This window comes from Sinohyriopsis cumingii, chromosome 19 (genome assembly GCF_028554795.1).
Source record: "Sinohyriopsis cumingii isolate HCF-2022 chromosome 19, ASM2855479v2, whole genome shotgun sequence".
Lineage (NCBI taxonomy): Eukaryota > Metazoa > Mollusca > Bivalvia > Unionida > Unionidae > Sinohyriopsis > Sinohyriopsis cumingii.
The window spans coordinates 42,002,686-42,120,715 of NC_142979.1; the positions used below are offsets into that span (position 1 = coordinate 42,002,686).

A 118,030-nucleotide genomic window follows, 5' to 3' on the forward strand; every position below is an offset into this window, starting at 1 on the left:
TTTTAAGCCCAGACTGTGAGATCTCTCCCAAAGCATCACTATTAAAACTAAGTAATGCGCAATTTTGGAAATGCCTAATTGTGAAATGGAGGATTCCGTGATCATGTTTACATATTAAAGAATCTCGTAGCCCCTGTATGTCCTTGATGAAAACCAATCATTTTACTCCGAAAATAAAAGTTGTTTACTTCACTAAAAACTATTTACAAGTCGAGGGTCACGTATCCAGCACAGCCTCGATCTCAACCTTATTATTCCCTCAATAAAAATAAATTTAAAAAATTGTTGACGTGACTGTTATTAAACTTGAATTAAGGTCAGGAACCAGGTCAGCCTTATGTTTTTACAGAAATGAACAGTCAAAGTCAAACTATTTTCTGGAAAAAGTATGAGTTCCTAGTAAACAGAACTACATTATTTTGACATATATTGAAATTTGAAAAATATAAAGATTTTAAAACTTACAAACAATTTTAAATCAGATATAAATTAAGTCAAATATACATAACACAACAATTACGTGGGTGCTTTGTTTGCATTAACAGTTTATTCTATTTGTAAAAAGAGATTTCTTTGCCGATCATGATGTTCCATGGTCAATAATCTTCAGAAATTTTGAAAATTATTAGTAATGCAATAGATATTCATTTATGATTGCAATATTTGGACCTTTACATTTTGCCATTTCTACTTATCTGACATTTTGTAAGTTACGAAGTGATAGCCGCGACTGGAAATCTAAATAGTTCAGGCATTAATGTTAGTACTGCACGACAGAAAAGCTCAGAGAATAGATCTACATCTTAAATCATTTTGACATGGAAATTATTCGATTTATGTACATATTAGCTTAGCAATGTTACAACAAAACTTGCTCTGCTGTGAGACAGATGCTAGGTTTACCTTGTCGGTGTCAAAAACTGACTATCACATAATTCATATTAAAACATAAAAATATTTTTGATTTATTTAGATTGGCATTGATTATATTTTGAGTTTGGGATATATATTACATGATCATAAGCAATATTTACAGTTCCTGTGCAATTTTGTCAATGGAAAATATTGTATGTTGCAGACAGATCACTAATATGCAAAAGATACCAATAAAGTTACCACACTTTCTGAAATAAGAATACAGATATGCTTCTCTTAGTGCAAATTTATAAACTGCAGTCAAATAAGTTACAGCATAAATGTATCAACTTGAGTAACTTTTCTCTTTGCTTATAACTTGAAATATTTGACTGATCAAATGTATGACTAATCAAATATTCATAAATCTTCAAGTTGTCTATGACCTATTAGAAGTTCTAATTAAGTTAGTACAATAAAAGAGTATACAACAAACAATACTCATACAAGAGTATATCACAAATACTACTCATACAAAAGTATATCACAAAAACCGCTCATACAAGAGTGTATCACAAACATTACTCATACAAGAGTATATCACAAATACTACTCATACAAAAGTATATCACAAAAACCGCTCATACAAGAGTGTATCACAAACATTACTCATACAAGAGTGTATCACAAATCCTACTCATACAAGAGTATATCACAAATACTACTCATACAAGAGTATATCATAAATACTACTGCTGCTCAAGGAATTTTGAAAGACGTGCATCTAGGGTCTAACGCTCAGTTCACTGCCTTAGATATTGATTGTGGTTAAAGAATGTAGCTTGTCTGTATGGAACTACTGCTAAAGAAAAAAGAAAGAAGCTGATGGCTATCAATGCATCATTCCTGCCAAACAGAGTATTTTATCATCTTAGTACTTCCAAATTCTCAAAATCAGATTCCATGAATCAGTTGCAAAATTTTGCAGGTGCGACAATTTGTATATATAAACACAGATATCATTCAAAAAGTATAAACAAATATGATCATATAATAACAATAATAATAATAATAATAATAATAATAATAATAATAATAAATATTACTAAAACAAATATTGTTCATTCCAAGACCAAGTATAAGGTCTCTAAATTCTTCTAATGATCTTTTCTTGTTGGGGTATGTCATATATTAAATAGAAATTTTTAAAGCCGAACAGATGTTGGATGTTTTAATAATTAGTATTCCTTTTTTTAATTGCATACAAACTTGGTAATTCTATACAGAACATATTTTCTGACATTGCATTCGAATAAATATGTCTAGTGCGTTCAAAAGCTAATTCCACCAATTCGACCCCATTTTCTATTCCGTGAATGCACTCTAAAATACAAGAAAGCTCGATGATATGGAAATGGACCATTATAAAAGTTTGAAACTTCATGTCAAATAACCGTAAAACACAACCGATAAAGCTTTTCGTTAAATAAAGCATCGCGCGCGTGTACACACATACACTGACTAATACAATGAAACAGGCGGTGGCAACGCAGATGGAAATAACTGATTTAATATTATATATGTATTGACAGCGCATTTATTTCCGTAATCGTGAATTTATTCGGCCATTCAAAGGTGCGTGTCTGGTCTCGTGTACATGGCGTCGTAAGAGGCCAGGCTATCAAGCTAAGCGAAAGGGACTAGGTCGTAATTGCTTCGGTGATAACTCATCTTCTTTGGCGTCAACATAAATTTCTTAAGGGTTATGGACTCTACGTACAATTTGTACAACATAATATATATACATTTTCCCCAATGTTTCTCAAAGACAATAACCTTGATTTAAATTCTTGTAGTTTTTATTTTTGAGTATTCATGTTTATATACATACTGTCCAAATTGTCACATTCACTTCGAAGTAGACCGGAAGTGGAAGCCTCCACAATGTTTTGAAGTAGACAAAACACGAAGTAACGGAGAAATTCGAGAAACTGGGGCCATTAAAATAAATCAGTCAGGTACTTATACATGTATTGTACACTGGGGAAAGGTTTGGAATGTCGTCTTTACGGTGATGTAAGTTTAAGAAGGACTAAATTATCAGACGGGTAAGAAAATCAGCAAAAAGTCCCCGAGGGGTCACATTTTGAACAACAAGCTGGTTACCTTGAGTTGGGAGTAGGGTAGGGGATAATCATGAGTCACCATTTTTTACTGATAATAAAAAACATCTGCGTTTTCTCCACAGAGGTTGCTAGTATCACGCGATCGTTAGACCTCTTAGACAATATCTGCAAAGCTTAATATACTTTTCGACTTTAAGCAGGTAAAAAGTCAAGAAAAGTTTCATTATGGTTTCAGCGTTTTAGTAAAGTAGATTTATCCATGGAGAGTCGCATGTGTTGAACGGTTAGAATGACAGACAAGCGACCTGAAGGGTACGGGTTAGAATCCTAGACTGGCAACCCGGATGAGTTGCCGTGGTGTGTCCTTGGACAAGACACTTTACTCAGATTGAATCGGCACGTTCTGCTGTTCCGTAAAACAACAAACGACCGAAAATGTCTCATTGAGGAAAGATGCCCACAAACAATAAAGGAGATCATATACGAAAATGTTTATTCGCAGTTGTATCACTAGGGTTGGTGTCACCCAGTGCGGTAACTCACGGTGTCACCCCCGGGTAACTAATGGTGTCACCCGCATGGACCTTCTTCCGTAACAGACCATACAGAATCCTTAGTAATGTCATTTTGGTGTCATCCCCTCTGATGGTGTCACCCGGTGCGGTCCGCACTCCCGCACCCCCCCCCCCCGTGACGCCACTGTTTATTTGTGCTGCATAAAATTTCGATGATTGGGATGTTTTTTTTATATTTTTCTTTAAAGAAAGTAATCCCTGATTACATAGGCAAGAGACACATAAACGTGTATAAATGTTTAAGAATAGTCCTCAATTGTTCGATTATGGGGGTGGGGGTGGGCATAAGGTCAAATATTTAACTTCTGTTAGAACTCTATCCTAAACTTAGTAACAGAAAAGAAGCGTACCAAACAATTTTAGTACAGTCAACAGATAACTGAAATCTCTAAGTTACAAAGCGAAAATTTAGAAGGAACTAGCAGTATAGTGAAATAAATCTGAAAGAATCCTAAAAGTTCCATCAAAAATTAAAGTGTTCCAAATTAATTCCAATATCGAATGTGCTGATGTACCACTACTCTTGAATATGTTGATTTACCAACATTTTTGGTGAATTCAAAATAATCCTAAAAGAGTACTTTAAACCAAAAGATCAATGAACACTTTGTAATTTCAATGAATAATTTAAACGAATGATTCCTCTCAAATTATATTAGAATACAACAGTAAATAATTCCACAGACTTAACTTAAAACGTGAATTAATACGCTTGCTTACCACAACCTTATATAAAATCCTAACACACAATAACGTGGCCAGGATGTGGGTCACAATTTCTCTTCCATGACATTCTATGTTAATAAATAAGGCTAGACTTTTGACTCAGATATCACTAAACGGGCTTATCTATAGCTTATAAGAAAAGACAAAATTCAGGTACACAAAACCTCTGTCCTGGCATCAGGATCATTCAGTTTTACTTTTAGAAAATCATTATCCCCCATCAGGTATCGTCACCATTTTTAAACGCAGTAAAATATTTGTAAATGTTCATTCGTATATTACATCGATCAGAATTGAATCTGACAGAGAGAATCCTGACATCAGGAATGTCTTTGCTTCTAAACGTTTATGCTCCTGTCAAACATTAGCCACTATTATTAAAATTGGCAGAGAAAGAAACCATGAACCAGTCTGTTCCAAGAAAATCCTTAATAGAAAATTATATACGTCATTCGGAATATAACGTTTGTCTCCATAACACAAGTTACACATTTTTACTCGATAGGCTACTTAAAAAACGAAGGTCAGCAAATCATGAACTTTTATCGTTTCTGTCAGGTGTCCAGGTAGCTCTGTAGAGATCTGATTTTAAACAGGCTGCATACAGTAGATTACAGATTACTGTCAAATATGGTTAGCATACATGCAACTATAGCAAAACACAAACAACTGGTCATAAAGTGATTTTCATTGTGTGCTTTTAAATTTAATTGAGAGTATGCTTTTACATCAACACCTGTAAAATTTATGCAAATGTTGCTTATCCAGCATGAAATATGGTGAGCACCACTGAAAACAGAGAAATCTGTAAGTGATTTGTCTTTAAAAAGTTCAGGACAGAATCTGAACAAATATATAAAAGCATCATAGCGTGAAAACTGTTCAGATTGGTCAAATATGACACAAAAAGTGGCAACTCTTACTGAAGACAAAAAAAAAAAAAAACAAACAATAAAACAAACAAAAAAAAACACAACAGTAAGCCATTTTTATTAATCCCGCAAGATAACCGCAAATGAATCTAATCAACTTTTGATCTTTTTTGAATTGTCAGACTTGTACACATGATTGCAATCGGCTACCGAATATAGCAAATCTTACAAAACTTGAAGCTTGGTAGACTTTCACACTTTTAAATTTGTACATATAATGAATATTTTTCAGCATAAATTACAGATGTTAACGTAAAATAAAAAAAATGTAAATGAGCTTGTAATGAATGTGCTATTTTTTTTAGGTGTTTCCCAGGCAATATTTTGGAATGCATCGATATTATCTGAATTAAGTTTTGCTTTCAAAAACCTCTCAACGTAATTGAAATTAATTTAACAACTCACCGCACAGGACGCTTAGAAAACTTCATTTGGGAAGGAAGTATCAATTGAAACCAGTTTCCTCATATTTTATGACAAAGTGAAACTGGCGTTGTCCTGACTAATTGAGTCATTTTATTTTCTGCTTCTCTCTGGTACTTGAATATACAGTTCAATAGTTGTGTGCATGTGGTGATGAATTTAGTCGCAACTCTGAAGAATAATCGTTTGATCGAAGGGCGAGCATTTTACGAAATTGTCATTTAATTTGTATATTTTTACGTTAAAAGCTCTGTAAATCTCTTCCGTTGCCATCTGAAAAATGGTGTTGTTGACATAGTAGCATCGGATAAGCAATTATGCCTGAATTAGGGATACAGAAGACTCGCCTGCACTTCCAGTCTGTCTCTGCTAACGTGAATCACGGTTTTGGGATGGCACTGTCGGGTATCATTTATTGAACGAAGACAAGGATTAATTGATCGAAGTTTGTAATGATGAAAATGTAAAATATAAAGAACAAGATAAAAATGTGCGATTAGTCAATCTGTATTCTTGCTGAGTTTTAATTCTTTTAATTTAAAACGTTTTCTAGTGTTACTTAAGGAAACGTTTCTGCTTCGTTTCAAATTCTGGTTGTATACCAGACTGCCCGTGTACCCACCAGCCCCTTCATCCTTTCGTCAACCTGTTTGTACACGTATATACAGTCATTCGTCTACCAGTCTGTGCACGTATATAAGTATGTTTGCATATCTAAGTAGGAACGTAGTACTTACGTAATTTGGTAGGTAGGGTGGGATGGAGAGAGGTAGTTAGGTAGAGTAGTAGCTGGATTTTGAATGAGTGTGTATATGTCTATATGTAAAAAGGTAGATGGAGAGACCGATGTATGAAAGCACTCACTGTATGCATATAGATACAATATATTCACGTTCGTATGTATGTGTCCACTAAGATGTGCACGCAGGTCCGTGCGGGGACAGAATCCAAATGACGAATGAATGGAGAAATGGGAAGAGAAAAATGGCAGTGATGAGGGCTGGTAAGTAACCCGTAAATATGAATCATTGGCGTGCATGCCTTTATATTTTACATTGATACATTGGCTCGAATCATCTTTATGTCTATCAGTGAGAGGATTTCAGTTTGAAATGTTATCTTCTATAAAAACACTGAAAGTCCGACATCTCCATATTAATTTGATATTGCATGAATAATTCAAACTTCCGGTGAAACATCACAACTGATGAGATGAATACTTAAGTTCTTATAAATCGGGCACATGCTGTATTAAATTAATTCCAATCCATCTTGACTAGATAATGAGAAACGTCTTGCGATTAAAAGATTCAGCACTGCAAGGATAATTAGATAGGTCAAGTACCTTTTAAAGGTTAGTAAACTTTGGATGAATGAGCAATTTGGGATTCTGGTTGAAAGAATATCTTTTTTTCTTCTATTTACGATTGTTTATATTGAGAGCTGAAGTCACATTCAATGCAGTTGTTTGTCTGTTTAAAATCTGAAGATCAGGTTAAAAAAATACATAAAATACAAATGAAGATTCTTTGGACGAAGGATATTCACACAAACGGTTATTAAAAATTTATTTTATCAGTCACGCAAACGCTTATTACATATTTATTTATGAAATTGGAGAGCGTGTAACGGATAAAATTTAGGGATAGCAAAAGCAAGCTCGCTTGTGCTTACTCTGATAAAATTTATCTATTACGAGAGAGAGAAAAAAGCGTGTACCAGAATGGGGAGTGTTGCCAAAAAAACGAGCACCGGATTATCGACAATGAAATGACGGTCTTTTAAATATTGCATTGTGGTGCGCATTTGTAATATGTCCAGAACCCCAAGCAGTGTTCTATGTATGCCCTTCTTCCCTTTCTGAGCAATATGGGAACTTCGATACCAGCCTAGTAGCACAAAATGCCATTGTGTATGTAATCAATGATATCATTTTCCTATCACTGGTATTGTATTTAAACAAAATATCAGGGTCAGGGTATACGCTAAATCGAAAAAGTTCGTTTGTGCATCACATCTAAAACCGAACTACTTCATTAGGAGAAATCAGCCTTTAATTTCTCATTGTTTCCGACACAAGTAGTTCGCCATATTTTCGTTGAGTATGTTTCGTTTGTGATCTGTAACATGATGTCCTTACAGTACTTACTCTGCTAATGCTGTCAGGTCTATAAAACTTGATCCTATCGTGTGTGTGTGTGTGTGTACAAGTATGAGATAACACGTCTATTGCAATTGACCTTACGGGAGATACTAGATCGCTCCGCCTACCGAATCACGTGACATTACAACATGTTAACCTCTGCTAAGCACTCAATATTTGGCAACGATGTTTGTTTCTCTTCAGCGATGTTTTTTAAAAATGATTTTTATTATTCTTAAAAATGTAAAATTCCCAAGTTGCATAAATTATAGTGCAATAGCAAGTATTTATGTTTGCATTTCAAGTTCGTATAATAACCTAGTTGTTTTATTTCAGTAAGTCATCACAATCAATTTTAAAGTGGATTCAGGACATATTCACGTGAAAGAAATTTACCCTAATATATGTTAATATATTTAGTAAACAGTCTTATCTATATTCATTTTAAATGATTTTTGTTTATGCTGAATGTGAGGTAAATTAATTAAAAAATGTAAAACAAAAGCGTAAATAGTTACTGTTTAGAACTATGATGTTTTATGTTGTAATTTTACGGTCCTGTTCTGTTTGATCAGTGATGAATGTTGACGTATTCATGTAAATGTATGTTTGTTACATCTAATGATAACTATATGAGGCCAGTGTTTTTACATTTCTTTATTATTAATTACAATCTTCATCCCTACCCATAATTCAGCTTAATGTTTGAAAGTATTCATGCAAGTGGCTGAAAGTGGCCGCACATATATGACGTCAGGCTTGTATGACGATGTATGACCAGGGGTGGGTGGGTTGAAAAATGCAAAGTCGCAAAAGAAACAGCGCCATGGGAGGAAGAGAACATTAAGAAATAAATTCATGAGCTCAAATGTCTGCAACTTTATTCCTTGCCTTTAATGATTTTTTTTCTAACTTAATTTTTCTCATTAGTAAAGGTTCCCAGAGGTAAATCTCTGATTGATGAAGATATTTTTATTAAGTATTAAATAATTCAGAACGACGTGTGGTATGTTGTGTCTTTTTCTAATACAAAGTGATTTAAAACCAATTTAATTTTGATAATTGGTGTGTGTGTGTGGGGGGGGGGGCAAAGTGTTGTGTCGTCATATAAGAATTTCGTTCTGAGTGTTTTTGACGAAATGTGACGAGGCAAGGGGGTCAAAATTCGCCAAAGTTGCGTGACGTTATATATGGATGACCCCATCGTCTCGATGAAGCATTATTTTTGGGACAAACCAATATTAAAGTGAAAATTTCTCAACTTGAAAATGATGCAATCTGGGTCAGGTGCTTTCTATAGAGGAATACATACACAACAACAGTGCCCGAAGTTACGGAGATCTCCATCTACATTCAAGACACATTCATTTTTACATATTTTTTTCAATTTCTATCTTCTTTTGTTTCTTCAAATCATGGATGTGAAATGCAGTTCTACCTACTTTTGTACAACGAAACATTTGGTATTTGACTCAAATTGTGTCCATGTTCAGCTGATTGTAAGGGTGACCACAAGTCTTTTCCATCCAAATTTCATCTTGGTTTCGTGAAGGGAATAAATCTAACTCCTCCATTTAGACGATCTATATCGACTGTTAGTATTAAAAAGTCCCCATTAACTCATTTTTACCATCATCGATTGAAAGATCGACGAACCTGTGCAAAACATGCAAATATTTACGACAACCAATTCATTGTAGTGACAATCAGCTTTTCGGATGAAAATGGCGAACGTAAACGATGAACTGGAGGTGTGTCTAACTTACGCTCGCGGATTGGTGGCGATTAGTCAAGTGCGTTTAAGTAACTTAGCATTTTCAGTCGCAAATTATTGGCAACGTTCTTAATTTCATCTCGACAGTAATGTCTACGATCATTCAAAACAAAGTCTGCAATGTATTGCGCAGGACGGATGATGTGATCAGTTTGTTGACCGGTGCGATCCAACGTCTTAGGTAGATGGTCTATTCACACTTAGTAATAAAACAAATTAACTAACTAACAGGAAACAGCAAAGAAACATACAATTAATAGCATTCATATATATATATATATATATATATATATATATATATATATATATATATATATATATATATATATATATATATATATATATATATATATATATATATATATATATATATATATATATATATATATATATCATGTATAAATGCTGTCACAGAATTAGGCAAAGAAATGACTTGGTTTTGCCTTAGAACTATTCGAATATTCCTCGTTGTATATGCGTACAACGTTATCTAGGGTGAATATGTGTTTTTCCAGGTAAGCGACTGTATTAACATGTACCTAGCCAGAGATTACTTGTGACGAGGTAACATTACTAACATGATATGCACGGGTATTCTACCCTGACTTGTGCTCACTCTCCTATGGATTTAAGTAGGATAAATTTCTAAAACCGACACTGGTCGTTTTGGATCACGTCAAGGAGTGTACGCTCTCCATTGTTCTCCAGCCATAGGGGTAAGTGTTAAATATACATTTCATTTGATATGCGAAGCTTATTCGGTTTGTAATGTCTTATCGCGTAATAATGCATTTATTACAACGCAGATTTAAAGTATTGAATTACAAGTCATTATTAGAGGTTAAAGTATTATCATATATCTAGAGATTATACAGAAACTATTATTATGACCAATTTGGTTTTATTGTAGCTGATTGTGACTGTCGCTGTGACTGTGTCTGTCGCTGTGATTGTGTCTGTCGCTGTGAAGTGTGATTGTCAATGTGACTGTGAATATGACTAGAGCTGTCTGAAGCTGTTTAGAGCTGTTTGGAGTTTCCAGAATATTTAATGCTGCGTGCTGTCGATACGTACGTATGTATGTACGTATGTCTGTGGCACAGACGTAGACGTAGCAAATTAAAAAGGATGCTGTATGCTGTCTGTACGTGTATACGTATGACTGTACACGTGATGGATTCATAAAGGGTGCGAGCGGCCGATAAGAGTGTGGGCCAACCCAAGGAATCGTGCGACTGTACAAGGGGTCTAGAAGCATACGCCTGGATCAGTTGTTGTTCCATTGCATTTTTATATCTGTAAGATTATTTTGAATCTTTGTTGTGTTCATAAGATTATTTTGAATCTTCGTTGTGTTCATAAGATTAATTTGAATCTTCGTTGTGTTCATAAGATTATTTTGAATCTTAGTTGTGTTCATAAGATTATTTTGAATCTTAATAGAATTCATATTCGAGATTATGTGAATCTCTCTTATAGTGTAAAATACTGTTTGAAGCGTATCTGCAGTCCATGAGGTTTCTTGGATCTGTACTTCATATTGATTTAATATTTTTGGTTTATTTTCGATGTGTGAATGTTGTGTAGAGTGATTTGAGTAAATCGTATGTTGAGAGCGTGAGAGACTCACTGTATTTTTACATCATATATTTTTCTTTATTAATTCAGTCATAAATTTCCATCTTTCTCACATTGTGTTTGTCTTATTCATTTGGTCCAAAAACCCACTCGGTTTCTATTCTGCGACAAATGCCTATTTCTAAATACAAAAAGTATTGAAGGAATATGAAGAATATAAACTAGTCTCATTGACGAGATGCGCTTGTACGACTTCAACGAAAGAGATAGCCAGTAAATTCAGTTTTTCTAGTACTAACCGGATAGAGACAAGATGGCACGGCCCTGTGGTAATTTAGTTTCGGTATAAGTTATCGTATTAGTCACAACTTTGAAATCGTTACAACAGCTTGTGATTTAACGAGGATTTGGAGAATACTGACAATTCATAAATGGCAAGATTTTACGAGGTTTATATTTGGCTAGCGTTTTGAATGTGCTGATCAGAGAGCTCAGTGGAAGACCATTCGGTAAAAGCGGTTAATTAGGCGGCTGTGCAAGCAATCTCACCAATGCTGAATAGAACATCGCAGCAAAGTCTGCGATAAAAAAGCAGAGATCACGCGTTAATCCGGCGAATAAATGCAGCTATTCAAATAAGCTTAATTGTGTGTGGGTACGCCTTGGAGATTATACAGCAACCAATTTTTCTTTCAACATAACATGTCGTACAGATGGTGTTGAGTTATCTCAATAATGTCGTCGCCTTCTGAGATCCTCGAATCTCTTGCAATGTCTGTGTAAAAGATTAATCCTGCAGATGCCGTGTGTAATGTCGTTTTTTTACTTGCCTGTTTCAGAAGTTTAGCTTATGAGCATCTATCTGCAGCTAAAAATCAGCCTCGAAATTTCAAAGTAAAAGTTTTGAAAACAACAACCAGTAACATATAAGTATAGAAATAGTTCTTTATAATGTACCAAAGACGATGAGAGTGCAGTTATGCACTAAACATACATTCAAACCAAATTAACCTTGCATGTCTTCTTTAACAATTATAATTAAATCAATTATAATTAAATAAGAATTCGAAGGTGTGAACAGGAAATTATGTTGAATGGTGTCTTGCCTGCTTCGAGTGTATAGTACTTAATTCAGCAACTTGGCATACTCAATTTAGCTAGAAACGTATGTCATTGTAACCACTGTTTACTTGGTCTGGTTCTTAATATAAGCGATAAGTGTGAACACAAACATGATATTGCAAGATCACCACTAAGACATTGATCTACAAGAGTTGTCTATCATACTCAGCTAAAGCAATCATGGAATCATGGTCAATGTATGCATCTAACTTCAAGAGTTAGATAGATATGAGTTTATCGATGACAATGATTGGAAGGAATACTTTTTCTTGCTTGTTAAAGTAACTAAGTTTATTGAACTGAGATGGTTAAAAGTAAACTAATGCACATAAATTTACAAGCAAATACATTTCTGAAAAAAATTGGAAAAGTTACTACAGGCATGTGCTTTTATGTAATGACTTCTTAGAGACTGTATCTTATCTCTTTTGGAAATGTTCCGAAACCGAGTCATTACATACTGGTTTTATTGGATGGATAAGGAGTAAGCGTACTCATCTGCACAATTTTCAAGTTTCTAAACAGAATTTATGATAAGCTAAAAGAAATGAGACAGTGACCAATCTCAACTGAAATGATACGCATCTATAAATGTAGATTTAAGGATGAAACACCAGGCATTGCCCATTTAAAAAAGAAATAAAGTTCTATTACATAACATATTTATGGATATACCTATTATAGATGGAAAGAATTTGATAGCGAATGACAACTATACAAACATCTCATTGAATTATTCGCACTATATTTTTAAATCACAACTACAATTTTAATGACGCTCAGATATTTCCATATAGGAAATTAATAATGTGTGCGGTGATGGATGTGTGACCTCATTTATTTTGTTGTTGGGTATGTTAAAAAGGAAAAATGTAGTAGATGCATAATATACACACCTCCAAAGCAGAGTAATTGCAAAGTTGTAAATGAAATAAATTGTTAGTTATATTTGTCTCCTAATTTTTGTATTTATTTTATTGAGAGATTGATAATAAGAGAAAATGTTCTTTGAAAATGATAACAGAAGGTAAATATTGTCAAATGAGTAAAGAAAATATTTACTTTATAAAATTAGCAAGTGAATGTTGAAACTAGTAGTAACATGCATATGTGTGTGTGTTGTGTGCGTGTGTGTTTGTGTGTATATGCGTGCATGTATGTATGTGTGCATGTATGTATGCGTGCATGCATGTATGTATGCGTGCATGCATGCATGTATGCATGCATGTGTGTCTACATATGTATTGTATGTGTATATAATTGTATGTGTGTATATATGTGTACATGTAGAAATAGTTACAATAAATACTTTCTCTTCTTTTGCTCGCTTTCCCTCTCCCCGCTCTCTTTCCTAGCTAATAATAAATTCTGTATTGGTCACAATTAATTTTACTATTTATTATCTACATTTGTTTCTCAGTACTGGACTTTCTTTTTTTAAAGTACCTTCAAAGATGAAACCCCACGGTGAATGTTTTTGGAGAGGCTGGACTATAAACAAAGCACCGTGGATTGAGTCACACATTTCACTACCGGATCATGATAAATGCACTATTACTCACTGTACTCTGTCGCCGAAATACACACAGGTAACCACACGATAATGCCCAAATTCTAGAGAATAAACAGTTACCTTTAAATCAACATAAAGAATGCATAAATCCAACTCTTGTATCACCACCAAAAGGAGAGAGGAAAAATGCTTTAAAAATAGACCGGGACTACATTCTTGGGTACTGAACCGGAAGTAATAATTGTGACCCGATTCCCAAACCACTGATTCCTGTATTAAAATGGACTTTTCCATAGACCATGACCAATATTGCGGATTACATGCATCAAGTGAATTTTATTGTTCTATATGCTGATAATTTTATTTCCTTTTGAAGACTCTGACGTGAATATTCACTGAGCTACAGACACGTACGTTATACACGATGCTGAGGTGAATGAACTATAAAACCGTATGTCTTTGAGTCAGTGAGTGTCCAAGGCTTTTGTAATAATCGTCCACGGCTCAAGTAAAGAGCGATCCGAAGTCGGTATAATTTCTGAGATGTGGGCCCTTGAATAATCAAATCCAGGAGAGGTTCGTCAGCTTCATAATATAATCATATATAGTTCTTATAACAATAATAATAATAATAATAATAATAATAATAATAATAAATAAATAAATAAATAAATAAATAAATAAAGATCACTATATAGCGTATGAAATATAACCAAGCTGTTAAGAAGAAGTACTAAAATAGCAAATGACGAAAATTTTGATCCTGGGACCTGCACACTCTTGCAGGTAAAACTGTTGTAAAAACATGGCAGCAGTTTTAAACCTGGAACCTCTGCGTGTGAATTGCGTAAATGAAGGAGAAGAAGGTATATAATTAAGGAAGTTTGACTAGATGGAGTCTGCTAGTCACGTTTGGCTATTTGCATCATTACACTTGCAGGTACAGATAATCACGCGACCATGATCAGACTGACTGGTCATTGAATGCAATAAAGAGGTTCAAAGCCAACTGCGTGACGTTGATTCACATTAAGCCGATTGGTCATAGAATGCATCACTGATGTTCATGAGAACTGATTATGTGGTCTGTATTCAATTTTTATTTTCGCCCACCATTTCCTTTCTTTATCCTCCAGCACACGATTGCTTTTACACTGCATATCTATTTGCTGAGACGCACAAAACTACTTTTTGTTAGGATGGGCTAAAGCTGCTCTAAGGTTTATTGCCTGAAAGCCACTTCCGATCTCACTTCTGATCTCTCGCCTCACGTAGATATTTGCTTGCCTTGCTCTGGAGCACGCGATGATGCAGAAAGATTCTTTAACAGACTTCTTTTCCTATAATATCCGGTAGTATTGTTTTAATACACAATGAACAAAAAGGTTTGCTCTCAATAATGAACTTATTATTTATAATTCTGGTGCCATCTGAGTACTTATTGTTTCTCATCATTGCACGTGTATATCTTATATGTTGTTGTTAATGGGGTTTTTTTTCTACATAAAAAGGAGACAAAGCAAACAAAATTTATGGGATCTTCACCAGTTGATACTTCACTGCGTAGCATAAAGGGAATATTCAGATAGGATGTACGCTGTCAGGAGCAGTCAACACTACACACCTACAGTGTAAGTAGTTTAACATATCGTTTGTGCTGTTAACACAATTGTGAACAAATTGAATTACAGAGAATAAGAATTTCTGACGATGAATTGAACTTCTCTGAGGCAGACGGGCGGGTTATAATGTTCCTTTGCTGTAAGAAGTTATTAAACTGTTTACTTCTTTTTATTAACAATAAGCATGTACAATTACACTTTATGAAGGATTTAGTCAATATTTCATGAAATTTAAGAATAATTTATTTGTCAAAGAGCAAAGTGTTCGTTAAAGAGCAAAGTAAATCCGCATTTTATGATTTGCGTGTTAAAATGACACAAATTGACTCAAGGGCATCTGACACACCGCAAGACTCAAGACACGCCATCTAGGTGAAAACTTATGTGACCATTGATCATTCCGAGTATATTTTAATTATGCTTGACGTACCTATACTAATTGTTAAGGAAATAAATACTGCTAAAATGAGACCAAACGTCGTCTCAGCTTAGCATAATTGCTATTACACACAGGATGTAAATACTGCTGGATGTAATATGTGATTTCTTCATCTACATCTAATTACGTCATCTTGGAGTTCCTTCTTAACTAAAAGCGCACAGTAATGGTAAAATATTATTATTTTTTTTAAATCAAAGTAAAATGTACTCCTGAGGTTTAACATTTAACATTCAGTAAAATATACATGCATGGGCACGTTGCTTTGATACACTGTAGATTTGTCAGGTATACGGTTGAACGCTTATATTTATAGATGTTGGAGCAGACGCGTGTTATTTTTAGGTACATCTTAGCGCTTATTTAAAGATTTACTGGAGCGAGCCAAGTGCATATAAGTTCAACAGTTTCAGTTTGGGGCTCCAACAGTCAGATTAACATTACATATGTCAATATTTTGAGAATTTATACATAATTTTATTTCTTATTATGTTAAAAAAATAGTATGCATTATTTTATATTTACAGTATTATGTCACAGCTAATAATCTTAAGTCTTTTTCACAGTTTCTAATAGTCTGATGCACTCAGATATTTATATATGTAACAGTAGTTTTGATATTGCCTGCCTATACTGTAAGGTGTAAGCCTGTAAGGCATTGGTTAAATATTACTGTATGAAGGCTTATTTAACGTACATTATCTCGGATTTTGTATCACCTCATAACGTAAGTATGTTTTTGATCTAATTTATATTATAATATTCATATAATGCAAACCCCTTTTTATCTGAACATAGTTCAAAAGAAATGTTGAACGTGCGTAAGAGTTACTAGACAAATCTTGTTCAGAACAAGAGCTCAGTCGTAAGTGTCGACGCTCTTAAACGTACAACTCGACGCTCTTAGCGTAAAGGTCGACACTATTAAACGAAAGCTTCGATGTTCTAAAACGTAAACTTCGACGCTGTTTAACGTACACTTCTAACCTCTTAAACGTACACTTCGACGCTCTTAAACGTACACATCGACGCTCTTAAGCGTAAACGTCGAAACTATTAAACGTAAACTTCGACGTTCTAAAACGTAAACTTCGACGCTGTTAAACGTACACTTCTAAGCTCTTAACCGTATACTTAAATAGCTCTCAAACACAACGGGAAACAGCGCCATTTTACATTTTCTGAACTTTTAAAAGTAGATCGCAGGTGTGTGCGAAATGCCTGCCTTATCAGTGTCCAAAGAAAGCAGACATTTATTCACCATTCATGTAGCATACGGAAGCATCTTTAGTACACACATTTTTTTCAAAGGGGGAGTGTAAATTGAAAATGATATGCTTTTTACACAGTTCTTCGAATCAGATATATAGGTAATTGTTTAAACAAAGTGTTATCTGAAAATAGGATTAATTTCAGCAATGGGGAGGAAATGTTAAAATAATCATTTTTGGTTTGTCAGATCAATCTGTATTTATGGGCTTATAGTCCACAGCTGCATTTGCTTTCATTGCCTTATTTTATGCCATTAACATCGGCATCTCTCTTGCGTGTTCGATACCGTCATTTCATGATAATATTGACTAACATAACATTCAATACTATTTATAAGATATCAAATTCGTTCTCTGCTTAAATCTTTACAAGAAAAGGAAATTATTATGTCAAAGAAATTCCGAGAATTTTGAAGTAGATTCATTGCAGAAAATATGGCAATTTTCAATAGCAGATCATTGTTTGCAGAGCAGCTAGATTCTTTGCAATTTTGGAACTCTTTCTTTGTAAGAACCACTACAGATTTGAACTCGTTTTTGTAAGAACCGCTACAATTGGAACAATCTTGATTTGAGCATTGTGCGTGAAAGATCTCATTTTAAAAAATACCAACAAATCAATATGATGGAAAGAAAGTGTGATGTATGTTTAATTTGTATTATTTGTTGACTTTTCTTAATGATTATATGTTATATACATCTGTATTTTGTAACTGACCTTGTCCAAATCAAGTTAATAATATACCTGCCCAGGGACATTTATCTTGTAAACAATATATTACATAGTTAATATTTCTCTATGATTGTGTAATAAATATTCAGATGATTATTAATGTAAACATGTTATTTGAATTTGAGTTAAAGATAGTCTTGCTTCTGGCCTCAGAATTGTCTAGAATGGAAAACTTCATGAAGTGACTGAGTATTTTTCAGAAAATGGGAATTGCGACCTATTTCAAACAGAGGAGTATATAATTTTGTTTATCTAAGAGTCAGTCTTATTGTTGTGTTCATTTCTGGGTGGAATTATTTTATTATTCACTGTAAATACAAAGTGTTCATCAATAGTATTCCTGGACAGAAACTTTAATTTGGAACTATAGTGAATTCAGACAAGATTATATTTGGATTATATTATTTTGATAATCAAAAGAATGTTAACATATCGCCACATTCGAGGCCATTGGCGCATTAGCATATTCGATACTACAGGCACATCAACACATTCAATATTGGATCTTACTTGGAATACCACTGGAAGTCAATGGGAACTTCAAACATTTGAACTTGTGATAGAACATGTAGGAATATCTCGGATTAATTAACAATAACGTTAAAAAAAATTTTTTAAACTTTCACTTTGTATAATAGGAAAACAAATACGATTGGCTGAATTTCTCACAACTTGCTGGTTTTCGCTTTTTTCTGTTACTGTGTTTAACATCACAGAATTAGACGAAATATAACACCTTGTATGCATGTATGTATGTATGTATGTATGTATGTATGTCTGTGTGTGCGTGCGTGCGTGCGTATGCATGTATGTATGTATGTATGTATATATATATATATATATATATATATATATATATATATATATATATATATATATATATATATATATATATATATATATATATATATATATATAAGTACAATAATTTTGTTTCCATTGTTGGGAGGGTAGATTTCATTAAGATATTTGTTTTGCAAATGACACCAAACGGTCTGATTCAAGCTATAAACGTAGACATCTGCTTGATAGATACACATATGTGTATGTACTATATTTAATCAATGGTACTGTGAATTTCATGACGCTATTCATACGTTAATTTTTGTTAATGAAATAATTAGTTACAGAGCCTCCGTTTCCTCAACTCGTCTATTACAATGTTGTAAATAGGTTTTATTGTATGGGACATGATATTAACAGGTGAGACATGAGCTGCTACCGTCAGTTTTATCAAATGGTACTGTATTTTATTCAGTATGTTTTATCTTAAATGTTTAATTGCAGACACATAACAAATTTAACTGAATTAATTGATTATCCCAATGACATGAGATAAATTCAAGCGAGTGTCGTACACATAACAAAGAGCAGGTAATGAGGACAGATCCAAGTAGTTGACAGCAAGCTTACCTATATCTGTCACATGTATCAACATCTGCGCAATATTTGCAAGAAGGTCATGGAAAGAATAGATGAACAATTCTAAACTGAAGTGGGTTCTTGTTTTGGAATCAGTTCTTTGTGGATGTTGGATATTTGGATATACAATTCTTTCAGTGTTCTAATATAACTTGGTGTGTGACAACATTGGAATTAGTGTCGGAGACACTAAAGGCAAGACAGCCAAAGATAAGTGGTAGAACGTTGTCAAATTCAGGTATATTTAACATTTTAATGTTTTTTTCTTTCTTCTCTTCTGTTAAAACAAGCTCGGGAAACTAGTAATAATAATATAAGTTGGGTAACTGTCCTTTTGCATTCTTATCTGAGGAAGGCAGTACTAGTTCAATAATTTGTGTCACTGTTTGTAGTTGACAGCTAATCTTGTAGGTATATTGTCCGAGTGTAGTTCTATATTTTTGATCTATCGTCTATTGAGATGTTGGTCCAGTTTAACGCAGACACGGAATTAAGTAGCAACTTTTATTGGAACTAATTCACTTGTCGCCAGTAAATCTAATAGAGGCTTAAATATTTTAATTATCTGAGCACTTAATCATGCAACGTCTGGTACTGGATGTAAAAGTACACATTTTTGTTAATCACGCACTTACACTCACTGTTTCAATAACCATTTATAACAATTAATATAACGTAAACAATACATTCAAGGTTGTCCAAGGGCGAAGAGTCTCCAGTATATATCTTTATGTCATATATATATATATATATATATATATATATATATATATATATATATATATATATATATATATATAATGCTTCAACTGGTTATTTATCCTTGTCTCATTTAGAGTGCATTCACCTGTCGCTTGTGACAAAAGGTCACATCGTGAGTTTCTATAGTTTCTCTTGCGAAAACATCGTTTAATTTTTTTCTTTTCTTGTACATTTAAGCTCATAGTCATCCATTCTTGTTGTCTTTTCTGACTCTAAAATATTAAATATTTTAACTGGAATCCCTGAGTTTACAATTTATAAATATAATTTTGTTAGTTTATGTTTTGCATGTCTTGCATACATTTGGCTATAAATATTTCTTTTGTTTTATTATATCAACTTGATCTGACTTTCACGTTTACTAACCGATTTTATTTTTTATCTTCACTATCTTAATTATCGTCTTCCTGTTGGCTAGTGTGTTCTTGGTAATATTGGTTGTGCTTGTTTGTGTTGCCGCATCTGCTGTCGTTATTGTTTGAAATGAATCCACCATGGGGTATTATAGAAAAGTATTTCCCGAAATCGGACATGGCGACGTAATTTCGATTAAAATAGTCTGGCGTTCGTTGAGAATCATATTTAATTAAGCGAGTGTCCTAAAACTTTATATAGAATATCTGAGACATTTTAGAATTCTGTTTGCCGACTATTTACTAAAATTGTCCATATGCAGATTAAATGGAACCTAAAATAACCTGAGTATGTTCCATTATAATTTTGTGTGGAAACGAAAAATATTTCTTAATTCTTGGAACTAAGATCATGTACTCTTTCTTCAATTTGTGTCTGTATGTGTGTGTGTGTGGAGGGGGGCAAGGCCAAGCAGCACACATAGAATATTTAATATCGAAGCAACTGGAGCAAAGTGTCTTGATCAAAGACATACCATAGTTGCTGACCAGGGCTGATCCAATAATGGGATTTGAACCTATATACTATTGGTCGCGATTCCATTACACTAACCACATTTTTGCTTGGTATGCACTTATCGATAGTTAAATGCTCCCAAACACCCCAATAAGATTATCAGGCATATTTTAGGATATTTCACCATAAAAACAAAATATAAAAAAGAAGAAAAACCCTGTAATAGAACAAGGTTAGTTAAATTAATAAACAGTAGCCTAATAAATTAATTAGGAATAAAATGGTCACCAAGAGAGCATTTACCCAAATATTTTGGGTTACTTTTGCTACCAATATATTAGATGACCTGTTGGCGTTTAATTTCTGTAAACGCTTATTTTTGTGCATGGACCTATTATCAGTATATAATAATTCTCTCTCTTGCTCTCTCTCTCTGTCTCACACACACACACACACACACACACACACACACACACACACACTGGACGTATTTGGGAAAGACAGTGTTTGACATCTGTACAATGCTTTCACAGTTTTTGAACACAAACGTTCAAAATACCAGAGAATATGTTCTTAAAGTTTAGACGAAAATCTCCAGACTCATCGTCCAAAGAGGCCACTGCTTGTTTTGCAAACCTCAAAAGTTCTGTTTAAGCATTATGGGATTGCGGACTATATAAATTAATATTCGTATACCTCCTAAGCTGAAGAGTTTAAAACTTTTCTGCATGATGACATCTTTTATATATACCAGGCATAATGAAAATAATAACCACTCTTGAGATGTAAAAATTTCAGCAACTGATGCAGGTCAAGTTCTTTTTCCCATCTTTTGACGACTATTGTTTTTGTTGTGCTTAGTTTTACTTCCCACTTGTAAACACCAGATTTGTGCAGAAAGACGTTGTGTGAATTGTCTTTCAGATTTAGGTCGAGGTCACAATTAATATTGGTGGCTGTCTAATTATGACTAACTTTGTTTTGGAACCTGTTTGACGGATGTCAAAGTTAGCGATATTGCGTAAAAACAATCAGGTTTTTAGTCCACTTTCCTATTGACATTTTATATATTTGGGTCTCGCCTAATAAGCTTTTACTACTGTCATTTCTACAATTTTATTTGATATTGATCTTTAATGGGATTGAACTGATTTCACTGTCTGGTTAACAATGGGTTGGTGTTGTAATTAAATTGGATAAATAACCCGATGAAATATTTGTCATGCAACTATTTTATTTTTATTTATCAGTCCTCTTACGAGCCAGATGATAACATGTTGCCATGACTACCATGAATACATGTTGAGTATTGCATTGTAATGCATCACATCGAGTGTATTGTCTCCTACTTCGTATATTAAGGCACGGGCACCTTGCCCAATACTATTTAAGACCACCCAATCAAGTTGGCTCTTTGACTTCCGTTACCCATGTGTAGGATTTTAATTCAAATTCTTTTTTTCAGCAACGATCGAATACAACTGTGCTATAATTCAGAAAATAAATATTACTACAGTGATAGTCAAATTTTTTGCTGCATGTTTCCCAGTAGCAATTACTGCAATAAATTACCGATGTCACAGCAGATGTTAGCAGGCCGAGAATGCGATATTTATCTCCGATGATCGTTTACGACCTACGACAGGACTGTCTGTAGTACCGTACCTTTGACTGACAAATGGTAGGTCAGTAAATTAGTAACTAGTAAGGACATATAGTTGCTGGCTCTCCAAAACTCGTTTAATTTGCTCAGTCCATGCCTTTCTCAATCACACATGATTTTATGGATTTTTCATATATTACTTATATTTATTTTTGTATATACATTGCTTTTTGAGAATTTTGACATCTTTTCTTTTTTCTCTATTTTGCCACGTAATTAACATTTTCTAACATGTTTCCTTCTTTGGAAGCAGTTAAGTGCTACACACTAGACCATTCTTCCCTCGGTCAGTGCAATACAATATCAAGATAAAAGACTTTGACACAAATGACGTCACACGTTTGACGCGCCAGAAGTTAACGAAAGCTCTTGAGTATTCCTTGGGTAAAGTACTTAGTAAAACATTGTTCTGCCTGTTCATTTGTTCAATGAATAACACCATATCACGAAATAAAAATTATCAGACCAGTGAGCTCATATACCAATATAGGTTTTATATGCCCACATTTTTACCTTTAAAATATTCAATGCAATGTCCATCCCGACACATTAAAGAAAATTACAGTGGATTTTTGTTTTTCATTGATCTTGCTTTTTTCTACAATGGCGCAACTGTAATATAACATGACGTTCCTCTAGATTTATGCAGACGGTTTAAAAAAATTAAAAAGTGTTGGTTTAATTATGTCTGATGTAAATTTCTTGTATCTATAATAGAAATGAAACCATAAATTCAATATACACGTGCTTTTCCCTGTCAACATATCACCAAATACGACAGATCCTACCTTTACTTGCTTATTAGATACTTAACAATTTGGGCCCTTAATAAAATGACCATTTTAGTGGTACCTGTTACATGTCCATTTGATATTAATTTCTTTGTGTGTATGTGTGTGAAAGAGAGAGAGAGAGAGAGAGAGTATTCATGAAAGACGATGTATTTCGCATGATGATGGTGAAGAGAAACTTTGTACGAAGCTACTAATGCCAATGAACATACAACATGGATGTTGGTCCATAGAGATAGCTGATATGATGCCACTGAACATACTGCATGGGTGTTGATGGAGAGAGAGAGAGAGAGAGAGAGAGAGAGAGAGAGAATCTGCTTTTGTCACAATGATAAAAAAAATACAATTTGCTTTATTGTTAATGTGCATTTGAAATGCCTAAATTAGCATGTCGCACAATTTATTGTAATTGGACTTATTTCTTTTTTTAGTACCTACTACTTTTATATTTTTAATTTCAGCAAAATTAGCAGTGTAACATACTGTATATATCTGTAGAGAGAGAGAGAGAGAGAGAGAGAGAGAGAGAGAGAGAGAGAGAGAAGAGATATCATAATGAAAGTAAATCACCCAACTCTCCTTCTAAGTCTAATACAAAGATATTAATGTAAACAAATGATTTTAAACTTAAAAGTGTACATTTTGGAAAATAAAATAACAAACATTTCTTCTTTTGTTCTCACCAGGATTTTGTCAAGCAAAACATCGTTCAAGCACACTAAACATATAAAACAAAACTTTTGGTCTTAATACATGTTCAGATCTGTTCTCAAACGTATACTCAACACAAGTTCGTAGCCATGAAACAAATAAAACAAGAGTTTACAGTTTGTTTGAGTTGTCTCTAGACCTATTTTATACACAGTCAGAGGTTGATTAAAAGTCACATCAAGGTTGTCTTTGAATTTTGTATACGCAGAGACTGACCAAATGTCACACTGAAGATGTCTTTGGATTTTGTATACACAAGGACTGACCAAATGTCAAACTGAAGATGCCTTTGAATTGTGTGTACACAGAGACTGACCAAATGTCACACTGAAGATTCCTTTGAATTTTGTATACACAGAGACTGACCAAATGTCACACTGAAGATGCTTTTGGATTTTGTATAAACAGAGACTGACCAAATGTCACACTGAAGATGCTTTTGGATTTTGTATATACAGAGACTGACCAAATGTCACACTGAAGATGTCTTTGGATTTTGTATACACAGGGACTGACCAAATGTCACACTGAAGATGTCTTTGAATTTTGTATATTTACGGACTGACCAAATTTCAAACTGAATATGCCTTTGAATTTTGTGTACACAGAGACTGACCAAATGTCACTCTGAAGATGCCTTTGGATTTTGTATAAACAGAGACTGACCAAATGTCACACTGAAAATGCTTTTGGATTTTGTATAAACAGAGACTGACCAAATGTCACACTGAAGATGCTTTTGGATTTTGTATATACAGAGACTGACCAAATGTCACACTGAAGATGCCTTTGGATTTTGTATAAACAGAGACTGATTAAATGTCACACTGAAGATGCCTTTGCATTTTGTATATACAGAGACTGACCAAATGTCACACTGAAGATGCCTTTGGATTTTGTATATACCGAGACTGACCAAATGTCACACTGAAGATGCCTTTGGATTTTGTATATACAGAAACTGACCAAATGTCACACTGAAGACGCCTTTGGATTTTGTATATACAGAGATTGACCAAATGTCACACTGAAGATGCCTTTGCATTTTGTATATACAGAGACTGAGCAAATGTCACACTGAAGATGCCTTTGGATTTTGTATATACAGAGACTGACCAAATGTCACACTGAAGATGCCTTTGGATTTTGTATATACAGAAACTGACCAAATGTCACACTGAAGACGCCTTTGGATTTTGTATATACAGAGATTGACCAAATGTCACACTGAAGATGCCTTTGCATTTTGTATATACAGAGACTGACCAAATGTCACACTGAAGATGCCTTTGGATTTTGTATATACAGAGACTGACCAAATGTCACACTGAAGATGCCTTTGGATTTTGTATACACAGAGACTGACCAAATGTCACACTGAAGATGCCTTTGTATTTTGTATATACAGAAACTGACCAAATGTCACACTGAAGATGCCTTTGGATTTTGTATACACAGAGACTGACCAAATGTCACACTGAAGATGCCTTTGTATTTTGTATACACAGAGACTGACCAAATGTCACACTGAAGATGCCTTTGCATTTTGTATATACAGAGACTGACCAAATGTCACACTGAAGATGCCTTTGCATTTTGTATATACAGAGACTGACCAAATGTCACACTGAAGATGCCTTTGGATTTTGTATATACAGAGACTGACCAAATGTCACACTGAAGATGCCTTTGGATTTTGTATATACAGAGACTGACCAAATGTCACACAGAGACTGACCAAATGTCACACTGAAGATGCCTTTGCATTTTGTATATACAGAGACTGACCAAATGTCACACTGAAGATGCCTTTGGATTTTGTATATACAGAAACTGACCAAATGTCACACTGAAGATGCCTTTGGATTTTGTATATACAGAGACTGACCAAATGTCACACAGAGACTGACCAAATGTCACACTGAAGATGCCTTTGGATTTTGTATATACAGAGACTGACCAAATGTCACACTGAAGATGCCTTTGGATTTTGTATATACAGAGACTGACCAAATGTCACACTGAAGATGCCTTTGTATTTTGTATATACAGAGACTGACCAAATGTCACACTGAAGATGCCTTTGCATTTTGTATATACAGAGACTGACCAAATGTCACACTGAAGATGCCTTTGCATTTTGTATATACAGAGACTGACCAAATGTCACACTGAAGATGCCTTTGGATTTTGTATATACAGAGACTGACCAAATGTCACACTGAAGATGCCTTTGTATTTTGTATATACAGAGACTGACCAAATGTCACACTGAAGATGCCTTTGTATTTTGTATACACAGAAACTGACCAAATGTCACACTGAAGATGCCTTTGTATTTTGTATATACCGAGACTGACCAAATGTCACACTGAAGATGCCTTTGGATTTTGTATATACAGAGACTGACCAAATGTCACACTGAAGATGCCTTTGCATTTTGTATACACATGGACTGACCAAATGTCACACTGAAGATGCCTTTGGATTTTGTATATACAGAGACTGACCAAATGTCAAACTGAAGATGCCTTTGGATTTTGTATATACAGAAACTGACCAAATGTCACACTGAAGATGCCTTTGGATTTTGTATATACAGAGACTGACCAAATGTCACACTGAAGATGCCTTTGGATTTTGTATATACAGAAACTGACCAAATGTCACACTGAAGATGCCTTTGGATTTTGTATATACAGAGACTGACCAAATGTCACACTGAAGATGCCTTTGGATTTTGTATACACAGAGAATTTCTTGAGGAACCGAAATTCTGCTAGTTAACAATTTTGTAAAGTAATTCTTAAACCATTTAACAACGATGCAAAAGCTTCGTACTATTCGATGCATACCAATACTTTATAGAAATTATGTGACAGTTTATCTTTTTTTACCACAGACGATTTTACTCCAGAAATCCACCATTCGTGGTCTTATGAAAATTTCAGATAAAAACATTACCAATTCACCAAAAACATTTAAAGCTCTTCTCATACAAGCTTTACGTTTTTGGTTAGATTAACAGATCTGAGTATAAAATAAATCAATAAATGCTATGTTTTCATAACCTGTGACCTCTAAGTAGTATGATATAATTAGTACAAACAAGTAATCTAACAATGTCTATATGATACCTCCTGGGAACCCTGATTTGAATAATTTCCAAAAACTTAAACTGTTGCTTTGCAGCACATTCAGTATATTTGTAACATGATGTGAAAACATGGTATGCTATTTGAAAGTGATTCCATGAGGAACTAATTATATCTCAACTTCAGCAGTTGATTCAAATGTAAAAACTGGTACATTAGTAGTACTTTACTTGCTACAATATCTATTCTCATTTTAGATGGATTAACATTTAAATTACAAATCTTGCTAATTCCTATACATGGTTTTCAAAGCAAGCTGCTTTCGTTTATGGGATTCGGGGGGAAAATAACGGTTTCATCTGCACACAAACCAGCAAATATAACTGAGAAAATACTTAACAGTAGCAGTGTCCATTGCCTCATGATATGTGCATACCATTTTTTTCTCCATTTAATCACATCCTGTAAAAATAAAAAGTGAAACTGACGTTAAAGAAAGGCGTATATTCACTGACAAAATATATTTTGTTTTTGTAGATAGACGCATATATAGCTCCTGTTTTTCAATGAAGATAAATTTTGAAGACGTGTTTAGTTTATCCAACATGTGAAATACATTTTTTCAAAATTACTATCCCTCTCTCTTCACATTTCTGCTTCTGCACTAAAACATATTTCATCGTTTTATTGTGTAATTAATTATCAATAATAAAGAATGTTCAAGAATAAATGAATTCAATCTCATTAAAATCAAGATCTATTTATAGATAAATAGACAGGCACCAATCCAATGCCATATTCTGCTGACCTTTTGATTCATCAATCAAACTGCAACTTTTATAGTTCTGAAAGTTCAAGATGTCGTTTGGATCTTGGAAAACAAAACCTGTCCCAAACACAAACTGCAACTCTGTATATGCTACATTACTAAAACTAAGTGGCCAGAGATTTTCAAAGGCCTGCAAAATGTGATTTTTTTATTGGTAATTGTCTCTGTTTTAAACAGATTGATTTGAGATAATTGTGTTGAATCTTAAAATGTTCGAGAGATTGAGATATATAAGGAAGACACTATCTTTCATTCGACCTTTATGTGCAAATCGTAACGTAGATAGCTGTTTGTCTATATTAAAAATACACTCTGATTTTGCGACCATAACATATAACCACCTGAGAAAATATTTTCCATGCATAATTATTTTTTGTTACAATACCGATCTTTGTTTTATCATTGTAGGCATTGCTGTGCAAAGGAAAGAGATAAATATTAGTAATCATATTGGAAATTCCGGATGAGAAACCTCTGCATTTTATTCAGCTAACGACACAGAAAAAATTGATTCTCGGCAAAGAATACAATCTTTGAAATCACTTATCTAAAGAAGGGAATCGGTTTTGTCATTTGCCAGAATAATCCATCCAAATGGGAATCGAGATCATGGGGACTGCAAAGGTCGATTAGGCATCAAGCGCTAACAGTAACTACTCGGAACAGAAAAAAAAATCGTATACGTTCTTATCGGTAATTTTTCAGGCAGGATTGCTTAATTCACCGCTGGACTTTCGCGGCACTGGTTCAGTAACGGTTGCAATTAAATAAATGCTTTTGAGTAGTAGGACGAATCGGATGATATAAAATTGAAGCAATGGATGATATACGTGATTGATGATTGCTACGGGCGAACTTGAATAATACAATAAAATCGTTTGTTGTCATCTCCCTACGAGGAAATCTTAATTCATAAAAGCAAAAAATGTGAATGCACGATGGAAGAGATTCATGGGTCTTCCTTCAGTGATCAATAGATGCGGAGTTTTATTAAAACCGAATGCTGGAATTCATTTTAGTAATAAGAAAGAGCAGTACACTCATTTGCTGCGAGCAACAGTAGGATGGGATTCATATCTCTTTGGGATATTGATAATTTTTAAAGGCAGCTTGTGATCATGAGCATGATTTCTTATACCTTTGATTGAACTCTGTCAACAGTGCAAATTTCTTTGCTCCGATTCTGAGGCGATATATTGGAGAATGTTGATGGATGGCTAGACACGGTGTCACTTTGCTGTCAAACTATCTGGAACAGTGCAGTGAATGCTTACAAAGCAAACTGAAGTATGATTAAAGAGACGATATTTCAAAGCCAGACAGGTAATATCAAGAGGTTTCCTTTAAATATTAAAGAGAGATCTTTAACTAGCCACCCAGAATAATGTATTCCTGACAACTTTAATATTTCGATTAATTAGTGTATGAATATATTCTCGGTGTTTCGAACAATTTGTTGCTTCTGAGTTAGCTGATGGATCTAAAGACCCGTATGTTCTCTGTTGATATATGGAATTTAATCCCATGATTTTCCAAATTCGAATCCAGTAGGGGTCGAACTTTTGTATGGGCGGATAAATTGTGGAAAATGATCAACACTGTATATTTAATAGCAGAATAAGAAACAAACATACGAGCAATACCCTTCGCTTTCTGCAGTGCTCAGTATATATTTTTCTTTCCAATGTATGTTTCAAGTGCTAGAGAAATAACCTATATAGAATCATACGTAAAGATAATAAATGATAATATGTGCCTAATGAACTTGGTTGCACACATTTCTTCCTCCTGCACAATATTCAAATATATCCTCTTAAAGTAACCATTATCCCGATACGTTCTTGCGGGACCAGTGTTGTTATAGAAAGTAGTGCTAGGACCAGTCTTGTTATAGAAAGTAGTGTTAACACAAGACTTGCTACAGAAGATTTTGCTATTGATCAAACTACTTTAGATATTTATTTTTTGGAGTATTTGAACGAGGGTTATTCATGCATATGGTTGAAGAATAAATGTATGTTCGTAATTGAGAGTGCCCAATTTGTATGGCTGAGAACCTGAGTTTTTGTATCACATATATTTTTGTAAATGATGATTTTATTGACTGCTTTTATCAAAGGACCAAACCAAAAACAAAATGGCGAAAACTGTCGAAGCAGACGACATCATTAATAGCTGGGCATCAGATCAAGACTCAAACGATCAGCACTCGCAGTTATCCCTGGAAATGAAACTAGGGACTCCAGCTTGTGCCAAAGAGCGATGGGGACGCCTGAAAACTACTCTAACCGCCGCTGCTACAGTTCAGAAGAAAAAGATGCGGCTGGACAGAGGTGATTCTTTTCTGAGAAAATTTTCTACCAGACACCAGGGCGCTGATAAAGTAGCACCGGAACTTGTCGATTTAAAGGATGGAAACAAATTTTATCGAACAAGAGTTAGACCATGCTGGCCACCCGTCCTATATCCGGGTGGAAGTGTTATGTTCTATTGGCTAGGCTTGGTTACTTTAGCATTACTGTATAACCTATGGACGTGTATCGCGCGTGAAGCATTTAGAGAGATTCAGAACGGGTACGTTGTTTGGTACGGATTGGATGGATTATGCGATCTAATTTATCTCTTAGACATTTTCGCACAGTTTCGTACTGGATATTTAAATCAGGGATTGCTCGTGTATGAGAGCTCAAAACTAGCAAAGAACTACATGCATTCAAAATGCTTTGTGCTGGACATAGTTTCACTGATACCTCTTGATTTTCTTCAGTTTTATCTCGGCCCTCACGCCCTTCTACGTTTTCCAAGATTCCTAAAAGTCTACAGAGGCTTGCGGTTCATACAGCTCTACGAGTCCCGGACGCAATACCCGAACTTGTTAAGGGTTTTGAACTTAACCCACATTTTATTTCTAGGCTCTCATTGGTTCGCAGCCTTCTATTACCTAATATCGGAAGTGGAGAATTTTTCCGGCAGTTGGTCGTACCCATTACCGGAAGGAGATTTCGCCTCTGTGACCCGGAAATACTTGGTGTCACTTCATTGGTCCACACTCACCTTGACAACTATTGGAGACTTGCCTCCACCGGAGACGAACTGGCAGTAAGTAGCTTCCATAATATTTTGGATTACATGTAACTAAAGGCAGACTATTTTTGCAATTTCTTACAAAAAAAACATTTCACTTGATTAATTAAAAACAAAAGTTTCGTGCAAAACAATGATCTCACTATTCTGCGTAGAGTACATATTTTTTTATTATTTCGTTCTTGCTGCAACCTAAAAATCTGAATCAAAATCAAGCAATTATCCTTCTATAGGAGGAAATGACGGATTTAAGAAGTATCCTTCTATCTAATGAATTGGCGGATTAAAGTAATAAAGAAAACAATTGTTTTTAAAGCCACTCGTGCTGGTACTTACATAAACATGAACTAATGTTATAAAGACTGTGGTTTTCATAATTTTCTGACCTAAAATAAAAACGGTGTCTACATATGTCCAGTACGAAAAGATTATTACACGTTTGTTTGTCAGCGGGAATCATAAAGTACAGGATGAAATACATACTAATGCCGTTGACAGGACTACATTTCCACGGGGCGTATCCCTTACCTTTTGGACATGCGACAGGAATGTAACGTGTTGAGAAAAAAAATTCATAAATTAAAGTCACGTGTCTAAAGGTGTACTGTCTATTAATTAAACCGTTTTTCTTCCAAGACGATTGTCTGAAAGAAATAGGATTAGTCATTTTTTGACAACAAATGTTGCTAACATCTAAACGCAAGTAATTGATATTTTCGTAGTTATATCAAGGCTCCAAGGTTTATGCTTATAATAGTAAATAAAATGTATGTACGATCGGATCCAGCTGGTAATAATTAATCTGGTCCATACATGGCAAATTGCGTGCGCACTCTATGGTACAGTTTATATTGATGGAAGAAAACAAATAATGTCATTGTTTAAGAGCGTACAGCATGTTATAACTTTGAATATTTAAAGTAGAATTGAAAATCGATTACCTTTAATCACCGATACTAAAATCGATTACCTTTAATCACCGATACTAATGTGAAATCAACATATTTTTTTCTTTGGAAGGTAACATAAAGAAATATATATGCTCAATTGTATGCATTCATAAAATTTGGAAAACATCAATGCCATTTGTGGCTTATATAACTTTAACAGTAATATATGTCAAGACTTTGTTTTGCAGGGATTGAGGATGGGTTTGTTAAGCAGTATGATTTAGAATTATCCATCCATATTTGCTTAACTCGTTCACTTTTATTCAATCACTGCAGATGTCAGTCATCTATCAGCAATGATATATAACCTGAAATTCCGTCTTTCATAAGTTGTCGCATATTGGATCAAGCAAAATTCCTGATAAACATTTATTATTAACTCTGTAATATAAAAATAGCTGACAAGTTACGCTCTTGTCGTGACAGTTCAATGCACATATGGTATATTTGTAACTGAAATTTTCAAAGTAGGATGGTTTATAACATACTTTGTGTTGCTATTTTAGACTGAAAATGATCTACAACATAATTTGTGTTGCCATTTTAGACTGAACATTAACTACAACATAAATTGTGTTGCCATTTTAGACTGAACATGATCTACAACATAAATTGTGCTGCTATTTTAGGCTGAAAATAATCCACAACTTATTTTTAACTCTAGTACAAACAGTCTTCAGTATCGCGCAAAAAGGTTTCGATGCGTTTAACAAAATGTAATTTTGAAACTATTTGTTGTTTTTAAATTAAAAAAAACCACTTTCCTAAATTCATTTATTCACGTTACCGAAGATTTTAATTATCCTATAACAAATCCACTATGATAGTGCTATTAATACTGACATGCCGAATCCTGTAAAATATATTGTCACTACAATGCGTGTTGTTACATCTGACGTTATTAGCAATAGAAGATGAAGATAAATTATTTTCTTGAAACAATTTTTTTATTGCTAGATGTTATTTCATAATTTTAATTGCTAGAAGTTTTGTTACTTCTTTGATATTTATGCAAACGAATAGTGTAATCATTTTTTAAATAGCCATGATGCTGGTCTTCCAATAATCACTCAGAGCAGTATGAGACCCAACGTCGTCATTTCAGTTCCAGTTATAAACATCATTTCAATGGAGTGTTAACTCAATGAAATAATTCATCGTTCTGACAAACATGGTCAATTTAGTGCGGTTTTATCGTTCCCTACTCATTTCCGAATAGATTTTGCAATTGAATTCCAATCAATCCAAAGTTGGGATTTGCTTTAACTGAAAAAGAAATATTTTGCAATGATTTTTGGAAGTATTCGTTAACGTCTACGTTTATAAATATTTAGATTATCCAACTTTTTTTAAACATTCTTTTATGACAGTATAAAAACAAAATAGAAATGAAAAATAAAAAAAAGGAGTAAAAAGAAACAGATGGGAGAAAATAATGAAGCAAAGAAAGAATGCAGTAAAGAGGCGCTGATATTTTCTTTTCTTTTGAGTCCCATATACAAAGTTTCATCCTTCGAAACATCTTATCCTCTTGCTTAAATCCTTGTTATTTATTTCATATATGTTTTCAAAGGATCGGGAAATATCCACATTCACTATAAGCATCCTGCCATTTTCCGGTCATTTGATCAAGTATGCAACAAATAAATAGAAAGTAAATAAATCCATGTTATTAAAGCATGACTATCATTCTATTCCAAAATACTGCTGGCAGGGTACGATTGACACTTGTCACTGTTCACGTTACATTCAAATCGTATTCTTTAGCTAATTTATCAACATAGTTAACTCCCAAGTTCTTTTACATTGATAGACAGTTTGGTCAATACATAAGTTATTAGTGCTTCTCAGCAAGGCCAAAGACCTTGATAATGAGCTAAAGATGTAATCGACAGAGTCTAATTCAACTATCTGTGTTGATCCTAAACAGTTCGAAATGGTGCATGAAGGTCAAGCATAGATCTCCAGTAACCTGAATGACTACTATTTATGCTATTTTTGAATTAAAAAATTTACTAATACAGGCTTTGTTGTTTGCAATGGAACATCTGAATCTTTGATGAGTTGATGTTACATGATGTCATCATTGATATTTATAATCATCAGTGTATATATATATATATATATATATATATATATATATATATATATATATATATATATATATATATATATATATATATATATATATATATATATATATATATATATATATATATATATAAGACTGAACATTTTGGGTCCAAAAATCTGTTAATTTTAATTTAGTGAAGAGAAGACGCTAGATTCTGTTCTTTCATAATTTAAGCTGACATTATTTTGTCCCGCAAGTTTTCATTGATTATAAAGCCGTTTGAGATTAAGGAAGGAAATTTGGTATATTGGTACATCATCATTTGTATTACGATAAATCAGCCCTCAGATCTGTAATGATACTGACTGATTGTTTGGGGGCCTCAACAGTCAAAAAGTATAAGTACAGGCTTGGGGGGGGGGGCTGATTTAACGGACTGTATCATTAGAAGATGTATCACTTACCAAACTGGCGATCGTATTTTCACTGTCAAGTTCGCGGCTTACGATCCCGTGTTTTCGGTCATACTTTTCATTTCCATTTGGAAGTTCAAAGCTGTTAGGTATACACACAATACTGCACACGTGTTTTTTTCTTCTGCGTCGGTAAAAATAACGAAATTGATATTTTCGTAGGGTTACAGTGAGACCGTCAGGGCGAGATATATTCAAAAGACATATCAATCAAATAATTTTCCCCCCACTCAGAGCAAAACACTAATGCTGTTTTACATATATTGCATACCCATCTTATTCGCTTTCAAGTTATTTTTAGCTTTACAATAGGATCGAAATTCAGAGAGAATTAGGATTTATAAACATTTTAGTCGCTGCGTCTACAAGAATATAAGAGCGGACGATAAAGATGACTAATAAATAGTGTCAGTCTGAGTTTATACTACGGGAATAAGTAATGACATTCACTGAATATCTTGTTAACTTTTTCTTTTTTACAAAATTCAGTAGAGAGCAAACAGTTTTGAGCGAGTTTTTGCACATTAACGTCAAAGATTTTAAATGTCTTTCACTGAAGTAAAGATGCAAGTAAGTTAAAAAGTGAACCAGTCAATAAAACAGTGTGAAAGTATCTAAATGGGACTCAAATGTCTCTCCAATTTAATCTCCTTTATTTTCATGTAATACTATCAAAATAATTATAATTTTATGAAATCGGCTTGGAACAGTTTTAAAATACATGTTGAACAAGCAATCAGTGCAACACTCCTAAGATAACGCAAACAATGTGGTCGACATTTTAAATAACCTACTCATAGACAACTACTATCAGTGATTTAAAGTTTCAATATTTACTATAAAAATAAACTGATCAAAGATTAAACTTTCATTTAATTTAATTCCTTCATGTAGGCGAATAACCATTGTACTTGTACATTATAAATGTTTCAGCATCGAAATTTAGAACTATGGAATTGACTCCCTTATTCTGAGGATTCTATGTGACCGTTTGATCCCCTTTTGAGGATTCTATATGACGGTTTGATCACCGTTGAGGATTCTTTGTGACGGTTTGATCCCCGTTGAGAGTTCAGTTCCACATACAAAAGCTAGATATTTTTACTTGACCTGGCACGATATGTTTTAATCATTTTGAATAGTAAAATATATTGTGGAGCTGTTGACAAAATTACAACATAATATTCCGTATGATCATCATTTTGATAATAGTATCGTAATTTTCACTTAATGATGTTAACTTTGTTTATATATTCAAGGTAAATTCAGACAAATTTTAAAAGATTATGTGATACAGTGATTAACACATTTGAAGTGTAAGATGTTTTCTTTTTATTTGTATTATTTTCGCAGTTAAAGGAATATTTTTGGAGTTTATGATTTTTTGGCATTTCCCTCATGTTAGTAAGAGTTTCGAAAACACAATATTTTCTTCCTCATTCCGGTACAAGTCCGTCATTTTAGATTTTTAATTTACAAAAAATGCCAGTGACAACTAAAATAAAATGACTTCATCTTGTGCGCTAAGCTTCGTCTCCCATTTTTTATTGTCAACAGCATCAACGTGCTTCCAAAAACCATAACGCGTGTGACGCTTCTGTTACATGTAGTATTTCATAATGCACCGATGCTATTGCTACTTAGAAATGAACTAATCCTCCTTCTACTGGCTTGAAACCCATTACTGATTTTGAAGTCCCCAGAGACACAGAATCGGCTTCAAAATTAAATTGTTATTTCGTACGGTTACCGCAGATCCGAGATGCGTGCGATGGAGCCAATTTATTTTGTCTGCTCTGGGTTGCGTTTAGTCTGCTCTGTTTCACAATATATAATATTTTGCAAGCGAAAACAAATATTCTTTCAAACTTCGTATTACTAACTCCAACATAAAATGATTATTTTAATTAAGTTTTCGTCCTTTATTCGATGGTGACATTTCTATTCAAAGATAGGCCTCTCGCTGCGTTTCCAGATTTTCCATGCAGTCTGCCAATTTTTTACATTTTTTATAACAGATGGTCAGACCTGATTTCACCATGGTCCGAACAAATGTATCAATTTTATTATAAACAAAAACATGTGTTCCCATTCACGCAAAACGATGTTGTGAGTTAACTATCCCTATTTAACCTTTTGGATTTAAAACAGAAATTAGCCGACTACTGCGTCACACATCCAGTGTTTGTGAAACCGCGCGTAACTATCAACTACTATGTTTTAACAAAATACAAAGATGTACCTTTCACGACTTTGCACCAGTCTGACATAAACTATCAAATAATCACCGCAATTCAGTTTGTGCGAATGACGTCACTGACAAATAAACGGAGAACCAGAAATTGTACTAGTTACCGGCCTAATATATTACTATGGTCCGGGTACCAAAGAGAATACATCACACGTTTGGTTTGGTTTACACTCATAGTTTTACCCACCAGTGTAGAGGATGATTTCTTTAATGCAGTACGTTATTCTCTATAATGTCGCGTAATGGTTTGTGCGACTAAAACTGTTTGTTAAATAAACATTTAGACATTATACTCTTTGAAAGTTTAGTATTTTTATTCCTTCCGAATCGACTCTATCCAGTTACGGTCTCATGTTTGCTAAACCCAGCTATAAAGTCATGTACAAGCTATAGTCTACTGTCTTAGAAATATTACTGCGGCCATATGTTTAATGTCTAAAGCTTTTCACAGGCTAGTGTGAACATCTTACGCAATGTTACCGTGACCAGCCAGAAAACCCGAAACTTGAGATGACGAACGCGACCGCCCGCATCGTTTGACAAAGGCTTGTAGTTACCACACCTATGTGTTGCAGTTTAGTCCTAGGACCAGAGGGAAGCCCGTGGAGTGAACGAGACGTATTCGCATCCGTCCCCACGTTTACAGACAGCGAGACGGACATTGTCCGCTAAGTTTGATTGCATCGGTCCACAGCGATATCCAATCAGCAATTGGGATAGAGGGGGTGATTATGATTCGACGCGAATTATACCTTCGAACTTGTAAATGAAAAGTCAGTTTCGCCTTGGAAAATTGCTACGCAATATAGGGTTATTCCGAGAGAGCCACTCGTAATTTGGCGGTAAAACTTAGAGAGGTAGATTCTAAGGAAAGATAAAGGTTCGAAAAGGAAGCTTTTATGGGATATAGAGCTTCGGGTTCGATTTAGTCCCGAGTCTTTAAGAGTTGTAGATGGAAGTGAGACTAGCTGAAACAGTCGAAGTCAACGGAAGTCTAGTCGGTGGAGAGAAGGTGGAGAATGAGGAAAAGAAGTCTGGAGGAGAAAGTGGAGGAAGAGGAGAAGGAATATAGAGAAGTCGATGAGGAGGAGGAGGAATTTGGAGAAAGTCGTGGAGGAAGAAGAGAAGGAATTGTGAGAAATAGTAGAGGAAAATACCACAGATGATTATAATACAAGGAAAGGTGGAACTCGATCTCACACTGCTAATCAAGTGATGAAATAGGCTATTAATGGGTCGAGCGCAAGTTGTATAATTGGGAATTTGGATCATTTGATTATTAAATTGTTATTAAATTGTTATTCATTGAACTTCAACCTTTTTGTACATTTAACCATCTAACCGTCAGCGTTGCTGACTGGGGGCTCGGAGCTATCTTTCACTAATTGAACTTCCATCCAAAATCGAGCCTGGGTGGGACTTCTATAAAATAATGTTAGCACCCCACCCCAACCTTAACAACCCTCACATACATATAATGTATAAACTGTTTCCCTCTAATTTAGATTTTGTACTGCTTTTCAGGGAATATATTCACATAATAATACGAATTTTGTGAAATAAAGCAGTAAGTATAAAAAGAAATTAAATCCTCAAAGGTTTCAAAAATTCTATGCCTGGATCTTTAATTCTGTATAAAAGCGTTAAAGAATTGATCATAACTAAGCATATTCTCAGATGGGATTCTTTAAAGACGAATTCAAGATTCGAGAAATACATTCTGACTAATGAAGTCTTTATCTTCGGTACCGATTTCATCTTTGAAGCCACAGAAATGTGAAATATATTTTTTAATCAGATTTGAAAGAGATCTTTTACAGTCTAAAGTGGAAGCGGGGCTTGAACGTAAGGTAAATGTACGAATGTATTCATGCATAATACATTATTTTGACAATTATCCTCATTTTTAATTTTCTTATGTCCATTTTATGGTTCAAAATTACCAAATAACTGTACTTAAAACCTAAATTGATAAACGGATCCCATCGAAGTGTCAAAGGTAACTAGAAAACGTAGAAATCTTAATTAAATAGAGCCCTTAATCAAATAAGATAGTAGAATGATGGGGTCAGAATGAAGTCTCTTGAGAAAATGGAATGAAAAACTCCAAATAAATGATACATTTGACAGCCTTTGAATCTTAAATTTTAATAAAAGAATCTTCTAGATAGAAGACGTTAGACCTACTTCCCGAACCGTCGCAGATTCGTTAAATGTTCCTAACTTGATAAATAGATAAACTAAGGAAAAGAGTAAGAGGCGGTAGATGGATTGATTAGAATGAATAATTTCAGAAGCTTTAATTAAATTGGCCAAGTAATTGATACATTTGGCATTCTTTGAATCTTAAAGTTTAATCAGAGAACTTCGAATTCTGAGAAAGAGGTTAGAGTTTCTTTCCGAACCGCCACGGATTCGCTGGATGCTCCTAACTTGATAAATGTTTACAAGGAAGGAAAGGAATAATTTATCATGGCAATCGAAACTCGCTTATAAACTGATAACGGCAGCTTGATTTGCGGTTTATTTTTTCTTTTTCTTTCTTTTTTCTTATTTCCAGTACTTTCAGGAATTCAGAAATGAATCTCAAGACACCGATCCAAGAAGTGGTACTCTTGTCTGTTTTGCTAAGATCCTAATATTCTAGGCTTTAATACAGACTGTTTGTGGGCACTAATCTTGCCCCTTTGTATCGGTATTTCATTGGCCCCTTTTCCTGCCCGACAAAGTGTGTGTGTGTGTGTGTGCTAGACCTCTTGACTAAAAGAGTGATTCAAAATCAATGATGTGAGTTACATTGTTGCAACTAGAATACATTATGAAGCTCTCAATGGAAAGCTCGAAGTACTCATTGGAAAGCTCGAAGTACTCAGTGGATGCCGGTAATATTAAATTTCTGCGCTTCTTGAAGAGTATTTGGACAGTGATATAAACATTGGTGGATGATCTCCTTCACAATTGTTTTACGTCCCACACATAGTCATCTGTATACAATTTTGCAAACGTCATCTTATGGCAGAAATTATATATAAAAAAAGAGACAGATCATCTAGAACGTAAGAAAGTCTCTTGATAGCCAAAAGATAACATTCAACGAAAAGTACAGAGAAAGTAAACGCTTGGAAACAAACACGGAAATCTGAACCTGCAACTTCATGCAGATACTATATTTATGACAACACCGTCCGTTGCAGCTTTTGCATTATTAACATTCAACTGTCAGAATGAAGAAATGGTTCGCAAGTAATAAAGCTTGATGGAAAGTGCTTGAAATAATAAAGGATGAACACGTAACTATTTTCTGTTGAATTTATAACGTTATTTCTACATAAGAACCACAATATAGACATATTCCCCTTCGCTTTCACACACACACATACATACATACATACATACATGCGTCCATACATCCATCCACACACACACACACACACACACACACACACACACACATATATATATATATATATATATATATATATATATATATATATATATATATATATATATATATATATATATATATATATATATATATATATATATATATATATATATATATATATATAGTTGTACCAAAAGCATAGATTAAATAATGAAAATCACCGACGTTTATTCATCTAATAAGGCGGTAGTGTGAAGGATTGGTTCGAGTAAAGAACTCTCCGATGTGGATCATAATTATTAAAATTTTAATCAGATAAGTTTCGAATTCCCAAACCGCTTCATATTCACTCAATGTTCATAATTCGAAAATATTTACATCTATCACTCGTAATGAGAACTTGCTACTAAACCTACAACGGTAAAACGTGTTGCATTATTTTTTGTTTTTCTTCTTGTTGTTGGTTGTCCAAATTCGAGAAATATTTGCAATGAAGGGAAAGAGTAATCCATAATTGGTAATGGAAATAATAAACCTGCAACGGTAGCATTTGTTTGTTTTTGTTTTTCTTTAGGACTCAATACATTGTATAGAGAACATTTTAGAAATGTATCCCGGACGTGAATATAAGCCGTATTATGGCTAGTTTGTTATGGCAAGATCTTATTATTTCTAGATTTTATTTGCACTGACTCGCGAGCATGGTATGACATACGTACTTTATGGATATGTGTGACGAATGACTCGAATGATTCTTGTTCAGTTTTTTTTCTCCAAAAAATATATTTATTACAGACCTATCTCATTCGGCATTTGGAAATATCTTATCAATGTCTGAGATGGGTTCATTCGTCTTCTATTCATAATATCAAGTTGAAGTTCAAGGGCGATGACGATGAGTTAGTTGTACACTGCACTTACAAGTAATTGACCATGTCACCTCAAACATGTAAGAACACATGTTTGTTACCATATTTGCTACATATGAGTTTCTCAAAAATATGTCCGATGTTTCCAATACTGAACAGACAAAAATAAAAGTAAAGATGGTATGGACCTATCGTGGATTCATGAAAGTTTCTTACGACCAGTAGGGCCCTTATTTTTGATTCCTTAAAGCGCTGATGGCGAGCTGACCGCGCACTAGACCGTGATTTGAAAAAAATAAAAACAATATTATAAAAACATTTTGGGTGAGAGATTGTATTGACCTATAACTGGCATGCTGTTGGACAAATGATATTGCAATTGTCGATTCGGAAGTGACGTCATGATGCGTTTTGGTATCTTACACAGTGGCATTTCAAGAGAGATGTTGTTCTCAACGTTCAAATTATCCGTCTGTGAAAGTTTCTTGTGTAAAAGGTGATGAAACTTTTTATACAGAAGTATGCGATAATAGATAATAAATCATAAGATAAGTTGTGGCTTGACGTTAATGTCATTATTCACTCTCGTTTCTTGCGTAATTTGCTTTCGACAACTTTATTTTGAATGTATTTGGTTCAAATTCCGCATTCTTTTCTCTTTGTTTCTTAAAGTTTTGGAAATCTTAAAATAGTTTACCCGTCCATTCTTTCTGGTAAATTTTAGAACCTTTTTTTATTCATTTCCATAGAAATTTGCAGACAATACGGTTATCTTTCACCTGAATAATTGTGTCCTTTAGCCTTGTTCGAGTTTTATTTTAATAATTATTCGCCAGACATTATCATATATATAAATTAATGCAACTCCGAGCTTGAAATTTAATGAACATTAATGAATATTTGACCGTAACAACATATCAGACTGGTTCTCTGCTTCCGTGTCAAAAATTTGTGCCAAGTAAGACGTTCAGTGCCGTAATCATTATCAAACTAGGTATGGGCTCATTCTTTAGGGATTCATATAGGCACGCCGCCCCGACGTTTAGCTTCCTCTTGCATGTAATCACGCAAAGGTCTCATTTTATTGCAACTTTGTTCACTAGTAATAAATGGAACCATCCGTCAAATACAAAAATCATACATATACATACACACACAGCCTCATGTTACCGTTACAAATCGCACAATGTGGACAAATGAAAGACACAGAGTCTATACGAGAGAAAACTGAAAGCATATTGCTTTTAATAGAGATGATCCATGAAGACTCTAGAGCCACGATTGCGTCGTGGAATGTTGAAGCAGGTATAGGAAATAGTGGGAAACGAAAAGGTGGACGTTCGAAATAATTTACAGGGATGGTCACGTGGATTAGAGAACGCCAGTTAGAGAGCGCCAGCATTATGCGCCGGTATTTGTTTTCCAGCGGCTTCGATTTCAGCTTGGAACTTAAACTCTTAATAATATGTATATCATTATTATCAAGCATTTTTCTATATAATCCAGAGATAGCACTTTCCGTTTTGTCTGGTGTATATTTATAATTGTCTATAATTAATTATATGTACCTTCATGTCATGAAATGCTATTCACACTGGGAACATATTGGTTTTATATGTCCTGAAATACGAAGAAGATTTTTTTTCCCTTTTTGATTGCAAACAGTTTTGTGGGATTTAATAAAGAGTATATGATCTGATCGATATTGGTTCTTTGTATGTATATTATCGTTTCCTTGTAAAAAGACGGCCAAAGTTATGTATTGAAATTGTTTGAATTGTGATTTTTTTTTCCCTTTTGTTCTGCAGGAATTTAAGTGCAAACGTTACACATTTTTTTACAAAATGTATTATCCTCAAATTTTAGAAATATGTCTGTATACGTTTTTTATTGTTACCAATTTTGAGAGGCACTTCCATATACCCCTTCGTTGTCCTTAAGTACAAAAAGCACTGATTTGTCAAGTTCAAATCGATTGTTTAGAAACAGTGTCTAGCGCTCATATGCTGTTGAAGTGGTTATCAGAGTACAAAATCTTATCTGTTTCATTTCAGGTATACATTCGTCATAGTCAGCTACCTCATCGGCGTATTTATATTTGCCACAATAGTGGGTGAGTATTCAGAAGAAAAAAAAATACGAGAGAGAGAGAGAGAGAGAGAGAGAGAGAAGGAGAGAGATGTGCAGGCTAGCTCAGTTTCGATTACATTCGATCCTATTTTCACCAGTATTCTACTAAGGGTGTATCTGGTGTAAGTGTGTCACGCATCCAGGTATTTGTCGCTGTCACCTATTTCCACGGAGATTATTGAACATTGCCTACTTGTCTGCAATATACTGATTCATACAAGGGTTGCTTATCTAATTCATTATGAATCGTTCTTCGGCATTTATAATTAGTCAGAACAATATATGTGGCACCTCTGTCTTATTGGATGCAGAAAGAAACTAATCCAGTCAAATTGTTCGTTACTTTGCTCCAGTCAAATTACTCGTTACTTTGCTCTAATCAGATTGCTCGTTACATTTATGTAGAAAGATAGTTGGGAATGACCTTAGCAGCTTCCATTGGCAAAAATACATATTGCAGATCATTTTTTCCCTCGGTTTAAACTTGTCATGCACATATTTCATTCGACTCAAGACTCAAAACCATGTGGACATCATGGAAGTCACCATATTGAAAACTTGACATATCAGATAACGAGCTCTCTGTTTGGTCAATTCATTTTGTTTGTTATGATCAGTAACTCTTCATCCGCACAAGGGCACTTGTTCAAAACAGATATGGCTGATGCAAGCTTAATGTTGAAAAGAGCAACAACCAGACAAAAATATCATACTGAGTGACAAAACGTTCCTCCGATCACTGATATGACCCAGCCCAACATGGTACCTGCATATACTGCTATATAAAAGACAACGTTAGTAACTTGGAAACACTATGTTTTACGTCTGACCCTCGATTTCTGGCTGATATTTTCGTCTATGAAGACGCATTCTACTCCAGATACATCTTTCTGTTAATCAAGCCGTCTTTTAGAGTTATGCGTTAGACCAGACTAAAATTACGGGCGCCAGAACGTAAGAACTGAACAAATGACTGCCTATACAGGTAACATTACGGATTTCTACGACTTGCCGGTATTCTCAGAAATATGCAACTGTACGAAATATTCCTTCATCAGTTTGAGAATAGAGATAGACGCAAAGGTCAATTTATGTTTATTATTCATTCGAATCACTTTTAGAAATCCTAATCCGTGGATGAGTTATCTGTGTGTCTGCAAAATTCCACAACCTCATCCAATGAAGAGCTACTTCAGCAGCGAAAGGTAGGGGTCTTTTGTTTGGCACAACAGGTAATACTTATAGTTGAAAACAAGTAAATAAAGAAACATTACTCTGCTTATTATTTAACTTATTTTGTTTAAATCGAAATATTATATATGGGAATCAGCACCAGTTTATGTTGTAACTTCTGAGCTAATCGGCTTTCGCCGCTAAGTACCAGCAAGTCGTATGAAATAGCAAGAATGTCAGGTTAGCGATTTCAGCTACATTTCCCAGTAGTACAAGTAGTAATACAGATACGGTTCAATAAATATTACAGATAGGGTTTAGTAATATTACAGACAAGGTGCTATTTTAAAGCGGGTTACCGCATTGATCTGAGAAAATGTTGTCACTCGGTATGATTTTGTTTTCCTCGGGCTATTGCTTTTTAAACGTTAAGCCTGTGTCAGACACCCATGTTTCAAAGTACTGTTTTGGCTAGCTACATAAACCAACGGTCCATGTAGAACGCAGTGGATAGGTGATCTTTGGCAGGCGAAGATGTCTTCAGTAGGTCACAGGAACTAATTATTTTATGAGTTATGGAACCAGGCTATATGTGATGATATATGACGTAGTGTATACAAAAGAATGACGGTAACTTTCTGGCTGAGAATAATTACCGAAAAATATGAATTTAATTTTTTTCTAAAAAAAAAGTATGCGTATGGATAAATAGTCCATGTTAGTTGGTTTGATCCATTTCTGTTTTATCGTTGTGGTCGCACAAATACTACTGTATGAAAACGGGGATATCTTACTGGGACTGATATTTTCATCATTTTTTTTCATTATCATTTTCATCTCTTTATGTGTTTATTCATGGATAGATCATTTATAGGATGTAAGTGTGATTTATAGAGCTTAGCACACAAGTATAATAATTTGACAAATATTTACATTACGGTCCATGAATATTGAATAAGTTGTTTCTGCCCAGTTAGACCATATGATTACTTGGTAACTTCTGTTAACTACCAGCTTTAGTTTCTATCCTTCTTCCTGAGTGAAATATATAAAAAGGACTCTCACTAGTGGATTTTAACGTTCATTTATTAGGATGCAATCATCTATTTATACAGATAAAAGAATAAATCTTAATCATTTCATTATTTATGTTTTTCTCATTATTGGCACATTGACATATGCGAAATGTCGGAAAGGTTGTTACTAGATAGCTGTTCCCATATCTTGCAGTATATCAGGAGAGTAATTCATTTGTAGTATTACACAACTCTAGAGGGATTTTAGAAGCGATATTTTCAATGATGTCCGCTACGATTTAGCATCATTATGGATATCTTCAAGAGAATGCGTACTTGTGTAAGCATCGTGCCGCGGCAGAATTATGATTGATGAGATAAACATGCACTTCTCCATACACTGACGTAATGAAATTATTTTTGCACGCCTAGATCTAACGACCTCAGTACAACCGGTTCGGGATAACTGTAACAAGGGTCAAAATACAAGAAGCGGTATCATGTTGTTTAGATAAGCGGTTCACTGGTTTGAACAGTGATGAACTGACAATGGTTCCTTGCCTAAAACAAAACATACAGTCAAATAAACGGTGATCAGATTTAAATACCGTTTTAATTGCTATTTAAATTGCTTAACCGATGTTTATGGACAACTTAGGTTTTATGTTAGTGTAGTTTTGTGACTAATATATATTTATAGATGTTATTTTAGAAGATGAAGTGTCTGCCTAAATTTTCGGTAAAAAATTATATGTAAGGTGGATAAAGTAATTTTTTAAAAGAATTTCTCCCCAAAATATATAAGCATATTACACACGCCAAAGGGCACTGGCATTCACATAGACCAGGTATTTCATAATGTTCATGTATCATTGGAAATTAAACAGAAATAGTTTAACTACTGTAAAGCACATGATATTACGACTAACCTGGTTTTAAAAAATTTAATTATTATTTTTTGACAAGATATGGTAAAATGGTGTAAACTATTTTCGTATTCTAATTGTATTTTTTGCGGATTGACATTTACAAAAATATGACTACCGTTAAAGTTTACGCTGACAATGAAATGTAGACGATCTACCCAAACGTTTAAGTATATTATGAAACGTCACATTTCTCTTATCTTAGGATCAGCAGCGGTCTGTAATATTTATAAGGTGGCATGCTGGATTATGTAGAACGAACATATTGACAATTTTCTACATAAGTGTTGGTTTGCGTCCAGTACATTTTGTTGTTACATATATCTTTAGACGAATGAAAATGCCAAATAGTGTCCTTTACATTTCATGTATTAGAAAGGCACGATTGTACCTAAATGAAAAGAAAACATTAATAAAATTTACGTGTCATTCTTCAGCTATTGTTCATTAGCAACATACTGAGTTCATGTTGGTCACATACATTGACCAATATAAAGGAATCTGAGTGGATTTCACAAGACTATAATAAGTGATTGTTAAACGCAAAACATTAAAATTACGGCTAACATTTAAGTTTTATATAGGGTCAGTGTAAAGAGAATCTTTGTGGAATTCCCAAGACTAAATATGGTGATAGTCGAAGGCAAAATAAAACACTTCCGAGTGTAAGTTTTTATTACGGTTTGATTGGTTAAATCTATGCTAGGAAAATGCTTCAAATGCAGGAGCTTCTGTTGTGGAAGGGCGTCTTCGACCTTATGGTACCCGTTCAGTCGTTAATTGGGCGCTGAAGATTCCATCCTGCAGACCTGTTGCCAAACGATATTTCTGAATCTGTGACTGGTACATTGGTTTCAGGCAAATAGCCTACTTAATTTGATGATTAAGGCAGCGGTTTGCCACTGGCATCTGCCATCCACGTTTTTGCAAATTTAGTTTCACCGATCATAACCTTTGACCTTATTTATACAATGGCTACGTGCAGAATACATTCAAATTAACCTATTTTCTCTGTAAGTTTTTACTTTTGTAGAAATATTGACGCCCATTGAACACTACATACATTCTCTAATAATTCAGATACTTTCCGCAGGTACGTTCTGGTTTTCACAATTACTTCGACACATCGTCCATGGAGTTTCAAAGAAGTACACTCAGATTCATTATTTCACCATTTTCCACCTAAACCACGTCAATCATTGATTGTGACATCAATTAAAATGCAAATTAGTTCAGTACATTGCGTGTTCATGCCAATATACACCATTCATCGATTGTGACATAAATTTAAAATATAGGATAGAAAATTAAATCACATGTTCATAACTTATTTAAAGTTGTGATGCTGTCTACAAAACAATATTGTATAACGTTAAAACTAAGCAGAAGGGGCTATTCAGTTGGTTATATCGGGAATACAGTAAGATGCGATTAATTAGGGTTTATAATAATTCTTGAGCTCAATAATCTTTCAAAATCATAAACTCCTTTAAAGAACTTTTGCGCAAATGTATTTATTATTTAGAGTTGGTGCACATGGTGTGGCTTAGAAACACTGTAATAAGTCTAGGGTATGTTCTGTTGGTACTTACGTGAGAAACACTGTAATAAGGATATGTTCTGTTGGTACTTACGTGTCTGTTTAAAGCTTTAATAGATTTGAGTAATTATTTTTTATGATAGGGAGTCGGGGTTGGGAAGATATTTCTCAAACTGTGTAACATAAGGAGTTCTTGGAATATTCTAATGTGTATATTTTAAGTAATATAAGATAGCAATAATTCTTTACAATGTATGTTTTTGGCACGTTTTGTGGTACATGGCGTGAAGTGTCAGTCCTGTGCATGAAATAATTATTGTGCTAAGGTCCATGAAAATTGAGGTAACATTTATCTCAGAACAGATTCACACAGGTGCGGTCTGATTGGTTCGCTGGTGAAACCCCTTGTGTATTACATATCCAGAGTTTCCGAAAAGCATATACAACAATTAAAACTTATGCAGGGAGAACACAAACACACAAAAAGCAAACAGTGAAGGCTATCTTGTCTTAATCAAAACGCCAGGTATACTAAGAATTTTATGAGCTAATGATACCGACTCAGTGCGAGGAGCATTCGGAGAGGTGAAATCAACATTCGCTTCATATTATCAAATGAGGACTATCCTCTTTGACCCGTTTTAGAATTATACTACTGAGATAGATTTATTATCAGAATGGAGAGTGGCAAGATACCTTTTCTCTGGATAACATATTCTTCCGTCTCTTGTCAAAGACTCGCCGATTCTTTAGAAAACACTAGCAGTGTATAGGACATCTAAAAGTCAAAGATGGATTTGGTAAACTGGCCATAAATGACTCCATGTAATGTTCCTATTTCTGAGGAGACCCCAAATTATTACATGGTACTAAATGAGGACACTGCATGCCATCATTAGTGTTCTTGTTCCAAATAGGTCAATATTAACTAAATGACCTGAAAAGCTGTCTGCTAGAACTAATTCAAAACATCGCAATATAATTGAATTTGAATTACGTTTTTGGCGATGGAAAGATGGTAATTGATGGCATTGACAAAGGTGGTTAGAATGCTCCTAATTTTAGTGATGAAGAAAATGGATAGCGTGTCGATATCTTGCACTGAAATATTTTCATTTTCAGTGCATAAGAAAATTAGATGCTTATTTTGCACCTCTCTAGTCTCGAGGTGGGTTTTTTTTTCATTTTCAGAGTTGGAAGTAATGTCTGTTTGCGACATCTCCTTGTTTGGATGCAATATCACTCAGTTTGGGGTTAGGTTTTGGTCTCTTGTAATATCAACCATGCTTTGGGTTAGTTTTTGGTCTCCTGTAATATTAACCATGCTTGGGGTTAGTTCATGGTGTCCTGTAATATTAACCATGCATGGGGTTAGTTTTTGGTCTCCTGTAACATCAACCACTCTTTTTAGGCATATGATAATAGTACCGTATATGGTACCCCTTTCCTTTATAACTGAACATGCATATTGTTTAATAATTAAAACAATCAAAATGGTTCTTTTTATGTTTTTATCTTTAAATTTGAACATTTCAGTCTCTCTTGATTATCGGAAGAATGTGTAATATTAGTTCATCTTACTGTAAATCGGATATTTTTATGAGACAGTTTAAGAAATAGCATCACAATATGATTCATTCTGTTTAAACTGATATATACATTGTATGTCTTGATGCATGTGGTATTTAAATAGAAAAACAAAATGCTTCTTAGATTTGTTCTTTTCGTAATAATGTTTGAGACTATCAAGAAATTAGCATGGTTTTACTTTTCCATGCGCAGAGATCTTTTTCATCCAAATCAAACAGCTCCTGTCAAATCTGGCAAAAGCAATTCTAACTGACTAAAACAAGAAAGAATAATTACGAACAAGTTCGAAAGATCAACTCCCTTCTGAAAGATAAATTTCACCGTAAATGAATTTACGTCTCTCAAAAGCAAATATTCATCGTGTTCTTTGACATAACCAACTCACAGATTCATCTGGTTAACGAACGTTTTAAATTGATTTTTTTAAAGGTCAGGTGGGCAATGTGATCACCAACAGAAACGCCAGCCGACAGGAATTTGAAAGACTTTTGGTGAGTTCGTCATTTAATATTTGTTTCGTTCAAACACAAATACATTATAGAATATTATTTCAAGCTTAACGCAACTGCATAAGACATTTCTGGAGCGTTTTAATTACCCAGTAGAGTACCAAAATACTAATTTTCTGTTTTGTCGACACTTTCTGTTGAAGTATATATTCGCAAATTTTGTTAAGAGAAGCAGTCCTTTCTTCAAAATGTCCAATATGGGCCTCTTTTCACCTTACTCCAATAATTTATTTCATACGTCTATTCGCATCCTTCATGAGGGACAAGCTGGTAATATTGGATCGAAAAAGATAAACTCTTTCTGAAAACACGGTAAAGCTAAAGTCGGGATGAACTACATCCATGTCGACATATATCTGAGGTTATAAAAATGCTTCGATGTAATTGACGTAGTTTTGTATATCATGAAAGAGTTCTTCTGAATACTTTACAAATGAAAAATTATGTCAGAACAGAAGACTAGCCATAGTTTACTTTTACCTATTCAAAAAATAAAAAGAAAGATCAACACGTAAAGGCCTTTTGTTAAATTGATTCTTCATGTATATTGGCTAAAATGTAACAAACAAACATATATACGACCTAATCAGCTCCACCTGGGCTGTGCCTCATCAATTCCATCATATGATTCAGTAAAACAAACCACAAAAAATATTAATTGATTAAATAACCAGTCTAATTTAAATAGAGTTTCCAAGTCAGTCTACACTAAGGATTGTAGAAAATAGACCGGTACCCTTTCTGAGCTTTAACGTTTACAAGAGACGAAAGACCCGTCAGTGAAAAAAGTTTACAAGATGTCATGTCCGAATGACACTTCTAAATAGATCATCAGATCACTTGCTTGAAATTTCCAAGACGAACCCTATAAGATGAAATAACCCCAAGCATATCAACATAATATATCAAAACGGTATGTAAAACGTGAATTTGTATTGTTGTATAATCTGTGAATAATAATGTGTGCTTTGTTATTCAGACATGACCGTGACTTTCAGTTAGGATTTGACTTGAATCAAATGGATAAATGACTTGGATCGTTTGTTTTATTCAACGAAAGGAAACAAGACCTTGATCAAATTGATCATAACACTCGATCTGTCGATTTGCACTTCCATCAATATGAAATGAATATTATATTCTTTTTACATGTTGGAACAAAACGCAAAAAGGGCTCTATATCCACCAGTTGTTTAATATCTGTACAGAGACATCGTTTACCTTGATAAAGTACCAAATGATGAAGAAACGGACCTGGCTTGGAAATCACAAAACTCTTTAGTCTGAGAGTGAGATTTCACTCTCATCGGGTCAAAACCAATGTTTTATAATAAAGTCGTGTATGATTAGTTGACACAAAAGCTCTAGCTAGGACGTTTTTTTATGATCGTTAGGCCTGATTAAGTAAACTGATTTTGTTTTTTTGTCGTCGACTTAATACTGTTCGTGAAAACGACTGCATGTTCCTACCTATATATGATATTTCTTGCGTTTTGTTTTCAATTTTGGTCAGACACCGAAATGTTACAAAATTTATAGATCACGAAAACAAACACGAAGCCTGTGATTATAAAACTGATGAGCTTAAGAATGAATCGAAATCTTTTTGTTAACCATTGCAAGTTAATGTATCACATAGTTTTATTGTTAACCATTGCAAGTTAATGTATAATCGTATCACATAGTTGTATTGTTAACCATTGCAAGTTAATGTATAATCGTATCACATAGTTTTATTGTTAACCATTGCAAGTTAATGTATAATCGTATCACATAGTTGTATTGTTAACCATTGCAAGTTAATGTATAATCGTATCACATAGTTTTATTGGCTTTTGGTGAAACTTAAGCTTGAGTTGCTAAAGTCCAGTTGTTAAGAGATCATCAGAGCACAATTCCTACTTGTAGCGATACGACTGAAAAATTGTTAAATATACGTTAAAAATAAAAAATCACATCACATTACTTGTAGAGCAATCGATCGTTAATAATACACATCTTATTCTGACTGAATTGCCTTCTTCAAAGCAAGTTTTGAGGTAATGCCTGCATCTAAGTGTGTATGGCATGATAATGCCATGATGTGCGGTCGCTTGGTCAAGTCTCTATCGTAAGTCTGTCTGGAAGTACGGTCGGTTTGTCAAGTCTATATCGTATGTCTGTCTGAAGTTTTGTCGGTTTGTCAAGTCTATATCTTATGTCCATCCGGAAGTTATATCGGTTTGTCAAGCCTGTATTCTTTTTCCGTCTGGAAGTTATGTCGCTTTGTCAAGTTTATATCGCATAATTTAAATATACCTACTCGTGCTCAGTCATGCTGTTAATTTTAATTTTTTCCCTGACTAATAGGGAATATTAACTTTCATGTGTTTTCGTTGTTTTCTCACACGTTTGTCGTTATAATGCCGCTGTACGAAATTGTGTGCATTCTGTGGCAAGAACAACAAATGGTTGTATTACAGATTTTGATTGTCATGATATTAGTTGACATCCGTCATCATTAAAACAATAATTATAGATTGTGACCGGAGCAAAGATGATAATTTAAGTGCACGATAAATTTGATTTACATAGTTCTCAACATAAGACATACGATGTGCTTTTGCTACATGAAAAATTAATGTTGTCGAATAAGTTACAAATACATAGATTTTGTTAAAATGTTTAATAATGGTCACACTTATAGGGCAGAATGCCGATTCCACCAAACAAAATGGAGGGAGAGAGAGATAATTACATGATTAGAGTGGAGGAGGTTGAGGCACAAACAAATCAAACAGGAATAAACTAGAACATCAAAACATCAACACCTAAATAAAAGATCATCGATCACATACAGAATGCTTACTGAAATAGATACGGAGATTTAGAATTGAAGCTTATGAAGCATTCTGCAGAATCTCCTGGTGTTGCATTTTTCTTTTGCTAGTGATGTTCCATTAATAGAATGTATCCTTTCATGGAAAGATCCTTCGTTGATACACGTCTTGGCTACTTGACAAAACACTTTCGGATATGACCATATAAACAACTGGCCATTGTTCTTACGTTTCGTGTCCCTTGACAAATGGAACAAATGAGTTTATAGATTATAGCTGGCGAGGAAGAAAACTGGTTATGTTTGGCAACACTTTCCCTAATAAAAGCAAATTGATGAAATGCAAGTTCAACTCATGCCAAAATTCATGCTGATGCTACATTTTTATTCTCATGTTCTTGATTTTGCGATGTATACAAATAGTAACATTTGTCTGATTAATCGTGGAGTTGACCATTACCGGACACTAAGAATGACATGAATATGTAAATAAGTCAAACATTTAGGAAGCGTCTATAATTGATGCTGGGCTTTTTAGCCACTTTTCATCAGTCAGAAAGATAGGTTGGTACTCTTCGACTAATTTTATTCTCCAACCAATAGAAATCCGCGTCACACCTAAACGGTTTGATTATATAAGTAATATTGATCCATAAAAAACTTTATCATACTGATTAAACCGTTTCTGGTAGGTGACCATTTGGTTTACTCGACCATTATCACAGTTCCGGACTGTTTTTCCTTCTTCAAAATATATCACTTCCAATTTGGCATTATGGTATTGCAGAGTACTTATAAAAACTGATTATCTCAATGTTTGGAGGGTTTAACAATGGACAAGTGTAAAAGTGCTCCTTTGAGTATGGACTGTTTTATACTAAACAATAACATTTTTAAATATATTTCAATTAAATATTTTACTTACTTCACATTACAGTCAATATATATCAAGATAATTTTAATTTGTCATCAAAACATGCAAAATTAAGGGGTCAAGTCTGTGGAACTATTTTGTTGGACATTTTAACATCTACAAGTCTCTGCCAGTGTACTCGTCGTAGGGATAATGTACAAACTTGTATCATGGAAAGACAGAGAGCAGATGCCCTTTTATTTAGCAATGATGAGTGCATTGTTTTCATTGGGGGCCCCGAGTGGCCGAATGGTCTAAAGCGCTCTTCGTCACGGATCACTGCCATCTCACCTCTGTCTGCGTGGGTTCGAGTCTCGGGCTCGGCCAATGTAGATATGTGAGAAAGCTTGCCAGTAGCTTCTCGTGGGTTGGTGGTTCTTTCCGGGGTTTTCCCGGGTTCTTCCTCTACCATTAATACTGGCCGCCATGTATAGCCTATCTTGTGCTGAAAAATGGCGTTAAACCCCATAACAACAACAACAACTGTTTTCGTTGTAAGTTTAAATTCATAAACTGCCGACTTATTCCAAATAAAGGTCAGAAAATGTGGTAAGAAAACTTTTTGAATATTTTTGTTTGTTTCTATTTTATTTTTTCTTCTTGTTAATGTTGTTGTTGTTTTTGTCAGTAGAATGTATCCATAAGTTTCAATATTTTGTTGATTTTGTACGTAAGAGAGGACATAAACTTCGAGTCAGTCACCTCTTCAAATGAGACAATATTGACCTCTGGGTTCATTTTACTATGGGTGACGTCACAAATACAGGCAACAGGTGAAATAAAGGTAACAAAAAAACAAAACGGCTCATGACTGCACTGCTGCTAAATGTTTTATTGGATATGCGGAAAAAACATTATGCACTGCAGGAGTGGTTTTGTCTGGAAATGTACTTCATTTTGAAAATGTATATGTACTCCAAAGTTGTATATCCCACCCCCACCCTGTGGATTATTTGTCTCCTTTCGAAGAGCACATTCATATCACTTTAATTTCTTTCAGTCTTGCTCCAATCAGCTAATTCATGCATTCAGTTCACCCAGTACACGTGGGATGCTTGTCTACAACATTATGTTTGTTTCACGGAAACATGGTTCTTGAATGTTATCCAGAAAAATTAGCACGTACACACACGCTCCGGTGGCCTAGTGGTTAGAGCGTCCGCCTCGGATGCGGGAGGTCGTGGGTTCGATCCCCGGCCGAATCATACCAAAGACGAACAGAAATGGTACAAACAGCTGCCTCGCTTGGGGCTCAGCATTAAGAGGTTAATGTTAGGACTGGTCAGCCTGGTGTCAGGATAATGTGACTTGATGGGACATCATGCTACATGTCTGAGGCATGATGCCCCTGTGCTTGACATTACTATAAACTGCCACACTGCAGACATCGTAGCGATATGACTGAAACATTGTTAAAGCTACGTTAAAAATCCAAATCACACACACACACACACACACACACACACACATGACATCCATTCATTACTTGGATCTTTTCTACTTTAAATTTGCCTTGTATTTTTAACACCTGGAAAAAATATAAAAAATTGAATAAAAACTCCATACAACACTCGTTCTGTCTTTCGTTTTTAAATATTGCGTTGCAAATCTACTCAGAAATCAAGAGACATTAGTATTGCACTAGTTCGATGGGTTGTTTTGTTTCTTTTTGTGAATTAATGGTTTTAATAGGGCACAGCGTAAGGCACTATAGAGGGAAACTGAACAAGACACATTCAAAAATATACAATAAATTCAATCGTTCTATATCAATCAATGTAAAAGGATTGTAATGTAGTTGTCCATCATTACTAAACGCTTTCTCAAGTTTTCATTTCAGAACATATATATTCATTTCATCTGAAATATATCTCGCATTCGCTTGTTATGACCCTGTGCCATGGGTCATTAGACAGTACAATATTGAATTTTAAACGTTTCTCTGTGCGCATCATGGATATAATCACTGATATCGTTCCAGTGTGAACATTTGCTTGAATACAAACGAGACCTTCAAGAATGTATATAATTTTTGCGCTGTGTGATATTTAGGGGACTTTGATCGATGCAACTCAACATGTGTTAAAAGCACCATAGTAAAATAAATCTGATTTTTTCGTTGTGGTTTCACATCGGTTCAGCGTAGCGAAACAGTTTTCATCAGTAACCAGGTTACCCATTTTTAATTTCTGATATACCAAATAGCGGGAAAGTTTAGCGGTGGATACATATCAGAAGTTTAGTGGTCTCAGAGATCGAGAAAATTAATCGCATCAAATTTCGGTATCGTATAACTTTGTTTGTATCCACAATCGCTAAAAAAAATTCAAAAATGAAAATCTCGATTTTGAACGAACTCTACAAAATTTACATCTTCGAGAAACATCCTCTGTATTGCATATAATTCTAAGCTGACTTGCTATGATAATGTAATTTGGAATTTTGAAATCTTCAGTTTTGTACCAGTCTCCTGTGGTTCTTGTTGTACCGATTTTTGATTTAACATGTTTTATTTTGTTTATCCGAAGTGTTTTTTATGCTAAGGTTGTACATGTTAAACAATCATCGATATTTTCCTTGTTAGCTTTGAACGTCTTGGCGCAGATTGCTACTCCAGAAAAATGTACGTTACATGCACACGATTGAACATATCAGTCTGTTACAGATATTTGAAACACAAACATACAGACAGACAATCAATTCCAATCAAGTGTCCTGTCAAAGGTAAGGATACAACCCTTCGTGAACAAGTACGTAAAGATGAATTCTTGTACGCTGATTGTGATAGAATACATGTAATTCATTAAAATGTCTTTGCGTAAGACTGCTGTGTAAAATAAAGTGATTTTAAAAAATTCATAAAGGAGAATAGGAAAGAATAGCGGTGAAATGAGGCTTTTCGATATAAATTATCGATCTGGGTAAAGGTCTCCTACCTATCCCCAGTGGCACACGCGATTGAACCATGTCAACGACTGTGAGCGCCTCCGCGGAAAGCTCTGCAACCATTTAGTCGATTTTACCAAATGCAGATCGATTGCCTGTTTTGGTTCTGACCTGCGGTTTTGTATTTGCGCTCGAAGTCGTCAGAAGTTTTCCATTTGCGGCAGCAAACTTTCGAACTCCGCCATGGTTTTATCTAGTGCATCTTGGAGATTGTGCTGAGACTGCTTTGTGCTACCGCTAGAATGTTCCATTAAATAATCGTAACGAGATTTATCTAATGATGCCATGATTATGATCCGTGATAAAATCCGCGAAATTTCTGCGGTCACTCATGGGTGGATTTGTAATGGCGCTTCAGCGAGAGAGCATTGCCGTCCAAAAATGTCTCATACATAGTAGATGTTCACAGCCCATGCATCCTACAATTGCGAATTTGCCCAGGTAAAAAAAAAAAAGAATTTCTTGTTGTGCTCCTTAACCAGCGCGGCTTCGATGGCCACTTGGAAAAAATAAATGACGTTTATACTGGACCATCTGCTGTGTACTGACTCTCTGCGGTTTCTCTATTTCAGCCTGGACAAACTTATAAACAAACTTACGGCAGGAAGTGGAATTTCCCACGACAACGATTGCTTTATCTGTGGATAGACATGCTGGTGCTCGAGAATGTCTTTGACGCGTGTCTTGATACCGCCATACCATGTACAAATTCGTCCCCGCACAATCCTTCTCGGCGATAGGAATGGTCTGTGATGCACTGCTGTCGAAAAGCCAGGTCGAGTTTGATTTGCTCACAGACATTGGCCAGCATTTACTTGTTGAACGTTGAATCCGTCGCGGGATTTCAATGGCAAGCCACATGCAAAAAAATCCAAGCATGGACTGATATGAACCCACCCGCCCAAACAGTACATCATGTGGATGTAAACTTACACAAACGCGTACATGAGTACGATAGAAAAAGCAACATCGGGTATTTCTTTGAATACTAGGATCAGCTTCACCATGCCCACACTAATTAATCGCTAGCCCCCGAAACGTTGTATGTCTCCCTCTCCCCACCCCACCCCCACCCCCACCCCCGTACTAATGTGCCATCCCGGCGTAAAATCACTAAATGCACCAAGCTGATTCCAACATGCGTTATCATCGCTCGTGTGACCGCGACGTTTTCTGCCGGACTACATCAGCGGGTTATGTACTCCTCGCACGTGTTGCTTCATTTTTCAGCGCAGCTATAACAGGGCGAAGATTGTATTTAGCTCTGCGATTCATCAACAATTTCTGTTGTGCTAGTACCATAATAATCGCTCCTGTTAATCGTTCTACAATGACCGCATATGATGTTTTGTCAGTATCACTGTATTTGTTCCGAGAAATTCTTTTCCTGTATCCACCTGCGAAAGCCGCAGTCGTGTTAATGGGCCAAGTGCATATATGTGTTTGACATACTTGTTGAATCCTTAAACGACAACGATTCCGCTTCCTTGTATTTCATAGCAACGTCTACGACGGTATATGTATGTGCAAGTACCCGATTGTACGGAAGAAACAATACAAAAATCAGCTTAGTAAACTCCGTTGAGGGTCAATTACATCAAATTATCAATGGGATTGTTTTCTTAGCGCGGGTAGGTAAATCTTCCGCAAACTTGTTTAAAAAGCCACGTTCGTGCGACCCCGTGGGTGACTTTTGCTGCACTCGCTAATTTTCCACCGGCTGATTCACTATTGGGGCTTTTTCTGACATATCTGACCGGACAAATCTTCGTCTATTTGACCTAAATGCTTCTTAATCAACTAAAGACGGCAAAAGAAATATAATAAAAAATAAAACTTCGGTAAGGTTCTTGTTATCCAAATCAGTGGTGGTGCAAATGCAAAAGTGCGTATGAAAATTTATATTCATCGCAGCGATTCAATTATTGTTCGTGGCTGTAGCTGCCGCGTTTGCGAAAACGGCAGCTTTAGGGGCAGTCGGAACAGCATCTGGCATGGCTTTGATTAAGGTGTTTGGCCTGGGAGTTTCCCGTGGTGGATGCAAACGCGTTTCATACGCATGGTCCACAGTAAAAGCAAAAGGTTTTCGACTATTACCTTGGCCTCAAGTGCATTCATAGGGCCAAAGTCTTCCGTTGTAGCCTCAACTTTGGTGACTACAAAAGCGTGGTTTCTCTTGCGTTCATTAACCACTCGCGATGATACGATGCACAATACGTGAATATAAAAGCTTCTCATGCGCAATTAACACTACTTTCACCAGTAAGCACAATGACTGCTTGGAACAGAGTTAGAGGAGTATTTACCAACGAAGCAGAAGAAAAGGCCAGTGATATCTCAAATGGCCAACTTGTTTTCGCTAATTTCGTGGATGATAACTTTGATAAACCTTAACCTCATATCTTAATGGTTTCCATATCTACAATAAATAACAAGCGATGTTGTTGTTGTTGTTGTTGTTGTATATTCAGCACAAGATAGGCTATAAATGGCGGCCAGTATAACTGGTGGAGGAAGAACACTGGAACAGCTCGGGAAGAACCACCGACCCACGAGAAGCTACAGGCAGGGACAAGCGATGTGGTGTGTCGCCAAAGATAGTGTTTCAGTATCTTTCACATTTACATTATCGTGGGAGGTATACGCTGGTAATGAAATTCAGTTTGAAGGATTGAAGAAAAAAATATTCATCAGGAAGATATTTTATATGATTGCATGGCAGTTGCACATATAGAGAAAAATACTTGGTTGTAAGCGCGTGTCCATAATGCAGCTGTGGAGCAATTATGGTTCACGATCACAATTTAATACGTTTAGTTACCGTTTTTGACGTTTATGTGTAAGATATGTCATTATATATACATGATGTACTTTGAACAACCGCGCGATGATTATGTTGCGGAATTTACTGCTTGGATCAGATGAGAAAGTGTTCCAACATCGATAGTGATTTTGTGCCACTTGTTTAGAAACATTTGCGTGAAAACAAAGTTAACAGACTCTCATATACACTAATATGTGCGAGGGTCGGATAGAATAGACCCCTGGGCCACTCTGATGTACCAATACGAACTCCAGGTCAGCTTGGAGTCATCGAATTAGCACACTAAAGTCGTTGACTACACCGTCGGACATGAAGATATTTTCTATGATTGCATGGCAGTTGCACATATAGAGAAAAATACTTGGTTGTAAGTGCGTGTCCATACAGCAGCTGTGGAGCAATTGTTGTTCACGATCACAATTGAAGAATTGCTGCGAGATGGATTCCCTAAGATAATCAATATGCTTGCAAAATAGAAGCGTATGTGTAAAGTTGGCCTGGGTGGTGCTGGGATTACAACGACAGCAACTGTATTAGGTATGCCAGTCGGAATTGTTGTTGGAGCTATACTGATTGCAACCGTTGTCGCTGGCAGCGCTTGCGAAAAATTGCATTACTGCTGCATTCGAGAATACGTATTTATTTGGAAATTCTCGATACAGTGAAAATCATTCTCATTACAATTACCAAATGATAGTCGGTGGCTATCGAAGATAACACGATTACCACGGCGGAGTTCGAGACCGTATTGGTGGGAAACTTCTAATGGATTCGTGCACAGATACGAGTAGATACCACGGAAGAGAACCAAAACAGGAATGTGTTTTACAAGCAGTGAAAATCAAGTAAATGGTTGGTGAGTGTAGATTCCAGCCAGATGAAGCGGGGGGGGGGGGGGGTCTCTCGCGCGAGGCGTTCATGGGCGATCGCTATAAGCACCTTTACCTGATCTGTGACGTCGCCACAAATCTAAAAATGACACAAAACACGATTCAAAGACATATTAAGTCATTGCATAATAATTACGTGTTAAATGGTTTATAATGTAGTTATTTACGACTATCTAAGGCTTTCCCAGTTATTCTTAAGAGAACGTAACTGATTACAAGAAATGATGATACAATCGTTTCGTCAGGAAAATACCTCACGTTCTTTATCTGTTCTGCACTAGCTGACGATGGCAAGGAGACTACGAAGAAAAAAACACCTTAACTTATATCCTTTCAAACACGCAGCAGTGATGTTCATGGACAAAAACAATTCACTAATGTGGCGAAACCCATCGCCTATTTTGTTGATGTCTAATATTAATACAAACCATTTCTTAATTTAAAATTATAATCAAACACACTGGCGGTTATTTTACCGTTTTACATATATACCTTCATTGCTTTTTGTAATATCAGCGGTGTGATAAATAAATGTATCTCATAAGACCATTTCTGGATCGCAGGAAATGCCAGTCTCATGTCTTCATAATTAATTCACAGACTTGACCCCTCCGTCATAAAACTCGACTCGACTCCAAATCTTATTCTACTTCATCTAGATGCAGGGAAAATTTATTTTGCCAAAAGTACAGAATTCTCTATTTTCAAACCACAATATTAGTTATTAAATCACAAAATATTTGACCTTCACACTCCTCGTTCGGTTTTATGTTTGAAATCAAATTGATAGAAATCAGAGAACCTTATCGTAACTATACATCGCTATTGTGAGGATTCTACTTTTTTTACCTTCCTCTTTTGTTTTATGTTCTCTTAAAAAATAATAACATCTTTACCTTTATCTTTCGACCAGTATTCGTGTACGTTTACTTGGTAGTGTTTTTATTCCAACAGATTTTAGCACTTGTTACACGTACATACGTTTAGATCGTAACTTTTATTCTGCAGTGTATGATCAATAATGTGCTTACATGCTGTTAAAACTTATATATATATATATATATATATATATATATATATATATATATATATATATATATATATACAACAAGTAAGATTTTCTAATCAATCAAATGGCTATCTATATTCATTGTAAGTACGTTTCTTTGGTCAATCAAAAGACTACATTTGTACATTTTATGATTTTTTATATACACGAACAGGCCTGATAAGTAGATAATGAGTACGATTTTCTGATGAATCATACAGGCAGATAGGTACATTGTAAGTAATATTTTTAGACTAATCAATGGCTAGATATATGTATTAGAAGTACAATTCTCCAGTCTGGAGTAAAATCTATTACTCAAAATGTTCAGTAGTTAAATTCCATAATGGCATTGTCCGACGTTTTTCTTCTTTTCCTTTACTGAAAAAACGAAGGTTATTTTCGTGAGTTTTCCAATCGTGTTAGATCCGTTTAAAAATAAATATGCATAGTGGAAGATGTGTTCTGTGTAGGGAGGACGACATTTTTACGGCGTATTTTAATATAAATGCAAAAATTCTCTTTAATATCATTTAAAATGCGATGGACGTTGTGCAATACATGGAAAGTCTGGTAAGGACACACAAATGTTGGAAGACAAACATGTTTAGAATGTTTTGTTTTGGTTCAATGTACATTTTCTTCATGACAATGACCGTTTGTAGAGAATACATTGAGTATTTGTTTGAAAAATGTTCACACACGTTCACTTAAAAGGAGAATGAAAATAAAGAAACAGAAAAAGGTTCCAAATGTTAAATTGGGTCAGGGTCAGAGGACATATTAGAGGTCATGGATAATAGCGACATCTGCCAAAGTTACATGTACTTTTGTTTTTGAACAATAAAACAGAAAAATAAATTTTTCTCTCTTTGTACATTGTGATTATATGATATACTGATATTTTATATCGCCTTCTGAATAAAGATGTACAGCACACAAAACGAAACACGAAAGTGATCTGTTATTTGCAGCTGAATCGAAGGGCAGACGTATATCAATGAAGTGATGAACGATGAGTCACAAGCGTAACTTAAAAAGGAACAGAATTCAGCAGCAATAAAAGTATCATACATGACACGTGCTGAACGTACACGGAGATTACAATCTTAAATGAAGAAGCAGCTTTAAAAAATCCTTGATCTTGAATTCCTATTTAACTAGACTAACCTCATTAATCAAATGCATCCATCAATAGCATGATGCTGGCCGATGGACGGTTTGGCTACTTAACAATTCACTATCAGCCAATACCATATGAACCATTGGTCATTTTTCTGACGTTCTGAGGCCGTTGACAAATTGAAAAATCATTCTATGGATTAGTGCCTACTAAGAGGAAGCAGAATTGGATACATTTCCAAGATTGTTTTCCCAGTCAAATCAAGTCCTCGCGTAGCCGGTTAATTTAAAACAGTTGCTCTTTGATGACATTTCGATGTCTCTGATTTATGGTTCCAAGTGCTGGTGGGTCACTTATTCGTAACAAAAAATTGGAATACAGAGTTAAACAGAATAAAGTACGATGTACTACTTTAACCTGTTCGAACACATCTAAACAGCACATTCGGATGTGTACTATGGTCCAGCAGTTCATGTTGGCTATGTGTATTAGGGTCGTGTAATTCATATCAAGGTCTGTGTTCTAGGGTCCTGCAGTTCATGTCACGGTCTGTGTACATGGTCCTGCATTTTATGTCAGGGTCTGAGTACTAGGGTCCTGCAGTTCATGTCAGGGTCTGTGTACTAGGGTCCTGCAGTTCATGTCAGGGTCTACGTATTAGGATCATGCAGTTCATGTTAGGGTCCCTGTACTAGGGTCATATAATTCATGTTGGGTCTGTGTACTAGGGTCATGTAATTCATGTCAAGGTCTGTGTACTAGGATCATGTAGTTCACGTTGGGTCTGTGTAATTGGGTCCTGTAGTTCATGTTGGGTCTGTGTACTAGGGTCATATAATTCATGTCAGGGTCTGTGTACTAGGGTCATGTAATTCATGTCATGGTCTGTGTACTAGGGTCATATAACTCCCGTCAGGGTCTGTGTACTAGGGTCATGTACTATTTATGTCAGGGTATATATACTAAGGTCATGTAATTTATATCAAGGCCTGTGTACTAGGATCCTGCAGTTCACGTTGGGTCTGTGGACTAGGGTCCTGTAGATTATGTTGGGTCTGTGTGCTTGAGTCATGTAATTCATGTCATGGTCTGTGTACTACGGTCATATAATTCATGTCATGGTCTGTGTGCTAGAGTCATGTAATTCATGTCAGGGTGTGTGTACTAAGGTCATGTAATTCATGTCATGGTCTGTGTGCTAGGGTCATATAATTCATGTCAGGGTCTGTGTACTAGGGTCATGTAATTCACGTCAGGGTTTGTTTAGTAGGGTCATGTAATTCATGTCAGGGTCTGTGTACTAAGATCCTGCAGTTCATGTTGTTTCATTCTACTGGGGTCAAGTAATTCATGTCAGGGTCACTGTACTAGGGTCCTGCAGTTCGTGTCGGGTCTGTATACTAGGATGCTACAGTTCATATCAGGATCTGGGTACTTGGATGCTACAGTTCATGTCGGGTCTGTATTCTAGGGTCTTGCAGTTCATATCGGGCCCGTGTACTCGAGTCATGTTATTAATGTCCCGTCTGTGTTCTAGAGGCATGTAAGTCACGTTAAGGTATGTGTTCTAGGGTCCTGCATTATAATTCATGTCATGGTCTGTGTGCTAGGGTCATGTAATTCATGTCATGGTCTGTGTGCTAGAGTCATGTAATTCATGTCATGGTTTGTGTGCTAGGGTCCTGCATTATAATTCATGTCATGGTCTGTGTGCTAGAGTCATGTAATTCATGTCATGGTCTGTGTGCTAGGGTCTGTACTGGGGTTCAACAGTCCATGTCAGGGTTTGTGTAATGGGTTCCTGCAGTTCATATCAGGGCCTGTAGTATTTTAGTCGTGTCAAGAGCAAATATAATTAGGCTCCTTTATGACTGTGCTTGTGATTTATTTATCCCTACTTTAGTGTTTTATTTTGGCAGTCACATGACCCTGATTTGCATTACAAAAGCCATACACGCACATTTATCAATGCTCTATCTGATCCCAGTTTACAAAGACAAAGCAACAGTTCCATTCGCATATTTAAGAAGTAAAACTTGTTTATTTCCCTTTGAGAAATGTGCCCTCCATTATCAATGACCGTAGTAACCATACCTTTGACCTTGACACTTATTAATCACTTGAATCTTTCTTCTTCATAAATAAGTGCGCACAATCTAACGGCAATCTGTTTAATAGCATCTATGGTTACAATCTTCTCAGAAACACTCTAGATCCCTTTTTACGATGTGTTTCAACATGCGTAATTACCATTCCTTTCTCGTCTTTGCTCATCGGAAATAATTTTGTTTCATAAGTTTCATACTTCTAATTTTCGTGTATGTGGGGTCGATGTTTATTAAAAATATGATATTACAATTTGCTGCAGATAAAATAAGCCGAATTACCTGTACAGGTTTTGTGTTTTACTCTTCTGTTCATTTCTTTACATATCACATATTTATAGCATTTATATTTCAATAATCTAATCATTATATACGATATTTAATTTGAAATCCAATTAGACATAGAATTACATCGTAGGAAGCGTGAAATAAATTGAATATTTAGTTTTCTGAAACCTGCCTTCCATTAAATAAATCTTTGCACGATTTAGACTGTTGACAACTTCTGTATAAATATGATGGGTTGCGCTCATAGCTCTGAAACTGTCGATGAAAATTAACCTAAAATAAAAACACTGACGGAAATACTGGTGGCGTTAGGCCTCAGTATTCAACGATTGGTCAAGGAGGCGTACTTTTAAGTCACGCTCCATCTTCACTATTTTCATCGATTAAAGTGACATATTGATACATATGGACTCGTTCGATTGTTTATGTTATTACCGTTAGATTTCATTATAAAAGTACGCCAGAAGTCCATACATAGTCTATCTCTTATGTTGATGAAAATTAAAGAAGGCAAAGACAATGAATGGCCGCCTCTAACATAGCCCTTTCTTTATGTTTAAATCTTTTATGCAAAATGTGGATCATGTTCAGGCGGCACTCCTAGATTGTGCAGTTCACTGAAGAAAAAAATGATGTTGTCTCTCGGATAATTTCATTTTCTTCTCTCAAAACCGGTGTATTTTCTGCCGAGTAGCATATTCACTTCATTTAACTCCAGTTCTCTTCACATCAGTTAAGTTGTTCATTCTCTTAATATAACATGACCATTGATTTACAAGGATGGAAACGAACCCAAGGAAATTTTCACTTCTAAACAAAAGGAGACCAAACAGCATTCGACCTCAAATGGGTGGCAGCATACGGTGGTGCCACTGGAATGTTTAGTGTTACCCGTGGAATGTTTAGTGTAACAGAAAACATTAAATTTCATAACCAGCACGGTTGGTTTCCTATTATAGCGAGAAACGAATGGTTTTACGCATATCAAGGAATATTTTGAAATATATATATATATATATATATATATATATATATATATATATATATATATATATATATATATATATATATACAATGACTTTAAAGACAAACTGCAGCAATGTAAGATATAAACACAGAAAACTTAAGAAATACTTAAAAAGAGAAAGTTCATAAACCAGTCCGAAGAGAAAAGATGGCATCGAAAAGCATAACAGAACATATAAGGCAGGAATAGTGTCCTTGTTCAGATCTTCTGGTACCTTAATAACTATTTTATTTTCTTGCATGTAGGTATAATTTGCTGTATGTGAAATGAGGGGCAACTTTGATCGATGTAGCTCATTAATCAGTTGAAGATATGCCAATCTCAACTCCTTGCATGATTTTACAGCCTTTTATTCATCCCTTCTTATTGAATACGCCCGTGTTTTGTGTGGAAGAAACCATATCAAATGTCAAAACTTTTCTTGCTTGAAATCCAAAATAGGACATTTGGTTTTGCATTTAGACGCTTCCTCTATGGCTCATTCTGACAATTTGGTTTGGCATCTTTAGAGTTCTTTTTATTAGCAGTTTCGTGATTGTATATCATCAAGTCTGCTGATATATTGGCGTTATTGTAAAATGAATACATGAAGTTCTGCTGCATATATTGTTCTTTACTTGGAACAATGGTTGAACGCTGGAAAAATACAAACAAATATCTTAATGTCCGGAGGATACTGGTGGAGCTCGCATCCACACACCATGGCGTAGATAGTTGGAATCCTTCCATTTTCATCTAAGTTTTAGATTAAACGGCATGTGTATTTGTGATTAAGTACAATTTATAAGTTCACATAAATACGATTTTTCAGCTTAGATTGAAATAGGCGGACATTTTGGACCAGGTTGGAAAAAAACTAAGAAAATTAATGAAGGTGAGCTAAGAAAGTATTACATTACATAAATGGATAATACGACAAACAAATGTATGAGCGCACGTAAAACACAAAGTCACGTCCGCACACTAAAACGTCATCAACTGGACTGCCTAGCTGGACAAGGATGCAACAAGCAAGGACAAGTCGATAGCGCTTTGTACACGTGACAATGTAAAAACATTTGCATGAGATTTTTACAATGCAACATAGTTATCGACGAACCATCTCGTATAATTCCTCATTCGAATATCTTACTTTATCCAATCCATGATAAACAGGCTACGAGATCATTAAATCTTGCATTCTGATTGAAACAACAAAATTCAAAGGAATGTCTGCATGTGTAAAAGGATAATATGTCTGTGCAAAAGGGCAATATGTGTATGTATAAAAAGCTAATATATGTCTATATTAAAGGGTAATATATGTCTGTGTTAAAACGTAATATATGTCGGTGTAAAAGGGTAATATATGTCGGTGTAAAAGGGTAATATATATCTGTGTAAAAGGGTAATATATGTCTGTAAAAGGTAATATATGTCGGTGCATAATGGCAATACCTATCTGTGTAAAATGGTAATGCTTGTCTGTGCAAAAGAGAATACCTCTCTGTGTAAAAGGGTAATATCTGTCGGTGGAAAAGGGTAATAGCTCTCTGTGTAAAATGGCAATATATGTCCGTGTAAAACTGTAATATCTGTATATGTAACAGGGTAATATATGTCTATGTAAAGGGTAATATCTGTCTATGCAAGGGGTTTCCCAGGGTTCTTCCTCCACCAGTAATACTGGCCACCATGTATAGCCTATCATGTGCTGAAAAATGGCGTTAAACCCTACAACAACAATAACTGTCTGAGCAAAACGGAATTATAGGTCTGTGCAAAAGTGTAATTTTAAACACACGTAATCAACGTATAAACACTTTAAACTGGATATAATTATTTTTTGCATGTTTTAATATCCTTGAAGCACGTGAATTGTACTCCAATGTCATTCGCATATTCAGCCATCAGTGTGTTCCAGATCAACCATGTACCACAGACCCGGTAATTAAATTTAGTTCAAATTAGATCTGTGACGTGCGAATACAATATCAGTGAAACTTTATTTAACGTCGGTAATCTGCAAAGATACCAAAAAATTGCTCTAGACGAGATATTTTACCGACATGTTACAAAACAATTAGGATGTATTAAAATGGTCATGTACACCGATAATCTATATTTAAAAATTAAGAAAACCAAAAAGAGACAGCACAGATCAGAAGCATAAAAATGTCAACAGAAACAACAACTCTAAAGAAATAAAAATGTATATACATATATGAAACATCCCAGAATGTGTAAATAAGAACATTTAAATAAGCTATATGCCAATTTTGTTATAAAATGCATGTACAAAGTCAATATTGGTATTTAGGATTTAGGGAAATTAAGATGCAAAAACTGACAATTAGAATAAATAAATAAATAAATAAATATGTCCGTAAAATATATAAATTAATAAAATAAACAGAAGGGAACAAGACTTAAAAAAGAAATTTGATAAACTCAGAGCTAACTGCCACTTGACACACGTTAAAACCACACAAAGCCATTTTAAATTGAGATCCTAACCATGTTCGACCAGTCTGCTGAATTAATTGAAATCAGGGATTGTTTCTAATTTCCGGGCTCTGACGGCCTCACATTTAAAAGAAATTTGACTATACATTGTCGTCTGGAAATGTTGGCGTCTGAAATATTGGTTGCATTTTCGTCAAGGATTTGAGTTATTAGCTCTTATTTTATTTAATTCGATTGTCATGTCTCTTGATGTACAAATACGTCAGGGATAAAGATTTGTTTTCCTAACAGTTAATCATATGATGTATTCAAATCACCAAGAACCAGATTTTAATGCCCGATACTGTCATATTTCCATTTTGGCAGAATTTTATTTGGTACATAAATGTCAAATAATTAGGTGATAATTAAACGTTTACGAATAAAGAATTTGTATGTCATTAATTTAGTATTAATGTGCGACAGATACTTAGTATTAATGGAGAAATACTTTGTATTAATGGACGACAAATACTTTTTATTAATGGACAAATACTTTGTATTAATGGACAAATACTTTATATTAATGGACGAAAGATACTTAGTATTAATGCACGACAAATACTTAGTATTAATGGACAAATAGTTATCATTAATGGACGACTAATACTTAGTATTAATGGACAAATACTTTGTATTAATGGAAGACAGATACTTAGTATTAAAGGACGAAAATACTTAATATTAATGGACAAATACTTTGTATTAATGGACGACTAATAATTAGTATTAATGGACGACTAATACTTAGCATTAATGGACAAATGATCAGCATTAATGCACGACAAATACTTAGTATTAATGGACGACAAATGCTTAGTATTAATGGAGAAATACTTTGTATTAATGGACGACTAATACTTAGTATTAATGGACGACAAATGCTTAGTATTAACGGATAAATAGTTAATATTAATGGACGACAAATAGTTAGTTTTGATGGACAAATACTTTGTATTAATGGACGACAAAAACTTAGTATTAATCATCTTCCCATGATTCCTTTAACCCTACCTACACCTTGGCAGATTGAAAAGCGATATTGGTGCTTTGTCCTAGCGACATCTATCAGATTTCATTAGTTGCCTCCCTTAGTCTGTAAAGCCAACTAACCAATAGCATGATGCATTGTACATTCGCCGAAAACGGGTAAAACAGATGACCCAAAAAAACGATACTTTGTAAGTTTAACATCGAAAGTATAACTATGTACCAGATGGAAACAATTACAGGTGTATTTGAGTGAAAAATGCTTGTGCAAACACAGACAGGCACTGGACAATTGCTCATTTATGAGTCCATTCAAGTTGTGTGCTCCCTTTTTCTCCGTCACATAGGAACAGTGTTCAAATTTCATCAACTTAATTTTGATTTAATGCGGTGGTTTGCAGCCGCATCCAGTGAAATTCACCGACCCGAAGCAAAGAAATGTCTACTCGTTACGCCAATGTGTAGATAGGGTCATCTGAACTTTGGCTAATGAAGATGAATATTAATGGACAAATACTTAGTATTAATGGATGACAAATACTTAGTATTAATGGACAAATACTTAGTATTAATGGATGACAAATACTTAGTATTAATGGATGACAAATACTTAGTATTAATGGACTAATACTTAGTATTAATGGACAAATACTTAGTATTAATGGATGACAAATACTTAGTATTAATGGATGACAAATACTTAGTATTAATGGATGACAAATACTTAGTATTAATGGACTAATACTTAGTATTAATGGACAAATACTTAGTATTAATGGATGACAAATACTTAGTATTAATGGATGACAAATACTTAGTATTAATGGATGACAAATACTTAGCATTAATGGATGACAAATACTTAGTATTAATGGATGACAAATACTTAGTATTAATGGATGACAAATACTTAGTATTAATGGATGACAAATACTTAGTATTAATGGATGACAAATACTTAGTATTAATGGATGACAAATACTTAGTATTAATGGACTAATACTTAGTATTAATGGACAAATACTTAGTATTAATGGATGACAAATACTTAGTATTAATGGATGACAAATACTTAGTATCAATGGATGACAAATACTTAGTATTAATGGATGACAAATACTTAGTATTAATGGACTAATACTTAGTATTAATGGACAAATACTTAGTATTAATGGATGACAAATACTTAGTATTAATGGATGACAAATACTTAGCATTAATGGATGACAAATACTTAGTATTAATGGATGACAAATACTTAGTATTAATGGATGACAAATACTTAGTATTAATGGACTAATACTTAGTATTAATGAACAAATACTTAGTATTAATGGATGACAAATACTTAGTATTAATGGATGACAAATACTTAGTATTAATGGATGACAAATACTTAGTATTAATGGATGACAAATACTTAGTATTAATGGACTAATACTTAGTATTAATGGACAAATACTTAGTATTAATGGATGACAAATACTTAGTATTAATGGATGACAAATACTTAGTATTAATGGACAAATACTTAGTAATAATGGACAAATTCTTAGCATTAATGGATGACAAATACTTAGTATTAATGGACAAATGCTTAGTATTAATGGATGACAAATACTTAGTATTAATGGATGACAAATACTTAGTATTAATGGACAAATACTTAGTAATAATGGACAAATGCTTAGCATTAATGGATGACAAATACTTAGTATTAATGGACAAATGCTTAGTATTAATGGTTGACTAATACTTAGCATTAATGGACAAATGCTTAGTATTAATGGATGACAAATACTAATATTAATGGACAACTGGTTAGTATTAATGGACAAATACTTAGTTATTAACGGACAAATGCTTAGTATTAATGGACAAATACTTAGTATTAATGGATGACAAATACTTAATAATAATGGATAAATGGTTAGTATTAATGGACAAATGCTAGTATTAATGGATGACAAATACTTAATAGTAAGGGACAAATACTTAGTACTGATTGACAAATGCTTAGTATTAATGGAGAAATACTTAGTATTACTGGATGGCAAATACGTACTAATAGTGGACGACAAATACTTTGTATTAATGGATAATAAATACTTTGTATTAATGGACAAATACTTAGCATTCATGGACAAATATTTAGTATTAATGGGAAAATGCTTTGCATTGATGGAGAACAAATACTTTATATTAATGGATGACAAATACTTAATATTCATGTACGACAAATACTTATCATTAATGGACAAATATTTTAGTATTAATGGACAAATACGTAGTATTAATGGACACATGCTTAGTATTAATGAACAAATGCTTAGGATTAATAGATGACAAATACTTGGTATTGATGGACAAATACTTAGTCTTAATGGACAAATAGTTATTATTAATGGACAAATGCTTAGTATTAATGGACAAATGCTTAGCATTAATGGATGACAAATACTTTATATTAATAAACGAAAAATACTGAGCATTAATGGACAAATGCTTTGTATTAATGGATGACAAATACTTTATATTAATGGACGAGAAATTCTGAACATTAATGGACAAACACCTAGTATTAATGGATGACAAATAATTAGTATTAATGGACAAACGCTTAACATCAATCGACAGAGACTTAGTATTAATGGACAAATGCTTAATAATAATGGACGACAAATGCGTAGAATTAATGGACGACAAATACTTATAGATAACTGCATTTGTATGGGAAAATATGAACAAGTGGGTTTTTTTTCCTTCTTCTGATTAATCCTGCGTGACATTGTGGAGTGAAATTTTCATCGGAGAAAACGAGTTCATGTTTTCCCAAACAAATTATGTAACCTTTTTATTGTATACTCATTTTCTTATTCTACCTAAGACATAATTATATTTTTAAAAGTACACAAACAGGAAACAAAGTAATTGATTTCTATGCTGTATTCAAAAATTAAAACAAAACTGTAGAGTCATCAATGCATACTAGCAATAGTAATGCGCACATAGCACCGCCCAGCGCACTCGACGGTAGTTTAAAAAAGGTTCGTCGTTTGGGTCTACTTAAAATTGAAATCTAGAGTCATATTGTGAATGAATGCGCATGGATTTTGTATTTATTTGGTTCCAACTCTGTTCTGCTTTTCTCATTATTGGGTCAATTCAGTGCAGTTAGTAGAATGGATTTCAGCTGGAAATGTACTCGAAATTTCAGCATGGTTTCTGTTTGTATCAGATTTTGCAGATCATGTCATTCGGATTTGAAAGACTAAGTAAGTACATTTTGAGGAAATTCAAATGCATCTCGCTGTTGGAGAGACCCCAGCTATGACCTGTGTTATACAATGTCTTATGTCGCTAGCCTAACATTGTATCAAAAGAGTTTTATTGGGAAAATTAAAAGCAGTTGTTGTGTGACTTCATTTCGCTAGCGGAAAATGATACTTTTTCGTCGTCTTGGCTTATTGGCTCTGAGTCTCTTCCTTTCTTACCAAAACCTTCAGTTGCATTTTTTCTCGAATGTAGTGTTTTGTATAATGGTACGTTTCTGATAGATATGCGATAGACCTTGGTCTCAATATGCTTTTCATTGCTACGTTTGTATAGACCCTAGAGATCAATGGTCATTGTCTAAACCATTCTAGTTGCGAAAAGATACGAATATTTCTCCTGAAGAACTGTTTAATACATCAGAACGGTATTTTCAATTACTGCGTCCCTTACGTTTGTTGTTGACATTGCGAATATGACGTTCATTCGTTGCTTGTTTGAAGGTTTCGTTTCTGACTCAGTGAACTCGTCCACATCGTTAACTTTATCATCTATTCTTTCAAATGGACGAAACATTTAGTTCAGTTCATTCACATACAAATCTAATTAACTAAAACCTAAAGCGTCTACTGCATGACTGTACATGGTTTATTTACAAAGTAGTTCCTAATACACCAAGCTATTTTTTTGGCATACGTTTCGTGCACATGCGTGCAACAACAAGGTGTTCAGTATCGTAAAATACTGCACGATTTTGACAAGATTAGCGGAGACAAAATGAGCATATAATAATAGTATTAATGGATAAATTTCGGCCTAGAAGTTACATTACTTGCATTTGTCTTGCTGCTTTCTGACAGACCTTAGATATGTACGCGTTAAAATTTAGTTGTGAGTGCAATCCGTAGCATATATAGTGTCGGAATTTTTAAAAAAAACAGTATTTATCTATATCATATGCTAAAGTACAAGCAACAGAAGGATAAGTCATAATACACTAAAGCACATTAACAAAATAATAAAGTCATAATACACTAAAGTACAGTAACAGAAGGATAAAGTCATAATACACTAAAATACAACAGAAGGATAACGTCATAGCACACTAAAGTACAAGCAACAGAATGATAAAGTCATAATTCACTAAAATACAAGCAACAGAAGGATAAAGTCATAATTCACTAAAATACAAGCAACAGAAGGATAAAGTCATAATTCACTAAAATACAAGCAACAGAAGGATAACGTCATCATCCAAGAAAATACAGTAGCAGAAGGATAAAGTCATGGTAAACTAATGTACAGCAACAGAAGGACAAAGTCGTCGTACACGAAAGTACAGCAACAGAAGGACAAAGTTGTCATACACTAAATTACAAGCAACAGAAGGATAAATGCATTATACCCTAAATTGCAAGCAACAGAAGGATAAATGCATTATATACCAAAATATAAGCAACAGAAGGATAAATGCATTATATACCAAAATATAAGCAACAGAAGGATAAATGCATTATATACCAAAATATAAGCAACAGAAGGATAAATGCATTATATGCCAAAATATAAGCAACAGAAGGATAAATGCCTTATATACCAAAATATAAGCAACAGAAGGATAAATGCATTATATACCAAAATATAAGCAACAGAAGGATAAATGCATTATATACCAAAATATAAGCAACAGAAGGATAAATGCATTATATACCAAAATATAAGCAACAGAAGGATAAATGCATTATATGCCAAAATATAAGCAACAGAAGGATAAATGCCTTATATACCAAAATATAAGCAACAGAAGGATAAATGCATTATATACCAAAATATAAGCAACAGAAGGATAAATGCATTATATACCAAAATATAAGCAACAGAAGGATAAATGCATTATATGCCAAAATATAAGCAACAGAAGGATAAATGCATTATATGCCAAAATATAAGCAACAGAAGGATAAATGCCTTATATACCAAAATATAAGCAACAGAAGGATAAATGCATTATATACCAAATTATAAGCAACAGAAGGATAAATGCATTATATACCAAAATATAAGCAACAGAAGGATAAATACATTATATACCAAAATATAAGCAACAGAAGGATAAATACATTATATACCAAAATATAAGCAACAGAAGGATAAATACATTATATAGTAAATTACAAGCAACAGAAGGACAAATGCATTATATGCCAAAATATAAGCAACAGAAGGATAAATGCATTATATACCAAAATATAAGCAACAGAAGGATAAATGCATTATATACCAAAATATAAGCAACAGAAGGATAAATGCATTATATACCAAAATATAAGCAACAGAAGGATAAAAGCCTTATATACCAAAATATATGCAACAGAATAACAAATACATTATATGCTAAACTACAAGCAACAGAAGGACAAATGCATTATATACCAAAATATAAGCAACAGAAGGATAAATGCATTATATACCAAAATATAAGCAACAGAAGGACAAATGCATTATATACCAAAATATAAGCAACAGAAGGATAAAAGCCTTATATACCAAAATATATGCAACAGAATAACAAATACATTATATGCTAAACTACAAGCAACAGAAGGACAAATGCATTATATACCAAAATATAAGCAACAGAAGGATAAATGCATTATATACCAAAATATAAGCAACAGAAGGATAAATGCATTATATACCAAAATATAAGCAACAGAAGGGTAAATACATTATATACTAAACTACAAGCAACAGAAGGACAAATGCATTATATACCAAAATATAAGCAACAGAAGGATAAATGCATTACATACCAAAATATAAGCAACAGAAGGATAAATGCATTATATACCAAAATATAAGCAACAGAAGGATAAATGCATTATATACCAAACTATAAACAACAGAAGGATAAATGCATTATATACCAAACTATAAGCAACAGAAGGATAAATGCATTATATACCAAAATATAAACAACAGAAGGATAAATGCCTTATATACCAAAATATATGCAACAGAAGGATAAATACATTATATACTAAATTACAAGCAACAGAAGGATAAATACATTATATAGTAAATTACAAGCAACAGAAGGACAAATGCATTATATACCAAAATATAAGCAACAGAAGGATAAATGCATTATATACCAAAATATAAGCAACAGAAGGATAAATGCATTATATACCAAAATATAAGCAACAGAAGGATAAATGCATTATATACCAAACTATAAACAACAGAAGGATAAATGCATTATATACCAAACTATAAGCAACAGAAGGACAAATGCATTATATACCAAAATATAAACAACAGAAGGATAAATGCCTTATATACCAAAATATATGCAACAGAAGGATAAATACATTATATACTAAATTACAAGCAACAGAAGGATAAATACATTATATAGTAAATTACAAGCAACAGAAGGACAAATGCATTATATACCAAAATATAAGCAACAGAAGGATAAATGCATTATATACCAAAATATAAGCAACAGAAGGATAAAAGCCTTATATACCAAAATATATGCAACAGAATAACAAATACATTATATGCTAAACTACAAGCAACAGAAGGACAAATGCATTATATACCAAAATATAAGCAACAGAAGGATAAATGCATTATATACCAAAATATAAGCAACAGAAGGATAAATGCATTATATACCAAAATATAAGCAACAGAAGGGTAAATACATTATATACTAAACTACAAGCAACAGAAGGACAAATGCATTATATACCAAAATATAAGCAACAGAAGGATAAATGCATTATATACCAAAATATAAGCAACAGAAGGATAAATGCATTATATACCAAAATATAAGCAACAGAAGGATAAATGCATTATATACCAAACTATAAACAACAGAAGGATAAATGCATTATATACCAAACTATAAGCAACAGAAGGATAAATGCATTATATACCAAAATATAAACAACAGAAGGATAAATGCCTTATATACCAAAATATATGCAACAGAAGGATAAATACATTATATAGTAAATTACAAGCAACATAAGGATAAATACATTATATAGTAAATTACAAGCAACAGAAGGATAAATGCATTATATACCAAAATATAAGCAACAGAAGGATAAATGCATAATATACCAAAATATAAGCAACAGAAGGATAAATGCATAATATACCAAAATATAAGCAACAGAAGGATAAATGCATTATATACCAAAATATAAGCAACAGAAGGATAAATGCATTATATACCAAAATATAAGCAACAGAAGGATAAATGCATTATATACCAAAATATAAACAACAGAAGGATAAATGCCTTATATACCAAAATATATGCAACAGAAGGATAAATACATTATATACTAAATTACAAGCAACAGAAGGATAAATACATTATATAGTAAATTACAAGCAACAGAAGGATAAATGCATTATATACCAAAATATAAGCAACAGAAGGATAAATGCATTATATACCAAAATATAAGCAACAGAAGGACAAATGCATAATATACCAAAAGTATAAGCAACAGGAGGATAAAGTCAATCGTTTATAGAAAGGAAGATATAAAAAAAACTTCTAGAATAATTTATGACAATAACTGCTAAAGTATTGAATGGATACAGGATAATTTTGCGGACTTAAAAGACATATTCTTAACTAGTATATTCAAATCACGAAAAAGCAACTTTACTGAATGATAATATTTGTATTCTTTCTCTTAGATGACGCTGACAACGCCCAGTAATCGCAATTAATACACTTCTGTTATTTCATAATCTGCCTCTAATCAAGGTATTAACTTTTTGGCAATTAATAACATATTCCATTTGCAAAGCATTAAAACACTATATTTAATGTTACATTTGTGTCTAAAGTCTCTGAGCAATGCAGGCTTGCAAAGGAATCACGATGTTTCCAAAAGAGAGACAAATCGAATCCTTTTAATTTACATATTCATGTCATTACTATACAAAGTCAGTAAGGTATTTAAAAGAATAATCTTTGCTTACATCAATAATTCCTTTAATGATCACTTTTTCCTCTATAGGTATCAGTCTGGATTTATTTCTCAACCTAATTTCAATTCATTTATATTTTCCATTTGATGAATGGTGCAGCAGAAAAAAAAGATTACCTTTCATGCATCATTTGCTGTGATATTTCTAAAGAATTTGATAGCATGTGATACAAAGGTTTGTTAGTTAAATAAAAAAACAACGAAATTAAGCAAAATTTACCGGCAGATTGAAAGATTACATGACAAATAAAATTCAAAGTAATAGTAAACAAATTTTCAAATTTGTAACAACCAGCTTCATGCGTTGCCCTGGAGTCAGTTCCTGTCCGCCATATTAACAGTATATTTTATAATTTAAAATCTCTCAAACGCTTGTTTTCAAATGGTTCCTCTGCTGAACCATGGTTCGTTCAAAGCGTTTTGAATGAGAATCTTTAGACACTCGCAAAAATAGGTCAGTCTTTGGCTAATATGTTTTAACCTGTCGAAATACAATATGTATCATGTTTACAGACCATTTCCCTGACCTCTCTGCAGAAAAAATTCAGACTGTTTCAACACAGTCATTTGAGAATTACCTTAACTTCCAGCTGATCTAAGCCAGATCATATTGATATTATTTTGTCGAATATGCCGTTAAACGTGTTGGGCCTATAATGCAAAACTATAAGTAATTGAATCCAATGAAAATCTGAGCAATATTTACTTAACTTACATTCGCCCACTACTAGACTGTGGATCTGATGTGTTGTCATCATATATCAGTACTGACTCTGAGAAAGAAAAACAAACGTAAGTCCAACCTGAAGAAGCAAGACTACTTTTCGGTTGACCAATAAATGCAAAGAGAAGCACTTTATTTTTAAAATGGTTGCCCGCTCATGTGGAGATAAAAATGAAGGATCAATTGTATCTTTCATTAACTTATTTATCAGCGATACTTTGATTACTTAACAGATTTAATTCCATGTACACAAGAGAGAACTACATAAAACAAGAAATTCTCTGGAAACGAATCTTTCTGAAAAGAGACTTTCAAATCAAGAAGAAAAGCAGAGAATCGCTAAAAATATATACGAAGTTCTCTCAGATATAAGTTACTTCATTTTATCAATCTGGCCATTTTAGCTTCATATGTAACCACTAATTCCATTTATTAATCTCCTCACTAATAGCTGTTTGTTTGTGTGTAAAACATCTCTCAGATACCAGTACCCCCATACCCCCATCCTGTACATAACACTGGAGATTTCAGATCCTAGACGCAGACTCGTGGGAGTTTGTGAAAGAACAGTGGAGAGAGTGGGTGGGTGATGGTGGTCAAATGTAAAATCTTTATCAGTAATAAATATTTGTGATGGATCACATGTCCAGTTATTACAAATTATATTTTTGCATGTTTCATTGTCATTCTCTGCATTGAATACGCACAGTCTGTTGAAAATTGTAATAATGATGTTTTGCTTGTTTGTGTTTACTCTCATGTCGTAGGTCATAATTCAGCATAAACTAGAATTCTAAGATACGTAAAACACGTATCCCAGTGTTTACTCATGTTAACCTCGGCTCTGAAATTGGACCCTCTTCGGTCTCATTGGATTAAAATTGCTCAAGGAGCAGACGACAGTTTAGTGCATGTATTTGTCATGTTTTACTCTACAATTATTACTATGGTTATCAGGTGAGGATCTCTATCATTCCATGACACGGGTTAAGTCTCCAATTTGTAAGGAACTAAGAATGGACCCCAAGACCAATGTCGGTTGCATGTATATATTTGTCTTTTGATTAATTCAACTTAAATGTGTACGACGGTATGTATGTGTACGGAAGAATAACTGGACGGCTGTATAACAAATATCATCAGTTTCAAAGATCAAAGCGGGCATTGAACATATCTTACGTGATGAATGTTGCAAAAAATCTTTAAAATTGAATTTCTACAACCAAATCCAACTCAGTAATGAAAAGTAAAAAAGCTCAGACTATCAAAAGTAGTTATTCGCGAAGAGTATGTACGATGGAAATGACACATATTCACGAAGAGTACGTACGATGGAAATGGCACATATTCACAAAGAGTATGTACGATGGAAATGGCACATATTCACGAAGTGTATGTACGATGGAAATGACACATATTCCAAGATACCAGAAGTCTAATTACGCGAATTGGTTGCTCTTAGATTTTGCACGCAATCATAAGAAGGATTCCATATGACTAGTCTGTCTGAAGACCAAATCATGGTCACAAAGATAATGTGGACTGCATTAGTTAACGATAAAACTAGAATTTTACTTTTCCGAAGGAACTGGAAAAGAAAAGTTTCTCTTCTCTTTTTATATCCAATTAGAAAAAAAACTTTCCATATCTTTTCTTATCTCTTCGATTACGTTTCTTCCGTTATGTTTACTTTTTTCATTTTGCATATCATCATCCTCTTTAATACATAGAATTTTAACTAACTCAAAATTAATATGGCACATACAGAAAAGAGAAAGAGACAGTTCTTAGTAGTTTGGCTCATTTCATCTATTGCGCTATGACAGCAAAGAATCTACCAGATTTCGTAATCACATGGCCGCCTTTATGTTCGAGTGAAAGAGGTCAATTGACAAATCTGGTCGCACAGTATGAACATGGTCTGTATAACAATCATATCCATCGGGGCCCAGTATGATGGGATCTGAGATCTTCACCTCTTTTGTTTTCGGCAAATGCATCCATTCTTTCATCGCTGCCATGATACAGATGAAAGCAACATTGTTTCAGTTCCAAAGAGACTGGGTGTGTGATCTCACCCTGAATATTGCTGCTAAGGATGTGGCACCTAGTGATATTCATTAATCTCTTCTGAGTGTTTAGGAGCTCGGACAAGTACAGCCTAACGATTTTGTGAAGGAAAGACTCATCGTGATGGTCATACACAAGTTTACCTCAGAGACCTTCTACACAGGTCAAAGGCTCTGACCTTTCTCATATCTGTATGAAATAGAGCAGGAGCCGAGGGAAAAGAATTCATTACGAAGTTAACAGGAATATACATCACCGCCTCAAAACTACCGATCAGACTGATAGGAAGACGGTTGTACATAATATATTACAATATGAACTGATGACTATGCCAGTTGCTCTTGCATACGCAATAAGGGCCGTATGATGACTGGCAACAAAACCATTATTTCTGATGAGATGGCTTGTCCACAGAGACTACCCCTAATACAACGTCCTGACTGTGATAAATGACCAAGCCCTAGTAGTGTTACTCGGGAAACCTGCAGAATCACGAAGTTTGGTGAAGTGACATATGCATTTGTTGAATTTGTTGTTCCTTTCCTTCAACGAGCCGGTCTTTGAAGTCATCCCTTCCCACGTTCTTACAGGAAGTGATTATGGACACCGATGAACGTATCAAGAAAGACTGCATAAAAAGTGTTCAACATAGATAATCAACCCCATACAAACCTTGATAAAGGGGAACTGACAAATAAGAGAACGAGGAATGCAGAGAAGTTGGTGTGCAACTTGTACGATATACTGTACGCAAACATCTGTGAGGAGACCCGCATTTAACTGCTTTACAAAAAATGACACACGCCAGAATACTGATTCCAGCAAATTGATAATCCTATGAATTAATGATCAACAAGACTCTACAAAAGACTGGTATGGAAACAGGCAACTAATCCGCTTAGTGTCCTACCATTACCTACAACCATGGACCAGAAGGTAAGCAGATGCTACCAAAGCTTGCGTCACTGTCTCCCATTCCCGATTCCTGTAAGGATGTTGTCTTATGAGGATGCACAAAGGATGCACCTCGCACATTTGCACCTGCAGGAAACTCTACACGCACGGGAGCTTCCATGGTGCAGACACACACACACACACACACACACACACACACACACACACACATCCGCTATCTTGATTCCCTAGTCACGAAAACCGGCACCTAATAATATTGTTCTTCCCGCGTAATTATGAAGGCACGTCTCATTTTGTGCGCAAGGACATCCTAATGCATCACATTCTGTTGCGCATGTCAAAAAGCACGAAACCAAAATCGTGATTCCCCCCCCCCTTTTTTTTTCCCAAATAAAATATTGAAATTCCAACCATTTTTGTTATTCTGTCATAAAGAAATAGATCCATTAATAAACAGACCCATAAACAAATGGACACACAAACTAGTAGAAACATGTAATAAGTTTAAATTCTCATGGAATGAAGTCAATCATTTGGTTATCGTTCAACTTAAAACGCCTACCGTTGTTATATAATTTCATATTTCTAAGAGTTTTTCAAGAATGCTCGGTTTCGACATTTTACACGAAGTCATGTTCCCTTAGTACACACGGTAGATGAGGAAACATCTTTGAGCACTTTTTTTTCTTCATACAATATCATCCTCCGCCCATCATCATCTCAACAAAAATTCAATATTTGACGTACTAATTAAAACTGGTTTGTCAGCTGTCAACACAAGCACTTGTTTGCGCGAAAAGTCTGGCATAATCCACATGCAGTGAAATTTAATTTCCATAACTGATATTGTATCCCGAAGATCATTGACCGGAAACATTCATTCAAGATGACAATCTTGTGGACATCATGCAAACAACTTCTTAAAAACAATCCATAATATTGTCTGTTTGTCAGAAATAATTGCATTTCTATTTGATCGTAATATGCATGAATGACGTTCAACTTCACTATTTCGTCTTTCGATATAAGGCAGGGAAGTCCCAGATTTATTGTCATTCGTGCTAAAGGGGTATTTAATTTCGATTATTATCCTTATCGACGATTAAATCAGATTATTACCTTCAATTTACGAGTTGTTGACGAAAGTTTGTTAGGGAAGGAAAATGACGGCACAAAGTGCGCGCGCGATGCATTGTGGGGATTTGCGTACACAATCGTGACCTCTTTGAAAACTATATATATATATATATATATATATATATATATATATATATATATATATATATATATATATATATATATCTGTATCGTCTGTGTTGTTATTGTTGTTTATATGCATTAAGTTGACATACATATACATGTTAACAGCAAATGAAAACTGAGTTTCAGCAATATGAATATTGCATCAGTTTCCATAACAATTTGCCACTGAAAAGATCTTGATGATTGTTTCCAACCAGATATTTTGAACGTAGTTTAATGTGTTCAGTGGGTTTATAGGCATTAAACACATTGCATAAGAGGTAAAGATCGCGGCTTCACCACTCCCCGTTCACAAGTTATTGGCGTTTGAAGTCTCGTATAGCGGCCATTTTGTTCTTTGGTGATTTGGGTCACAGAATATCAAAAGAGAGTGTGCGAAACTAAAATATTGGTTTCAGCATACATAATTCTTTGGAAAAAGCGGTATGTATGTATGTATGTATGTATATATGTATGTATGTATGTATGTACATATGTATGTAAATATGTATGTATGTATGTATGTATGTACTCAGTCACACAACAAAAATATTGCACTCAGTCACACAAGTATATTTTGCTGTTATGTATATCTATATTTTCTGTAACTTCTGGCATATGATTTTATTTAATTTTCGTAATTTTTATTCATGATCGTAAATTGTATAGAATATGTTTTGTTTTGTAATTTGGCTCGGTTGAAAACAGAAATTACGTCATATCCATAAATAGATGTTTAGGTACGTGTTGACAATTAGTTGTTGTTGTTTAAAGCCATTTTCAGCACAAGATAAGCTATACATGGTGGCCAGTATTAATGGTGGAGGAAGAACCCGGGAAAACCCCGAAAGAAAGACCGACCCACGAGAACTTACCGGCAAGCTTTCTCATATACCCACACTGGTCGAGCCCCAGGCTCGAACCCACGCAAACAGAGGTGAGATGGCAGTAATCCGCAACGGTGAGCGCTTTAGACCAATCGGCCACTCAGATTATCACAGACGAGGGTGAATAAACATGTTAACCATAAAGGCTTCAGTACGTTCTGCCTGTTTTAAGTAATGAAAGGAAATTTGGGTACTTGAATTGTGAAGATGCCTTTACAATCTTTCATAATACGATACACCTATATTATTGTTCTGAAATTTGGAACCACACGCAAGTATTCAGAATGAACTGAACGTGTTAAAATTCGTTCTGCAAACATTTTTGTTGTATCTCAAGTAATGTGAATAATAACTTTGCCTTGGAGAATGTGGGAGACTACTGTTGTGTGTTTCCTATTAGATGTGTTAAATATTGATGTAATGTTTTATTTGAATAGGTGCAGATATCCAGCAGAATGCAACAAAATGCCTAAATCATTAGATGATAACCTTACGCGTTGTTTCAGCATCAAGTACGAGAACATATATACATATATGGTTTTGTATTGATGTCACAATATATTGGAACTGTTATTGCATTTTGGTTTTGTATGGTTATGTCACAATATATTGGAACTGTTATTGTATTTCTAGCAGCATTTTCTCGTAGAATGAAAGAATGCACGGTCAAATTGGCATGAAAAACAACTCAATCGTAAAAATGTAGGTATAATCCGAATTATAAAATAATAATAAATGTTGAGAAGTGACATTCCATTAGACGTTATAGTCATCAACTTTTTATAGAGACTGGTGGACATAATGGTGTTATCAACTATGCTATTTTGTTATTGTCATTTGTAGAAAATGAATATCGTGCCATTTTCATTTATCAAGATCTCAAAGAAAAATATTTAGACAAATCTTTGCACACTAATCCATATCTATAAATATCGTATGGTCTTATGTCAAAACAAAGTTCTTTATTTATTCACATTACCATTTGCTGCCTCGATAAAAAAAATAACGCACTTTTATTAGAAACACAATATGTAGATATATACGCTTCACGTGATATATTTCGTTTTTGTATATACTATTGTATTATGGGCCGGTGGCCTACTTTGCCAATAATGACTTTTGAATCTTTAATTTTGAATTAATAAATCATGGATTTAAAAAAAAGTAGAGCGCTCATTTTATGCATTTTGCACAAACTTTGCATTTCCATTTGTACAGGCATTTTAAACTTTTGACATGTTTGTAATCAGCAAACAAATACCATGGAATCAAACTAACCGTTATTTACCAATAACTCCTATCACGTCCAATAGATATCACCAAAAACATCAAAACCTTGGCCATCTATTTCATATCATAATGTGTGCCTTCAGCATTTACTTTTTAATCTTTAATTTACAAACAACAACAAGAACAAATATACTCCATCTCTTCTGGATCACCATCATATTATTAAAGTTGGTTTTCTTACTGGATATGACTGCAAAAAGTAGGAACTAATTGTTTAAAAAAAGTAAATCAAATCAGTTCACTGGTCTGTCTCATCACTGTCTCTACATAAATTCCATTTCCTCACTACTTTATGTCGCCAAATAGGGCAAATGTCGTGTTTTCCATTTGTTTTCTATTAGGTGGGATAGTAATTCTACTGAACAAAATTCATATTGTTTTCTTGTATCAAATTCATTCCCCAAGTTCACCAATAGAAAGACAGTGTTTGTCATTTGCAGAAGAGATTTTCTCGGCAGTTTTCCTTAACTTTATTTCAACTTTAATTATGATAATAATATAATAAACATTGCCCGGTTGCTATAGAAAGTAATATATATATATATATATATATATATATATATATATATATATATATATATATATATATATATATATATATATATATATATATATATATATCCTTTTCAGGATGGTGCTAAGTTGTACATGCAGACTTACGACGTTCCACGAGAACTCCAGAAACGTGTGCAACGCTGGTACGATTATGTATGGCTCAGGTGAAGTAAAAAGATTCAGTTATCATAACTATACTTTCTATACTTTTCAGAAGCAGACATAATTTGTTTGCGTTTTCCCCACTCTAAAAATGCAGATTATGGGGGTGAAAGAGTCAGAAATAAGACCCCGAGTCACTTGAAGAACTTCATATCGCTTAACTTCAGTTGGGTTTTTATAAGATTCATAAATATGTTTACAATTACAGAACAAGTCATACATGTCACGCAGGCGTTCAGTACAGACTATTATAGTTATGGGTGTAATTTTTTAGAATGGTGATTATTTTTTTGTTTTTACCCTCATGCATCCAGATTATTTTGGAAGTTCACAAATGGCAAATTCAATGTTAAAGTATGTGTATATTTGTGGACGAGGTCAACCTAAAAGCGCGATCAGTTACAACTCAGATTGAACTTCGCGGGCTCTGATGTCACAATGAAAACCGCGCGTGCTGACAAAAAAAAAAAATGATTACCCTATTATTTGTTATGATTAGACCCGACCTCATCTTTTCTTGACCTAGTTTAGTATCTGGCCACCATTCGGAAATGAAGTCCATACCAATCCATAATTTTTGTCTGGAAGTTTTTTTTGTGAGAGTTAAGGCGCAGAGGATGTGATAGATTTTGGTTAAACTATATTAGTGTTAAATTTAGAACAACAATTAATATTTAATTTACAACGAGTACGTGCGCCTACATTGACATAAATTTAGCTAACTACCATTTTACTATCTCATTATTTATTCCGTCTTTTCTAGTAATTTTATGACTCCGTTTTTATCCAGCACTTGCGTTACATTTAGATGTCATGTTTCTTTCCTATTAGCTTTAAAAGTTATCTGTCCAGAGCAGTGAATTAATTTCGATGTAGTTCATTATGCTTTGTATAATTGCTGTTTAATTCTCGATTCTTATCATGGTAAGACTGACTCTCTCTCTCTCTCTCTCTCTCTCTCTCTCTCTCTCTCTCTCTCTTCATTACACCATTAAGCCAGACAATGTAACTATTGTGGCGATAGTTAAAAGGTTACTGAAATGAAAGCATTGACGTGATTTTAAGTTAAGTCGAATAAAGCATAATCACTCCTAACCAGTTTGGCTGTGCGACACCTTACTGCAAGGCATCTTCTAAATATGATGCCTTAAAGAAAAGTATGCTGCTTATTTCTTTACGTGGTACAATAAACCGTAATTTCTGTTCACAGAGGGCGGCTAAATTGTAATGATATCAACTCCCTTGGGCTGCTGCCAGACAAACTCAAAACGGAACTGGCACTCCACGTCAATCTGGAGACGCTGAAAAAAGTCACCATATTCCAGAAATGTCGACCAGAGTTCCTCCACGACTTGATGCTAAAGATGAAGGCTTACATCTTCACCCCCGGGGACCTGATTTGTAGGAGGGGAGAGGTGGCCAGAGAATTGTTCATTATCGCAGATGGGGTTGTAGAAATCATAGGGTAAGTTTTAAACATTTACAGCAAATAAGATAGCTGCAGTCGCATTACTTGCACAAATATTTTGAGCCAAGATTTTTATCCAAGTGTTCAATCTCGTGTTTTTGTCTTTTGTATAATCAAGAACTGACATATGTCGAACAATATTTTGTTTAAATGAATTAAAATATCATGTCTACTGTGAAATTTAGGGTCAAATGTTTATTGTGTTATTTCCCAGTGAACATTTGATAAGTATCTGAAATTGTCCAAACAGCATCCCTAGATCGAGGGTATGTAGGAAGAGAAGAATTATGTTTATAGATCACAGCAGGTTGCTTCCAGCGGGTGAAAACAATCGGAAACGTTACTGTACAACACACTCTTCTCATTAACCAAACGTACCGTTCATTTTCTTGTCATTAAGACCAAAGTGGAAAATACTATACTGCTATTATCACCTTGAAAATTCTCACAAATAATCAGCCATCCAATGTGGTCACAGCTTCTTAAGTAACACTGGCTTAAAATGACATAATTAGTCCTAAATCGAATATCGCTAATCTGGATGTCAAGTGTTCAAAATTGTTTTACCAAAAATAACAATTAGTTATCGTTGTCAAATGTTCATTAATTTGTGCCAAAATATACACTATGTAACACCATTTTTGTTCCTGGGTAGTAAGCGTTATTTCGTAATTGCTTATGCCTAAAATGTATAGAAAATGGCTATTATTCTCCCAAACTTTGCTTTTGTGACCAGGACAGTGATATTTTGAAATTTGCCTATTTCCAATCAGAAAACGGGCGAATTTGTGTCTTTTCATTCACATGACATCAGAAACAAACATATGAATCAAAATTAACATGTATGTAAACTAAAGCAATACAAAAATGACCACAAAAGATTAAGAAGTGAGTAGTGTTTGGAAATTTACGATTATACTGCAAATCATTTTCAGAATCAGCCCACAAGTGTAGTCAACCATTATGTTCTCTGTATACTGTTCTTGGTAGCGGCGTTCAAAGTCCAGTATATCCTGGTGTAAGAGCTCACCTTGCTCCTCCGAGTACGCTCCCATGTCCTCCTTGAATGTATCCAGATGAGCATCAAGGATATAAACTTTGAGGGTCATTCTGCAGCCCATTATGCCGTAGTTCTTCACCCGAGTCTCAACCAGCTCCACATAGCTTTTGGCCTTGTGATTGCCCAGGAAGCCCCGAACCACTACGACAAAGCTGTTCAAGGCCGCTCTCTCGTTACTAGTGAGCTTCTTGGGGAATTAATTGCACTCCAGGATCTTCTTGATATGTGGTCCGACGAAGACACCGGCTTTGACCTTTGCCTCAGACAACTTAGGGAAGACGTCTTGAAGGTACTTGAAGGCCGCCAACTCCTTATCGAAAGCTCTGACAAACTGTTTCATAAGGCCCAGTTTGACGTGCAGTGGTGGCATCAGCACCTTCCGGGGGTCCACCAGTGGCTCCCATTTGACGTTGTTCCTTCCCACAGAGAACTCGGTCAGCTGTGTCCAGTCTCGCCTTTGGAAGTGCGCCTTGGTGTCCCTGCTTTCCCAAAGGCAAAAATAGCAGGGAAACGTGGTAAAAACGCCTCGGACACCCATCAGGAATGCCACCATTTTGTAGTCTCTGATGACCTCCCAGCCGTACTCATCATACTTCAAGGCGTCCCCAGCAAGGTCGTAATCCTCTTTGAGGTACACCGAGTGAGCCAGGGGAAGAGACGGGTACTTGTTCCCATTATGGGGCAGCATGACTTTGAGGCTCCTGGATGAGCTGTCAATGAAGAGGCGCCACTCATTCTGGTTACATGTGATTACGACTGCCTCGAACAGACTGGTCACATTGTGGCAGAAGCAGAGTCCATCTTGACGGGTGAATAAGCTGAAAAAAGCTGCTTGGTGACGCTTCCTTTGATATGCGACTTGCACACTTTCAGCCAACAAGTTTCACTGCTTGAGCCTAGACGTCAATAGCTCAGCATTGGATTTGGTGAAACCAAAATCTCTGATCAAGTCGATGAAGTCTTTTTTGGTTGGGGTAGTATGGTTTCTCTCCTCAGCTCCACCTCTGAAGTTGTCATCTGCATCTACAACCTCTTCCTCGCTCTCTGACTTGCTGCTCTCTCTCTCTCTCTCTCTCTCTCTCTCTCTCTCAGGAGGAGGAGGAGGAGTGGGTACGGGGAGCTCAAGGCAGTGTGGCACTGGGACGATGGATGAAGGTAGGTACGGATACGTGATAGCAGGTGCATTCTTGCCAGTCGGACGTTTGGAGGGTCCACCATGCAGAAGTAGCAGTTGTTTCAGTGGTCATTGGGTTCCCGCCAAATTCTTGGGATAGCGAACTTCATGGCTCTTTTCCCCTCTGTACCATCCTACAAAAATACTTTTATTACACCCACGACTAATGTGTAAGAGATTCTTGCGATATTTTTCATTTTGAAAATTGTAAAACATTTAAAAATTCCGAGCAACAATTGTTCATATAACCTTCCAGAGGTTTTTTGGTTTTTTTTGCATTGCTCGCAGGTGAAATGAGGTGCCCAGGGTTTGTTGTAATCACCGATAGGCATGCCGAATTGCCTTGTAAGCCTCACACATCTAAGCAGATGCTTCCATGGAGTACTCTTTCTTGTCTTGATAAACTGGTCGCAGACATGGAAAAATGAGTCTGCCGGATGCTTCTAACCTCTTGATGCAGTCTCAGAAAAATGCAAATGTGTATCCACTTAGCTGAACTAAACTGAACTGGTGGACTTAAGGCCCCTGTATTTCTACTACTATTCATATTACTAGAAGGTTCTAGAAGTTACCCCAAATTGACTCAGCACGAATCTATCTGGAATGTTCTGGAAAATAGGTAAATTTCAAAATATCACTGTCCTGGTCACAAAAGCAACGTTTGTGGGGAATCATAGCCATGTTATATACTTTTGAGGCATAAGCAATTAGGAAATAACAGTTACTACCCAGGAACAAAAAAAAATTGTTACAGGGAGATACCAATTAGATATCATAGTCCTGTGTTCATAAATTTGTGCCAAAGATATCGTCTATTTATCATTGTCAGGTATTCATGAAATTGTACCAAAGATACCTACTAGTTATTATTGTCAGGTGTTCATAAAGTTGTACCAAAGATACAAATTAGATATCATTGTCAGATGTTCATAAATTTGTTCCAAAGATACCGACTAGTTATCATTGTCCTGTGTTCGTAAAGTTGTGCCAAAGATACCAAATATTTATCATATATATTCAATGTCAGCACACACACACACACAACACACACACACACCTCTAAGCATCTTCACCACCAATTTGGACTGAATTCGACTGGGTGTCCCTTGGTTCCGATACTTTCCAAACTTGCAGTATAATGGTTTATGTGAATACATTGAAAATTAATAACATTTCACGTTTTCAGTTTTCTTGTCTTCTTTGATGTTCAATCTATTTCATGGGTTAAAGTTATAATGTGTGCCAAATATACAAATTAGTTACTATATTTTTGATAGACGTGAAACACTTGAATGCACACAAAAAAATACATATCACGTTCACGCTTTCATTTTTGTTTTCTCCGAATTTCAATCTATTTCAGACGTCGAAATTAGCGAGAAACCATATAAGTGCATATTGTCGACAATATTTCCCCCAACTGAATAAGTTCACCCTTCCATAGCTTTTATAGGGTTTCATCTAATTTTGTGAGTCGAATAATAATTCTGTACTTATTTTAGTCTGATGAAAATTTTAACATTTAAAATTTTAATTTTTAATTTCTAAAGGTCGGTTGGTCACAGTAAGATGCAGTTCGTGAAATGATGTCAGTATGAACGTTAACTACTGGTATTCTAAAAGGGAGAATGTTTTGTATTGGAGACAAAGAACTGTATTGTATCTGTGGCACACATATTTAAATATCAAAACTAATTATGTTCCCTTTGTATCAAACTTAATTATGTCTCTTTTTATTCCTCGCGAATAGTTGTTCTTCATGCCTGTTAGTGGTTGTTTTTAGTTTCTTCACTGGAGCGTGAAATCAGCGACGTTTAATTGTTCGTTTTCTGAGTCATAAATCACGAGGGTAATTTGATTTGCAAGTCTCCATAGTTGGTAATTATGCGTAATAGTTCGCGTTTAACAACATTAGTTGCCGAAACTGTCATACAAAATGGATACTAGTGAGTCCAACTGATTGATATTAAATAGCTTTAACCAGGACGCTGAAGCTTGCATATATATCCATGAAAGGCTTAATTGAATGGTAATTGATATGTAAAATGCACAAATAAAGTGTAATATGTTGACATTTCTTAATCTTATGTATTAGATGATATGCGCGACTGGGATACAAGATATATCGAAGGGTGGGCGAATAAAAAAAGGATTGGTTAACAAAACGTTGGCGCTTTGGCACCTGACATTTCTCTATTGGTACAATTTGAGTGCACACACACACACTCCACTATACAATGTCCCAAGTATCACCCTAGAGAATATTGTCGCGAGAGAAGACAGTCACGTTGTCTTGAGAGAATATTGTCACGAGAGAAGATTGTCACCTTGTCACGGGAGAATATTGTTATGAGAAAAGATTCTGAAATGTCACGAGAGAATATTGTCTAACCGCGGCTTTCATTCCAATTTTTTTCTTTGATTAGCTTCCGTTTCTCCACTTCTCACACTTCCTAGTGTGTATCTTGACACATAGTTTTTCTTTTGCATCGTCCAGACAGGTAGCTGAAAGCAGCCAACGAATTTAAATTACTCACGTGGTCATAATCCAAGGTCACTGAACTCATCAAATTGTGTGTATGTGCAATGGCCATCTCAGACGTTTTCTTAGAATAATATGGCCTCGTTGTGTCTCAAGTTTTGGACCTTTTCTAATAAAAGAGCAAGAATGATCACATGATATTGCCTCACTGGATAAAATGCTACTGGGTATTTTAAACGCTCTCAATCTACCCAAGGTTAGTGAAAATCTCAATCCATTTAAGGCCAATGAAAAGTTAACCTACTGGAGGATTCTGTTTCACTAAAGAAAATCAGCCTTTAACGTGTCAAAATTGTTAAAATCGAACAATCCATTTGTATAACTCTACAAGACAAACGTAATGATGTCTTTGCTGAACGTTATTTTTTTCTTCTCTTCAACTTGCGCGTTTAACGTTAGAAAGAGCTGTCGACATGCCAAACCGTTATTTCTGGATCATGTTCTTTGGAATATTCTTAACAAGGTTTGTTGGTTTCTTTGTTGTTTATTGCGTAATTTGATCCATTTTGTTTAGCCTGAATGATCCAAAGCGATGTGAACATTTCTTTAATTGGTTTTATAAACGCTCGATTTCTTTTGAAAACAAATTATTGGCTTTGTTCTTTTTGTCGTGTACTAGTTTTTTGTATTTCTCTTCGGCACGCATACAGTTATCTTAGTGGGTGTCTTTTTCTTCTTCTTTCTTTCCCTTTTTCACTTTTGTCCTTTGGTCGCCAGTGAGGGGTTCACATTGCTACACGGCCTGTCCTGCATCACAGACGGTATTAATCAATATCCTACGTGAAAACTCAAAGATTAAATTATTATTTATCAGCCTGGCATCACAAGGCCAATTATATCGGAAAGAGTGATCTTCTGAAGAATGTAATTATCCTAGTCTCAGAGCGCTGTGCTCCAGTAAACAATCTGATTTAGTTGTCAACACGGAAGAATTATCTATCATACAGACACAGTTTATATCTGAACACGGTCTAATGATCAAAATCTGAACACGATTTTCAGAGATCAGTATCAACAATAGTTTCCTCCTTCAGCTGTATAGAGATGTTTTCGGATAGAGAGTAAAGTTTGAGAATTGAATTTGAACATTTCTTTATTTGAGAAAAATATAAAATATGAAAATATTATTAAACAGCTTTAAATATATCAGATGTCATCTCTAGTTTCAGAAGTGTACACTCCATGAAAGGAAACATAATTGACGTGAGGTAATGTCTTAAAATAGTCTGATTTAACTGACCTGATTTAATCGATAAGAGCTAAATTGGTTCTTCTGCGATATGACCTTGTGCTGACAGAAAAAAAAACCCCACCGTATCTATGCAAGGAAGGCAAGGCCGTAGAGAGCGATCACAGACCCTGGGGTAAGAAACACACGGACCTCTCTTAGTTCTTGTTCGAAAAAGAAAATCTTTTACAAAATTAAAACTTGTTGTCCGGCCCGGGCCCGGGCCCTGGGGATATATACTCTTCAATAAACCAATTCCGCTTATTCATTGTGTTGTCGTGCTTTACTTCTGACTAAAAAGTTCAAAAAAATCATCCATCTTTGACCAAAAACAATAGAACTGTTCAAAAGAACATAAATTGTTTGCTGATGATGAGTTTGTCCAGTCGTGTATTGCACGGGTAAAGGTCTGCATTTGTAATAATTATAATTATAATAAAGGTACAATAATACCTGTCCGTAAGGAACACTGAAGAGACCATACTATGTTGTTCTTTACTGACACGCTTTCCTTTTGTAGAGGTTTACTGTGAATCTGAAATTAAGAAAAACAACATACATGTTGTCCTTTATGAGAAAGAATCCTTAATTACAAGTGTTCACTAAGGCAGGTTTCAGTATATTTCCAAGTGGCGGGTGGGGTGGGGTGGGGTGCGGAGATAACGAAAATTTAGAGGGGAGAAGTGGAGAAATTCAGCTCAGTCAGTGTCCGACAAGAATTTCCAGGAATTCAAGATTATATCATTTCTTATTTTGCACTGTTTAGTGTTGAAACAATTTCTCATGTTCTTATGCAATATAATTTTCAAATTAGTCATTATAGCAACCACATTGGATGCAAGACCGCACCATATTCATCCAGGAATAACCAGACAGCATTAGAAGACCTTTGATATGATTATCCATGCAGTATACTCAGAGACATGGTTTTCAATATATTCACTGTTGCACCCATAGTTTAGGTTAGCTTGGTACCGTTTTCCATCAGAACCAACCAAATATCACAATTAGACTTCTGATGAAAATTCACATGTCGATATGACTTTCCATGAGGGAGGAGCAAAAATAACATTTTCAAGATGGTTACAAGTTTGATCACATTTAATGTCAGATCGGCACCATTTTTCTTTAGTGCCAGCTGAACATCATAAGAAATCCTCTGCTGGAAAAACAATTTGACATGACCTTCTTTCCAGGAGGAGTACGATAAGATTTTCAACAAGGTCACTGTGGCAGCATATTGGACATAAGATTTGTACAATTTTAAGACCAATCCGACACACGGACCACGAAAGCACTGTATTCGATAAGTTCTTTCATTCGATGACAAACAAAGCTAATACGATCAATATTTTTTAATTAAAAATTTCATGTATTCTCAGTCTAGATAAGATTTTCATTGACAAAGTGAGTACTGTAAAAAAAACTCGAGTATTTATATTTTACTGTACTGTGATTTGAAGTTTCATTTTGTTTCAGGGAGAACGGCACAGTGCTAACTCGTATGAGCACAGGCGATTTCTTTGGAGAGATAGGAATATTAAATCTTGATGGCGGAATAAATAGGTATGTTGTAGAATTTTTTAAGGTCATTCAATACGTTGAAAAAACGTAAAGTTAAAGTTTATTACGGTTATTTGAAGACAAGAAAACAACATTTCACCCTGGGAAATGATGAGAAGTAATCAGTTAGTCGGATGTCGTAGTATCAATCATTTTGTGTCGATATTGAATACATCTTAATAATTTGAACGCTTTATATAAAATTGCATACTGTGAATAAGTACTTTTTCTATTATGTAAGTCAGCTTTCATTAAGGAAACTAAAACAGTTGTACAGGGCACAACTTTTGGGTATTTCAGTTTTATCGTTCCGAAAATGCGCATACCGGCCATTTGATTCAAGTATGCATCTTCTTCGTCAATTGATCGACTCCGACTGACTAACTGAATTTACGAGATTTTCGCTCTTTCGAGCGTGAGCAGCTATAAAGTTTCTCTTTTGTTGCACAGGGTTCAAAATTTAAGAAAAAACTTATTCCACAGCAATCCTTTTATATATCTTAGAGGAGGTGTCCAGAACTTTCAGTTTTACTAATTTGGATCTCCCAATGATGGGAGTTGCTATGGAATTGAGAGAACGCACTTAGACCTTACTGCAGATACGCATCTTATGGGGCATTACTAGCTCTGCATGGTCATTGTTTACTTTCTGAACTTTAACGGCATGTTCTAAAAAGGAGCAGCTATTTTCATGAGCTGTTTGCTTCACAAAGCACGTGATGTTTCAAAGTAGTAATATGAAATAAATGACACTCAAAGAAAGGGAAATACACGTAAGTATATGTGAACCTTCTGTACGTCGTGGGAATTGTTGAGTAAGCAGCTTTGCCGTTTGGCTTCCTTAGTTTCATCTGTGCTACAAATCTCAAGAGTGGAACCAGTAAAATATATCTTTGCCACCAGATAGTTCTTCAAAACGACAAGGGACGCCGATCCAAATGTTATATGCAATATATCATTTTCTGTTGTGGGAGTGCGGCCATACACTATAGTGACCAGGTGTTACCAGATTTACGTCAAATAATATGGCTTTCTTAACATTTGATTTTCAATCATTTATTAGGCGCACAGCAGACGTGCGATCTGTGGGCTATAGCGAGTTGTTTGTACTGTCCAGAGATGACGTCCTCGCGGCGCTCAAAGATCATCCAGATGCTGAGGTAGCGAGCCATTCATACTAAGAAATATTATCTCATGTATTTCTTTCATTTTCTTTTACTATAGGATGTTGATAACAACAGTGGTAATAATAATAATAATAATAATAATGTAGGTTTCACCACAACAGTGATAATATTAATAATAGCAATACTACTACTACTACTACTAACAATAATAATAGTAATAATTTTGGTTTGACCACAAAAGCAATAATAATAATAATAAGAAGAAGAGGAAGAAGAAGAATGTTGGTTTCACCACATCAGTGATAATAATAATAATAATAATAATAATAATAATATGGAGCTTTTTTGGTTTCACGATAAATACATCCATTTGTATTTTATGACTACTACTACTACTACTACTAGTACTACTACTACTGCTAATAATAATAATAATAATAATGTTGGTTTCACCACAACAGTGACAATAATAATAATAATAATAATAATAACAACAACAACAACAACAACAATAATATTAATAACAATATGGAGCTTTTTTGGTTTCACGATAAATACATTCATTTATATTATATAACTACTAATACTACTATTACTACTACTACTACTACTACTACTAATAATAATAATAATAATAATAAGATAGATTTTGGTTTCACAATGACTGCCTTTATTTGGATAGGAGCAATAACAACAACAATAATAATAATAATAATAGTAATAATAATAATCGAGTACACAATTTCCAGCATAAGGTATGGAAATAAAATGAGGGTATTATTTTTATTAAATACTTCTTACTATATATAAGCATATGTTATATACAACAATGTATAGTAAACTTCATAATTTTAACAAACTTTTTATAATTGTACCATCTTCTGTCAAATTTGACCAAAGTAGCATGTGATACTTTCTGTTTAAAAATATGATTAATTAACTTCTAAGTACATTATCTGAGTAAAATCGTCAGCATTGAAATTGGGTAAAAGTCTTGTGAATATTTTTCTAGACGAATTCAGATGCTCAGATGGTACCCATTCTCTCAGATCTATATTACCGAGAACGTCTCATCAATTTTTGCTATGTAACTTGTTTTTATTTGTCCCCATTCCTTCATTATAACTTCAAACACTAAAGGTGTTTTGGAGATTGTCTTAAATGAAAAAAGTTATACATGTAATTTATTTTTTTAGTCTATTATCCGTGCGTATGGACAAAAGAGGCTTAGACAGATTGAACAACACAGAGAGAAAATGCGTTCAACTCCTAATTCACCAGTTGAGAAAACCGATTCCAGTTCTTATTTTAACAATAATATCCCACTTTCTGATGGAGGAAATACTCCAGCTAAATCTCATTTCCTAAGGTCCCCAGCTTTAAAAAGACTTTTCAGAGTGAAATTCAAGAAAACGGGTCAAGTCACAAACCAGCAAGACCATGGCGTATCGCGAGCGTCGGAAGTGTTTCAAAACGAGGCTGTCAGAATGAAAGAGCTCGACACGAATGAATCAAAACTTGTTGACAAACCAGCGATGAATTTTAGGAGGGCATCGACGCTAAAGGCCATACAGGAGATTCCAAATTCAGCAGAAAACTCTCCAGTTTTAACCAGGACTGAAGTGACAAACACAAATGACAATCTGGAAAATGAGGACATATCGATGTCACCATCGAAATCAAAACTGTCTGAACTTGTTCTGAACATATTAAACATAAAAAGATCTCAGTATTTCCCAGTGGAATCGAACGATACAGACCCAGGGAACACAGATGCAACTTTATCAGGGAACCACAAAAAACTACAATGTGATAACTGTTCGTCAGAAACAGCTTGTATTGAAAATCATCAAGATTTAAGTGAAAACACGGCAGTCGATTCAGACATCCCGACCGATGGATCTTCGCAGGGAACTGTTGCTTCAGATGCCCAACCGCCTATTCCTAGAATTTTTCTAACCCCTGCCTCTAACTATTTATTCAAGTAAATTCCGCTAACATTATACATAATCAATATATGATTTCAGAGAAAAGGTATATTACCGTTTTGACCCATATTAAGTGAAGATTTTTTGAACATTTACTGTAAGAATCTTAAAAACTAAACGTTAAATAACGAGTTGTAAAACTAAAATATATATATATATATATATATATATATATATATATATATATATATATATATATATATATATATATATATATATATATATATATATATATATAAAGTTTGTAACTTACGTTTTCGCGGTAGCAACATTCTGTGTTTTCGATATGTCACACAGTTTTGCGACAATTTATTTTGGCGGATATATCATTACTCGGTAATCTAATTTCTTATAAATGTGCATTTTTAACTTTTTAAGTTGACAGATGCAAGCTCCTACGAATCTACCGCTGTATCTTGACGGTTTAGTCAGAAGAACATTTATCTGCTTGTATTTTATAACGAATTTATCTTGGGCTGTAATTCACCCATACCATCAACATCGTTACTCTTATCTTGGGCTGTAATTCACCCATACCATCAATATCGTTACTCTTATATTGGGCTGTAATTAACTCATACCATCAACATCGCTACTCTTTATCTTTGGCTGTAATTCACCCATACCATCAACATGGTTACTCTTATCTTGGTCTGTAATTCACCCATACCATCAACATCGTTCTCTATACAGTGTGCATCGATGCGCCAATGTGTTCAGAAAAGCGATAGTTCATTCGAATAGTTGTAGAAATTTGAAATATTTTAAAGCAAACAGGATAGACTCCGATTTCCTAGCGGATTGGACAATGGAAGATCTGGGTCTATGCCATTTGGAATTGGTTTGGGTGTTATATCTGGATACAAACGGTTCTTTACCAGGTGTATCCGTAAAAAAAGTATATGTAGATTTACAGAAAACACTTTAGAAAATCATTAAATTTTGTTACTTAATTATTTTTCTATTATGATCAAAGTTGTATGTTTTGCGTAAGGTACAGCGAGGAAGTATTTTACAAACAGATAACAAAATTTAAGCTGATAACTGATAATACGAAATGCAGAGTGACGTAAATTTTATGTTGAAACTTATTTATACTAGTAAAAATCAGTCTCTATTACTGGGTCTTGCCTAAAATATGTTGAAAAGCATTTTCGGGGTAAGTACAGAGACATATTAACAACACAGAAATAAAAATGTTTTCGAGATTTAAAACAGATGTTATCGATATAACGGAAGATTTTTGTTTTTATAAAAGATGTTTCAAATTAGCGAAAAGGTTTACATTTTTCGAAACATCTTTGCGAAATAACGAAGTCTCGTTTATTTTAATTACAACATTACTTTATTGGTAACCACAATAAATTGACGTGAGTGAAAAACGTGTTATTACGAAAAGATTTATTTTTTAAAAACATAAGATCTTTTTCGATATAAAGAAAGAGTTGCTTTTAAACATTCCTTTATGTTGAGAAAACAAAACAAACAGGTTTTTGTTATTTGAAAAACGTGTTCGAATTTGTTTTTTTTTTATATAATAAAAAGTCGTTTATTTTTCTCAAAAATATCTTTTCGAAATAATGAAACTGTATTTTCTTTGCTTCTAAAACGTATTCTTGCAAATACGAAATAAAAATATTTGTTTCAAATTGCTACAAAAAGTTCGCATTAGATTATTAGATAAATATGTTTTCGAAATAACTAAAATCTCTTTCTTTAAAAAATGTTTATAAAAAATTAACCTTTTCAAATTAAATCATGTGAAGCAAATCCAGAGAGAAAGAACAATAAAGGGTGGCGATGATAGGGTGGCGATGATATATATCACTTATTCATGAAGTTCTCAGATTTTGTTTCCTTCCTCCAGCACCGATGAAACAATCGAGATAAGTGATACACCGCAGAAAGATGACAGCTCTAATTTATTACTGTTGCAAATCAGGTACGTATTATATATATATATATATATATATATATATATATATATATATATATATAGAGAGAGAGAGAGAGAGAGAGAGAGAGAGAGAGAGAGAGAGAGAGAGAACGATTTGTGTCGTTTATGCATGTTCTGTAGTACATGTGTATATTTTAGTATGTATGTATGTATTTATGTGTGTGTGTGTGTGTGTGTATGTATGTATGTATGTACGTATGTATGTATGTATGCATGGATATATGTATGGAATTTTGTATGTATGTATGTAACATTTGAAAGATATTAATTATTCATCTGGTATCCAGGGATAACAACAAATCGGAGTCTTATAAAGCTGAAAACGAACCAGGTTCAACTATTTCCCACTATGCAACCCCTGTCGTTCCAATGGAATACCTGGAAAACTTGAAGATCACCATGGAAAAACGACTGGTACGTATAGTATAATACATTACTGTCTTTTCCATATAGGAATATCATTTTAATATGTTTGATATTTATTTAGAGTCATTCGTGAAACAAACTGATGTCGTGAAGACAAATACAACTTAGAAAAAGAAATAAAAGCAGGACAAACTTGAATGAATTGTATAGTTAATCTTACAACAAAATGTACAAATGGGGGATCTGTAAAACGAGTGTGAGGAAGGTCCAGGATAAATGATGTAGTTTTGTGAATAAAACAATATCGGGACTGTATTGTATCAAGACATTCACATATGTATCTGACAATAGCTTCAGGAATTCAAGAATATGGTTGGTTCAAAGTTAATTTGGTCATCAACCCCGACCAATTTAATTGCGTGAGTTCAGTGCAAAAAGGTGTGACAAGCCAAAATATGGTACGTAGATGCAGTCTGTAATACATGCTGTCATGATTGCATTATTGTACTTTTTGTTTGACTTTCACCTGAAGAAGATTACCAGGCAGAAAATAATCCTAGGATGAAATCTTCATTTTAATGTTCAGTGTGCTTTGTTGTTGTTTTTTTTTTCATGCCGGAACGCAACGTACTTAATGTTCTAGACAGAGTACCAATATATATTTTCTCTTTCCGTGGGTTCTAGTGAGAATTTTTATTTATTTACAGATTGCGTTGGAAGCGTCTCACTCTGAAAGTATCTCAAGGCTCGAGGTTGCTGTACAAAAGCAGCAAGAATTGATGAATCAGATTCTGTCCTGCATGCTGACAATACAGGGGCATCATTGCGACAATCGAAATTCCACAACATCGTCTGTATGTTTATTGTAGAGAACAAAAGAGCTTTTCTCACTGTTAAACATTGAATAGCTATATCATTCCTCGAGAAATGAAAATTGTACCATAACATAATTTTAAAAATCCTTCTGCCAAAAAGAGAATATACTGTTATCTAACTTCATACCCCGAGTTTTATTAGAGGGCACTAGCGCCCCCAATATTAGAGTTGGTTTTAGGTCTAAGAGTGTTTTGGGGCCAATTTTGTTCTTTATTTAGAAGAGCTTCCTTACTGTCTTTCTCACACTTATGCAAAAGGATATAATGTAAAAATGGCACTGTACCCATCACACGCCCCTTCAATTGATGAATGTAGCATATATATATATATATATATATATAGAGAGAGAGAGAGAGAGAGAGAGAGAGAGAGAGAGAGAGAGAGAGAGAGAGAGAGAATAGCTCATATACCAGGGTGTAAGACAATCGAATAATTCCCCCTTTCGTTGCTGAATTTTAACTGCTGAGCATGCGCAGTAATGCGGCTAGTGACCCGAGTTGTTTCGATATGGTGAAAGCAAATTTATACCCTCCAACGGAAGCAATGCAGGCAGATACGTGTTCCTCCTATTTATTGGTAGAACTTGTATAAAGAAATAGAGACGAATAGTTTTTGCTCAGTTATGGTACAACGATTTTAAGATTATCAAATTTTAAAAGTAAGAATATTTGAGAGAAAAAAATTATTTTGATAAATAAATAGTTCAAAAAGAAGCATCACAGAAGTTATGTTACATTTTTTAAATTGCACAATTTTTAATTTGATATGGCAAAAGAAAGGATCATACTGCTGGATGTATGAAGAAAGTTTTCCCTGAGAAATAGTGTTATGGAATTATGTATCATCTTTTGAATTTATTATGCAATTTTTATTTGAGTCGTTTGAGACTATGTGTTATATTTTAAATCATTTAAAGCAATGGTTAGTACTATAGAAAAAGTACATGTATACATCGTCGTAATAATTCCACTCATGACAAGGTCGCTCTAAGTTGAAATCAACATTAAAGTAGGCCAAGAATGGCACGCGAGTTTGAATTTGGGTAACGTAAAGAAGCACGGAATTTATATTAAACGTGCAATGCTGAAGGCTATCACGCACGCCCTAGCATTTAATTAGTTCAGTTAGAATTGAAAGTCAGAATATGACTGTTTTGTTTACGACTGTTTGAGTTATGTTGAAATTATAATATTTAATTGTTCGAGAAGTTCTAGTGAATCAGATTTGTTTATTCTAAACTCAAAATGACACTATATAGTAAAGATACAAGCACCATGTTTATTCTTTCAGTTATATATCATTAGTAGGAGTCGGAGATGAATTTGTGATTTACATATTGTTGGATATAGCAGAGCAGATAAACTTTGATTGAAACAGTCAGTATTTTGTGGAGTATGTGAATTTATTCAAGGATTTGAATATCTAATTTCATCGGATTATGTGAAACTTTACTGGATTAAAGTGATATTCTTCGTTCACAATAATATATTAAAGTAAAAACATTTAGATTAATAACTGTGCTTAATTCAGTGTTATCACGGTAACACATGAACACTATACAAGCTAAGTTCCGATTACCTTAGAACAGTTTCTACATTAGTGAGAAATTTTATATATTATTATGATTACATTCTAGGAATGTAAGTTATGTAAGTTATTTTTAATTCTTTCACTTTGAGTTTATTTTTTATTTTAATAAATTTATATTTTGAAAACTTAATGCTTGTTGGATTTACCTTGTCCTGTTACTAGAGTTTAAACCCCTAGAAGTAACAAATGAAATGACCAAAGCTCATGTAAGCAAAATAGTTTTTAGTGGCCTAATCCCAGCTAAACCAGATACTTACTGTAATATATATCTTCATGTAAATATGGTTAAAAGATTTTACATAAATTGAAAGAAAGAAAAACAACATAAAACAGCTGCGTTGTGTAGGTTACTCTTCAAAAGTAGAAGTACCCAGAACATATTAGGCAAATAGTTTCAAGAGGGTTTGGCCCAACAAAGCCAGTTATTCCGAATGTGTTTCTGATACACACCATTAACAACAGTAGTGACCAAATACAACATAGTTTACATATGATCTTATAATTTAAACCTATTGGATAGATTTATTCAGAAGGTGAATCCAGTGTGTTTCTTTTCAGCAGACGTTCCATTTCCGAATTAAAAATTTACTTCAAATGAAAAATCTTGTAAATTATGGAAGCCGTTAAGATTTAAACGATGGATCAATGAAGTTATATATGTCAAAACTATATTTCTTCGTGCGTTTAGATACTTGGTGACGGGTTAGTCCAACATATTTCTTTATACAACTTATAAATAGCATTCGATGTTTTCACGGTAGGTATTATAGTACATCTTAAATATGTATGTGATGTTGCAGCTACTGAAAGACTTATTTTGATTGCTGAAAGAACAGTTCAAATCTGCTTCTATCATATTTAGTTAATGAATCGTGACTTATACACATTTAATAACCTAACTCAGTTTTAAAATGTACTAAACTTGTGAAATCTGATGTCAGAACCAATATGTCCAACGCTACAAAGACATGTTTATAATTCATATTCGTCTCATGTTATTATGTATGCTTGTGTATATATGTTAATTTCTTCCATTCAGTTTTATTTCATCACCGTGCAACCCAGTTATATGCCATTACTACTGCGTTCTCTTTTGGTACATTTCTAAAGTACTAACTTTATTATTGTATTGTCATTGTTGCTGCCTCGTTTTGGAACAAGAACTTCTAGGAACGTTTATTGGTAGAAATATAATATGATCAGAGGCTTTGTGATCTACGGAACCAGTCTATGTATAGTGTCATTATCAAATGCCGTATTTCATACCAATTATGCCGGATGTTTACATTAACATGGCAATTTGGACAACTATTTATATTACCATTGGAAATTTCATAGTAATTAGGCCAGATATCTACATAATCAATGAAAATTTCAATGTAATTAGGCCGCATATTTATATTGCCATTTGAAATATTATAGTAATTAGGCCAACTGTTTCCATTATCATGGGAAATTTCATTGTAGTCGTGCTATTTTTACATTACCATGGGATATATAGTAATTACATCAAGTAGTTAAATTACCATGGGAAATTTATTAATAATATCAAATATTTACAATACCATGGGAAATTTAGTAATGATGTCAAATATTTATAATACCATGGGAAATGTAGTAATTATGTCAAATATTTACATTACCATGGGAAATGAAGTAATTATGTCAAATATTTACATTACCATGGGAAATGTAGTAATTATGTCAAACATTTACATTACCATGGGAAATATAATAATTATGTCAAATGTTTGCATAGCCATGGAAAATAAAGAAATTATGTCAAATACTCACATTACCATGCGAAATATAGTAATTATATCAAATATTTACATTATCATGGGAAATTTCATAGTACTTTGATCAAATATTTATATTACCATGGGAAATGATATAGGAATTAAGCGAAATATTTAACATGGGAAATTTCATAGTAATCAGGTTTACTAATTACATTACTATGAGAAATTTCATAGTACCTAGGTCAAATATTTACATCATCATACGAAATTTCATAGCAGTGAGGCCAAATATTTACAAAAACGATTGGAAATATTATACTAATTAGGCCAAATATTTACATTGCCATGGGAAACTGAATTATGTATATATTTCAATATTGGAAATTTAATGATTCTTTATAATAATAAAAACATTAAGTACTGTCTCCTTTCTTTTAAAACAGGAACGCCAGATCAAAGAGGGAACTGACAAACTCATCTAATCTACTATTATGTAGTCAAAATAACAAACAAATCAATACCAAGTTGATTGAGAAGAACACTCATTTTTGAAGCAAACTACGTGAAGCTTTCGGGAATTATCATAACGTGAACAACGTAGCAGAGAGAAATTAAGATGGAAAGGAGGAAGAAATTACGAAAGTTGATCCCAGTTACTATTTTGTCATCATACTGAATCAACCAGACTCAGAACAGAACTCTGGTATTGACTATCATGCGGTACAGACATATTGTATAATGTGAAAAAATGGGAAGGGCTGAAAAGTGCATTGTCAGAGAATTTGAAAATTTCATGCTTGGGGATTACTAAAATAGGGCATGGGTTGTGGGTTACTATCACTTTTGGTGTCTCTGATGTACATGGATTGTGACATCATCAGTAAAGATACGCGACTTTTATCAGTTGATCCACTTACAGGAGGTGATAAGAATCAATTACGTGACTCCTTACAGACTGAACAGGAAAACAGCAATTTCAGTTGTAATAATTTATAGTATTTTAGAAGTTGGCGGCATACGTCCTGAAAAAATTTTGTAAAAACATTTTTTTCCAGAGGTCAATTTCATTTGAGTGTGGTTATGAGTAGAAATATCCATTTATCTAAAACGGTATGCCTGCAAACGTTTCATAACAAATTATACTGATCTGAAGACTGGGAAAGGGGCTGGAGGTATTTCTTGATCAGGCTGGGAATATTTGTCCATGGATTTTTTGTTTTTGTTTCTTTCTTTCGACTTTCCAATCAAATTATATAGGTTTGTAGCGAGATAATGACACAGACTTTACAGCTGTAATTCTTTACTTCCAATATTATAGTATTTTACTATATTTTGAAACCTTATCATCCATTTATGTCCAAGATTAGTAACATCATTATTCATACCCGGGATGATTTATTTAACATATCACAATTGCGTTAATATTAGAATGCCTATTTAAAAATGTGTACATCAAGCTAAGTTATCAAACTTTCCATTGAACGAAAACGTTACACGTAAGACAGCTCATACTCAAGACCTCTTAATATAATTGTTGTACATAACTAGTACGATTTGAGTCACGGAGAATGTTGTACTTTTCACTACTTGTACATAACTAGTACGATTTGAGTCACGGAGAATGTTGTACTTTTCACTACTTGTGCATAACTAGTAGGATTTGAGTCATGGAGAATGTACTTTTCACTACATGTGAATAACTAGCAGGATTTGAGTCACGGAGAATGTTGCACTTTTCACTACATGTGCATAACTAGTACGTTTTGAGTCACGGAGAATTATCTTTTGCATAGCTATATTATTTCAGGGCTGCGAACCATTTATGCACAATGATTTAAAAGGAAATGGACTTTTCGTATCTTTTCTCGTAAATATTTATTTCTCATGAAATTAAATGAAACCAGCGTGACATTTCTGAATTCTATATGATACAAACTTATTTCTGTCACGGTTTCTTTATGTCATCATACTGATTATGTTGTATTTCTTTAAATCCTAAACCCATGCAAGGTACTGATTTAAAATAATCGTAATACATATTTCTTGAAAACTTTGGGGGTTAATATCAATGCAAAAGATGATTCTCCGTTTTAACTCCTAAATCCAACATTACTATTATATATGGGTCTGTGTGACACTTGGTCATGTTTATCCAATTATGGTACGAGTCCACTACATCTCCATATTGCTGACAAAATATTGTTATCGTTATTCTATGATATCTTGACCAGTAATCGTTCCAGATCGATGACCGAATACTGTTACCATCATTCTATGATAACTTGAGAAGACAATATAGAGATAATCTAAAATTCTTTAAAGGTCAAGAGGATTTCAAAACTTAAATAAATCTTACACGATTGAGGAATAAATCTTACACGATTGAGGAATAAATCCTACACGATTGAGGAATAAATCCTACACGATTGAGAATGAGGTTTATAACTAGCACAAACTCTTTTGAATGTTACTTCCACCCAAAACTAAAAGGTACAGTTTGTTGTTTGAAGATGAAACTTTTATTTCATAACAATTAAAAGTTAATCTATTTTCACAGACTATAGTTTTGAAATCTCTATATTCTAAAACCCAATAGTACGACAATATCTTGATAACAACATAGGGTTTACAAATTTGGGTCTTTTGTGTTTCCAGATTGATTTAATGTTTAATGATCTTTAAAAAGGAAAATTGAACAGGTTATCTCGGGGAGAGAGAGAGAGAGAGAGAGAGAGAGAGAGAGATGCATTTAAGTGGACGCAGTAATTCATATACTGTATATAATTTAAAGAAAGGAAAAACTATTCGTTTCTATAATTATTGTATGTCCATTGTGTAATCATTCCAAATATATCGATGCTTGTTGATTATATAGTTAAACTATGTTGAAGTTGTTACAGTGTAGAGTTGTAATCAACAACAAACTGATTGTTTATACTTACATATGAATATATTACTGTCTATTAAATAATTCCGACTCGTTCCCTGTGTTACTTTGTGCCAAAATTAAAGATACAGAAAAAATAAATTGAAATAAAGTGTTGATTGTAAGTGTATAGTTTTCACCGATTCATAATTTGGATGGAATCGATTCATTGTGCAAGCTAAAGACAACAAACGGTTAAATCGAGAGTTCGACTTCTAGTAAGTTGTCTTCCCGTCAATCCTTTTCAGGGGCAATACGACTTTATACCCTGACCATACGGTTTAAAGGGTTGCCTTCATTTGCGCACCATCGTCCACGAACTAACAATCGACATAAATATAGATGGTAGTTTGCGATGGTTGGGGAACTAGAAGCATCATCAAGATGATAAATGAACAAAGCGAAAGTACTGAAGGCGTATGTACACATCTTGATAATGACATCACATATTTGGTCCATATCAAAGGTTAAAGATCCCTTTAACGAAGTCACGTTCAGATGCTTGTTTTAAGACATGCAACAAAGAAATTAATGAACAATGGGAACAGGTCCATGTTTCTGATAACTAAATAGTAAGCATATTTGTTGTGGAGAGCAGATGTTGAACAGGTTGCACAAATCATTTAGAAAAATGGTTGAAAAACGATGTCCAAAATAACTGTTAAAGCGGAAATGTCTGAAAATGCTGAAGAATAGTTAAAATGTTAGGGATTTACACAAAATACAAACGTTTTTTTACACTTCATTTTATTTACAGTTTAACGCTTTGCTCGAGGTAAAGAAATTGGTTATGCATCTAAACAAAGACATTTAGCGGCACTAATCTCAACTGCGAAAAATACAAAGTCTTCACGAATAACGAGAGTGAATTTAATAACAAGATTATCTCAAATGGGTAGTGATTTAATATTGAATTTTTATGAAACAAGTTGTATAATTTCCAGTCTTTTCGAGCCCTGACGAGCAAAAGCTGGAAATAAATTAACGAGTTTCATAAATTCAATATCCATCATCCATCTGTGATTATGTTTTTATTTAGAGCTAGAGAAGTCTAAATAAAAAGAATATATAATTTTAGGAATTTCATTTAATTCTCACTCAGAAGATACACCTATCAAATTTTGCGTATGGATAAAAGTAGTTCCAGACGTGAGTTCAGGCGATATTGTACAATTGGACAATAAATAAAATTTGAAAGTAGACTGTTCTTACAAATTACATTTAAAAGAGCCAATGTGCCTCCAATCAAGATAACATTTGACACGGACATCTTTTTTCAGCACTGAATCTCTAATGGAAAGTCCCGTGGGACGTTACAAATTTAACTGGGTCAGGTCGGCTGGAATAATTGTGGCTACATGTACATGGATTTCACAATAAGACAACATTACCACCGAAGAGTGCGTTAATTCTATCGCGGACATTCACCACGGATGCAGTATTGGATATGGCAGAAGTAGCAATCCAGCTGTTGGGTATTTTTCCAGACAGATGGTTACTGGGTGCATCACGTGGAGATATGTGCAAAATCTTTATAGCGTTGTAGCAGTAACGTAAAGGTGACAGTCTACGGTACAGCAGGCTCACGGGTGTGTCCTTGCGTCAGACCGTCAGGCTAACGTTTGACAAGGGAAGGATTTTCTCGGTTTTTCGACATTTTCTGTCTAACTATGCGAACGTTTACCCCAGTTCCCTTTTTTTTTTGTGGCATTCGGAGAATTCTATATAGGACAAGTGAGCCATAATCCAGCCTACGTAACTACTTTTGTGCGTTTCATGTTGTTGTGAAATTGCCTGTTTTCCCCCTAAAATCCATTCGGCTACCAATTAGAAAGACGGCCGACATCTTGTTGTTAGCTATAGTCAAATAAATTGACTCCAGAAGGAGTTTCAAGAACAATAGCCACGGTAACAGCCAGTCAGATTTCATGGATGTAGTTAGATCCATCAGATTCAAAGAAAGCGATATGTTAACGTGTTGGTGCCTTTAAAAAAAATCCGAAAACATTTTGTTTATAGAGTACCGACTGTGTGATAATATGTCACTATCTAGACACGTCTATATTTAATTTGAAAGATCTATACACGTCTATTTTTAATACGAAAGATCTATACACGTCTATATTTAATTGAAAAATCTATGCACGTCTATATTTAATTTGAACGATATACACAAGTCTATATTTAATTTGAACGATCTATAAACGTCTATATTTAATTTGAACGATCTATGCACGTCTATATATAATTTGAACGATCTAGACACATCTATATTTAATTTGAACGATCTATACACGTCTCTATTTAATCTGAAAGATCTATTTACGTCTATATTTAATATGAAAGATCTATACAAGCCTATATTTAATTTGAAAGACGTTCCATGTAATTTTGTAATATACCAAGTGATTGATAAATATATTTGTTTCTAACGATCTTTCTATGCTACATATTAACTTCATCAACAAAGTTGTATTCAATGATCAAAAATGATCTCGATAAATCTTAATTTAAAAAAAAAAAAACAGCGTTAAATTTTCAACCAGTAAGAATTAAAATCGATTCACGAAGACAACTTTTTTTATTCAAAATGATTAAATGGTGTGGCGACTCGCAAGATTTAAAGACAAAAATGATGAAGCTGTGAAAAATGAACTAATCGTTTTAAAATAAAAGAAACTGAGGAAGAAATACCTCCGACAAACGTTAGCGCATACAAATTAAGAAATAAATGAATTCTAAAGAATGTCCTGTCGTTCAAAAGTCCAAACAACTATGTCCATTAAGAGAATATTCATGCACTGTGCTACTCGGCACCTGTTAAGAGATAAAGAAAAATTTAAATGGGATCTAAATTCAACTTAGCAATTGATTCTTACCTCTATGAAAGAAAACAAAAATTCTGAAGCAATCTTCTTTTGCATCCAAGACCTCTAAAAGATTAAAAGGAAAGTGCTGTTTATATTTAAAGTGCGGCATTTCCTGTATAATTATTAAACGAAACCTTTAAACTATAGCAATCGATAGGTCGATTTTCTCTTACCACTAGCGAGAGAGGCTGAGTGTGAGCAAAAATGTACACGTATGTGAACCTATGAATGACCAAAGCTGAGACATGTATACAGTTTTGAATCATTTGAAATGATTTTAAGGAAAGGAAACAAAATACTTATTCAATCTGTAATTTGAAAGCAAATCTCTTTAACAGAGTTTGAGGTTTTCGTGTAATTTTTCTCAAATTCGTTCTTTGGGGTTGAAATGGGAAACTTCTTTGTTCAGAAACATTTGCAAAATGGATAAACAGAATGTTTTCAATTTGTTAAAATACATAACAAAACAGATGAAGGAATTATCAGTGAAATTATTTTTAGTGAAGTAGATCTATCTGAGAAAATAGTTTATAACACACACACACACACACACACACACACACACACACAGAGTGGTCCAGCTTTCACAATTTTATTACTGGCAGCAGTCTGAGAGGAGAACCATTTAAACCGAAATCTTGAAATACAAACTGTTCAACAGCAGCTGGAGTTTCAGTGGAAGACTCGGATGAATTTATGTTTCGCATATCTGTAAATCATAACGACATAAAACTTGGCACTGTGCAGTGAAACCTGGACAGAAACCCACTGGAGGAAGCAGTGCCGTGGACAGGGTAAGGCAACTAGGATAAAATTCCGAGAGCCCACCGCCGTCACAATTTGTAATTCATAGTGGCTTACTGGAAAATTGTTTCCTAGGTCCCATAAATCATGTCCGCGGTCCTGGGAGGAAGCCATGAAGTAAGAAGCGTTTCATTTATTAATATCGACATGTGTAATAGTGTTAGAGTTGCTGTTTGGCTGATAAGGAACTGTGTCACTCTTGCTGAATTTACATGTTTAAGTTCAGGGCGTCCTTATAATTTTCTTTAAGAAAAAGTAAACAGAATGCTAAAAAAGGGAACATACAAAATTGTAATTTGATACAACAGTTGACTTAATTGTCAATACATCGTTAACTTAATGCATTATTTATAACGATAGCTGGAATTGACATCACCTTTCCAAAAATACCAAAATCTCACAATTCTGGAACCCTGGCTGTTATGTCGTTATGATACTTATATGTAAATATCGTTTAATTTAGCTGATCAAATCTCGTATCAAAAGCAGCCATATGCTCACTCAACAAATAGCTCTCGTCTAAACAGACCAAGACGACATGGGAACGACAACGTAATGGAAGGTCAAGTAACACAACAGACCTTAAGTCAAACTGAGAACAATCACAATACAAGGAAACTGTCCAAATTCAATTGAAGAAAATAAAAACACAATAAAAAGTCATTTTTGGCCACAATAAGCATTTTTAACATTAAAAAAAAACTGTTTTCAACAAACAAAATGCCCTTGCAGTATTAAAATAAAGCCTGGGCCTGCATATCAAGTCTATGCTCTAAAGGAATGGTGTACAAAAAGTGACCTTAACCCCAGGTCAAAAGCAAAATGCATGCATGTTATATAATATATTGTCCTAGCCTCTTAATGTTTTATCCAAAGTATGATGAAATCCATGAAATTGTTTACGAAATATAAACAAATGAATTTAAAAAAAAAAAAAAAAAAAACCTTAATGCAATCTTCAATGACTGCGACCTTGAACCCAATGTCATAGAGGCAAGCTAGTGCATAGTATAAGTCATATTTGGTTTTTCTTAGTTTCATAATGATTACTGCTAAGAACATTAAGAATCTATCAAGAGTTTAGGGGGAAAAAAATAGCAAAATAAACTATTATCAAAACCGTAATGCAAATTGTCTTTAACTGGGACACCGAGCCCAAGGTAAAAGAGGTGAAGGAGAATATTTTAGAATGATTTGTCTTAGCTTGATAATGATTCATCCTAATAATGACGAGATTATATCGAGGGGATTAGAAGTGAACAACTTTAATCAAAATCTTAAGAAACTACTGACAATGCAATCACCGTTGTTAAAAAAATGTCTCCCTTCCCACTCCACAAACATCAATATTTTCTTAATCGTCGAAAATGCGTCTGATTTAATAATATATAAAAAAAATAGTTTTGTAACATTTGAAAATAATTTTCTAATATTAAGAAAAAAATTCTAACATTTGAAATTAAGAATTTTAATATAAGAAAAATCTCCTAAAATCAGACAAAGGTTCATAGAACAGTGTTGCGTCAAGAACAGTTTGCAAAGAAAATAAGATTAGCAGACCGTATTGTGACTAAAACTGCAAATTCTTTGACTAATTAAAAAAAAATTACGTTTTTTTTTATTACCAATATCTTATGCCTTTTCAGAAATATCCATAGAACATTTACAGACTTTTTCACATTCTATTATGCTTTTTGTGAATTCATTTCAAAGATTACACATTTTTAATAACAACGTCTATATCTGCAAGTAGATTGGGTGGGGGGGTTGTTGTTAAAAAACTAAAAACTGATTTCATATAATGATGCTCTCTGCCAAATTTAGTCAAATTTTACTGAGTTGTTGATGAGAAATCATGTAAAGGCTTTTTAATTTTTAGTAGTGGTGGCAAAGTTTGATAGCGATAATGCATTAAATGCATAAAATATTTAACGCCTTCATGCCAAGATCATTTCTATCAGATCTGGTTAAATTCTATTGATTAGATTTTTACTCAAAAGTTTTTCTCTCTTTTTAGCAGTGGTAGCAATATTTTATGGCAGATAGAATTATCTGCACAACTCGGAAATGCCGACATATGATGATGCTTTGTGTAAATTTGTTCAAATTCTGTTGATCTCTCTTTATGAATGCACTTGTAAATTGTTCGATTTTTTATTAATAGCAGCCATGTCAGATGTCAGATTCTTGCCATTGTTTTTATAGAACTTGAATGGTCTTTATGCCAAGATATTTCTCTCATTTAACCAAATTCTGTTGAAATAGAAGTTCTTGAGAATCTGTTTTTTTTTAAAATCAATTTTTAGTATTCGAAGTCATAGCTGATGGCAAATCGGTCTTATTTACATAAAGTTGATATACCTTTATGCCAGGATTTTTCCGCAAAATTCGTTAAAATTATGCTAGTGAAAGGCATTTAAGAAGCTTTGCACTATTTAGTAATGGTAGTCATATTCGATGGATAATTATTTAGCATCGGCTACACAAAACTGAAAGGACTTCATGCTTCGATGCTTATTGTCAATTTTGGTAAAATTGTGCTGAGTGGTTTTTGAATAGAAGCTATTTTCTAGGTTTTTCTAATTTATTTTAGCCATTTTAAATGGCAGATCAGCATATTTTGTATACATATAAATGGGCTTTTTATTGGAATTGTCTCCGTCAGATTTGGTTTAAACTGGTCCAGTGATTATTGAGAAAGCCGAAAATAGCAAATGTTCATGAACATGAAATGAACGGATAACGCACCACGGATGCTGGTCCATATCATAAGCTCACTTGGTGATTTATAGGCATGTAAGATGACTTGGTGATTTATGGACATGTAAGATGACTTGGTGATTTATGGGCATGTAAGAAGACTTGGTGATTTATGGGCATGTAAGATGCAAAAAAATATTAGAAATGACAGTGACAAATGATCAGTTCTTGAGAGACAGCAAATACAAGGAATGTTTGATACAATGTTGGTACTGTGGATTTATGGCTATTTTTGAGCACATGAGAGGCTATAAACGGCGGCCAGTGTATTTGTTGGAGGAAGAACCATCGATCCATTGCAAGCTACTGACAAGCTTTTCACACCCCCATGATGGCAAAGCAGAGACTCGATAACAGGCAGAAAGAGGCAAATTAATATTCAAATTTTTTTAATAGCCAAAATCTGCAAAACTTTTATCAACAACTTCGAAGTCCTTATGCAGTCAAAGGCATTTAATAGAATTAGTTTTGTGGTACAGCTAATGCTGAATATAAGATTTTAATCCCAAATCAATAGTGTCAGAACCTCATTACAAAATAAATTAGAGTCAAGTCTTAATCCTATGACTTTCATCACATCAGATCAAAACAAATAATGGAAACAATGGTTATATCAACACCACCCATAAAATGTAGGTTAGGGCATGATGGAAACACTTGTTATACTACTAACTCTTACAAAATGTAGGTTAGGTCATGATGGAAACAACTGTTATACCACCACCTCTCAGAAAATGTAGGTTATGGCATGATGGAAACAATTGTTATACCACCACCTCTCACAAAATGTAGGTTATGGCATGATGGAACCAATTGTCATACCACCACCTCTCACAAAATGTAGGTTAGGGCATGATGAAAACAACTGTTATACCATCACCCCTCACAAAATGTAGGTTAGGTCATGATGGAAACAACTGCTATACCAACACCTCTCACAAAATGTAGATTAGATCATGATGGAAATAACTATTATACCACCAACCCTCACAAAATGTAGGCTAGGTCATGATGGAAACATTTGGTATACCACTACCTCTCAAAACAATATAGCTTAGGTCATAATGGAAACGATTGTTATACTACCACCTCTCACAAAGTGTAGGTTGGGTCATGGTGGAAACAACTGTTATATCATCACCTCTCACAAAATGTAGGTCAGGTCATGATTCTCATTAAATTTATTACATTCTGCTTTATTATTACTGATAATTTAGCTCAAATCATCTTAGTTCTTGGTTCATGATTGCTAACTAATGTGGTGTTGCATCAAGACATTAGTGCTTTGATACATACAAATATTGGTATATTGTAGTATACCTCACTATAAGGTGGTCTGGTTATAATGAATGTTATTTTTATGGTTTCCATGAACTGAGTTATAATGAGGGAGCACTGTTTTGTATTAGTGTCCAACAAGCAGCATAACTACAAACACTATAGACCCAGATCTGCCATTACCTAATATAGGAACAGATCAAGGTCTATGATGCTTGTCCCAGATCTGCCATATCTAACGTATGCTTCCTTCAGATCTGCCCTTGCCTAATGTGGGAACAGAGCAGGGTCAATGATGCTTGCCCCAAGCTTGCCATTAAAAAGGTGGGAACAAATCAGGATCTGTCCTGCTTGCTGTAACAGGATGATCCATTTTGGGATTAGATTATAGAGAAGATAAAAGAAATTTCATGAAAGAGATGCCTATTTATAATGGAACTGAAAAATGAATGAATCTTTCACCACATTCATGCACATAAAGTCCAACTATAGATTTCACAGAATGACATGCACTATTTAAATAATTCATATAAGGAAATTATATTGCTCCTAACTGGAACTAATCAGAACATGTAACTTAAATGTGTAATCAAAAAAGAATGTATGAAACTTATATCCAAATATAACCTATATATGAATCAATTACCATGGATGATCAATGTTTATAATTTATACACAAAAATGAACAATGTTTCATCGACCATCAAGGGTATCAAAATATATGGATTTACACAACTATGAATAAAGAAGGATTCTATCACCAAGCATGATCAAAATATGGAATTTGTACAAAAATATAAATAATATTTCATTCACAAGTCAGAGATATTACATACAGATTTGATTTTCACTCATATAGTGATATAGAATTATTAATTTAATTTTTCATTCATATTGGGATACTGAATTATTAATTTAATTTTTCATTCATATTGGGATACTGACTTATTAATTTAATTTTTCATTCATATAGTGATACAGAATTATTAATTTAATTTTTCATTCATATTGGGATACTGAATTATTCATTTAATTTTTCATTCATATTGGAATACTGACTTATTCATTTAATTTTTCATTCATATAGTGATACAGAATTATTAATTTAATTTTTCATTCATATTGGGATACTGAATTATTCATTTAATTTTTCATTCATATTGGGATACTGACTTATTAATTTATTTTTCCATTCATATTGGGATACAGAATTATTAATTTAATTTTTCATTCATATTGGGATACTGAATTATTCATTTAATTTTTCATTTATATTGGGATACTGAATTATTCATTTAATTTTTCATTCATATTGGGATACTGAACTGTTAATTAAATTTTCATTCATATAGTGATACTGAATTATTAATTTAATTTTCATTCATATTGGGATACTCAATTATTAATTTAATTTTTCATTCATATTGGGATACTGACTTATTTAATTTTTCATTCATATAGTGGTACAGATTAATTTAATTTTTCATTCATATTGGCATACTGAATTATTAATTTAATTTTTCATTCATATTGGGATACTGACTTATTAATTTAATTTTTCATTCATATTGGGATACTTAATTATTCATTTAATTTTTCATTCATATTGGGATACTTAACTATTAATTAAATTTTCATTCATATTGGGATACTGACTTATTAATTTAATTTTTCATTCATATAGTGATACAGAATTAGTAATTTAATTTTTCATTTATATTGGGATACTGTATTCATTTAATTTTTCATTCATATTGGGATGCTGAATTATTAATTTAGTTTTTTATTCATACTGGGATACTGAAATATTAATTTAATTTTTCATTCATATTAGGATACTGAATTATTATTAAACAATGGAACATATAACTTGTAGCATCCTGCTGATGACCACGAAGTATTTTAATTTCTAGTTCTCTCAACGAATAGTCAAAAAGCCACTATGTATGGTCCAGCCCTCCCATTCTGCCAATGGATCCCTCAAGAGCCCCCTTATCTTCTACGGTCCTAAAGCTTTCACCATGAGAAAACCACTGTTGTCCTCTGAGCCAATGCCACCACCACCATCAGCACACAAGTTCTGTGAAACCGCACTGATTCCAATGATTCCCAATCAAAAATATCAGCTAAAAATAGTGACTAGAGCTGTGTAGTATATCAGACATTGTCAATTACAGATGAAATGATTTACATTAAACATGAGTGCACATGAAGTTGCTTGTTACGTATTAAATCATTTCATCAGAAATACTGTGCAAGATTATTATTATTATAATAACCAGGTTCAGATAGGAATCTGTATTTTACAATAATAATCTCACAGAATTATAAACCTAGCATTTTCTCATCCTTAAATACATGTGTGTATGTGATTAGGATTTTTAACGTAGCTTTAACAATTTTTCAGTCATATCACTACGATATCTGCAGTGTCGCAGTATAGAGTGATGTCTAGCACTGAGGCATTATGCCACAGACATGTAGCATGATGTCCCACCCAGTCACATTATCCTGACACCAGGCTGACCAGTCCTAACACTAACCTCTTAATGCTGAGCGCCAAGCGAGGTAGCTGTTAGTACCATTTTTGTAAGTCTTTGGTATGACTTGGCCGGGGTTTGAACCCACAACCTCTCACTTCTGAGGTGGACGCTCTAACCACTAGGCCACTGGAGTGGTCTTAAATGAATTCAATCTGTCTGTTCAGTTATAAAATGGCTAACTTGAAATAGACTACACTATAATAGCATGGTGTTATATACATAGGTCTGACTATGTTTAAAATTTAGAATAAATACTACAACATCCAATATATCAAACAATTCTATCATATAACACGTATAAGTGAAAAAGGAATGCAATTTTATATTTCAGATAACTCTACACCTGAAGATTAGTTATAACAAAATGATCAAATAAAAAAGCTTTTTGAATCAATAAATTATTTTAATTTTTTTGCCTTGGGGTTTACTGATTTATATTCTCCCTAATACATACACAGTTCTTTAATTCTTTTTATGTAACATTTATTATCAGTGGGGAAAATCTGGGAAAACCCCTTTCTTTATAGGAATAACTGTTATGCAATGGTGTAAAACTCCCAAGCAGAACCGTATAAACTGATATAGAGGATATTTACTTGTGGTGAGTAAAAGATGG

General features: G+C 34.2%; 1 protein-coding gene across 2 annotated transcripts; it reads left to right on the forward strand.

The window, feature by feature from the left end:
* Window positions 1-19,234: 19,234 nt before the first annotated feature.
* Window positions 19,235-107,287, forward strand: LOC149775569 (cyclic nucleotide-gated channel alpha-2-like). 2 transcript variants are annotated; one of them, XM_089943348.1, is made up of 14 exons: window positions 19,235-19,492; window positions 28,387-29,301; window positions 30,098-31,077; window positions 43,119-43,177; window positions 49,869-49,930; window positions 85,466-85,554; window positions 86,763-87,017; window positions 94,504-94,590; window positions 95,651-95,747; window positions 96,911-97,698; window positions 99,570-99,644; window positions 99,947-100,073; window positions 100,733-100,879; window positions 104,677-107,287. In XM_089943348.1, exons 3-14 carry the CDS (start codon window positions 30,116-30,118, stop codon window positions 104,713-104,715), a joined length of 2,787 nt encoding a protein of 928 aa, XP_089799474.1. In that variant the 5' UTR covers window positions 19,235-19,492; window positions 28,387-29,301; window positions 30,098-30,115; the 3' UTR covers window positions 104,716-107,287. The 2 variants fall into 2 exon arrangements, with proteins under 2 accessions (XP_089799474.1, XP_089799475.1); XM_089943349.1 differs by lacking the exons at window positions 19,235-19,492; window positions 28,387-29,301 and having other exon boundaries at window positions 29,492-31,077.
* The last annotated feature ends 10,743 nt before the right edge of the window (window positions 107,288-118,030 follow it).

Bases quoted from the DNA above. Each gene is read 5' to 3' on its own strand.
- LOC149775569 (XM_089943348.1), top strand. From the start codon at position 30,116: ATGGCGAAAACTGTCGAAGCAGACGACATCATTAATAGCTGGGCATCA. The intron at 87,018-94,503 runs GTAAGTTTTAAA...ATTTTGTTTCAG, and splicing joins GGGGTTGTAGAAATCATAGG to GGAGAACGGCACAGTGCTAA. The intron at 97,699-99,569 runs GTAAATTCCGCT...TCCTTCCTCCAG, and splicing joins GCCTCTAACTATTTATTCAA to CACCGATGAAACAATCGAGA.